The sequence below is a fragment of the Momordica charantia genome (genome assembly GCF_013281855.1).
Source record: "Momordica charantia cultivar OHB3-1 chromosome 5 unlocalized genomic scaffold, Mcharantia_2.0 BLBB01000005.1, whole genome shotgun sequence".
Lineage (NCBI taxonomy): Eukaryota > Viridiplantae > Streptophyta > Magnoliopsida > Cucurbitales > Cucurbitaceae > Momordica > Momordica charantia.
The window spans coordinates 2,056,598-2,168,675 of NW_028275163.1; the positions used below are offsets into that span (position 1 = coordinate 2,056,598).

The 112,078-nt window shown below is 34.2% G+C and overlaps 16 protein-coding genes and 2 non-coding genes across 33 annotated transcripts; 8 read left to right on the top strand and 10 right to left on the bottom strand.

Annotated features, from left to right (window-relative positions):
* Nucleotides 1–1,940: 1,940 nt before the first annotated feature.
* Nucleotides 1,941–4,539, top strand: GAE4 (UDP-D-glucuronate 4-epimerase 4). Its single transcript, XM_022291460.2, has 2 exons — nt 1,941–3,730; nt 4,133–4,539. The coding sequence occupies exon 1, from the start codon at nt 2,408–2,410 to the stop codon at nt 3,704–3,706; it is 1,299 nt and encodes a 432-aa protein (XP_022147152.1). The 5' UTR covers nt 1,941–2,407; the 3' UTR covers nt 3,707–3,730; nt 4,133–4,539.
* Nucleotides 4,540–6,218: 1,679 nt separating this feature from the next.
* LOC148211135 (U5 spliceosomal RNA) lies at nt 6,219–6,338 on the top strand. The gene has a single exon (XR_015791091.1). It is a non-coding gene; the product is annotated as a U5 spliceosomal RNA (small nuclear RNA).
* Nucleotides 6,339–7,414: 1,076 nt separating this feature from the next.
* Nucleotides 7,415–10,389, bottom strand: LOC111015976 (polyphosphatidylinositol phosphatase). The gene is made up of 7 exons (XM_022291190.2): nt 10,191–10,389; nt 9,980–10,102; nt 9,356–9,573; nt 8,786–8,929; nt 8,338–8,555; nt 7,781–8,039; nt 7,415–7,691 (listed from the first exon to the last, which is right to left on the bottom strand). Exons 1-7 carry the CDS (start codon nt 10,264–10,266, stop codon nt 7,563–7,565), a joined length of 1,167 nt encoding a protein of 388 aa, XP_022146882.1. The 5' UTR covers nt 10,267–10,389; the 3' UTR covers nt 7,415–7,562.
* A 685-nt stretch (nt 10,390–11,074) lies between these two features.
* On the bottom strand, nt 11,075–14,053 carry EMB1067 (RNA 2'-phosphotransferase, Tpt1 / KptA family). Its single transcript, XM_022291393.2, has 8 exons — nt 13,855–14,053; nt 13,620–13,733; nt 12,883–13,030; nt 12,674–12,763; nt 12,232–12,286; nt 11,892–12,014; nt 11,738–11,794; nt 11,075–11,620 (listed from the first exon to the last, which is right to left on the bottom strand). The coding sequence occupies exons 1-8, from the start codon at nt 14,019–14,021 to the stop codon at nt 11,496–11,498; spliced, it is 879 nt and encodes a 292-aa protein (XP_022147085.1). The 5' UTR covers nt 14,022–14,053; the 3' UTR covers nt 11,075–11,495.
* A 5,789-nt stretch (nt 14,054–19,842) lies between these two features.
* Nucleotides 19,843–23,251, top strand: LOC111016037 (Leucine-rich repeat protein kinase family protein). Its single transcript, XM_022291279.2, has 4 exons — nt 19,843–20,805; nt 21,155–21,415; nt 21,519–22,406; nt 22,560–23,251. The coding sequence occupies exons 1-4, from the start codon at nt 20,376–20,378 to the stop codon at nt 23,060–23,062; spliced, it is 2,082 nt and encodes a 693-aa protein (XP_022146971.1). The 5' UTR covers nt 19,843–20,375; the 3' UTR covers nt 23,063–23,251.
* Nucleotides 23,252–24,969: 1,718 nt separating this feature from the next.
* CRR4 (Pentatricopeptide repeat (PPR) superfamily protein) lies at nt 24,970–27,389 on the bottom strand. Its single transcript, XM_022291280.2, has one exon. The coding sequence runs from the start codon at nt 27,000–27,002 to the stop codon at nt 25,086–25,088; it is 1,917 nt and encodes a 638-aa protein (XP_022146972.1). The 5' UTR covers nt 27,003–27,389; the 3' UTR covers nt 24,970–25,085.
* A 5,737-nt stretch (nt 27,390–33,126) lies between these two features.
* On the top strand, nt 33,127–34,237 carry LOC148211136 (ankyrin repeat/KH domain protein (DUF1442)). Its single transcript, XM_088124230.1, has 2 exons — nt 33,127–33,376; nt 33,471–34,237. Exons 1-2 carry the CDS (start codon nt 33,317–33,319, stop codon nt 34,074–34,076), a joined length of 666 nt encoding a protein of 221 aa, XP_087980356.1. The 5' UTR covers nt 33,127–33,316; the 3' UTR covers nt 34,077–34,237.
* Nucleotides 34,238–35,730: 1,493 nt separating this feature from the next.
* Nucleotides 35,731–39,244, bottom strand: LOC111016113 (DHHC-type zinc finger family protein). Its single transcript, XM_022291399.2, has 7 exons — nt 38,716–39,244; nt 37,985–38,204; nt 37,773–37,864; nt 37,010–37,133; nt 36,847–36,932; nt 36,484–36,549; nt 35,731–36,338 (listed from the first exon to the last, which is right to left on the bottom strand). Exons 1-7 carry the CDS (start codon nt 38,923–38,925, stop codon nt 36,213–36,215), a joined length of 924 nt encoding a protein of 307 aa, XP_022147091.1. The 5' UTR covers nt 38,926–39,244; the 3' UTR covers nt 35,731–36,212.
* Nucleotides 39,245–42,602: 3,358 nt separating this feature from the next.
* On the top strand, nt 42,603–50,345 carry LOC111016054 (Transducin/WD40 repeat-like superfamily protein). Its single transcript, XM_022291319.2, has 10 exons — nt 42,603–42,899; nt 43,500–43,605; nt 44,584–44,644; nt 44,756–45,051; nt 45,497–45,636; nt 46,082–46,156; nt 46,537–46,627; nt 47,270–47,473; nt 48,702–48,746; nt 49,688–50,345. The coding sequence occupies exons 1-10, from the start codon at nt 42,693–42,695 to the stop codon at nt 49,765–49,767; spliced, it is 1,305 nt and encodes a 434-aa protein (XP_022147011.1). The 5' UTR covers nt 42,603–42,692; the 3' UTR covers nt 49,768–50,345.
* LOC111016056 (glutathione S-transferase zeta class) lies at nt 48,645–57,250 on the bottom strand. Of its 13 annotated transcripts, none has more exons than XR_015790829.1 (12): nt 57,091–57,249; nt 56,845–56,947; nt 56,386–56,442; nt 56,218–56,303; nt 55,919–55,990; nt 55,411–55,464; nt 55,255–55,330; nt 55,000–55,061; nt 54,677–54,736; nt 53,895–53,993; nt 53,448–53,546; nt 48,645–48,794 (listed from the first exon to the last, which is right to left on the bottom strand). XR_015790829.1 is itself a non-coding variant. In XM_022291322.2 (11 exons), exons 1-10 carry the CDS (start codon nt 57,112–57,114, stop codon nt 53,895–53,897), a joined length of 693 nt encoding a protein of 230 aa, XP_022147014.1. In that variant the 5' UTR covers nt 57,115–57,249; the 3' UTR covers nt 52,259–53,546. The 13 variants fall into 13 exon arrangements, 7 of the variants coding, with proteins under 7 accessions (XP_022147014.1, XP_022147013.1, XP_087980110.1 ...); XR_015790828.1 differs by having other exon boundaries at nt 53,448–53,549; XR_015790832.1 differs by lacking the exon at nt 48,645–48,794 and having other exon boundaries at nt 51,936–53,546; nt 54,693–54,736; nt 57,091–57,250.
* On the bottom strand, nt 53,451–53,523 carry TRNAK-CUU (transfer RNA lysine (anticodon CUU)). Its single transcript has one exon. It is a non-coding gene; the product is annotated as a tRNA-Lys (tRNA).
* Nucleotides 57,251–58,012: 762 nt separating the features above from the next.
* KU80 (Ku80 family protein) lies at nt 58,013–63,410 on the bottom strand. 2 transcript variants are annotated; one of them, XM_022291418.2, is made up of 12 exons: nt 63,221–63,410; nt 62,632–62,724; nt 62,152–62,203; nt 61,808–61,939; nt 60,936–61,339; nt 60,506–60,792; nt 60,202–60,397; nt 59,881–60,087; nt 59,249–59,416; nt 58,818–59,141; nt 58,611–58,741; nt 58,013–58,500 (listed from the first exon to the last, which is right to left on the bottom strand). In XM_022291418.2, the coding sequence occupies exons 1-12, from the start codon at nt 63,233–63,235 to the stop codon at nt 58,422–58,424; spliced, it is 2,088 nt and encodes a 695-aa protein (XP_022147110.1). In that variant the 5' UTR covers nt 63,236–63,410; the 3' UTR covers nt 58,013–58,421. The 2 variants fall into 2 exon arrangements, with proteins under 2 accessions (XP_022147110.1, XP_087980208.1); XM_088124082.1 differs by lacking the exon at nt 62,152–62,203 and having other exon boundaries at nt 63,221–63,408.
* Nucleotides 63,411–63,978: 568 nt separating this feature from the next.
* PBF1 (N-terminal nucleophile aminohydrolases (Ntn hydrolases) superfamily protein) lies at nt 63,979–67,503 on the bottom strand. Its single transcript, XM_022291375.2, has 7 exons — nt 67,342–67,503; nt 67,145–67,252; nt 66,021–66,102; nt 64,962–65,091; nt 64,739–64,881; nt 64,344–64,430; nt 63,979–64,257 (listed from the first exon to the last, which is right to left on the bottom strand). The coding sequence occupies exons 1-7, from the start codon at nt 67,386–67,388 to the stop codon at nt 64,183–64,185; spliced, it is 672 nt and encodes a 223-aa protein (XP_022147067.1). The 5' UTR covers nt 67,389–67,503; the 3' UTR covers nt 63,979–64,182.
* Nucleotides 67,504–68,798: 1,295 nt separating this feature from the next.
* LOC111016116 (AT-hook motif nuclear-localized protein 7) lies at nt 68,799–73,463 on the bottom strand. Its single transcript, XM_022291404.2, has 6 exons — nt 73,138–73,463; nt 72,250–72,668; nt 70,438–70,505; nt 69,804–69,935; nt 69,511–69,672; nt 68,799–69,422 (listed from the first exon to the last, which is right to left on the bottom strand). The coding sequence occupies exons 2-6, from the start codon at nt 72,605–72,607 to the stop codon at nt 69,111–69,113; spliced, it is 1,032 nt and encodes a 343-aa protein (XP_022147096.1). The 5' UTR covers nt 72,608–72,668; nt 73,138–73,463; the 3' UTR covers nt 68,799–69,110.
* Nucleotides 73,464–88,095: 14,632 nt separating this feature from the next.
* On the top strand, nt 88,096–91,013 carry LOC111016075 (uncharacterized). The gene has a single exon (XM_022291354.2). It carries the CDS (start codon nt 88,356–88,358, stop codon nt 90,276–90,278), a length of 1,923 nt encoding a protein of 640 aa, XP_022147046.1. The 5' UTR covers nt 88,096–88,355; the 3' UTR covers nt 90,279–91,013.
* A 4,015-nt stretch (nt 91,014–95,028) lies between these two features.
* Nucleotides 95,029–98,579, bottom strand: LOC111016111 (Tetratricopeptide repeat (TPR)-like superfamily protein). Of its 3 annotated transcripts, none has more exons than XR_015790966.1 (4): nt 98,357–98,579; nt 97,731–98,265; nt 95,964–97,370; nt 95,029–95,771 (listed from the first exon to the last, which is right to left on the bottom strand). XR_015790966.1 is itself a non-coding variant. In XM_022291397.2 (4 exons), exons 2-3 carry the CDS (start codon nt 98,187–98,189, stop codon nt 96,594–96,596), a joined length of 1,236 nt encoding a protein of 411 aa, XP_022147089.1. In that variant the 5' UTR covers nt 98,190–98,265; nt 98,357–98,579; the 3' UTR covers nt 95,029–96,318; nt 96,593. The 3 variants fall into 3 exon arrangements, 1 of the variants encoding a protein (XP_022147089.1); XR_015790965.1 differs by having other exon boundaries at nt 95,956–97,370; XM_022291397.2 differs by having other exon boundaries at nt 95,029–96,318; nt 96,593–97,370.
* On the top strand, nt 95,412–96,284 carry LOC111016112 (LOB domain-containing protein 19-like). Its single transcript, XM_022291398.2, has 2 exons — nt 95,412–95,729; nt 95,922–96,284. The coding sequence occupies exons 1-2, from the start codon at nt 95,412–95,414 to the stop codon at nt 96,282–96,284; spliced, it is 681 nt and encodes a 226-aa protein (XP_022147090.1).
* A 2,752-nt stretch (nt 98,580–101,331) lies between the features above and the next one.
* LOC111016107 (brefeldin A-inhibited guanine nucleotide-exchange protein 2) lies at nt 101,332–111,544 on the top strand. Its single transcript, XM_022291390.2, has 11 exons — nt 101,332–102,790; nt 104,928–105,245; nt 105,448–105,793; nt 105,887–106,309; nt 106,396–106,688; nt 106,920–107,193; nt 107,952–108,454; nt 108,571–108,892; nt 109,007–109,385; nt 109,581–110,266; nt 110,658–111,544. Exons 1-11 carry the CDS (start codon nt 101,589–101,591, stop codon nt 111,276–111,278), a joined length of 5,367 nt encoding a protein of 1,788 aa, XP_022147082.1. The 5' UTR covers nt 101,332–101,588; the 3' UTR covers nt 111,279–111,544.
* Nucleotides 111,545–112,078: the final 534 nt, after the last annotated feature.

Here is a 112,078-nt window from a genome sequence, read left to right on the forward strand (position 1 = left end):
AAAGGCTTCAGCTCATAAACATAATAATTAGAAGTGTGAGATACAAATTATGAAGAGTTGTAAAGAATGAAGATGCTGTTTTTTTGCCTTCATTTGAAGCTTGCTTTGCACCGCCATTGAAATAGGATCTCTTTCTTTCACATGAGTTTGTCCCCCATGGATTATCCATGGCATTAACTCATTGCTGAGCTCTCTCTCTCTCTCTCTCTCTAGAGAGTAGAAAGAGGAGAGAGATTTTGAATTTTCCCACGTTGAAGAAAACTAAATCCAGCTAATAAACATGTTGGATCTTTCTGTACGTCGATTATTACCAGGAAAATATATGAGCCACAAATTTCCACACATGAATAAAATATCTCTTCCTCCATGTCAGAGAGAGAGAGCTCAAAAAATGGTCTCCTTCTCTCTCTCTCTCTCTCTCACAACTTTGGCAAAAAAATGAGAGGAGGGAGAGAGAGCTCAAAAGGGTCTCTCTGTAAAAACTTTGACCAAAAACTATGAAATCTCTCTCTATCAATTTTGGGCAAAAACAATGAGAAGGAAGAGAGGGAAACCTCCATTGTTCTTGACAGTCGTTATCATGAATCATCCATTCCCAAAGTTCCATTTCTTTTTTTAAGAGACAAAAATTGCATTAACCAATTAAAATGAATATTTTTTACAGTTCTTTGTTTTTTTTTTTTAAATATGAAACTTTAATTTTCTACTTGTCTAATTCAACGGGATGTTGATGGCGGGAAAGGAAATTTTGCAGGAATTGGGGATCATGAATCATCATAGGGATCGGGTTCTTCATCAGAATTTTGTCTTTGTTTATTCTTTTATTTTTAAAATTATTTCTCAATTAAACATTTTTCTAAGGAATTTTTTAATTAATTAATTAATTTTTTAATTATAAAACTTTATTTACATGGTCTAATCCTCTAGTATATATTTGGTATTTATAAAATAATATGGTTTTTTTTAGTATAGGAAAATATAGAGGGAATAATAACATTTTTTTAGTGTATATATATAAAAGCGAGGCAGAGTGGAGAATAGGGACGGAATGCATTCCTCATCTTTGTCCCCATTGAGGTGACGGGAAAAAACTTTCTCCATCTTCCCTCCATAGAGAATTTAGACGTAGATGCACCCCGCAGGACCTCATCTCTACGGGAAAAGCGAACATCCCTATTCAACGATGGTCCGTAGAAGACGTGTGCTGTTTATGTTTTTTTTTTTTTTTACTCCAAAGAAAAAATTGAAAGATCCAATGAGAAAAGCCTCGTGGGTTTTAATAAAGAGAGTACATTGAACGGTGAAAATTTAGGACTTGAAAAAAGAGCCATTAAATCCATCTTAAAGTCATTCATAGACAACAAGATCTCTTCTGTTAAAAGCTTCCAATTTTGTTCCAATTCCAAAGTCGACTCCTCGTGGGGGAATTTAGTGACTATTCTGCCCCGTTTTAGGGACTCCCCGATATTTTGTTTTAGTCACTAAATTTTACACAAAAAAAATTATTCCATTCAACAAAAATATAAATCCATTTTAAAAGTAATACTTAACTTACTACATGATTGAAAAAAATGATCAACCATGATCGAAAAGATTTTTTTTTATAAAAATTGAGAGAATAAATCATATATTTAAAAGTTTAAGAATCAAAATCAAGGTCCGAAACTTCGTAAATCGTTGAAAAAAGGACAATTTTCTTGTCATTCTTCTGAATGATTGGAAAAATGAAAAACTCCTATCTAAGTATATCATCAAAATTCCACCCCAAGTGAAGAAATCTCTAATTTAATAGCAATCCTTAAAAAAAGGGGCAAAAAATGTGAGATTTTTGAGAAGGGAAATGCCAAATGGGATCCCAAATTCAAGGCCATCCCAACAAATTCAACTGAAAGTTCATAAATGGAAAATGGTTATTTTTCCTTGTTCCCCTGATTTTGAGAGGGAAAAGAGGAAGAAAAAAAAAACCCAAAAAAATTCTCTTGTTTTTCAACCCCCTTTAAGCACAATTTCTTTCTTGATCTTCCATTGTTCAAACGTTAAAAGCTGTTTCTTCCATTAGTCAACAATGGTTAATCGTAAATGATCTTCCCCCATTCTCTCTCTCTCTCTCTCTCTATCTCTGCGGCTATAAACCCAAAAACAAGAGACCTCACCGCCAAATCTTCCTCCAAGAAACCAGAAGATTCTCCCATTGAAAAGTGGTGGAAGAACAAAGGCGACCCACTTCCCCTTTTTCCCTTATCCTCAGCCCCACCGTCGATGCCGGAAGATTTTCGTCGGACCAGTTGCAGAAACCCTAGCCATTTGAGTTTTTGATTACTCCCATTTTCGAGTTTTCTGTTGAAAGCCGAGGGAAATTGAATCTGGGTGCGTCGATTTTCCCACATTTTCCCGAGGAAAAAGAAAAATGTCCCATCTCGATAACATTCCTTCGACTCCGGGGAAGTTTAAGATGGAGAAATCGCCGTACATTCACAGACTCCGGTGGCATTCTTCGCTCACGAAGCTCACATTCTGGTCCTTGGTCTTCCTCGGCTCGATCTTGATCTTCTTCTTCCGATCGCCGTCGTCGTCGCCGCTCTCGTCCGATCCTTCCCGCCGATCGCTCAGCACCTACGATTGGGGCGGACCCGCTTGGGAGAAACGCGTCCGCAACTCCGCCCGAGTCCGCTCTCGCAATGGGATTTCCGTCCTCGTCACCGGCGCCGCCGGATTCGTCGGAACCCATGTCTCGGTGGCGCTGAAGCGCCGCGGCGATGGCGTGCTCGGCCTGGACAATTTCAACAACTACTACGAGCAATCCCTAAAACGCGCCCGCCAAGCCCTTTTGGAGCGCACCGGCGTGTTCGTCGTTGAAGGAGATATCAACGATTCGGCTCTGTTGAAGAAGCTTTTTGAAGTGGTTCCGTTCACCCATGTGATGCATTTGGCCGCTCAGGCCGGCGTCAGGTACGCCATGGAAAATCCAAGCTCTTATGTCCATAGCAACATTGCTGGTCTTGTTAGTCTTTTGGAAGTCTGTAAATCTGCAAATCCACAGCCTGCAATTGTTTGGGCATCTTCTAGCTCGGTTTATGGATTGAATACTAAAGTACCCTTCTCGGAAAAGGACCGAACCGATCAACCGGCGAGTCTTTACGCGGCGACAAAGAAGGCCGGAGAAGAAATTGCACATACTTATAATCATATCTATGGACTTTCATTAACAGGGCTGCGGTTCTTCACTGTTTATGGACCTTGGGGAAGGCCTGACATGGCTTATTTCTTCTTCACTAGAGATATCTTGAAGGGGAAGTCAATTCCCATCTTTGAAGGAGCTGATCATGGCACAGTGGCTAGAGATTTCACCTACATTGATGACATTGTTAAGGGTTGTTTGGCAGCTTTGGACACTTCTGAGAAGAGCACTGGCAGTGGGGGGAAGAAGAAAGGACCGGCACAGCTTCGGGTTTTCAATTTGGGGAATACGTCCCCGGTACCGGTTAAGGATCTTGTGAGCATTTTGGAAAAGCTCTTGAAGACGAAGGCAAAGAGGAACATTATGAAGTTGCCAAGGAATGGGGATGTTCAGTTTACTCATGCCAATATCAGCTATGCTCAGAGGGAACTTGGATACAAGCCAACGACGGATCTGCAGACTGGGTTGAAGAAGTTCGTCCGGTGGTATCTGAATTATTATTCGCAAGGGAAGAAGGCTGCTGGCTAGCGGGATTGTTCGGGCGTTTACACGGTAGGCTACTTTGATTCTTGTTCATTATGATTCGTATGATTGGTTGGTTTGACGTTTCTATGTTCATTGCTATGATTGTCTTTCAATTTATATTAATGGAATGACATACAAAGGAGGAACCTTTTACTACTCCCATCAATGAAGTTTTTGTCGTTCGATCAATATTGCTTACCGAGAACTTCGAAAGCTATTATTCGAAGAAGAAGTCGAAGCAAATCCTTTCCCCTTTTGTTGACTGAATGTAATTGTTGTAGCTCTTCACAATTGTAGAATTTTTATGACTGATAAAGCCATCTCATGATTTGTGGACCTGTATCAATGCTGTGCAACTTAATAAAAATAGCACACAATAGTTTCTATGTCCCTCTTTTGCTGAGTGATGATTAACTGAATTCTTGCTAGATTCTTTGTTGGTTCATCTTTACGCTGCTTTGGATCCCTCGGGTGCGAGCTTTTTGATGAAACGTGGTTGGTTCCCGTGTGTACCGTGTTTTTCCGATGAAACTAACATAACTTTAACGGCTCTAAAAAGCCTACATTGTCAAAACCTTGTTTCTGAAACGTTGGAAAAGTTCTCCTTTCTATGCTCTCAATGTTGGTTCTGAGTTATCTTGGCGCTGCACATGATTCCTTTTGGAAGGTAGGTTTGTTTAGCATTTCGTTAATGACGGTTTTTGTACGTTTTCGGGTAAACTTTTTGTGCTGAAGTTAGAATGGCAGTTCAAGGTTTAGAAGATGTTTATTTATTTTAATCTGTTTCGTGATGAACCTTAATGAATGAATTATGAACTGCTTGAGATGGGAGGATATTTTTAGTTTGATGCTTTCTTTCTACTACTTTCTTGAATGGGTCTAAGTTTGATAAAATTTGAAGCAAAAGATACGAGATCTTTTCGAATGTCGAGATACTCAACGGTTGAGGCATTAGTAGTAGCTTTCTCAATAGGTCGAAAGTTCGAGTCTCCAACCGTGCAACAAAAACAGCTTACAAGTAAAAAGAGTGAATTGGAATTAAAGTTTATCTTCGTTCCACCACATAAGTTGTTTGATCCAAAATTTTGACGTTTAAAATTTGAAATTTCAAAGTCTAAAATCTGACAAAACGCGAGTTTCTTTGTTCATCATTGAATGAAGAGGATTCTTATCTTTGAAGAAGCTTACAAGATGCTCCTCCTAAAGCTTTTGGAGCTATTTAAAATGTCAAGTCTTTGCTTTTCGATAAATGCGATTGATTAGAAATTAAGTATAGAGGTTGAAAGATTGATTATCTAAAATTACTATTTTATCCATTGACTACTTGCTTTTTTGTTTAAATTATTTATTCATAGCATAGGGGTTCAAAGTCCTATTGGTGAAGAATTTTGTAGCTTTGGAATTAAATGATATGAAAATTCACTTTAGAATATTCTTCTCTTGGTGGTTATTGCTTTTGTTGAATTAATGTATTAATTGAAGCTATATGTTATAAGACGGCCATTTTAAAGTCTAATTAATAACTTCAACTACTTGATTAACGTGACCATTAATTTCATGATTAAATGCTAACTCCTTAAATTTTCTTTACATTAATAAAAATTTATGGCGTGTTTAATAATTTGTTTGTCTTTTTCAAAAAGAACTTAACTAATCATTTGATAGGGTTTCTTATTTGGAGAAAAGAAAGGTTTATCAAACCACTTTTATGAACAAAACATGTTTCTATTTTTACAAAAATTGATTAAATTCTGAAACATTTTTAAATAATATATTAATTTTTTTTATTATAGTACTAAAAAAAATCAATTATCAATTCCTTTGATTACAGTTTTCTAATTCCCAAAATCATTAACCTAAACTAATCTAGTATGTATGATAGAAAATAAATATTAAAAAAAAGATTTAAAATTTAGGTTAAGTTACAAGTTTGGTCCCAACTCTCTAATGTGTAAATAAACTCTCAATATTTATTGATTTGATATTAAAAAAAAAAGTCATAAATTTATTAGACACAAAATTAAAAGCTTTAAATACTTATTAGACATAAAATTTAATTCTATGTCTAATAGATCCGTCAATTTAAAAAATTTTCAAATACACCATAGAGCTTATTAGACACAAAATTTGAAGTTCAAATTCAACGACTTATTAAACAGTTTTAAGTTCATAAACTTGCCCAACACAAAATTGAACCTTTAAATTTTTATTAGACATTTTTTTCCTAGACTAAATTTGTAATTCAATCTAAATTTTGAAACCTAACTTGCACCGGTGGTAAAAAGTCAAGCATATGGAATTTGATCTCAACGGTCAGATGACGGATTATGAGGAACATCAGACGCATCGACGATTAAGGAAAGAGGAGTGGGAGGTGGCCCACGGGTAGTACCGTAGACGCGCACACAGGGTAGCGAAATTGAGCTTCTCAGAAATCCCACATCGATAAGAGTTGGAAAGCACAAGGCAAGAGGCTTCTATAAAAGGCGAGAAAATAATGCTTTGTTCTTCACGCAGCCGCGCGGTGAGCACAGAGCGAACTATTCTTTCGCCTTTTACTAAAGAATACCGTGTGCTCGCCGCAATCAGCGGCATACGCCAATTTTTGGAAGGGTTTCCTTCTTTTGGAGGAAATCCTGCAAATAAAAGTGTCCAAAATTTTTGGGGAATTGTTTTGGTGTTCTCTTTAAGTATGTTATCAGTGTTTAATTATTTGAATATTAATTTTGCTAGTGACTCTTATCAGGTGATCCAAGTTTATGGGCCATTTTAGTGTTTTATTATTTAACAAAGATTTGATTTATTCTATATTATAGATGGCCCCCCCCCCCCCCCCCCCCCCCTGTGTCTTTTGAAATAAATCAAAAGTGATGATTTCTGGTGTTCTACTTCTATACTTCCTTATTTTGTTTCACTTTTACAAACTTATTTTATATTGTCTATGTTGATTTGACGAAATATAGTTAATATATTTTTTATTCTCAGCGAACTTCTTCTTCCAGCTTGCTTTGGTTCCCGTCTTCATGAGAGGAACCATCTTTCGTTCGATTTCTCTCATCCATATCTCTCTCGAGTATGGACGAGGAATTCCTTGTTTCAAATTCATGTAACACATTTCTCTTTCCAGATCGGAGCTAAAGATATATATTGTAGATTCATCTATATTCAAATTGATCTATATTCAAATTGATCTATATTCAACCTCTATTTTTATAGAGTACAATTTTATACACTTCAATAACAATAATAGATAGTATGGAGATTCTTTAGTGACAGCTAGAGTGAAGTTTGTTGGAAAAGAAGAGGAAGGAAAAAATGAAAGGAGATAGAAAGTCCAATCAAAAAATATATATATATTACTTAGAACCCAGCGTTCCTTCTGAAACTTCAAGACCAAATATCTATTCAAACTTTGAGACTAAAGATGTATTTTACACTAAATTTTAAATTTAATATTTTATGGTATATGAAAATAAGATCTAAGATTGAATATTTAGACCATCGTAAGTAGCTAAAGGCAAATGCATATGCCTAAAGTAAAGAGAATGAAATGGCAAGAAAAGAAGTTTCCTTTATCTCAAAGCTGAAAACCTAAGATTCTATTCTTTTTCTCTGCTTTTTTCCTCAATGGGGACGTATATTTTGATGCTTGTCGATGTACAAGTATGAAAGTGAAGTTCAAACTAATTTATAGGTCCAAGATTTGTCATCTGAATAATCAATCTTTTCTATAATTTTTTTTTTCTAGGAAAAAATACAGATCAGTTGGGGATTCCCACGAATGGATTTGGAGGCTAACAAAAGAAAGCAAACAATTATGACTCCTGTTTTCTGTGTAAAATACAGCTCTAACCTTAGTTTAAAAATCATACTTTGTTCGTCCACTACTTAAAATAAGGCACAACATGTCTGAGATGTTGGAAGAAGATCTAAAGAAGTTCCAAGATTCGAGCATAAGGCGTTTCCTCGATCCTTTGAAATGAACAACCTGCATTTCGTGAAGAACATTATGAACATTAGAGCCAAAATTCCATCTAATTTCAAGCTAAATTGTTGGTTTCTCAGGTAGTATGATACCTTAACATTCAAGGGCATGCCATGGAATTGACCTGCACCCTCTGGCGGCGTCCAGTTGTACAATGCACACGGTAGAAAAAGTACCGAAGCGCCGTTAATTTCTTCCACGAAGGTTTCTGCTTTACTGAATTTCCTTGCATCAAATGAAGGATTTGACCTTACAACCCAAGCAAGAGCTAATTGATCTCCAAGCATTCGTGACGCTTTCATGAATTTTGAACTGTATATCCTCAGTACTTCTTGGAGAAAAGCCTTCGCCCTGCATAATCGCGTATGATCTAAAATCACCACGGAACGTGACAACTCAAACAAAACTGACTCTTCAGTAGAAAATCCATAATCAGCTTTCCGAATGGGGACGGATTGTGAATAGAGCTAAGACTTCCTGGCCCAACCCTTGATTTAATCGACTAAAAATTATGAAACTTTTGTGGAAAACTCCTTCCCTTGACTCGACTCGACTTGAATCATTGGGTCACACATTGGTATCTAGTCCTTAGAACTATCACACTCAATAAAATGGCTCAGAGAGCAGATAGATAGTGCATCACACGTACCTTAGAATCCCATCCTCAGTACCTCTCACAGCTATAAACCCTGAATTCAGAGGCTGTGCTTTGTTATTTCTAAAAGTGAGGGCCAGATGAAACTTTGGACACTGACGAAATATTTCTCCTAAATCACCAACCACCGCCATGTCCGAGTCTGTGAAGATGTAATGATAAGTATGTCTTGGAACCTGTCGTTGTTCCTCAAGTCTTGCATCTAGATACCTCTGCATGATTGCATAAACTTCAGCAAGTACAAGTAGTATTATCAAAATATGTTATCTTCACAATCATCAAGAACGAATCGCTAGTTAGCGTTCAGATATAATATAGAGCCTTGGCTCCATATTACGTGCTTTTCCAGATCTTATTATACAAAGCAAATTATTATCAAGGAAAAAACTTCATAACTCCAGTAGAAATATTCTACCTATATGTTAATGAGATGTGCTCTTACAATGTAAGACCTGATTCTTTGAAGCATCAATGTGTCTCGTGAATATTCACCCTGTATTGGATACACAGTTACTCTATTTCTGCGCACCGGTAGATCTGAAGCTGGATCAGTTAAAATCACTACCTCACTCAGAGGCATTGAAACCTGCAATTTTGTTAGATATGTTTAGTTGAAGGAATTGTGTAGTCCCTCCGCAATGAGAAGCACTACGATAGAAAGTCCCAAATGCCCCCTAAAAAAGACAAGCCTAACGCATAAGGAGGCTAAACGAAAACCTATACTATAGATGCAAATATGGACTCCAGTTGATAAAGAACTAGAAGTAAAAGGCAACTATAGAACTCCTAAGAAACAAACATAACACCAATGAGTCTAGCTAAAAATCAAACCTCCCCCAAAGACGCCCATCGCCTCTAAAAACTACCATATTCCTCTAAAGTCGAATACTCCATGAAACTACTAAAAAAATTGCACACCAAAGAGCTACTTTCTTATTCCAAAACAGTAGGTGAAACAAGACCTTCAACAATTGAAACCAAATTTGTTGGAAAAATATCAGCATGTCAATACCCGAATGAAGTTAATGAAGACATTCAAAATAGCCATCGATCTCTCCACTTTACTGTACGAAGCATCCCCAACTTTAACAATGTCAGATGATCTGCCAACCGCTTTCGAATCCAGTGAAGCATTATAAATGGTAAAGACAGTTACAAAGTGAATGTTGTCCCCAGAATTGGCCGAATGAGATGTAGTAGGTAGATGTGTATTGTTAAGTGCTTTGGTGCCTGCAAAAAATTGAGGTGCAGAATTCAGAACCCACAGATCTGAGTAACAAAAAGTTTGAGGCAGCCACAGGGCTAACATCTAGGTTTTAACAACGGTTCTTGCGTCTGTATACCATATCAACACACGAATTATAGAGTCCCAAATTGCAAAGAGGAAGCTATCACGAAACCAATTGCGCATTTCAACTATCATATGCAGTAAAGGAATGACACAATTAGCCTAAAACTAAAGCACGATATCAAATTTCCAAGCAAAATCCAGTTCTACGTGGACAAAGCATACAATCTCACCAGTTCGCTAGCCAGAAGCCGTATTTCAACGAAGTAATGATCCCAGTGAATGTGAATGAATGGGAATCTCCAAGATTTAATGCAATTAAATTATACAAATCGTGAAAATAAGAACCTGAGCATTGCAAGCGATCGGCGTAGCCTTGGCCGGCGGCAGGCCCAAGAACTAAATGGTCGAATTTCTTGGTTCGTTTGTTGGGCTGATCTTGCGAGGTTAGGCCATGATGCAATTCTAAAACTGAATCAAAAATTTAAAATTAGATGGATTGACAAGAAATGGGCAGATTCTCGACGGAATATGAGAGATTCAGCGGCGTGAAACTGACCGGAGAGGAGATGAGGAATGAAGAAAACGAGGGGAAGGAAGAAGAGAAAACGACGCCGTTCGCTGCAAATTCTCATGCTGGACAGGCTCCGTAGACGGCGCACTCCTCCGCTTATGGATCGGTATTGGCCGCCATTTTTCTGTTTCTTTTTCCTTTTTTCTCCTCAAAAAATTTCAATTTTTTTTATTAGGGATAAGTTTTCAATTTGGCCCAAATCTTGTAAGAGACTGAATTTTATATGATTTATTAGTTGTTATATTTAAGATGTTAAAATTTTATTGGCGAAAGCGAGTCTAGTAGTTTGTGGGTTCGAATCCCACTCCCACATTGAAATTATCAATCTTTTGTCAATCTTAACATTCTAAACCATATCACTATATGAAATTTTCTTCTTTGGGGAAGTTGTATTGTTTTTTTTTTTTTTGAGAAATGGGGAAGTTGTATTGTTATTAAAGGAAACCAAAATTTTATAAAAAAATCAATACCAATAAAAACGTTAATGACACCAATACTCCAAACGAAGTCACAAAATTTGAAGAAATTCATTTGATAAATATTCTCATAGTATTATCAACATTTTATGCAGTTCTAACACTTCACGACATTTTTAACATGTCGTCAATGTTTCCACACATTTTGAGGGAAAAAAAGTCAATTTGAACTACGGTCGAATCTTCCCGTCTACAAAAATGTCGAAAATTTCGACACGTCTCGAGTACACATAATTCAATGACTAGAATTGGTCATCAATGATAAACTGTGAATATCATCAAGAAACAAATAAAGTCATATCTTTTGAAAAATATTCACCAAAAAATTAATGATCTAATGAGTAGAAACTCATCAACCATAGAAAAAGAAAGTGAACAATGTCAAAGAGAATAGAAAGCTAAACCTTCCAACCACCATCGAAACATATCAAATAATGAGCTAAGATACAAATGAAGGTCTTTAACACTCAACTTACCACTCAACTAGTTCGACATATATTTTCGACTAAAAGATTAGAAGTTCAAATAGCATATTGAACTAGAGAAAAAGAGGATGTATACAATAAGAATGGTTGGTAATGCCCTTCACCGACGGAGACAAATTGAATTGTTTGGCGGCCGCGTTAAATGCAAATATTCCCTAAGTTCCAAATTCAGATGAAACTTGTGCCATAAAAGTTAGCATAGGGCAATCTGGCTCAAATTGAAGCAGAAGTTCCATAGTCAGGTCCTTCAGCCTAAAACATATCTTGTTTCGCTCTACACATAATTCAATATTTTCAAGAATTAATCATGTACCAGTTGATCCACAGGCTCAAAATGGAATAGGTTGTCGACTTGGCCACGATTCAATTTTTTGGAAGTATTTTACTGCCACGACCCCGTCGAAACCTTCAGTCAGAATGACCTTGTTGTCCGAAACGTAAAGCTTCATTCCATCTGAAATATAGAATGTTTAAGCAAAAACAAGTATCAGCGATCATCACGTTTCCTTCACTTATTGTTATACCTTGATAACATCCAATGCCAAAAAGAAAAGAGAAGGTTCAACAGTACCATCTAAAGCTTTCTTGACATCAAGAAAGATTAGAACATTAACATCGCGTCTCATACCTGTCAGATTGCGAGAAGATATAGTTAAGTATCGTCTCTAAAACTGGCGTGTCACACCCGAGTCTCGGAAATGTAACAATTAGACTTTTAAACTTACCACTGATTACCTCCCCATCAGTAGGCAAACCACACGAGAAGTGAACATGCAATCTTTTCATGCGTTTCAAACCAGATTCCAGAATCGATTCCAAATTCTTCTTATAAGAACCATGTACACATACTGCACATCATGGAGTGAGGAAGAGAAAGAAAGCGATTAATTGAATAACAAAAATAAAAGTTTAAAATGCATTGATAATCACATGCACATCAAATTTCTTATCAAAAAACATCATGCACATCAAAAGGAGAGGAGAATTTAAGAGGAGACAGAGAGAAAGAGGTTATTAATAATATGTGAAAAAGTAGAAAAGTTTAACGACATCGTGTCATAGTACCTGGAACCTCCTCGGCCGAAAGAATTGGTCTTAATAAACTTTCAGTTTCAACCACCTGCCAAGGATGTGTTTTCCATTTATGACGGATTAGACGAAATACTCAATCTAGTTGCATTATCACAATCTTAAGGAGGATGATTTTATCTGGAAACAGATTATGGAATGGGGTGGGGAAGCCTGATATAAATAACCCTATATAGCCAACAATTTACCAATCTGACAAGGCTGAGTGATCGTCACAAAATAAAGAAACAATAGAAAACAAAGAGAAATGGATTTTTCATTATATAGATAAGTCAAAGTTGAAAAGCATCAAGTGCATTTAAGCCAGCGTGAAACAATCAACAATTTGAAATCAATCAGCTTGATTGATTTACAGTCCCCAACATTTTCTGAAAGGCTAAGAGTAATATTTTAAATGTTCTATAAATAAAGATAATACCGTGACCGTATGGCCTTGGTTTGCTCGAATTAATAGCTCTCCATTCTCTTCCAGGAGGCCGAAACGCTGCTTATTATCCTTCCTAACGGCCTGGAATTGTAAAAGAAGCAACTATTCATCGGTGCTACATGCTTACAGAAACAAAACTGATTGATTCTACGAAATAAAGTGACGCCAAAGCAAGTAATGAAGAAAATTATTCAACTAACCTCCCTTATGTCATCAATTGTGTGCGATCTAAGTGGGATATTGGCAAATGTTTTCAAATTAAGCTTAAGCAAGTCCTGAACCTTGACATATCCATCACTCCTCATATTCAAGTTTAACTCGGAAGCCATATGGCGCAAGATGCGTGTCCTGAAGTTCATTAAAAAGGGAAATCAATCAATCAAAAAGGAACCATATAACAGTAAAAGCGAATCTTATGTGCATAACTTATCCTTCCTCTCAAACACCTCCTTGGGCTTATTCATTCTTCAGCAGTCACAGTAAACTATAGGAACATTCACAACAACTCAGCTCGATGTTAATAAACCACGAAAAATTAGAAAGATATAGTATCAACTGGGAACACTCATTCATTCCTTCAAATTTGAACTAATACATAAAGACCAAAAGACAATATTCTATTCCATTTGAAAATTTCCCAAGCTTATGCGTGCATTACTGATGAAGTTACATTTGATTTAAGGTTTCAATTTAGACTTCGATCTTCCTATTCCGCTTTTCCCCGCCAGGAAGTGTTGAAGAGAAAAAGAAGAAAATATCAAAATTCTAGGCAATCATCGAGATTCAACTTCGTGAATCACGAATTGTAAATGCAGTTTGTTCTCACAATAAGAGAGAAACTACACAAACTTCCATAGGTTCAATAAGCAACATGTTTGACAATTAATCCGCGACAATCAAAACCTAAACAAGATACCAATAGACGAGATATGCTTACAAGAGTCTACCAAGGGCGTCAATTTTGTCTTTACCAGAGCCACCGCCTCCTCCGCCGCGCCCTCGCGTTCTTTCTCTGTCATTTGTCATGTCCAAACCTCGTCCTCTTCCACCACTAATCGAAAAAAATCGAAACCAAAGAACATAATCAATAACAACATCTAGAATTTCAACAAAAACATTCAAATTCCTAATATAAAAAAACAAAACGATGATACTGAACGAGCAGAATTAACCTTTTACTGGAATGGGCAAAAGAAGCGAAGGAGGAGGTATTGGGATTATCCATGGAAAATACAGCGGGAGGGATGGGCAGGGGAATTGGAGTGATGAGGACACGTGGAAGCAGTAGAGGACGGTAGCGCAGAATTTTGATGCCGCAGTTGGTAACACAAGCCCACATCCTGAAGGGAAAAAAGGTTGAAGACGACGGTGGCCTTGCCTTTGCGATCGCATGCTATTGCGGTGTAAAATTGTGCCATGGTAGGAGATAATATCAGACGTACACGTGGCTTATAACTCCATCAAACGGTTACCAACCCACTTGGTGGGGCCCACTGTATACCGGATGCCGACATGTCGACTTCTGAATTGCTATATTAAGTTCTATCTATGAATAACTTGAAGGGACAACCCGACCCGACCCGATCGGGTGGGGATTTTCCAACCCAACCCAATTCAAGGTTTAATCAATCCAACCCTAGTTATTTGGCAGCAGAACCCTTTTTTTTCCTTTTTCTGTCGCCAATATTTTCTAATAAATTATTTGCGTCCTTGTCCTTAGTTTTTTAGTTCGTAAATTTTTTATTTTAGACTTCTCATTTTCTCAGAATTAGCTCTAAACTCGGAACAATGGTGAAACTGCTGTTTTGTTTAGACTTAAAAAAGTGAATCTGACTTATATTTTGATTTAATCCATTTGTAAATAAATATTTTTTAAATACTTTTTATATAATTAGATTAAATTAAAATATTTAGGTGGTTATTTATAAGTTATTTATTATTTTTTAGTATAATACGTGGGAGTGGAGATTCTAACTCACGATCTCTTCGTCGGAAATAGGTGTCTTAACCAATTGAGTTATGCTCATGTCAAAGTTATTTTAATCACTCTTTGTTTGATTGTACTATATCTAAACGTGATTCTACAATGGCCAAATTACCATTAAAGTGAATCTAAAATGATTCCCGATCAATCATCTTAAAATTCTTTTTTGGTATAATCAATGTTAAAGTGATTCTTGAAGAAAGGATTATAAACTGATTTAATTATTTCAAAAGTGATTCTTATAGGTTATCAAACACTCTAGATTTTAAGAAAGAAAAAAATTTATGCCGGAATTACTAACCAAGTTAATCCAGACACATTCTTTGTATAGTGTTACTATGGTTGATGCAAGATTTTGAAGGAGGTGAAGGTGATTCGAGGTGGATATCCAATCAACCGAGGTGATGACCTGCAAACAGAACCTTGTATGATGTGGTACTCGACCACACATACACTCCAAAGTCTAGGTCAATACTTAGTCTGAACTGGTGTGTCGAGCCAAACTTAGTTAATTTGCATAGCCACACATACACTCCAAAGCGTATCTTACTAAGGAATATCCTTGTCTTTTATAGGAGAACTTTTGGAAACGTTGTTCTATCATTTCAGTGTTTCGTACCTAGTGTTCAATAGATTTTATCCCAACGACATCTATGTTTTCAAGTCAGTACCAAGTTAGACTTTCACTAGATCAATCAATGGTAACTTTGTCTGGCTCATCTCATCTTTTCGACCTATCCGAACTAAAGCTCTAATAAGTATTTCTCGACAAGAGGACCACGTGGCAAGCTAAGATTCCACCGCTAACTACTCATAAGAAACTTTTGAACTATACAATTTAACTGACATAGAAAGTATGGCTATAGTTTTTGTGTGAGTGTACAATGAGAGATTGAACATGAAAGGTTCCTAAAAAGAGCCCAAAGGGAATCTGTCCCACCCACCCACTATCTTCTTAGTGATGCTTTCACATGTTGGCATTAAGGGGCAATTTTGGTCCTAAAATTTGGAACCAGGTACAAGACAATGAATCATAAAAATTTAAAGTTCACATGAAGCTCTGTTAAAAAAAAAAAATAATAATAAATATATATATATATATATATATATATTTTTTTTTTTGGGAGGGAAAAAATAGGAAGGTTCACATGAGCTTGGGAGTGAGAAATGGGGCCAAGATGATAAAAATGGATAATGAAGATTACAAGAGAGTGGAGATAGACTGGCCACCTACTCAATCAATGAACATTGTCAATAAATTGTGGGCAACCCCCTATTATATCATATTCTAAAATTTTTTTTATTTTAAAATCTTACTAGATATCAAAATAACTTTATGATAATTTAGAATATGAAATTGAAATGATATCATATCTATAGAATCATTACTGTAAATTTTGACAAAGATTGTCATAATCATATAAAAATGTATCTATTATAATGATTTGACAAATTTAAACGCATCTATCACAAATAGTTAATTAAAAGTAGTCCGTATTTTGATAATGTGTAGGTTTCAATTAAACCAAATTATGATTTTAGTTCTTATACTTTAACTTTTTGGCTAATGTGTTTCTACTTTTTTTTTATATTAAAGTTAACCAAACATCTCTACAGTTAATGAAATGTCATAAAGATTCATTGTAAAAGTTATTAATTTATAGGCATAGTACATAAACTTGAGATGTAACATTTATGTCTAAGCGATATGGTCGTTTGGCAAATCAAATTGGTTAAAAATGATTGGGGTGAGTTTTAAGACATTGTTTCGATTGAAAGGCATAAAAGGGACTAGAGGGTATAGCCAATCTATTGAACTTTTTTTTTATGGTCCAGTCACCAATAATTTATCGTACTAAATTTTTTATTACTCTTTGTCAATAACTGAGATAAACTTGAAGTAAATACTTGAGATAACAATAAAAAATATTAAAAGTATATATTCAAAATTTGAAACTAATATCATATGCTTAATAGAAATATATACATCAAATTTGATTAAAAATAGAAAGAAAAAAACAACTGTATTTTGTTACAAAATATTTATACATTATTTAAAACATGCTCCTAAAAATAAGAGGAGAAAAAAAACATAGAGAGAGACACAAATAACAATAACAAAATTGATATTAAAAAAAAAAAAAAAGAATAGACCAAAAGCGGACAGAAGATAAGGGGGAGGGATGGCACAAAGCTATGGGATGGGCTACTAGCCATAGCCATAACTAAAGTTTAAATGTAATTTTATATTAACTTTATATTTTCATTTATTCGATGAGCACAAGTCTGAATTGAAAAGTATTTGAAATATCATACAATTTTTTTTAAAAAAAAAAACCCTCGTATAATGGGTGAAGTGTCATATTTAAAAAAAATGAAAAAAATAAAATATTTATTAAGGGTCTATTTAGTACGTTTTCGTTTCCAATTTTGGTAAGAAATCTAAACATTTGACAACTATTTATCTTTCTTATTTCTCGTGCCAACAAAAACAAATTTCTTATTTTTTTGTTCCAATTTTCAATTTGTTCCAAAAAGTAAAAAAATTTGTTGGGTCGTTTTTGCATACTTTATTGCATTAAAAAGTGTTGGATCATGCAATTCTTTTTTTTTCTATTATAAAAAAGGTAGAAACAATAAACGAAAACGTTATCAAACAAGTCCTAAATGATTAATAAAAAGACATTCAACGTTAAATTTATGATGAAAATCTTGAAGAGTATATTTCAGTTTATTTTATGTATTTTGTTAGAAAACTTAACAAATTTATTCATATTTGTTTTCAATAAATAAGTTTTTTTAGTATAATTTTCTAGGATAGCTTTTGTGCAGACTTCGATCCTCATGAAACAACCGTTTTACTCTACTACATTTTATTGCCAAAGGAAATATATTAGGTAATGAACCGTCATCATGATTTTGAACATTGAAGGCATTCTCCTTGAATCTTTTTGATTTACCTTAGCTCATTTCTACCCATGACTCAACTAATAAATAAGTTTGTTTATTTATAATTTTTGTTATATAATTTACTTTTAAAATTTTAGAAATTACTTTTCTTTTTCTTTTTTGGCTTGAAAGTTATTAAGAATTAGAAAAGTATTCATTGAAACGCCAAAAGCAAATAAAAATTTTTTTTTTTGGAAAAGAGACTTGTTTCTTAATTAGAAAATATAAATAAATTTATTATCAGCCAAATCTAAACTATAAGGTTAAAATAAACTACAACAACTATTAATTAAAATTTAAAAATTTATTCTTTAATCTTTATTGGTTATATAAGACAAGTGTGCAAAGAAATAGAAATAAAATAAAATAAAAAATGCAACTTTTTATGACAGACTGACAGACCAAACTCGTAGATTGCTAACAGACAATTGGGTTACATTAAAGTAACAGGGGACTTCAATAAATTTAGGTAACAGACAAGTAGGATTTTTTGGAAGCTATTATTTGTGTGGTTTTCTCTCTCTCTCTCTCTCTCTCTCTCTCTAAAGTGACAGGAAAAAAATTATTTAAATAAATTAAGGTTAGGCATCCGATTGAAATAATTTAATTTAAGTTAACCTGGGTCGCTAGGGAGGAAAAAAAGGAATCTCAATGATACAATAAATAATTAAAAAGAAATATATTGATTGGGTTTGAGATTTTGCAATAATATTATTAAACTACATTTAACATATACATGTTGTAATGTTTCTTTTAGAAGTAGAAGATGTAATGTTATATTGATATACGACCACGATTTAAATGTCTAAATATAATAATTATTAAAACTCAAATATAGTTTAATAGGATATACGTTTCTATTTTTGATAGGTTGACTTTTCTATTCTCTTTATTTATAGCATAATAATTTTTAAAGTAAGCTAATAATCATCTCTCCACTTTAGATTATTATTCTTTTATCATTAATGAAATATGACATAACATTTCCTATATTTAGAAGGAAAAAAAAAACAAGGCTTTACATTTTTTCTAGATAAATTCTAGCTAGGCTAAATGTGACATAAAATGGTAGAGTGACATATATATATATATATACACACTATAGAAATTCAAAATAATATGTTTTAATATTTTATATATCAATTGATATTTTTACTTCTATCTGCATATCTTTCAAAAATAGAAATTAAGAGAAAATGGTACGTTTTCAGTTTTTTTTTTAAATAATTTTGGCCGAGCTAGTGTGATATCACAAGTTTTATAATAGATAGAGGTGAAGCCGGAAATATATAGGCATGTAAGTATGTATGATTGTCCAATTCTAAAAATTTAATTAGGAGGTTAAATTAGAAAAAAGGAAATACATAATTTTAAGTAATTTATATGGGGTGAAATTACATTTTTTTAGTTCCTATTACTTGAAAGTTTCTAATTCATCTTTTAAATTTATAAGAAATTGATGATATTTTTTTCCTCTAATTTTTTCAAATTCACTAATTCCTGTCAACTTATTTTAACATAACATTCATGATGGAGTAAATAAAAAGTATTAAAATATAAAAAAATTAGATTGAAACTTTTTAAACAACATCCACTAAATTGAAATCACAAAACTAATAACACGTGAATATCTCATTGATAATTCACTATATTAACAAATTCGAGCTTTAACTTAGTAGTAAATGACATCTACTCCTTTTTTTGATGTCAGAAGTTCAAACTCTGATGGAAATGTCGAGATTTCAATTTCATGCAAATATTAATAGAAATATCGATAAAATATCGATGTTATCAATATCGTGGACATAAAAATGTCTACATGTTGACAAATTTTTTTAATACAACATGTGGGGGTGGAGATTCAAACTCCCCACCTCCTAGTCAGACGTTGGTGCATATCCATTGAAATTTTCATGTATCCAAGAGTTCGACATCGACATAAGGGATAAATTGATATTTTCATCATGTTAAAAAAAGATTTGATAAAATATAAAAAATATCAACAAAATGTCATTAATATACACGTTAATATTAATATTAATCATTTCTAACTTATTTATAAATAGAAAAATATTTATCTATTAATTTAAACTCTCTTTTTTACAAAAGCATCCCTTGATATCCCATGGGTATTTCTCTGAATATTGTGAGACCAATGACATTTTTTTTATCGAAATCAACCTTTAAAACCTTAATTTTAATGTATTTATATATTATACAATTGTGGAGTCGCCCGGTTTCACAGCTTTTACGGGAGTCTGAGACTGAACTCTGCGTATGAATCAGAACAGAGCGCCCGCGAGAGAGAGAGAGAGAGAGAAGGAATCTCAATGCTTATGGGAATTGGGATTGAGAGAGCGTTTGTGGCCGTAAATTGCCACAAATCGCTCTGATTTTCACTCTCCACTTTCCATTGTTTTTCCCTTCTCATTTTCCTCCCACTTTTATTGCTCAATCCCTCTCCTCTGGCTCTCCCGCCATCACATTCCTCCATTTCCAACGCCATTGAATTGAAACCCCTTCAAGAAAATCACAATCTCAGAGACGAAGTAATTGAAGAGCCAAAAATTTCCTCGGCCCCCATTTTCTTAGCTTCCAACCACCCACTTTCCAGTTTCTGATTCGTCTCTGAGTTTGTAACTCCTGAGCATTAACTTCGATTTCCCACTCATCGAATGGGAGTTAGATTATGAATCAATAACAAAATAAAATCCCCATTTGCGTAAGGATTTGAAAGATTGATTCTGCTCTGAATCGACCATGTCTCTCTTCAACTCGCTTTTGGTTTTCATCTTCTTTCTGGGTTTTTCTTCCCCTTCCGCCATTTCTGGGTCCTCTGAGCTCTCCACTCTAATGGCGATTAAAGCTTCTTTAGACCCGAAAAGCAAATTATTAACCTCATGGAGTCCGGTTTCCGACCCATGTGGTGGCTATTTCGAGGGAGTTGCTTGTAACGAGCAAGGGAAAGTGGTGAACATTTCTCTGCAGGGGATGGGACTTTCCGGCTACATTCCGGCGGCCGTCGCCAGACTTAAGAGCTTGACGGGGCTGTACTTGCATTTCAATTCTCTAACCGGTGAAATTCCTAAGGAAATTGCGAGTTTGACTCAGCTGACTGATTTGTATCTTAATGTGAATCAACTCTCTGGGGAGATTCCTTTTGAGATTGGGAATATGGCAAATCTTCAAGGTGGGTTTTCAATCTTTTGGTTTATATATAGCTCTTTTTTCACCAATTTTTGTTCTGGGTTTTTTGCTTTGAGTGAAGAACTTGAACTTGAACTCCCCTATCTTAATTTTTGTACCATTTGAGCTCCTAGTTAACTTTTGCTTGGTTATTAATTGGTTGTTTAGGTGATTAACCTGCTAAAGTGAAAGCTAAGACAATACCCAAATTGTATAAACTTGTTATGATGATGCTTTTGGATCAGTTTATGTAGCTCAAGTTACATTGGCAAAGTTTTTCTTGGGGATATTCTTTTGTAGTTAGGAACTGATTTGGATTGATAGAACTAAATTATGAGGCCGATTATTTTCAGTGCTGCAGCTTTGTTACAACAAATTAACAGGTGGGATACCATCACAAGTGGGGAATATGAAGGTTCTAAATGTTCTTGCTCTGCAATATAATCAGCTCACCGGAGCGATTCCCGCAAGTTTGGGGAACTTGACAGCGCTAGCACGGTTGGACTTGAGTAACAACAGGTTTTTCGGTCCGATTCCGGTGATACTAGCCGATGCTCCTGCTCTCGAAGTTCTTAACGTCCAAAACAACTCGCTAACCGGTAACGTTCCTCCAGGTAATGTGCTCTTGCTATTCTTTGTGTTGTGGACTTTATTGTTTGGAAAATTTTGTGATCCTATAGATGTGTAGGTTTGATGTGTTTCTCAATGGAAATTCAGGTTTGAAGAGATTGAAGGAGAAGTTTCAGTACCATGAGAACCCAAGTTTGTGTGGAGTGGGATTCCGGGACCTAAATCCTTGTAGTAAGTTGAAAAGTTTGAATCCGAGCCGACCCGAACCGTTTCTACCCCAACTACCTGGAAATCTTTCTGCAAGAGATATCCCTGAGTCTGCTAATCTACGCCACAATTGCAATGGAAGTAACTGTTCAAGACAGTCGAAATCTTCACGAATCGGAGTGGCCCTCGGAGTGATTGGAGTGTTTGCTGCATTTATGGCAATCGGTCTTGTAACGTTTTCCTGGTACCGTCGCCATGAACATAAATTTAAATTTGGAAGAGCTTCAAACGCCATAAGTAGACGGATTATCACTAGCCAAGTCAGGGAAATCTACAGGAGGAATGCTTCTCCTCTCATCAATCTAGAGTATTCGAATGGATGGGATCCGTTAGCCAAAGATCACGGCGGGAGTGCATCGTCACGAGAGATGATCAAGAGCTTTATGTTTAATCTAGAAGATGTCGAGCGGGCAACGCAATGCTTCTCAAAGTCAAACTTATTGGGGAGGAACAATTTTTCAGCTCTTTACAAGGGAAAGTTGAGAGATGGATCAATTGTTGTTATCAAGTGCATTGGCAAGACAAGCTGCAAATCTGATGAAGCTGAATTCTTGAAGGGCTTGAAGATACTCATCTCAATGAACCATGAAAATCTTGTTAAGTTCAGAGGCTTATGCTGTTCGAAAGACCGGGGAGAGTGCTATCTGATCTACGACTTTGTCTCGAATGGAACTTTGATGCAGTATCTTGATGATGACAATAGCAATGGCAGCGGGAAGGTTCTCGATTGGTCCACCCGAGTATCGATCATATGCGGGATCGCCAAAGGTTTGTGTTACATTACATATGAATAGTGCTGATATTATCTGACTTTGAAATGTTGTTGGTTTCTCTGAATTTTGAGTTTTCCTGCTTGATTTCACGTTTTCGAAATCCCGAAAGTACTAATTCTCGTGGCTTTCGTTTGATTTTCCGAGCCAGGTATCGGATATCTGCACAGAAAGGTTGGGAAGAAACCTGCACTGGTTCACCAGAACATAACAGCTGAAAAAGTGCTCATTGATGCAGAGTTCAACCCCTTGCTCTCAGATTCTGGCCTGCACAAACTTCTTGCAGACGACATTATCTTCTCCATGCTCAAAGTCAGCGCGGCTTTGGGATACCTCCCTCCCGAGTACACGACGACGGGTCGGTTCACCGAGAAGAGCGACATATACGCATTTGGAATGATTGTACTTCAAATTATCTCCGGGAAAACCAGCATCATGAAGTTGAACTACGACACCATCGAGTCACGTCGGTTTGAGGACTTCATCGACTCTAAGCTCGAAGGAAGATTCATAGAATCAGAGGCAGCTAAACTGGGGAAACTTGCAGTGATCTGCGCTCACGAATATCCCGAGCTTCGTCCGACAATGGATGTCGTCGAGCAAGAACTCCATGAAATGGGCGGTTTCGGTATTTCCATAGAGTCCATGCCTTAATTTTGAGATGAAAAACCATAGAAGTTAAGCAGATCACTGACTACTAATCTTAATCTATGCTGTAAATGAAGGTTTATGAATATTTTCATGCTACTGTGCTATTAGAATGGTCTTCTTATGTAAAAAAGTAGGCTACTTTGTTGAAGAATAATGTAAATTGTAGAAACTTGATTTTGTTGCTATAGTTAATTACTGTTTTTCCCCACTTTTGTCAAAATACTTTGATTTTCCCAATTAAGCAATCATGTTCAATTCAAGATCCAAATCTTTGATTAAACAGCCTTATTTTTGTCACATTATGAAGCCTTGATTTTTGTTTTTGACATAGAAAGGTGGGAAAATATGTGGGTCAAGATGAGATATGGAAAAGATTGAGTTGTTTTCTTTTCATTGGGAATTTTTATCCACAAAAAATAATGTTATATTCATATTTTCTAATTACTTCTAATAGTAATGCTTTTAGATAAGTCCTTAATTAACTGCACTAAAAGCATTCCAAACTTTTTTCTTAATAAAAAATAATGGGAAGCACTTTTGGCCTTACAGTCAAATAATTGTGAAAAATATAGAAAGTACTCCGAGAGAAAACTTGAGCAATATTTATTCAACTATGCTTGTCCATCAAAAAATTGTGTGTTCAGCTCTCCACCCCATATGTTGTAAAAAAAAATAAAAAAAATGTCATTTTACAAAAAAAATTTAATTCACCCTTGAGATACTTTTCATTAGATAAATGTCGAGTCAAACTCACTTCATATCTTTCAAATGTTGTAAATTAAACGAACATGTTCCGACACGTAGCAAAAAAGTTTGACAATTGATTTTAATCAAGAAAAAAAAACTCCAAAGAAGCTCAAAGAAAAAAAAAAGTGAAAGGAAGAGCACAACTTTTTTTTAGCGATTTGTTTCAATAATTTGGAAATCCTGGCATTATGCAACAAAAACAATGGGAAGGGAAAAAGAAAAAGGTAAACAGCTCACCATACTGATGAAAAAAAAAAGAAAAAAGTTGCAGAAATCTAAATAAATCCAAAAGTCGACATTGCCAGTGATGTCGGAACTCTTGTCGTTTTTCTTGGACGACAGCTGAAATCGAGTGTGAATTGTTAGACTTGTGAGTATTATTTGTCGGAATCCTTGTAAGAGAAGGAAGAAAGAGAAAAAACAGAAGCACACTACTTTTTCCTATTGCTTTTTCCATCTGTAATTTTTGTTGCCTGTGAACAAATTCTGTCATCTTCTTCTTTTAGTTTATTTTTTTATTTTTTTTTTTAGTGATTTTCTGAAACTGTTTCATCCATGACTCAGATTCGTTTGTAATTGAATAATTGCATTAAATTTAATGCCATTAATGATTGGTTAAGTGATAGGGTGGCCTCGTTTACAATGCAATCTAAATTTCGACTACGTTTAGGATTTGACAGTAGGGTATTAAAGATAATTAATGTTTTCTTTTTTATCGTAAAAGCGACCCAACGTGTACATTTTAGTCTTTATATTTTCAACTTTTCTTTATTTTAGTCGTTATACTTTCGAAATGTTCGTTCGAGTCTTTATAGTTTTGAAAATTAGTACTTTCCTTCTCATTTCTATCCTATTTAATTCAACCAAAATTTTAGCATTGAAATTATTGGAATATATACTCAAATTTAAATTAAAGAGTTTTTCATTTGTAAAATTTATTTTGAATTTTTGAAAATAAAGATCAAAATGATCGACAAACGTTTTAAAAATACAGGAACTCAAATGAATAAAAGTTAAAAGGTACAAAAACTAAAACAGATATTTTAAAACTACAGACAAAAATGAACTAATCTAAAACCATGTCAGAAAAGCTAGTAATATAATCCTCTTGCATCATTTTAACCCAGCACATTATAATTCTTTCAAGAAATTATACTAGAGCGTTAAACCAAAACCTTAAATCAATCCGTTTACTAATAGAATCTCGAGATCCATTGATGATTGATATAATAACTTCACCTTTTTCTACATTTTTACATATGTGCATAGGCAGTCCATACTAACATTTACAATCAATAACCTGCAAATTTGATGTCCCTAAACCATCCAACACAGAATATATTTCAGTAACATGTGGATGGGATTTATCATGCACCAAGAACTCATGAACAACTCCCTCAAGTTCAATCCAACTGCGCCCAGGAACTTTCGTTAAATTCCTCTTCTTCATCATTGTTCGTACCTTGCTCGCCGCACTCCACAGGCCGAGACCGGCGTAGATATTCGAAAGAAGAACATAAGAACTCGAGTTACAAGAATCCAACCTCATAAGATGTCTAGCAATGGATTCTCCAATGGCAAAGTTCTCATGGTTTTGGCAAGCACTAAGCAAAGTCCTCCATATGATATCATTGGGCTCAATGGGCATTTCTTCAATGAATTTCAATGCTCCTTCTATAAGCCCTGCTTTGCCAAGGATGTCCACCATGCATCCATAATGCTGTAGCTTTGGCTCTAACTTATGAACTTTTCTCATCAACTCGAAACAAATCATCCCTTCTTTCACCAACCCGGCATGCGCACATGCATTCAACACACCGATGAAAGTGATATCGTCTGGTTTCACTGAAAGCTTCTGCATCTCCACGAGCATATCAAAAGCCGACTCACCCAGACCATTTCTTGCCATTCCACTAATCATGGCATTCCAATGGTCGATACCCTTTTCTTCGATGCCTTCGAATATTGACATGGCATTATTGATACTACCGCATTTAGAATACATGTCAATGAGAGCAACACCAACCTTACCCATCAAAGAAAAGCCATTTTCAATCAAATAACTATGTATACTCGCAGCCTTGTCAATGCGTCCTAACTGAGAAACAGCAGACAACGCGATCACCAACGTCGTTTTATCAGGAGATAAGTTGCTTTGGCTTTGCATCATATTAAATATTTTTAAAGCTTTTGTGCAATAACCATTTTGCACATAGCCAGCCATCATTGCATTACAAGCAACCACATCTTTCTCAGGCATTTCATCAAACAGGTTCCTCGCAACCTCGATATTACCCAGTTTGGCATAACCATCAATCAAATTAGACCAACTGATTACATCTCTTCTCGGCATTTGATTGAACAAGCTATGAGCAAATTCTATGCGCCCACATTTAGCAAAACCACCAATTACCGTGTTCCAAGAAACCAAATCTCTCTCAGGCATTTTCTCAAACAGTTCCAATGCAAACTCCACACCGTCTTCTGTTTGAGCAAACCCACCAATCATCGAGTTCCAAGAGATCAAATTCTTATCCTCCAATGGCATAGAATCGAACAATTCACGAGCCGAATCGACCATCCCAGACTTAACATAACCATCAATCATCGAATTATACGAAACAGAGTCCTGCCTCGGCATTCTGTCGAACACTTGCCGTGCAAACTCAATATCCCCGCACCGTAAATACATAGTAATCAAACAATTAAGCAGAAACAAATTCGACCCAATTTCTAACTTCATCAACAACCCATGAATCTGCTTCCCTTGCTCCACCAAACACACTCGAGCACAGGCTTTAAGAATCAAAGAAAACGAGAACTTATCGACAGAAAATCCATTTTCAAGCATCATACAGAATAATACCAGAGCTCGAATGGGGTCATTCCCGTGTGAATACGATTTGATCACAGCATTCCAGAGAAACGGGTCGTCGTCGTCCCGCCGATTCCGACGAATTCTTTCAACAGCATAACGAGTGAAGAAGACGTAGCGAGCGAATTCGACGAGCGGTCTGTGGGGAGAAGAAATGGAATTGAGGATGATTCTGGTCGTGAGTGACGAATTTTTTAGGCATCCGGACTTGATGATTCTGGCGTGGATTTGATTCACCTCGCTCTGAGTTTCGCAGTGGCGGAGGAGAAGAGTCGGCGGAATTGAGGGCCATGGCTGCCATGAATTTGCAGAAACAACCATTAATTTCTGAGCTTTCTTCTGCGACGAAGTTCGAGAAAATGGATGAGAAATTTGAGTCGATGCGGCTTTTTAACTGAAACTTGGAGGGAGTGGTTCGTCTTCGCTGCCTGCTTCTAACGGTTTGCCAACGGCCATTCAGAATTTTTCTTCTCTTTTTTTTTCTCTATTTTTTCCTTTTTCATATTTTATGTTTGAATACCATATTAGTACTTTAACATCGAAGATTATTTTACTTTAGTGTTAGGGATTCTATTGTACATGGCCGATCTGTTTGAGTAACTCCGAGGAGGCCGACCTGAGAGGTTGACCCCAGGTACTTGGGAAATAAGCCAAACATCAAGGCTCATTTGCTGAAGGCAGAGTGAAGATCGGTCAAACACATGGACCAAAGGTCACTCGAGGGAGCCTAGTACAAGTAAGGAAATATCCAAATGAGACAATTATCTACCCCATTGATCCTTATAAATACATCATCACTCGACCCTTAAGGTACGAAAATCTTTCTGAACTCGGATTCTTAACTGACTTGGACATCGAAATAGCTTACCTGTCTTGCAGGTACTGTCGAAGGACCACCCAAAGTTATGCCCATAGGTTCCTCCGAATCTTAGCATGCATCAACATTTATTTCAGTTTTTAAAATATCTATTTTAGTCTCGTGTCTTTTGAAATTTTTAATATCAAAATTAATTTTGGTCCGGAGATTTTTTTGTTTTTCTTTATGTATTTATTTATTTTTTTTTTAACTTTTGTATAGTTTCTATTTTGGCTATTTTTCATTTAAAATCTTAAACTTTTGTCTTCAAATTTCTGCTTCATTTTATATTTCATGTTTATTGCGATGATGCGTGAATATGAAATATCATTAAAAGACCTCACAATTTTATGAAGAAGCTCGAACACGGAGGTGCAAATGAGTTATTTATCATTCCAGATATTAAAAAAAGTCGGTGAAATCATGTTTAAATAACTTTCATGAAAGAGACGACTCATATATAATTTAATTTGTCAAAGAGTTCCTAAAGGTAGGAAGTTCATATCTCCATCCCGCTCATTGTTTGAACTTAAAAAAGAGAAAGAAAAAAACTAAAAAATTTAGAGACAAAAATAAATAAAGGAACAAAAAACAGTGAAAACAAATTGAGATACCTTTGAAGATATTCTTCTTAAAAAAAAAAGGACTGAAAATACACCATAACACATAATTTAGTACAAACAATTTTAGTAAACTTTGAAGTTGTTTTTCCACGAGAGAGAGAAAAGTTGTAAACAATATTCTACTTTTAGACGAAAATCACAAGAGTAAAATTTCAAACTAGCAGTTAATAATCATTATTTTTAGAAATCCAAAATAAATTTGAAAAGAAAGACAGCGAGTACAATGACCAAACAGTCCCTAGATGTGTGCAAAGTCCAATAAATAATAATGTGAGTGGATGAAGTTGAAGGCCCAAATGTGAATTGAATTGGATTGAATTTGTAGCTTTTTCAGCTACCCATTTCGTCTCCATTTTCTTCAAAATCGGCAGCGAAACGCAATTTCACATCATGGATCCAATAGACTTTCGAAACCCTACTGAACTGAACCAAAAATAAATAAAATATAATAAAATAAAAGATAAAAAGCTTTTCCTTTTTTATAATTAAGAAAAATAATAAAAAGCTGGATTTTAGCCTTTTTCCCAATGTCTTACATTTGGACGCTATTAAGACTTTGGAAACCAAAGTCAACAAAATCTTTCCGCTTTTAGGCAACATAATCTCCTCCAATCCCATCATGACGTGGCTGCCCCGGTGGGCCCACCACTAACGAAAACAAACTCAGCTTTTTTTAAGAACCTATTTGAGAGTGCCTAAAAAAAAAAAAATCTAGGATGATATATTCTCAAAAGAAATATATAATTTTTAATGGAGGCTCGTGGTCTAGGCTAAGAAAATTAAGTAGTGCTTGAAACATCAAAATAGATGTCGATGTCTCTGTTAGAATTGTCTGAAGCTTCAACTAGCTCATTTCCTTCAGCATTTTACAACTGCTTTTGATATATAGGTCGATAACGGATTCAGCACTTATGTTGTCTTCACTCAAACACTTTCAAAGAAGCAAGGGGAATGAGTGAAGCTACTTTACAAACAAGATCTCAAGTACTTACCCGGTACCACTATGTCATCTCTAAGGGACCCAAAATAAAATTGTCTTGTCTCATATTATTTATGGGGGAAAATGATAAAATTTAGGTGTTCAACGACCGTTAAAAATTTGATAACTAAAAAAATAAATGCGAGAAATATAATAAATAGTTGCAAATTTTTTTAACGGTGATAGGTAGGAGAAGCAAACCACTAAGTCTTATAAAAAGAAGAAGTATTTTTTTCTAGACATTTTTTCAGACCTAAAATTTTCATGAGTTGTTGAAAGGTCGGGACTGTGTAAGAGTTTTTATTGAGAAAAACAAAATGTATAATTTCTACTATTTAGATAATTGATTACTATGCTAATTCATGATCGTTGAAAAGAAAATTTGAAAACTTTGTATTTGACAACTTAAACTAGAGATTAGGTAAGAATCCAAAACCATACCAATAAAATAATAATAATAATAATCATAGAATCATTGATCTTCCTCCTTTTGTTGAGTAGTTTGTTTTTAGATAGGAGACTAAATATGTATAAGGTATATTAGAGTATTTGTATTTTATTAAACATTTCTGAAGTATATCGAAAGGTTTTTTTTACTTTAACAATTATAGGTAAGAATTTGTACCATCGACCACAAAACTTGTATAATAAATCTATATGATAGACCTAACATATACGACAGGTTATAACTTAACTAATTAAATTGTGTTTATTTTAAAATTTCTCTCTTAATATCCAATTTTTTTAGTTCAACAAATATTTATCTTCTTTAGTCAATATTATTTCAAATTATTTCTTTAACACTAGCCTTCATTAGTATCTACTCAACATGTCATACTTTTAAATAAAAAGTTCATAAACTCATAATTACAATCACTTATTCTATTTTACCCATTAAATTATTACCCACTTGCAAATTAATCAAGCACTTAATTCCAACATCCTTAGCCCAATAAATATATAACATTATAATAAAATTAACTATCAATTTCAGCAATGGTGGGTCAACTTAGACTAATTGCAAGTATTTAAGTGAACATATTTTCTTATATGCAAGAAATCTAAAGAGATAACCAAAACAACAGCTTTTTGCAAGAGACCTTATCATCACTTGCAATACAAACGACTTAATTTATATATAATATTTATTTAATTTAACAAATTATTAAGCTCATAGAGAGCAAAATTTGACTCATTAAATTTATATATCATTAGTCAAAATGGGGTACGGAAATAACAAATTACCAAAATCTCTAGCAATTTGCATATAAACTATGGTGGGTCGGCAAATTCAAACCTTCAAAGTCTAATCCCTTGAGAACAAAACAAAGAACAACACAGCAAAGACTTGGGAATTTTTTAGTTGTTGCAAAATATGTGTGCGCAATTAAATATTTTATGATCTTAATTAGTTTATATTAGAAAAATAGATGGTGGGATGTGGCAATTTGTAGCATATGAATAATTAAGTGATGGTTCTTTCTCATCTTACGTCCATCGAAAATAATAAAACACTCTAATTCCAAACTAATATATGATTTGAAAACTCCTTTGACGTCTATTTTTGTTTGTAGTAATTTTTTTTTTTTGTGAAATTAAAAATTGACTTATTCAAGTATAGAGCTTAATTTGATAAAATTAAGAGTTTAAGGTTTAGATAGAAGTAAATTCTTTTCCAACAATTTTTTAATGTGAAATTTTGGGGACTAAAAACAAATTACATTATTTCCTTCTGGTCAAGTATCGCTAATTCTATTTCTCAATCTTTATGGGTTACTCCTACAAGTTGAAAAGATGGAGAAATATTTGAAAGTTAAAATGACAGATAAAATATTAAAAAACAAAAAGTCGAGACTATAGTGTAATAAATATGAAAATTTAAGAACTAAAGTAACATTTAAATATTTTATTATCTTCAAAACAGATTTTTTTTTATTTGTCACGATCCCCCAACAAATATCAATGAGCTTATAATCAAAGTAACAGCTAAAAAAATATAATCAAATGCCCCAAGTCAGAGCACTTGAAATTAATTAATATATTTTACACTAACACAAATATAGTCTCGTGGTAATTGACATTTATTCGACATTTACTCATTTTTTTTAATGTCTAAGATTCCATTCAAATTCATATACCTTAATTTGTTTTTTACATATAATAATAATTATAGTATATTTTAGAATTAGAAGGTGATAGATTTATCAATAAATAAATTAGAAGATACTTTCGGATCTCACAAGAGATGATAATGAGGATCTTGGACCTCGTCATATCGGTTACTCTAAAGTCCTGGAATTGGATACGTATTAGACGGTAAAAATTTTTAGTTAGGTTGTTTTTGAAAATATTGGAATATTTATGGGTAACACTTGCACTGATTACAATAAGAAAAAAAATATATATTTATATTTCAAAATAATAAAGAGCTATGAAATTTTTTGTTTTGGTTTTATTGAATATTGATGCGTAGCATTAAAAGGGACTTTTGGCTGCTTCAAGAAAGGGTTTGAGTTGGTCCGTACTGCCAATAGAGACGTGTTTGACTTGGGAAAAAGGAATCTATCATCAATATCATCATTTTTTTTCTTTTGTCATATCTTCATTTCTCTCCTCTCTTAATTTTTAAAGTCTATATTTAATTAATTTTTCAACTGAATTACGTAAAAGTTTATTTAGGAAACAAAGACAAAGTCATTCCTTATTTAACGGCAAGTGTGTGTGTGTGTGTTTTGTATTTTTTATAAATTTCTGTTATCAATTTAATGGGTGAGTCGATCAAATTAAATTTATAGATTGAAATAAGTGGTAGATTAATAAATTCCTAATAATTAAAAACAAACTTAGAAATTTGTTCAAACCAATCAATAAAAAATATAAATCCCCACAAATCTATCAAGATATTTAAATTTGACAATATACTCTAACCTTAGTATATTTCAACTTGCTTAATTTTTGACGTGTCTCTCACTTTTCTATTTAAATAAAATGGGATATTATATCTACAACATCTATTATAGTGTTGGATGACCGTCGACACTACTCATTATAGGAATCGAATTGGTGAAGCCACACACGACATGAATTTTGAGATATAAAAAGCATATCTTTTTGATTTCAGATTTAACATTAAAATCACACCACTAAAGGAAGATCATTTTTTAGAATATATCATTGTAAATAGTGTGGGGTGGAGTGATTTGAGACCTGTGAACTTTTTTTTTTTATTTACTTCATCAAATAGGATTTGAATTTCTAATCTTGTTAAAAAATTATTTTATATCTTAATTAATTATGTTATAACGTGGTCGGTAAAGAATGTCTAATACATGTTAATGAATGGCTTGAATTAGCCTTAAATATAGGTTTAATAATATAGTACAAAGTAATAATGAGTTAACATCAAATTGATGATCGAACAAAAATGAATTTCATGACTAATTTAAGTTTATGGTCATTCCAAATCTCAATTTGAGCGCATTCCGACTAATTTTATCGGACAACTATAATTCATGACCCCTACTACATTTAATTGCTAAACAAATTCGAAGGATATTAAATTTTAGGTAGGTGGTCACCATAATTTGAATCATACAAATTAATATTAAACTCCATAAAACATCGATTTTTTTGGGTCTTATGTAATACTAATTAGTTGTCACTTAGTGAGAGATTAAACTAATTATAAGCTCTTTCAATCCTGGATATCACGCAAGGACAAGAACATATGCGTCTTTGTGATATCATTTATTATGAGATATTGTATTCGAATCTTATTATAGTATTTTGTAACGATCCCTAACTTCAAATATCTACTAATGCAAGTCACACGATGTCGATTTCAAAAAAAAAAAATAATAATAATAAAAAAAAAGCTAATAAACTCTTTATTGTCTTCGCCTAGAAAAATCTAGAGAGAGGAAGAAAAAAACAAACAAACAATATCAGGTACATACATAAGGCCTATCCATTATCCCTCAAATTTCCATCCATAATTCAAAGCCAAATGTCAACGCCAATTACAAAACTAACTCTCTCTCTCCCTCATTGCATATAATATTTATACGAAGAGAAAGGCAACTGAAAATTAAAATCACATCCCATTTTTTCTCCCTAACCAAACAGACCAGAGAAGAAATAAAAAAAAAAAAGAAAAACAGAGAGCTGATCAGAAATTATGAAGCTCGTTTGGTCACCAGATAGAGCTTCCAAGGCTTATATCGACACCGTTAAATCAGTAAGTTTTTTTGTTCATTCACTTTCCCTTCAGATTCGTTTTGAGCTTTTAAGTGATTTAATTAATCAAATAAATAATTACCTAATTTTTGCAGTGTGAGATTTCCGGCGATTTCGGCGTCGCGGAGCTTCTCGCCGCCATGGCCGCCGGCTGGAACGCGAAATTCATCGTCGAGACATGGTCGGACGGCGGGCCGATAGCCACAAGCGTCGGCCTGGCGATCGCGGCTGGCCACACCGGCGGGCGGCATCTGTGCGTGGTGGCGGACGAACGATCGAGATCGAAGTACGTGGAGGCGATGCGGGAGGCCGGAATCGCGGCGGCGCCGGAGGTGGAGGTCGGCGAGGCGGCGGAGGCGGTGGCGAGGGCGGAGGGCGTGGATTTTGTGGTGGTGGATTGCCGGCGGAAGGATTTCGCTAGGGTTTTGAGGGTGGCGAGGACGAGCGAGAGAGGGGCAGTTTTGGTATGCAAAAATGCATGGGAACGAAGTGTCGAGGGGTTCAGATGGCAGAGGGTGCTTCAGAGAGGGACACGTGTCGTCAAGTCGGTTTTTTTACCGGTCGGGCGAGGACTGGAAATTGCCCATATTGGAAGCCCAAGCCCCGGTGGCGGTGGAAGTTCCAACTCGACGGCGAACGGTGGCCGTTGGATCAAAAGGCTTGATAAACGGTCCGGAGAGGAACACGTGTTTCGCCAGTGAATTTCTTGACGGCCAAGAGATCGAAGCGTGGTGGAGACGGAGACGGATAGAGATACTTTTTTTTTCGCTTTTTTTTTTCTTTTATTAAATAAAGAATGTACATAAATGTAAATTACACGTATTCACAATTTTGAAATGCAAACAATTAGCATTTGTCTCCAGTTATAAAAATTATTATGACTTATCTCTTTTTACGAGCTGCGGCGAAGTTCGCTATTTCGCCGAAAAAGGAGAGGAATGAGAAAGAGAGGAATGATAACAGGGAAAGAAATGAAAATTCCAATCATAATAAAATATATATATATATATATATATATTTTAAATTAGTAATATACGATCCGTAATTTACTATATTTAAGGACTATTTATAATTATTTTATAAATTTCAGAATTTAAAAGGGTTCCTTTTAAAATGCATAGATGGACACATATTTCGAACCTCATAATATATTAACCTAAAAATTATTAACATCTTAGGTGAGTATGATATATTTATTTCAAATTTTTTCTAACATACTAATAGCAACTCATTTGGCCATAAAAATTTTACCATTTTATCATTTTATTTATATATTCTTAGACTACTCCTGCATTTATTATTATTATTATTATTTTGTTTTTTTTTTTAACTACAGCAAGAGAATAAGGATTGAACTTTCGACCTTAAGGAATGAACAAGATATTTTAACCGCTGAACTATGTTCATATTTGCTACTATACTCTTTATTAAGGCTTTTATTTTAAGTGATTGTTCTATGTTTTGTGAGGCGAGTTTATATTTCATACAAGAGCTTATTTGTCTTGGTTTATGAATTTACTAATTGAAGTACTACATCCCAAGAGTAACGGGAGTAACTGGAGAGTTTATAGAACTCATCATTCATACTATATACTAAAATTTGAGTCTCTGTAACCGATTATTTTGCACAATTTAAATAAAGACTACACAACTTTTAAGTTGATGTAATTCATCATTTTTCATAATTCGAAAATTGGTCATAAAAATTTAGACTTTCCAACATCAAATTTTTTTTATGCCAATTGCTTTGACCTTTCCAATATCAAATTTATCTCTTCCTTTACAAATATTTAACATGTGTTTTAAATCGGATCCACTAATTGATTGTTTGAAATTAATGGGTGAAATAGGAGGCAGTTCGAAAATTACAGGTTTTTTTCTCCTTTTATATTTATAATTTCCATCCTACGGGAAGCTATTTTAGAGGGGCAAATTAATACGATAGCGCTCCCGTCCGGGGGTATATATGGAAAATGAAGATAAACTCTAGAACCCCAATCCAGTACAGTTAGTCTTTTGATGATATTAAAATTTTAAAATTGAAAATTGACTAAATTTGTTTAAACATACCCATCAATCAATTCATTTGCAATAGATTTTGATGATTTTGTTCGAGAGCCCAGACTTGACTAAGTTAGAGAAAATCCTTGAATCTTCGTTTCAGTTCCGAAAATAGGTAAAATATCCAGATTAGCCCAATGAATACCCAACTTCCCCAGGGAATGGAGTGGTCAGTTTTGTCTGTTCAAAAATTGTCACTTCAATTCAGTAAAGTTTTCAAGAAATTTGATCTCGATATCGAGAAGTCATATCAACTCGACATCGATTTTGGCCAAAATCCGATCGAAAAGAAACTGTTTACAAAGGCAGAAACTGCACATTAAGCATATAATTTGATGAGGAATAAAAAAGCAGAACAAGAGAAGGCTGGCTCAGAGGTTGCCCGTCACCTGTGGTATCATCAACTTAGAAACAAAGGGTTACAGGGAAACGCAGCTTACACACTTTGAAAACATTGCCATTTACCCCATTGATATCCCGAGGTTCTCGACCGTTCCGAAAATATGTTATTTTAGAACAAGTAATGAACTCAAGCTAACCCTACTACCTTAAAACCCATTGATAATCCACTCCCCGATCTGCTTCATTGTATGACGCCCCTTTCCTTCTCTCGCTCGCTTTATAGGCCAGTAGGAACGCATGCAGTTGAGCTAGAATTAGCAGTAAGATCAAGATGTTATTTCAGAGAGATGGCCGAGGATCGTGTTTGGTTTGGTTGGGGAGTCCATATTTCCCTTACACGACGACGAAGTTATGCAGGTTCACTTGAGGGCTTCCTAGAACTCTTGAGATTCTAACTCGGGCTTCGATGGGTATTCGAGACCTTGAAGCACTGGCATTCGTCGCAAATCTTCTTCTGAATAAGCTGGGATCAACCAGTAACGCTTGTCCATTCCGAACACCTATGTTATGCAGTTGCAGAACATCAAATTGCTAGCGAGGTAATGTAAGAAATTTTAACAATACGAATTTTGTAATAGATTCGATATTTGATTCTTCAGACGAGAACAGTATGGAAACAAAATTTCCATTCGTTATTTGACAAACCTGTTCAAAGTTTTTCCTCCGACCCAGGTCGTACCGCCATTTAGGAGTTGTTTTCTTCTCATAAGCCTGGAGAAACGAGATTTCGTAAGTATTTTTAAGTGTTCAAATCTTTTTGATTTCGAGAGTTCAGCATTTTAGTTCCTTCCAACCAACATGTTAAGAAAAAATTTAGTAGCTCAACTCAACTATCCCTATTGTTCTCGTGATCCCGAAATTTCATCTGAAAAATCAGGCACGTAAATGGTGATGTCAAACCAGATTTGGAAACAAAAGCAAAATCTTGTTTCCCAAAACAGCTCCAGAACGACATCTCGGTTTTCAGATATTTTTATAGTCCCAAACTAAATTTATGACAGATGATACCTCAATTGTTGTAGTATTTGCAGCCACCAGAGATATGTGCATGATCAGGAACCCCATAACACTCAACGCAAATGCCAGATTCAAGACTGAGTGAAGAAGCAATAGTCAGAAACTCATTAAAGCTACTAGTTGAAAGGCTAAAAGGAATGCTCATTAAGCTTACCGAAGGCAATAAAGGTTGTAGCAAGGGTACTAGGTGTTCCGGGTATCTCTCCTTCACTAAAGAATGCGACAAAATGCGGTAGCAACGACAAAGTCACGAGACTTGTCTCTAGAAATGTGTACAGCTGCACCAGAATAGAAGAAGGGATCAACAAACAATAATTGATAATTTAACAATTCCTTCTTTTGGAGAATCAAGAGAATTCGAGCAGAGCAGTCACGCTAATGGAAAACAGAAGATTCTCCTTCTCTATTTTCGATATGCTTAAAAATAGTAAAATCATGATCTCTGAGAAATTTCAACAACATTTCATTGTAAGAGAAGAAATACAGTTGTTAGATCAAAACTCCACCATGATTATAATTTAGTCAAAGATAAACAACTTATGCTTCATTAATTCCATGACAGTGATGCAACTGATCAAATCAAATAAACAAAAACGACACGATAAGCCAACAGGTATGAAATCCTCTAAAGCGCCTGGTTCTCCGTACAACGGGTAAATCAAGTATTTAAAGTGAGGAAAACAGGAGTAAAAGGTCAACAACACGATTGTCTTTCGTGTTCCCATCAATAACTACACTCCTATTTCACTCGAGCCAATTGCCATTTTCTAGCATTTATAGTCCTATATTTCACTAATAAAATGCTTAGATAAAGGCATGTATCCAATTATCTTTAATAAGTTAATGATGGAAAAACACTAACTAAATGACAAAAAATGTAAAAGAACATCTTTAATTCAAAGTAAGAGAAAACATACCAGAAACAAAAGGAAGTACTTGTAATTCAGTGCTCCAACACAATTGACGACCCACACGCAGTGATGGTCCATCTTCAGCACACATCGCCCACCTGAAAAAGGAAAAAATTTCAGGCAAAAATGTAAATTACGCAGCCAAGAAGGAGACAACAGAAGATTCGACGATTATTTAACAGGAATATCCGAAGTGACCAACAAGTGCAGCTACTCACAAACAGAACAATGATGGCAGCGAGGTGGTTTCAGCTGATTGCATTTTCGACAATACCGTATCCTTTGACTTGATTGCTCGGGATGCAAAATACTAAACTCCATTGTATTCAACGGGTCGCCTTCCGCCCTTTCTTCATCGACAGCGGGTCTCCAATTCGGTGGCACACAACCCGGGTCAGTCAAAACAACAGAAAAGTAACTCCATAACAGCATCACCAACTGCATAGCATCAAACAACTTGTTTTTTTCATTTTCTGAACTCTAAATCCTCAACCAAATACAAAAATTCAAACAACTTCTAACCTAACCCCTTCACTATTTCTCAACATTTCAATCCACAGAACCCAATATCAAATCAAATGAAGAGAGAGATAGGAGAGTGAAATGAAACCTTTTCAGAAATTTATGAGAGCAAAAGTTGTTCCTGAATTTCCACAGGAACAAGCAATTGTATATATAGAATGACGATCTTTACCCCACAAATAACACTCTACTTTATCAAATATTTAACGAATAGAATTTGGAGATAAATAAAGACAAATTGACTGTAACATTTAGTCCAACAGAGAATATTAAAGTGAAAAAAACGACAGAAACCAAGCGAAACAAAGCGCTATGTCATTTATATAGTAGCACAAGAACAACAATCAGGCAATAACAAATTCCAAATAAAGAAATACGAATCAAATGCTTAAAAAGGCGAAATTAAAGCCAAACGATCGCAGCTTACCAAACCATGGAAGGAGATCAAAACGGCAAGCGCAATGAGAGAATCGAGGCCGCCGTCGTAGAGGGCGGGGCCGTAGTTCGTCAAAACGACGGCGTAATACGTGACGCCGACAACCCCAAGAACCAGAAGGATCATGATCGAACCGAGACCTCGCAAGGCCGTACAAAACTTGAAGACATTCCAAGCCATCGCCGGCCCAGATCTATGCATAACTCGGAGGAATAACCGAAATAACTCGCCGGATAATTTCTCGAAGCCGAAACGCCTCCGGTTCCGGCGGCGACTTCCGACGGAGCCCTCGTCGTGATCTGGGAAATCTGGAGAATCAGCTGGGCTCCTCCAGTTCGGAGGAAAAACAAAAACAGAACGGAAAACGAAAACGAAAGTCAGTGGGAAACCCAAAGATTTTCGTGTTGTTTTCAGTGTTTCGCTTTCCCGGAGACTGCAAATTTAAGAGCGACGAGATCGAATTTAGCGTATCGGCCAGGAGAAGATGGGATGGGGTCTGGATTCCACGGCGAAAAATTAAATTTTTATTTATTTTTTCTTTTTCTTTTTTAATTTTATTTCTTGCTTTTTTATTTTTTATTTTTCTATTAAAAGAGTAGGTGGAATGGAATAACGAAGATCAGCTGTTAGGTCATTCATTACGTTCAAACATTACATTATCTTCATATCTAGAAAGGTAGAAGTTAGAACAAATCTCACAAAATGTTTCAAAAATAATAAATAAATCTCAGACAGCAATCTATTTTTTCTTTCAAATCCTAAAATATAATATGAAGTTTTGTCAAATTATTTTTTATTCCCTAATTCTAGTTAAAAAATTCAAATAATTGTGTTTCGTAATATTCACAAATTTAAAACGTGCGCAGATAATTGACCTAACAAAAATTTATAATATATATATGGTTATTCCTCCTTGACAAATGAAACTTGTGAATAACTATAATAAATTATAACTTTACTTTTTTATATCTTTTTATATTTATTGTTGATGTCAATTGTATGGATGAAGTATACATAAATGTCATGTGCGTCTTGGTCTCCACTAATAAGATATCATTGTCTATTGTACATAATTTTTAGGAGCACCTCGACTTTGTTGTCGTCGGTGTGTTCAGATTCTTTCTAATGTGCTAGCTCGTGCTAGGTTGGTAATTTCTCGACTAGGCCCTTGTGACTTGACTGGCCTTTTGACGTGTTCATTTTTTATCTGATAATATTTATTTTTATTTTTATAAAAGTATTGGTTTAACATGTTGGATTAGATCTCATATTTTAGATTTATTATATCCTAGTCTATAAACTTTCAAACATGTTTTAGTTGGTGGGGTTTACATAAAAATTGAAAGTTTACCAATAAATATTAGTATTTTTCTATTCATTCGTAAATTACAAAACATTTCAATCCTAAAAAGATAAAAAATAAAAAATAAAAAATCCATATTTCGTGCCAAACACGTTATTTTGATAGAATAATGGTCAACATCCTTCAATCTTAATAAACAATTAAAGAAAATATGAATAAATACATTATTTGATTCAAAGGGTCTCCCTCATTGGTTTCCCAAATTCAATGCATCGCTAATTTGTATTTATTATATAATAAGCTATGCCAAGTATTACTTATTTCTTATTATATATTAAAGTTTGGACCGTGTAAAACAAATATGTGACTTGATTTGATGGCTATTCTTTAAAATGGTTTTATATTTCTATTTATAACATTGTTTTTAAGATTCGAGATGGGATGATTTAAAAACAATCGATGCTGTTGTACAACTAAAAAAAAATACTATTTTCTTATTTTTGTGTCATGATAATTATACTAACTCGAGTAGAATCAGTTAATTAAATATTAATGTTTCTTCCTTATAGTTAGTAAATTTGAATCTCAATCTCTTATATGCTGTATAATGTATATATTTATATATTTTTTAAAATCTTTTGAAAATAGATTATTTATGAATATAAATAAATTAAACCTTAAATAAGAGGGATGATAATAAAGCGTCTCATTTGTTGAGTTAGGCTCGATACAATATACATAAAAAGAAGTAGTTTTTAAAAGAATGGGTCCATAGAGAACTATTATTATATGTTATGTGATTTATTGATCATGAAAAATATGTTACCAAATAAGGACGAGAATCTATAGATTGTAACGCTTAAAGAAACCATAAATAAAATGATACCTATTGGTTTTGGCTTTTTGACCCCATATTATAGGGTGATGTTGGAAGATATGAAAGCCCTTCAAGCCGTACATACTACTTTCACCGAATACGTTATACGGCTTTCCATAAAATTTTATATGTAACTATGAGACTGATTATTGAATTTTGTTTACTCACTTTAAATGCTTTTTATTTTGTAAGACATGTGAATAATGTAATTACGAGAGAAAGGTATCAATGTACGAATTCATGGTGTGTCATGTAAGTTAATTGAGGTAAGTTTTAGCTAAGCATATATTAGAAATGAATAAATTATAATAGAGAAATATATATATTTTTTGTCTTTTACACTTAGGATACAAATATAAATATTGTTTTTTTTAAAGGTTTATGGAATAAACATATAAATTTTTTAAGTTAAAAGATAAAAAAAATAATTCAAACCTAAAAATTCAATAGTTCATGTACCTAAACTAGATATTGAACTACGAAACTATCGATAACTTGAGCTATTTTAATCTATATGGATGATCAAATCTCACACATCATCTTTGTTTCACCCTTCATATTTACTTAACCGTGAATTTGTGCTTTCTATTTGACCGACTTTGTGAGATCTTTTTTTTATAGTACAAAATGTTAGGGAGGGAATTCGAACTTACAACCTCTTGTTGTAGGGATATGCCAATTACTGTTAAAATATGCCTGCTTTGGCATATATGTGAAACAAATCTTTATAGGTAAAACAAATATTTTAAAGAATATTTGTGAGATATAATAAAATTATAGGAACAATACTCTAACAATTTCTAAAAATTTGATGGGTAGAAGAGAGAAATGCATAAAAAAAATTTATATTTTTCTATTATTTAGAAAATCGAAAAGATGTTAAATTTGTAGTAGGACTATAGGAGTACTATCAAGGTGAGGCGGGACGGGCTGAAGGGAGAGAGGAAGGAAATTTTGAGAGGTAGAGGAAGGGAAGAAGGTAGGAAGGATTGATAGCTAGGCTGGGTAAGAGACATCTTCTCCGTCTCTGATCTTCATCTCCATCCTATTTAGGTGATGGGGATAAAATATCTCCTATATTTCACTACGAAGAGTCTAAATGAGAATTTTATGTTGTTCACAGCAATTGGATCCTATAAAAAAAAGAAACACTACTATATACATTTATCTGTCTTAATTTATCTAACACTTTATTTTAAATAATACATTCTATACTGAACATTGAGATAAAAAGGTTGTATAATCAATGAGATGAAAAACATTAAATTATCAAATACAAGATATAATCATATAAACGGATTTAATTTCTTAAACAATACCATAAAAATTTATAACTCAAATATGCTTATATATTTATAGAAATTGGTATTATGAGTTTGGTGGATTTATTTTTAAAGTTATTTTACAAATCGATTTTCTAAAATTGTTCTGTTTTATAATTTAAACATGTTTCATTACTTGTATATATATTTTTCTCTTCTTTTATATTAATAATAATTACAGCACTACATATTTAGATCAAATTTTATTTAAAACATAATAAACAAAAATAGTACATAAAAACAACCACTGCTATTTCTGTCTTCTTTTGTTATGTTTTACTTTTTTTGAAGCTTTTTTATGAAAATTATATAATTTGTTTTATAAAATATATTTATATATATAAATTTTGTTCTCGAATAATCTTTTCTTCCCCCTATTTATATCCCGTCTTCCTCTCAGCGTCATTTCTCTCGAAGTCCATCATCAAATTCTTCGTCTTCGTTGCTACTTCTCTGCATTTCACCAATGGATTCTGCTCTGATAATTCCGGTTGTTTCGGTGATCATCGGTGCCCTAATTGCCATTGTTTTCTTCGGCAGCTACTTCCGCAAGCGAAGATCCGAAGTCCAAACCATTTCGCATCCAGAGCTTCCATCGGATCCGAAGAAGCAACAGAAGCCACCTCAGACTAAGAAGCCTCACTCCAAGTCTCACTCTCATTCCTCCGATAAGGTTCGTCTGTTTCCTGAGAAACTGCACGAAACGAGAACGAAACTCTCGCAATTTTGTTCTGTATTGTTCAGTGCACAAAATTTCGTGTTAGATTATCTAGGTCTGGCTACTTCTTCGGATGCTAAGTTTCGGAACAGCAAGTACGCTGGAATGAAAATTTGAATTCTCTATCGATCATCGTTCGTATCACGAATGTGCTTAATTTTGAATTCTCTATCAATCATCGTTTACTTTTGGTTAATTCTCAGCTGGACGCACGCGGATTATGTCAAATGATCGTCGTTTAATTATTTTCTCGAGTCACATCTTCTTTGTCTAACGAAATATGCGAGAATCGTCGCGATATTCTGCTAACATTTCAGTAAAAATTCATTGCTAGAGTCATATGAACTATCTCGATCTTCATACTGCATTGAGCTCAATTTTTAAAAGTGTACTTACGGCCAGCATTTTCTCTTCTTGAATCTAATGCCAGCTGAAGAGAATAATGTTGTGTTCGAATTATAATGTTGCAACTCCATATGTTATATGCATGATGCATTGGACAGCTTTGATAATTCTCCTATGCTCAGCCTTTCCTTTTTTGTTTGTCGAATGTAGGATCAAAACAAGAAACATCATCCGTTGGATTTGAACACATTGAAAGGACATGGAGATTCTGTGACTGGATTATGCTTCTCCTCGGATGGAAGTAGTTTAGCGACCGGTAACGTGCTATATCAAACGATCTTTTTTGCTGCCATCGTTATTATGCTATGAGATGGAAAGTGAAAGCCACGAATGTGAATGTTGTACCCTGGCTCCGTTTTACGGTTATGGCTCAAAATTCAGTTGCAATGTCTTCAGTAAAAAATTATTTCCATGCAGATCTTTAGTCAAGTTAAATATATTAAGTTTTGTTTGCATATGTATCCTTTTCTAGTTCGTTCACTGGATTGAACGTGTTTCATTTGATTAGATAGGTGTTCTCAATACTAAACGCATTTTCTTAACTGTTGGTGATTTCATTTGCTTCTCATCCTACTTATGTACTAAGTAACGTGTTCTACATAATTCTCTGTTCTCCTGATCCGTGTTTGGATTTTAGTGGTTTTTGTTGGTTCATCCATGATTCATGTATATAGAACTGAACATTTGTACTCAAGTCATATTTCATGCTGTACTGGTTTGATGCTTTTTCTCCACTTCATGGCAAATATGCATCTCTCACTTGTTATCAACAAAACTTCCCATGCTATTACGTCTTAATACTTAAATTCAGAGAGTTAATTTCCAATATGTTTTCAGATATGAAAAGAACTGCAGATCTATTTCTGGTTATTTTGCACACGAATGATTACCGTTGTCATTTTTTGTACATTGGTTTTGTTTTCTGTAGACAAAGTTTTAGGTGTTAATATATTCTGTCCCCTTTTCTTATTGCTCTACTTGGAAATAATAAGTGTGGGAATTCATTTCTAAACCATGGCATCTAAATCTAATATCTATTGGAGTTTTAGCTTCTGGAAGTAGAAAATATAATTTATTCAGCACTTACTGAGATGAAAATATTTATCTATTTCACAGTTTTATCATAGTTAACATACGTTGTTTATTGATCAATGCTTCATTTCAATATAAAATGTTGAAGAATCTTTTTTCTATCTCCCATTCTCTGATATTGTCTTATATATTGCTATAACAGCCTGTGGTGATGGAGTGATCAGAGTATTCAAGCTGGATGATGCATCAAGTAAAAGTTTCAAGTATGTAAATCCATATTTCAAATGTGAATCATATGTGTATATCATCTGAGTGCTAATAATGCATATTTTGATTTTTCGCACATTATTTAGTCATCGTTAATATTTCTGCAGGTTCTTGCGAATTAATTTGCCTGCTGGAGGTCATCCAATTGCAGTTGCATTTGCTGACGATGCAACCTCAGTCATTGTAGCCTCTCAAGGTCTTGCTGGTTCTTCTTTGTACATGTATGGAGAAGAAAAACCCAAAGCTTCGGGTGAAACTAAGCAGCAACCCAAGCTCCCTCTCCCTGAAATCAAGTGGGAACAGCATAAGGTGCATGATAAAAAATCTGTTCTGACCTTAGTAGGTGCAACTGCTAGTTATGGCAGTGCCGATGGGAGTACGATTGTGGCTTCATGTTCAGAAGGTACGTTAACATTTACCATGCAACAACCAAGCACTTGGCACATGAACAATGTTATACTTTCTTTTATCAGACTCTATCATTTGCTTAAACTCTTCTTTTTGGAGATTTAAAAACTACATCATGGTTGTGGTTCTTTCGAAGTTTGTCAATACATTGTTACCGTGTTGAATGTGCTCCTTGTCAGACAATGAATTCTGGGACATCTGAGGGCTATTTCAAACTTGCAATGGTATCCATGAGTATTAATAAAATCTCTAAAAAAACATTATTCTGCCTATGTGCTAAATCATGACCAAATGATTGGAAATGTTAAATTGGTTGCTGAAAGTAGCTTTTTGATATCTTGTATGTGTAGAGGAATCTAATCAATAGTTTACTGCATTTCTTTATCATAGTTATTTCTTACGTAGAAGTTCTTTACTAATATAAGAAAAATGTTTTATAGAGACTGATATTAGACTCTGGCATGCAAAAACGGGAAAGCTTGTGGGTGATGTTGACACTAATCAATTGAAAAATACCATGGCTACTTTGTCACCAAATGGACGTTTTATTGCGGCAGCTGCTTTTACTGCAGACGTGAAGGTGAGTTGATCTGGCAATTACATATTTAATACTGAGAATTTCCTTTTCTCTAGATTTATCTGCAATTTTATATTTTAGTCATGGTCCCTAAGTGAATAATTGTACAATACCTTTGAAGGCAAAACATTAGCATGTAGGGCATGTTTTAAGCATCGCTTTGAGATACATTTCTTTGTGACATGAGATCATTTATGTGTACTAAAATAGTATTACATGTTCTTATCTCCATACAAAGGATATACAAGTGAATGTGAATAACATTTGCTTCAAGAATCATTCTAGCTCATGATACATAATTTTATTTCTTGTAGTCATTTCAATGTAATTGTGAAAAGAAATTATTACCACAATGTTGGCATTGTCTTACAAATACCTGATTTTACGTATATCTTCGATCAATAAGACTACTCGTTGATGTTTCTCATTAATATGTTGTTTTTGGCAGGTATGGGAGATCGTCTACTCAAAAGATGGTTCAGTTAAGGAGGTTTTAAGGGTCATGCAGCTGAAAGGACACAAGGTTGTTCTTTAGATAGTTTTTGAAATTTATGAGATGTGATTTGGTTAGATCTAATAGAAAACATTATATGACTGTCTATCTGTTTTCAATGTTACACTTCCGCTCTTGTTTTATTACTCTTATTCTTCCCATTTAGCTGCATAAAATTTCTCCTAGACTTGTTGAAAATGATAGTACTCGCAGCTTTAATACCATGAAATTCACATGAAATCTTCTTGTCATGAGTTGATACTAAAGATACTCTGTGGCACTTGCTATGCTTTGAGTTTGAGTTTGGTTTCCAGTAATACCATTATCGCTTTTAGGATCTGCAGCTTCTGAAATTTCTTTTTGATGATTTTAATTTCCTTCTCACTTAACATTTTATTTCTTATGTCTAGAGTGCAGTGACTTGGTTATGTTTTACCCCAAATTCAGAGCAAATCATTACTGCATCAAAGGATGGTTCAATGAGAATTTGGAACATCAATGGTATGTAAAGCTAGCTAGTCGGTATTTCCCATTTGTAAAACACCCGTTCATGTATTGTAGATTAACTAGTTTAATTAGTTGAAATCAGCCATTTGATTAGTCGTTATTTATCCTTATTCTCCTTGTCATCTCTCTTAATTTCATATGATTGAGCTAATATATACACAAATGTTGGTTTCTGTAATTGAATAAAATATTGTAGTATATGTTGCCCACCCTAAGATCGATGGTTCGATCCCCCGCCCGTGTTTGATCTCCTCATCTAATTAGTTTTATAACCTGTAGTTGGTGTCTCTGAAAAGGTCTCTGCAACTATTCCCTTCTCATGATTCATGTCAATTGGAGCTGGTCCCTTCTGTTGTAACTTTTCACTTCTTAAATGGAAAGTCCTCTGCTTCTATGAAAAAAGAAAAAAGAACACTCATCTAACAAGTAAGACTAGGAAATTAAAATACAAATTCAGCAACTATCAATCAAGTAATTTCCATGCTCAATTTATTGCCGTGGTGCTGTAACATTGCACATTCTTTTACCTTTAACTTCATGATTTGTGATTTCTTTATGTCTCATGTTAACCCAGATGATAAGTTGACTTTAAGTGACTGATGTTTTTTATATCTATGTTTGCTTTCTTCTTTGAAGTGCGGTATCATCTCGACGAGGATCCAAAAACCCTCAAGGTGTTCCCCATTCCATTGCATGATTCAAATGGTACTACGTTGCATTATGATCGTCTCAGTCTATCTCCCGATGGAAAGATATTGGCAACAACGCATGGTTCCACACTGCAGTGGTTATGTGTTGAAACTGGAAAGGTTCTAGACACAGCTGAGAAAGCTCATGATGGTATGTATAAGCCTAAACTATTACCATTTTTTTTTCTTCCCCGCTATTAGGCTCTACATTATATTGATTGTTAAAGAAGATGAATTATTTCTCTCTCCCCTTCTCATGTGTATGTGTGTAAAACAAGATTCGTATTGTGTTCGGAAACATTTTTCAATAGTGCTTTTGATTTGTGAAACGCTTTTCAAAATTTTTAGTGTTTTAGCTACACATTACAGACCTTCGGTTTACAAATTTCAGATACACCTTTTGGAAGAAGCACATAGTATATATATAGTTTTTCTTTATCAAAATTTCCGGTTGGAGAAGTATATCATTTAAAGTATTACCTCCTAAAATGCAGTCGTCCCATATTATTACTATGTGTATTAAGAATCGTTAAGAAAATTCACAGAACTACATTGTATGAAGAGTTTCCCATAATGTGAAACTTTTGATTACAATAAGCAATTACGAATCTAAATCAGGTCAGTCAGTTTCCTATAAGTTTTGTTTGAACTTCCCTTACTAGGAAGCTGATTACCTGATCTAGAAACTGATTGGATCCGAAGCCACATGTTTGCTTATTCCAACATCTTCAGTCGCTTTGTTAGGTTGTTTTCGTATATTTGGACAAGTTTTATGAATGGTTGTCTGATGACTGTCTCGTTTTTCCTTTCAATGAAATTCCTATAGTTTCTTTCATTCTTCTCTAAATACACAAGGATGATGATTGCCGAGTATCACATCTCATTAGGGTGTAAATGTCAGCTACATCATGGTTTTATTTCGGGGGTTTATGGTAAAATTTTTAGAGGGGTGGTGAAGCTAATCCTACAGAGAGGCGGGAGAGGTCGTTAGATTTGGTACCTCTTAATTGGTCTCGGTTAGCAAACTGCTTTGTACTTATTAGTAAGGTTTTATTATTTTGGATTCAAGTCCGTTGGTTTGTTTGGACTTCTGTTGAGGGGTTGGCTTTTCGTACGCCCTTGTTTCTTTCAACTTTCTCAATGAAAGTTCGGCTTCCAATGAGATTATTCTGCCTGTTACGTGCAGTTCAATAATGTTGAGCATATTTTATTTTTGATAAAATATAACTTTTGATTTCATGCCGTACATAAATTTTGTAAAAGCCTTGTCGAATTTCAGTGAAATTTAGGAATTGGATTAGTTTTGTTTACAGTAACGTAGTTCATTTTCTTTGGAACTTGTAAATTTCAGCTGACCACTCCACTTCCTGATTATGCAGGTGACATCACATGGATATCGTGGGCGCCTAAGGCTATTCCATCAGGTAAAAACTCTTCTCTTCTCCCTTTGCCTTCTTAATTATCTCCTTTCCCTACTAACAGATGGAAATATCAAGTACATAAAATGATAGAATTTCAAAATAACAAACTAAAAATATGATATTACATTCATAGCCTACATAATATCTTTTTTTTTCTTATATATAAAAAAAAGTTTATACGAGTGATGACATGTTTAAATTAAAATACATTATTTTATTATGTTATTTGTTAAAAAGAATTATTACATAGGTATTATTGACCTTCATCTCAGCTTGATTTGAAATCATAGGAATATAACAGTAAAGAATCGAGGATAAAAGACAAATAAAAAGAGATTTCTTTTTTCTTTCTTGAACTACATAAATTACAACTCCCAACAGTACTTCCATACACATATTAACCATATTTGAAATATACAAAACTATAACATATTTTTCCACTTAAAAATTCATGTTTAGTCATACCACTGCCTATTTTGGAAAATGTAAGGGCCTATTTGGTTGGCAATCTGAATTTTGAATTCTTGGCAGATTTTTTTTCTTTTTTAAATTGGGAATTCTGTGATTTAAATTTTAAATAGTGGAAATTATGAAAGCAACATTTTTACCATGTTATTTTAGATTGAACTAAATATTTAGTTGGTATCTATTACTAGTTTATAAATATATTGAACAATTTTTTAAATTGAAATTTAATTGTCAAATATGATACTAAACAAATATATCAAAACACTTAAAACTTGTTTTACTGAATCCTAAATTACTATACAGCATAAATGTAAAACTCATGTAGGTGTGTTTTACTTTATATTAGAGTTCATTGTAGATTATTTTAGATTAGACTATTTCTCTTTTGTAGAATTTTGAACTTTCGACTATGTTTGAAAATATATATTTTATTCTATGCTGTTTATATAAATGCCGCTTTATATCTTTTTAAATAGGAGATAAAAAGGTAATGGTTTTGGCTACTGCGAGTGTGGACAAGAAAGTAAAGCTATGGGCAGCACCGTTACTGAGTTAAATTTGCAAACGGATCTGTGGGCTAAAAGATAAAAAGTAACTTTGGGTGGGAGCTCCTGATTTGGCATATCAAGTGATTTTCTTGCAAAGTTATCTAATTTCATACTGGAAGTGGGAAGTCACTGTCGTCAACAGCTGCTGCCGAATCTGACAGGTAAGATTATTCGACCTCTTTGACATTAGAGCGTCTTTAGTAACACACTGATGAGTCGGTTTTCAGCCAGAGAATGAGCGAGAGATGTTTTTTGAAACTAAAACTTTTTTTTTTTCTAAATACGTAAAACGAGGGAAAAGGAATAAGTTTTAGATTTTAAATTACCTTATGGTTAAAAAAAGATGTTGGCATTTAGCAATGAGATATTTATTAAATTACCAGTGTTTGCGGGGAGGTACAGTTGATGATGCCTATGTGATTGGAGTGATGATTTGGTTTTGTTTTGTTTTTATTCTGTCTTTTCGACTTTAAGTGGTGAGGTTTTAAGTTTGGCATCACGCTTCTTCAAATTTCATAACTACATGACTTTTGTCTTATTTGTATAAAAATTGATGGTGTTATAATAGGTATTTCATTTGCATTCATTGGATTTGGTTGAGCTAAGAGCTTCTTTGGGCCTAATATATGAACGAAAATCATTTTGTTTTTAATTTTTAATTTTTAAAAACTATGCATGTCTCTTTCCACTTTAACTTTTTAAGTGTGTTTTTCACCTTTCTTATTCTTTAAAGTGTGTTTTTCACCTTTCTTAAAGAACACATTCGACATCTTAGCTAAGTTTTGAAAAAAAAAACCGAGTGTTTAAGAATGTTTTTTTTTTTTTAGTTTTCAAATTTAGGCTTAAGTTTTAAAAACATTTTTTAAAAATAAGATAACAAAATAAAGAAACACATGAGTGAAACACTCCATTTGATAAACATTTCTTTTTGATTTTCTGTTTTCAAAAATTAAGCTTAGAAATATTACTTTCACTTATTTGGTTCATTTGTTTTGTTATATAGTTATTATAAACATTTTCAAAATCTAGGTCAAATTTGAAAAAAAAATTATATAGTTTTAAAAAACTTGTTTGTTTTAAACTTTTGCTAAGAATTCAAATATATTTTTCAAAAGGTGAAAACTTACCAATAAATTTGTACAAAAATAAGCATATTTTTTAAAAGTGAAAATAAAAAGCAAAATAGTTATCAAACACTCCTAACCAAAATGGTTATTAAACCACCCATTTCAACCCTTTGAGTTGTGAATTTGTTTAATTTAAAAAAATCTAGTTAGATAAATTTGAGCTTAGTCACTAGATTCATTTATCATCCACTGTCTTTATGTTTCTATACACGGTAATTTATTGAACATCTATTTTTATAATTTTTTTCTCTTAATGAGCATACTCCAAATATTAAGACCCGATGTATTTGTTTTTTTGTTTCCTATTTTAAAAAAGTTTGTTTACTAACCCTTCTTTCTTTTGTTATTCTACTTTCGAATTATTTTTTGAAATCACAGCTAAATTTATAAAATTCGGATGTATAGCAAGCATCTTATCTTCTTCTAGGTTTTTGGTTTTTCATTTTTCATTTTTGGAGCACAAATTCAACTCTCATTTTAATGTTTTGAAAATCATTTTTGAAATTATAAGGAAATCTTAAAAATTTTAAAGTAGGTTTATGTTTGCAAAAGTATGTCTCTCCTCACCATACCTTTATCCCTCAAACATAGATTCTCTACCTTTCATTAACTTTAAATCTCTTTCTTTATCTTTAATTAACTTTAAACTTCTGTCTGATTCTCTATCTTAGACTTTTAAAAAAGTGGTAGAAAACAGTATCAGACACGTTTTGCTTTTACATTTTCAAAAACAAAAATTAAAAGTAAGCAAACCAAAATAATTTAAAAAAAAACCAAAAACCAAAAATTGCGAAAACAAGGATTATAAAAAGTGGTTTCTAGGGATGTTGTATATTCTTGAAATTTGGTTAAGATTTTAAATGTGAAAAACTAAAGCCAGAAAAAAAAAACCATGTATACGATGTTTTTATAACTATTAAAAATAGAAAATAAAATAAAATTCTTAACAAACAAGGCTTAAAAATTATCTGTAAAAAATAGTTATTGAATGACATTTCATGGGTTAATAAGTTTATATCCTAAATTCATACGAAGAGATTCATAATCTAACCTCACTTATATTGGGTTTGAATCAATTTGGAAGGAAATACGAAAAATGGTCTCCACTTCTACAAAATTCCATTTGGGCTGTTTTAATATTGTGCGTGTTTTTTATGCTGGCCAATTCAATAAATAGAACTACTTTTCCCCTTAAATAAATAAAACTGGTTATATGTCGAATGGATTTTCCGATGCACCATAATCTTTAAAGATTTGCGTATTTTTTATATTGAATTAAAAATAGTAAATATATGTTGTATGTTATTTAGGAGAAATAATATCAAACTATTTTACTCTAATTTTTCAAATATTAATGGATGATTAAATTAACCCTAAAAGATTATAGGGCTAAATGAAACTAAATGAGAAAATATATATAAGTATTTGTGGTTAAGAAATTTTTTTAATTAGTCAAACCCTATGAACTTGAGCAACCCAATTTGAATTACAAAAATAATGATACACGATTCCATCCAACGACAGAAACATAAAGTGCCAAACTAAAAAGTAATTGCAAAACTTTTTTAAAATATAGTTGTTTATAGAATTATAACATTTTATTACGTTGTTTTCCAAAATACCTGTATTAGATATTTAGAAATTTAAAAATCCAAGTGTCCCCAGTTCAATGGTGGGAAAAACTATCCTACAATTTATATAAGAAAAAATACTTAAATGCTTACGGGTCATATGACCACCATTAAAACTTTCTTTTACAAAGAGAAACACAATTTTTTTTTTCTATTTTTCAAAAAAAATTAAAAATCATCGTTTTTTTTTTATAGTCTGCTGACCGGTAAGAATCTATGTAAATCCTTTATACCAGAAAAACATTTGATAAAAACTAATTGGTGTGAACTATGAATTTAAATTCTCTCATCTCTAAGACCCCAATTTCATTTATAAAGGTAACTTTAAAGAATAACTATAACTCTAGTAAATCATTAGGCCAAAAAGCTTTTGGAAAAGTATTTGCAAAGGTGAAAAAAACTAATTGGTGTAAAGAACCAACCAGGAACTTAAATTCTCTCATCACTAATTGCAATATATTACTTTTCTAAGTATCTATATTAGAAAATTAGAAGTTTGAAAATCCAATAGCTTCCTCTTCCAAATGCAGTGGGAAAAACCTCTCCTACATAATATATAAATAACGTTTTTTTATATATAAAAAACATTTGATAAAGACTAATTGCTGTAAAGACCCAACTTTTGAATTCAATCTCTTTCATCCCTAATTTCATTTGTCAAATCAGTTTTTTTTTTTTTTTTTTGGTAGAAAAAGTCTAGTAAATCAGTAAACCAGAACAGCATTGGGAAAAAAAATCTTTGCAAAGAGGACCAAAATCCAGCGGTTCTTTCCAAGACTTATTCCGACGGTTTTAAAAAAGTCCCATGACTCGACCTCTACCGTTCCACTAAATTACGTTCCTTTTCTAAATAATAAATTATCGTTGTTATATTTATACTATTAAAAAAGGCCAGAATCAAATATGGTAAGAAAAAGGGAAAAAAATTACCTTCGCCCACCGTGGGGCTCGAACCCACGACCACAAGGTTAAGAGCCTTGCGCTCTACCAACTGAGCTAGACGGGCTGTTGATACCAGAGTCGCATTTCCTACTACATCAAGAAGTTAAATCTTTCGTCACCAATTACCTCCTAAAAGAGATTTTTACAAATTTTAATAAACACTAGAGATCCAAAAGGAAGTTAAATGGAAATGGGAGAGACTTGGAGAAAAATTAAGTTCACGGAAGCATCAATAAATTTAGTCATCATGTTGAGTTCATCTTCGTATTGACAGCTCTTTATATCTTGTTGGAAGAACAGATAAAATATTAGTGCTCAATAATTAAGAAATGTTTTTTTTTTCTCTTTCCTTTCTCCGTCCATTTATTTCACGCAAGGAACTAATATGAAGTGGAAGTTGTGATGTATTAGTAAAATATTGAGACAACAAGTCACCTAATGAAAGGCGTCGGGTTGCCTTTCTGGTGACGAGGCTTGGAATTCCGGTAACGTCTTGTAAGCTTCGTAAATCCTCGCTAGAACAGGAAACTTGGACTGCAGCATGGAACAGCGGAAATTTGTTATACGGGAGAGAGAATGGAAAGAAAGTGTAAATGCATGTGTGGCTGCAAATGCAAGGCCCAGCTAAGATATTAATATTTGGAAACAAAGTTTGCTTTTGTTTTTGTTTTTTTAGTACAAGTGGGATAGGGGGATTCGAAATGGTTGTGAGATAGGTGTCAATACCGTTGAGCTAAGTTCATGTTGGCTCGAAACTAAGTTACATCTAGAGATGGAGGTGGTTACATTACAATTTACATACCTAACGATTTCTGCAAAGCGCACACAAGAAAATTTATATTAGAACTTCAAATTTTCAACCTCTAATACCTCTGTGCCGAGAAGGTGCTATCAAATTGTTTTAATTAACAAACAATGTGCTTGGTGCTTTGTTTCTTCATTTTTTTTTATAAAGGTAATTGAAAATTTTCAAAAACTTGATAGGAAAATAATATGGTTTAAGTGGTTTTTTTCTTACAAAAACTAATTAGTAAATTTCGTAATCTTAATCTCATGAAATTACTTGGTAATTTAGTCATTTAAAAAGGGGTGCCCCAGCTGCAGGCAATCCGTATTCTCTATTTTTTTTAAAGAAACATTGCATAGTCTATGCCAGGCTTTAAAAGAAAGGTGTGCAGTTAAAACAGAATGTCATAATTGTGGAGAAAATACGATACCATGTCAATGTTGTACCTCCCAATAGCAACTGAAATCTGAGGGGCCAAAAATACATCACCCTGCATGTGGCAAGACAAGATTAAAACCATGATGATGAAAATTCCAAAAAAGGTATAACAAATTAGGAAAATTACACGTGTAAAACTTAATTCTAAAATAAGATGGAGAATCGCCAACATAAGCTTAGCTCAATGGTTGGAACCTTATTCATCTCCTGGAGGATGGAGGTTCAATCCCTCGTCTCCGTATTTGTTGTACTAAAAAAAGATGAAATCTAAATCATTATCCGTAGCAATAGGATCGAGAATATTCTGAAACATACCATATATACTTCATCTCCAAAGGCATATCGGCCAGAAAAGCCCTGCAGTAGTTTCTCAAGAGCTGTAATACACAACAGATGCAAAATTGAGAACCATTACAATTGCTGGATTGCACTTTCTAATATTGATTCAGTGCCACGAGCAGTGTTACTGTATAGTGTACTCAATATTCCTTTGAACGGTATATTGTTTCCACGCATAATTACGACAATGAACACCGAAGAACTTCACGAAATAAACTTCCACAAACTTACCCTTGAAACCTTTTTCTATATTAGACTGAGCCCATGGTAGTTGTTCTTCTAGACCAAATTTTTCCTCCATAGTTTTCTAAAAATAATTTGAACATTAAATTCAGATACATGGGAAACACACAAAGTGCAAATAAATCACATGCAGACAAAATCTACCAGCAGTCCTATCATTTGAAGAGGTTGTATGCTTGAGCTGACGATACTTGCCACCTGCAAAATAATTTCTCTATCAACATATTGAAACACATTTAACCAAACTATGTTACTAATGAATTTTTGTTGGCACAGAATACCAGATTTTGCTGCTCAATTTTCAAAAGAGATAAAAATAAGGCTCTTGTGTAAACAGATTACAAACTAAAAGTAACCATCTAACTGATGCAAGCATAATCCAATGCCGTTCGAACTATGTCTTCCGTATGGACTCAAAACATAGAAATTAGGATCTCATATCATATATGCGATGAAAAATTTAATGTTCCTCAAAATTTTAATACAGCCAGTGGACTTGATAATGTGGAGAAGCACATATTAAAAATAAACTGTAGACATGCAGGATCGGAGTACAGTAAGAACGAGAAGTTTAATGCTAGAAAGACATTTTTATAGATCGAGAGAGCTCTTTTAAACCTCTCGATTTGTAGCTAACCACTACTGATCTTACTTGCAGATTCAGACATTTTGAATGAAGATCAGCAGGCAGCAGCGCCTTCTGTGGATACTTCTCTTCCAAATACTAAAGAATAGCAATAAAATTGCAATGATGTTACAAGGACAATTTATGATAAGAGCAACAGGGGATCAAAACTTGGGCATGAGAAAAGAATAACTCGTAGATTCAAGTCCGTGAGAATAAAAAATCTTCTGAATAGGCATTTGCCAGGCCACTACGGCCAATTCAGAAGTTCGTTGTTCTTCGTCACAGACTTGAACTGACTCATCTCCCTTTTCTTTAAACCTTACCAGAAATATCGCGTAAGAGTCCGAAACTACCACTGGACCATCTACTAATATAGGAACATATTTAAGTGGATTTAGGCGCTCAAAATCTGCATCTCGGAAGCAGAAAGTTGTTCAGCCTTTTTTTGATTCTATAAATTAGCACAAACACACATCAATCTAGAGATTTACCTGGACTTAAGTGTTCTCCTCTCCCAAGGTTTACTGCTCTGTACTCGTAAGAAAGCCCTAAGCAACAATCGTAAAACATCTGTTAAAAAAAAGGATCAAGTTCCACAACTTTCATTCGCTTGATCTATCATCACAATCTTCGTGTCAGCTTAGAATCAATTTACACAAGATTATTGTGCGTTTTGCGACAAGTGAAACTCGAACTGATCTTCGGTACTTCAAACTCCAACTCTTCATTCGTTTTATTTACTATCACAATCTTCATAGGACAACCGAGAGTAACAGAAATTCAAACTCGAATTCTTCATTCATTTGATTTACTATCACAATCCTCGCGTCAGCTAATTAGACTCAACTAAAACAAGATTACTAAGCGTTCTACGACAAATCAGACTCCAATTCATCCGTACTTCAAAATCGAAGAAAATTTTCCCAATAAACTCAAAGAAGAAGAAATACCTTTGAGATTCAACGCAAAGCGAACACGCCACGAGCAGGAGCTCTGCCAGAAAGAATAAAGAACCAGCTTCGAAGACGTCGACGAATCGTCAGAGCTTTTCTGCTACAACAAAAACAGATGCACGATCAACATCTTACTACATTTCCTAATGATTTCGAGTGAGAAAATGAATCAGTCTCTCCGCAATTATCTTCAGATTAAACGATTTTCAAGAAAACCGCACACGCTCGAGAGAGTGAAGGTACCTGAGCTTGAGCTTCGGAGTACATGGCCGTCAACGCGAGAAGCAGCTGCCCGCGACGCTTCTTGAAGTGGAACCAAGGCAGTTAATGTTTAAAAGACTGGTGCGCTGAATTTCTATTTATATATTGAGATGAGAGAGAAGAGACGAGCGAGAAAGAAAAAAATAACCGAGTCCGAAAGTTTTAAATATTTGGAGAAAAGAAAAAAAGATGTCATGCATCTTAGATGACCTTTATTAATTTTCTTTTTCTATTTTAGAAGCATTTTTCTAATTATTTTAATCAAATTGTAAAAGCTGAAGTAGAATAGTCTTAAAATAAATTTTTAATATAGGATAAAATATATTTTTGGTCAGGATAAGTTTCTACTTTAGTGTAATATATTATGTAATTACAATAAGTAATATTAGATATTATGCGGTTTCTGTATGTTTCCTCTTGCTCCAATGAGGCCACGGAAGGAAAATGATTAAGCTGCACAATTATTTGCATCTTTTATAATTTTTTTAATGGACACAACAACAAAATAATAACAATATGTTATTTGCACCAAAAAATTATTGGAGTTAATTCTGACTAAGTGAGATGTGACTAGTAATATTACACTATTAAAAGTATATAAGAAAGAAATTGTAAAATATTCCAAATCTATATCCAAGATGTGAAGGGTAAATCGGTAATTTTACGCAGAATATATAAGAGAGAAATTGTAAAACATTTCAAATCTATACAGAGTAAAGTAGGTATATTTTGAATTTACATCCAACAATAAATAATAATAATAAATAAATAGACATATCGTATCAACCTCGTATAATAATTTTCATGTCTTAGCTAATTGAATTATACTCACATACTGCTGGCCATAAATATCATACAAAAATGAACTTAGAAATTTTCTAACATAAAATTCTCCAGACCAAAATAAAGGGGAAAAAAATAGCATAATAAAGATTACTTTCTAAACAAAAATGTAAACAGATCAGCATAAAATTCAAATCAATAATTTACATCCTCTATAATTCCTTTGATGAACATTAGTAGTAAAAAAGGTGGGGCAAGGGGCATTGCGCGCACGCGGGCAGAGAGACTGGTGGGCGTCGGTCTACACGTGTGGGGTGGCGCTGGTGGGCGTGGGTTGCACGAGCGCAGGGGCTGGTGGAGCCCCAACCTTGGATGGATACACAAAATTACATATATACACCTAATGAATATCAAGTCGCTACATCATCTAGACTTACTTGACCAAAACGTCAGAATTCGAATCACTGCTCGTAGTCGTTGGAACCCAAAAAAAAAAAAGAAAAGGCTGCATCATATAGTCTTGCTCTAATTTAGGCTCCCTCCACTTTAGGCTCTAATTTAGGCTCCAATTTAACCAAAAAGTTTCTAGCTTCGTCATCTGCTACTTCACTGCTCAGAACACAAATATAAAAATTAAACTGAGAGTTTTTCCATAACAAGAACGAAATGTGGAGAAGAGTTTCAGGACAGTTTAAAAACAGGGAAGAAGAATATCAAACCTGTCTACTGCTTCCACCTTGGAGATTAAAGTAAGTTGTTTGGATGCTAGGAATTCACAGAAGCTGTGCAGGTTATTCTTCAGGCAGAATTTACAGAGATGGTGGAGGAAATCGTTGAATTGCTTCGGTTCCTGCAGAAAACATGAGCGGTTTTATTCTCGAGCATGAAAAAGAGGTACGTAGGGAGAGATGGAGAGAGTGACTTACTTGTTCGATGATGCAACCCTTACGAAGCGCAAGCAAATATTCTAGAGCTTTTGGATAGTTATCACCGTCGCATGAGTTCTCGACAAGATCGAATATTTTGTTTTTCATACCGTTGATTGCTTTGCTGATCCACTCTGGACTATCTCTTCTAGACATCATAGCTTCAAAGTCTTGGAGAGGAGTTGAATCTCCAATTTTTTCTACCTTAACTGCAGACGGATTGGCAGCAGAGTCAACAATTTGAGCAGGAATGTCTTCATTGTCCTCTTTCTCGCTTGAACCGGATGGTTTTTCGCGTAAAAATCGCCTTCTTGATTTCTTTAGCTGCATTTTACATCATATTCGGAACTTATTATGTGCTGCAAGACAAGGCATGCAGGATAATACAAATGTATCGGTTATCAAATACAAAGTTGTCGATGAACAATAACCTTTGGGTTCTCCTTGAGTTCAAATCTCCTGTGGAATGTGTCGATAATAGATTTGATTTGAGAAAACAAGTCAGGATCGGGTTCGGTAATCTTCTGAAGAGTTACATCAAGTGGAGGTACAGCAGCATCAGGATCCTTCGACTTCAACTCGAGATGACGATAGAAGCGCTGCCAACAGAAGATATCATCGTTAATTAGATAGTCCATAATGAAGAGTATGATAGCTGTATTCAACATCCAACGAATTTCAGAGCAATCTTTTCACAACCATCAAACCATGGTTATAACCTGAGCTGTTAGTCAAAAATGAAAAAACCAACAAAATAGTAGGATTGTTTTGGTTTCGATTTATCAGTTTTGGCAAGTTTGGTTCGATTTTATCGGTTTGAATCAGTTTAATTAGTTTGAATCAGGAAGTCGGTATATATATACTCCCCCCCTACCGATATGTTTTTTTGGTTCGTTTTTGGTCAAAAGCAATCTGAACCAACTTGCTAACTTTCATAATTCAAAATTAAATACGTACAATTCAAGGGTAAACCAAGCTAGAAATCCCCGGAATCCTGTCAATCTAACAGAGTAAAATGGTGCTTTCAGAGTATCTAAATGTTTGAAAAATCATAAAGGTGTACCTCGAGAACAGGATTTGGTGTGAAATCCGGCTGCAAAATTTCCTCCCGTCCAGATGGTGCAAGATCAAGCATCTTAACCAAGTCATCTGCTGCCTCTTGCTGTTCTTCGCTTGGCTGCATCGATGCTGGAAAATTGCTGAAAGAAGAAAATTGGAATTCTCGAACATCCTCCGCAAAAGGAAGTACATTGAAGTATAATGAATCAGCCTACCAAAAACGATCAGCAATGAAGCAAGTTAATGTGTAAAGTTAAACATATAACAACAAAAATAAGACTGTTCAAGAGGGCAGTGCAAAAATGTATTTACAAATTACACATACAATACCGTCCTTCTCCGATATATTGGGTGTCAAAACACCGACAACCACGCTCCCCTGTCCTTGTCGCCAAACACATCGAACTATTGCCACTTTGTCCATTTCCTTCATTGCTCTTGCTAGAGCAGAAACTGCAACAATAGCTCTTTTATTGCTAGGTTCAGCGATAAAGACATTGACATCTTTCATGTAGTAGTGCCTGCAAAAAATGTAAGCAAACCAGGAGAGTTCAAAACACAAGTTAAGAGCTTTCATAGAAAGTTTCTATTACATGAAAGGTAAAAATTTTGAAACAGATAGAATCTACCGCAATATATTTGAAGCGTTTGTAAACCCGAGAAGCTTCACGCTCTTCTCTGGTTTGAACTTTACTGCATCCCATTCAGCAGTTGATATCGGAACCACTTGAGGTCCATACCGGTAACCTTTAATCCTATGTTCTGGAGGCACAACCTTACTAGGATCTTCCGCACTTTTGTACTCGTAATCTACCTTGACTTCATGTGTGGCAAATTTATCAGTTGGAGGTGCTTTATCAGAATATCTTTTCAGAGTTGGAAACTTCTCTTCTGATGTTTTCTTGTAAACCCATACCTGATATATTAGAATTTAGAGCATTAATGTTGATAAATGATAGCTATAATGTGTGAAAAAGATAGGAGCTACCCACAATTTTTACGATAAGAACATCACTGAAAATGCTCGGCATAAGTGACATAAGAGACCAAATACTTCACCTTAATCTTGATAATGGAGCTTATCTCAAGAACACCTCTAAAGATTGTCACGGGCGCTATACTCCGTGTCCGAATCGCACCTAGTAATGAAGTTGGACTCTCTACATACACCATTTTTGCATTTGTTTTCTCAGAAAATATGTTTAAGAGAACGTCATTCTCATCCATAATTTTCTCATCGGCATCATGTCCAAACCTCCCTCTTACAACAACACTATCCATTCTCATTCCATGTTTCGTCATCTGTTGCGCAATGGTCGTAACTTGATCCTCTTTGGTTCCTTCATAAGGATCCTTTATAGGGAATAGAGCATCTGTAATAAGACACAAGCGTTTCTTTCCCTTCTCTGTCTCTCCAAATTTCTTTATCAGCATATCCATTCCTACAATTATGGCGTCAAGAACTACCGACGATGTCAAGGTACCAAAGAAGAGAAAATTAGACACTTAATCTAACCACAAATAACATTATTTTAGCCATCATCGTGCAGCAAACTAAAGCAGAATCATTTGTTATGAAAATGTAAATGTCCGAATACTAATATCGGAAGGAGCCTTTGATGATGAATGGAAACTTGCAATCTGCAAAGTAATGTACAAGTACAAAAATTAATTAATTAATTAGTAATGTACAAATACAAAAATTAATTAATTTATTAAAGTATAAGATACATTTAATGCCGGACAATTAGGCTATTGGTTGTGACACAAAAAAAATAGCCAATATGCAGAAACAAAGAGTTTACAGTTTCAAGCAGCATGCAAATTGTAAAATATTTATTATTTGAGAAAAAAAATACTACAATAGAAAGCAAAACATAATCCTCCATCATAACGAAAGAGCAAAGAACTCAATTGAAAAAATTGGATACAATCACCGGAAACAGTCCCCCGAGGGAGCTGTTTTAAAACATCGACAAGATCTCCATCGACGACTTTCATGTTCTGTAGAACCACCACATGCTGATATCCACCAACTTCTTCTGTTAGCTCATTTTTAGTGTCTGCAAATTTCATTGCGTAGGTAAAAAATTTGTAAATACAAGAACATGTCTGCTAATGAAGATTAAGAGAATGCAAAAACTATTAGAAACAAAAGAAAACGAAGATGGACAAGCACCATAAAAAATTAAAAATTAAACAATAAAAAATACAAAAATACAAAAATACAAATTAAAAGTAAAAGAAGGAAGGAAGGAAGGAAGGAGGGAGAGACCTTCAGTTCCAAATAGAACAATTCCTACTTCATCATATTTGTTGTAAATCAGCTGCATCACGAGAGGGGATAAATTTAAATAGTTTCAGAGAACATATTCTGAATTTCTGATAAATCAAAAAATTTTTGTTTAACAAGCTTCTCCATAGAAGGAAAATAAAAAATATAAGCTAGTAATTATGGCCACATTTGATGACCATTTCGTCTTCTGTTTTCTGTTTTTGAAAGTTACGCTCGGTTGCTCCTAATCTCAAATACATTTGAATTCTTAGCTAAATTTCAAAAACAATAACAAGCTTTTGAAAACTAATTTTTTTTGTTTTCAAATTTTGGCTTATATTTTGAAAACATTTTTAAAAAGTAGGTAGCAAGATAAATAAATACATGGATTAATTAACGTTAACAAACTTAATTTTCAAAAACAAAATGGTTATCAAACAAGCATACATAACTTCTAAAGAAAATTGTCAACGGTAATACCTTCTTCTCTACTAGCATTGAACACACTTTTTCAACCTCAGGCAGAATTGAGTGCATTGATGGACCAACATCCAGCACCAGCACCAAGATTTCCTATTCCATATAACACGAATCCTCGAGTGTAAGAAATATGTAGATAAAATAAAAATGAGTGTATTACATTTGCATATGTTAAAAATAACACAACAATTCTAACTTAGAAAGCATTCTTTCGACACCCGCAAGGAGCTACCCTCTTACAGAACTTAAAACCTTAATATTGTCTTTCAGAGCTTCTGGTGGACGAAGCACCGAAGATTTCATTAAACATTGGAAGTGATTGCAATTTTTTTCCACCAAGTTCTCGACATTAATGGCAATCGTGATCAACGCCTTAGACAAGAAAACTTAAACCCTAGCGTAAAATTACAATCACACTAGCTCAAGTATGGAGCAAAATAGAACTTAACTTCTTCAAAAGGAAAGACTCGGCATTCTGAACGATTCCAGTACCGAGACCGAGCTTTACAGAAACTAGTTCGGTTTGTAGCGGAAAAAGAAATCGAAATCCGAAGATCGAAGCAGAAGCAGAAGAGATTAAATAATTTACCCTGTTGCGAGCCATTGAAGAGAGAAGTGCAGCTGCAGAGAAGCTTGGTGCAGAAGCTTGAAAATGGAGCAGAGGCAGAGGCAGAGGCGTAGACTAATTTAAATAATTAAAATTGGATCGTTCGTTCGATTCCCCCTCCTCTTCTTTCTTTTTCACTTTTCGCCCCCATCGTAAAAATATGCAAGGAAGGAAAAATTTCGCTCATTTTTCTCAGTTTATTCTAATTATATGTAATAGATATTTTTTGTTCTAATAAAATCAATTACTTCAAAAGTAGGACATTTTAAATAATAATAAAAATAGTAATAATGTTTGGGGTAAAATAGAAACATCGATAATGGGACCTCCAACTTGATAATTTTAGTATTAGTCAGACTTGAACATTAGAATATTTGTTTATTGTGGGGAGGATTTATTGCGTAGCTCGGACCATTTAGAATTCAGCTTAAACAATAATAATGTACATTTACCATCGTTTCTTCTCAAAATTAAAATAATAATGACATGTAATTAGAAAAAAGTCTAAGATTTATCGAGAAGATTGACATAACATAATTTAAAACAACATGACAATCAATTTTTCGATCAAATATTTGCTCAAAATGTATTTTTGAAATATTTACGAAGGATTAAAGAAAAAAAGATGAGATATTGTTGAAACAAATAACAAAATCCCAGAGTTTTTCTTTTTTCGTTAATTTAATCTAAAATTTATACTAAAAGATTCTGAAAAGACAACGGTAGCAGTAAAAGGGAGATCGATCAACATCAGCCATGTAGATTTCAGTACAATCCCATGTTCACAACAGAGATTTTAATTTGGAAATGGAGTTCATATTACAGAGAAAACTAAAACTTAACCATCCGTAAATATCACAATGCAATAGTCTCTGGGACAAGTACCGCCCGTGGCGCAGTTCATACGGTTGAAGCAACATCGGATCTATCAAGCCAGCATCAAACTAATCTTTTCGGAGATCCATGTATTCACGACGAAGACCATCAGCATTAAGAACAACGATTTCGAGTTTGTCGCCCTGTCAATTACACGTGAAATTTCAGAGTTGGATCCATACAGAAACCTACTGAAGATAGGGGTATGTAAATATTAGAAGGGAATTACAGTGTAGATATCCCTCTCAGTTGCAGATGCAAAAACGGTTTTCACCAGGTCAATTGCTTCGGCTTCTGAAAGTGGCGTTGCAGCATCCTGTTCATCATAATGTGTTAACCGAGAAAGAAATAGATACCAAAGAGAAGCAAATAGGCATACACGCCAAAACCGAAAAACCAAGCCAACCAAATTGAATCAGAGGAGCATTGTCAGGAGTACGGGAATCGCGTATTTAGGGAGAGATTAGACCTTTCAATTGAATAGGTTCATTATCTTTTGGCTCTTTATCGCCTAATAGAGCATTTTCAGTTAACAATGGTTCGACTTGGACCCAATTTCACCATTGACGCCAGTTCAACAAAAAACCGACCCGCTTTCACCCAGAAGAAAGGGTAAGATCATACCTGTGCAGGCAATAATAGAGGGCTGGGAGACTTAAGCTGGTTATCCAAAAAGGGAGTAATGAGGGTGGAACCAGAACCCTGGGCGCTGTATCCGACTCTCTCATAAGAACCAACAGCATCATAGGTGAACACACAGCCCTTTCCTATTTGAAGAAGAAAATAACTGATAGTTAATGGGAAAGTGAGGCATAAAAATGGAACCACTAGCAGGGAAGTCATGTACCTTCATTATCAAGTCCGCCCAAAACGTTAAAAGCATAATACGGAAAGAATCGCTTGTAGTACAATGTGTTTGAGAGTAGTTGAGCCATGGCAGGGCAGCTCATTTGCTTGTTGTGCTGATGTTGGTAGGTCTGAGAACGAATCGGTTAATAATGAATCAAATTTCAGACCTTCGACCACAAATCTTATGTCTATAACATAACCTAATAAATCTGGAACAAAAAAAGTTGACAAGATCCCTTGTCCATTGGCTACCCCAAAAATTTGTGCAATTGAGAGCCAAAGTAATAACTTTTCAGTTTTCCCTACTAAGAACGGATGTCGAATTAATAATTAAAAGAATAGCACCAGAGATTTAGAACAGAAAATTGCTTGTTTAAAGAAGGGATATAGATACATCTTTTTCTTCTAAAGAAAAATTTTCTTGTTGAACAACAATACCCTTGAGGTATATACTGAAGAACCCAAACACATCATTAAGTTCAATTTGACTTTCGAAGTGATCGTTGTAATATTTTTTAAAAAAGAGAAAATATTATTAACAAAATTAGTTTATTCGTAAAAGACTTGGATAAAGGGTACAAAATCCAAATGAAGGCAGTTAAGAACAAAAGGTAATCCAACATTAGAAAATTAAAAAAAAAAATCAGAAAAAGAAGGTTCGGCCTCTTGGCTCCTACAACCATTAGAAGATCAAATCATCACAGTCTGCACTGAAAAAAATGTAAGTGAATATTTTGACAATAAATGAAAGACGAGGAACAAAACACCATTATACTTGGGGAAGAGTGGGTATGGATAATCGCAGAAACCTGCTGCCCCAATTTTAAGGAACGCAGCAACAAAAATAACAAGTGCAGTGCATGTGCAATAAATCCAAGTCTAATACAAGCTTACCAACAAAAACAGATATCACTTAATGGAGTCATGTCATTGAAGGGATCACACCTCGAGTTAAAACGAGTGGCCAACACAATATCAAACTCACATAAAATAAGCACAATTAGGTGCACTGAAAACTCAACCTAAAAAGGCATGTTTATTAAGATAAAAGTCTCACCAAATGCCTAGCCGCCAAAACCTTTTGTAGAGCTTTCACATCAGCTTGAAAACCAGAAGAGGCCATCACAGCTTTATCAGCCCTAAAAAATCAGGAAACATAAACAAGTGCAGTGGTAAAACGTAAGCACATGTGTGTGGATTACTTAGCTATAAGGTGCATGAAGTTACTCGTAACCTCTCAACCACAGAAACGGCCATGCATAATGTGACCCTCTTGTCGTGGAATTAGCACGATCAAGAACTTATATTAGATGAAGTATGACAACAAAATGAGGAAATCTTTCATGACCAAGTTGAGCAAATCGTATAACAATGGCATAACATAACAAAATAATACAAAACTAGAATAACATGCTAAATTTAGTAATCTGTCTGCTCAAAAGAATCCAAAAACACATTCCAAGTTGAGAAATTATTGCCTTTTTCCTTTTAATCAAAATAGGAGGTTCTCTTCCACATATAGGAGTCTCAAAAACCAATTAGCTCCTTGAACTCAAGCTATGATGAACAGTACCATTTATCTCTAAGTCATTCACCAACAGGTTTCTTTTTTCTGCAAAGGATCAATTACCACCGAGCTATGCTGACTTTGGCCATTCACCAACAGGTTTCAATAAAACATAAAAAATCACAAAGTACAAATTCAGCGTCCGACAGATCCATCTCTCCTAAATGAATTCATTTCCATTACTAGCATAACATCTCACTAATACCGTCTAAGGAAGCAGTAGTGCAGGGCACAATTCCCAAATCCCATTTTGAGGTACAACTGAAACCTTGCCAAAAAAAAAAGGCACAAAACAACCAAATTTTCAAGTTGCACAGCTGAAAATTAAGTTGGCACCAATTTCATTCATAAGCTGATCAAGCTATCGTTCATCTACACCAATGCACAACCTTCAAGTAAGTTACCGCTCATTTCATTTACAAGTCTAAAGGCCAGAAGTCTATCCCCAAGTAATAACCATAAAAATCTAAAGCCCAATTTGATTTCCAGGAGAAAAAAATATCTAACATACACGAGAAAGATAACATCATCAAACCAGAGGATTCGGAACTTAAGACATCAAACAAAATTCAAATTCCAAAAAGAACGTTAAATTCGACAAGGGGTTGACGTACAGCTTGCAAATTTTGGAGTAATCGCGAGTAAGGATATTGTAACCCGTAGACATCCGAGTATCGGCGGCGATTACGCAATAATCGGCACCGGCAATCGCAACACACGATCTGCAAAAGTTTCTCACTCGTTCACCACTGCGACAGATGATAAAACAATCCAAACACTGGATAGAGAGTGAGAGAGATAGAGAAAGTACCCGCCATTGTTGTCGTAAGGGGACCAGTTGGCGTGCTGCTTCGTCATGGCGAATAGGGCAGATGAAAGCGAAGGCGTGTGAGGGAAGAGGAACTTGGCAAAGCGAAGGCTTAAAAACTTAGCTCTGGTTTTAGCTTCCTCGCTTCTTCTTTTCTTTAGATCTCACGGTGTCTTTTCGCTCAAGAAAAAAAGATGAAATGGAACTGAAGGTTCGAAACGACAGCGTTTGGGTTTTGATTGGAGCGGCCCAGCCCACCGATACTTATGGGCCGGTCCAACAAATCTGAGTAGTTCCCTCGTCACATGATACAGCCCAATTTTTTAGAGGCTTGGATAACGAATTTTTGTGTGAATTTGTGGTTTTACTAAATAAATAAAATAAGATCGCCAACCAATTTCCTGTTTTTCAATAAAAAAATATTTCAAATGCCCTTCTTTTTTTTTTTTTTTGAGGTGAACGCCATGTGGAATAAGATTTTGAATCTTCAATAATATATGTCTTAATCAGTTGAGTTGTAATTAGATTAATATTTTAAATGTACTTATGAAAGTCTTTATGACAACTAGCCTATATCATCCTAAAGAGGATTGGAAAATTATGCATTATTGAGATAGATAAGATATTTTCAATTGTAGAGAAAAGCAAGGTTTAGAACCCCTTACTCAGACTAAGATGCACCTTTCTCCCTAAGCCTAAGCAAATCAAGCGGTAAGAAAACTCATATCTCATTCGTGCATATTTTTTTTTTCCAATGATTTCATTTTCTAAGATAGGACAAGTCGGAACAGGTGTATTTGATATGTGATATCCGATACTCTTTCTCAAATACATATGAGATCTCTGGTATGTTTTTTTTTTTTTAATATGGAACTAAAATTTTAATCTTCGTGCAACTTTAGTTCCAAATTAACTTCTTTTATTATTTTTAGGTCAACAATACGTGGAACTGATGATTCGAATCTCGTAAGAGATATGTTAAGACATTATTTGACATTAAAAAATCTAATATTACCTTAAAGTCCAACCAAGAGTGACCAATGAATTTATGTAACTCGTTTTGGAGTACAAACATGAACAACCTGCCATTATAGATTATTGATATCTTTTGCTTAAATAATAATAATGACGGCTATAAAACTTAAAAAAGTACAATAATTAAATTAAAATTAAAGCAATTATCTGAAGATAGTTTTTTGACTAAAAAAGAGAGGAAAAAGAAAAGAAGATGATCACGTGGAAGCCCATCAATTTGCTATTAAAGGAAAACCCTACTGTTCTTGTGACATCATTGGCCTGCTTAAATCACAAGAAAAAACAGGAGATAAAGAAAGGCTTCAGAAAAGGGTTTGAAATACACTTTAGGAAATATGTAAGAGAGAAACAGAAACAAGCTGGCATTTCCAGACAAAATCTGCAGCATTAACTTCAGACAGCATAATCAAAACAAAACAAAAAAATTCAAAAACCCAGAGGTCATTCATTCATTACATCCAACATCAACATCCTAATAACAGGTACAGCAGAAAATCCAAACTAAATCAGACATGTCCTAATTAATCATGATTAAGAAAAATTTGTGAATCTAACAATGGAAAGTTGATAACGAAAAACTTCCCCTAATTCTGCCTGTGGTGATGGATCTCATAGTCAAATTTCAAATGGTAATTTTGGTAAGAGCAATCAGAAAGAAGCCTAGATCAAATCAGATCAGATCAATGTTGGTCAGCAGGAGATTATCTGATGCATTCTTTGGTAAGCAACTAATTAGATTAGCCCGGTAGCGATATATTGATGTCGGTTGCGGAATTTCTCGGCTCCTGCAAGGAATGAACAGCAGAGTTCGCACCCCAGTTGTCTCTTTGGAAAGTCGAAGAAGCGAAAGTAGCTGGTTTGAGGGAGCTGGTATTTTGCAGCCCGTTTCCGTTCATACTGTCATCTGTATCGGCATTGGAAGTCGGTGCAGTGGTGGCTGGTGTCGTGCTTGGGACTGCAACAGGTGCTGTAGCTGGTACCGTATCAGGCTTCTGTTTCTTTACCTTATGCTCCTGTTGGCTAGTTGGTAGAAAACTCCCTATCACAACCTAATTTAGAGGAAAGTTAAAGATAAGCATTGCATGGAAATGCAACAAGTTTTACATCTTCAAAGTTCGGTTAAAAAGAGTTTGATACCTGAACAGGGCCTGCTGCTACGAGTAAACCAGCTACCCCTCCCCCGACGACACGACCATCGGGGCTTGCCAGGGAGACGCTCATCCCACCTGACCTGCTTCTCGTTCCTTGATTTTCAGTAGGCATGAATGATCCGGACAAGGAAAGTATCTCGAAACGACCCTGACAGTACATATATGCAACAATTTAAGACTATCTTCAATTACCTATTTTTCATCCTCCATTATCCTCCTAGAAAATGGCCTTCACTTCTCAAAGATTTGAAGAGCTCAGAAGAAAACTAATCGACATACCTCGTACGTTAAAGTACCGCCCGAAGAATCGGGCTGCCTAAGTGTGACATTAGAAATTACTCCATTAGCAGAAAGAATGCAGATGGCTCGAGGACCTTGTTGGGAAAATGATATGATCTTCATAGTGACATCCTTTTTCGACAGGCCAAGATCCAAAAAAGAAGAAAAACTACATTATTCAAGTATCTCATCCGCCGAGATGTTACAGCGGGAAAAAAACAATTCATGAGAATATTGAACTACATCATTTCAGGAGATATCAGTGCAACTATAACAGAACCCATGTCAAACAAAATTTTGTCCATAAAAACAACTCTCAAATAACCTTTTAAGCCTACCACCACTGAAAAAAGAGATTGAAAGAACTTAAGGATTACTCTACCAGTTCATCCAAAACTAGCTGAGAAACTTAACTTCTCACCACACTCCATATCTTCAACTTGTTAATCACAATAAAATTCAATTACAAGCTGGGAATCAAAAGGCTTGGAACTTCGACAACTTAGAATTCTCAAGAGTTCGTCATGAGACCGCCAAAATGGGTTAGGGTAAGAGCCCAGAGATGTAGTAATGATATGAAGCAGATATCAAATATCAACATCAAAACATTCATTTTATTCTATAACGAACATACCTCGCCAGCATTGACCGTGATGATATGGGGCATAAAATTCATACCAACAGCACACGCATTCCATTCACCTAATAATAATTGATAAAGAGAATAAATATAATTTCAGTATACCAGCAGTCGGAAGCCAATAAAGTGGGGAAATTAAAGAGCTCTAATGCTGTTTCAAGGTTTCATGTTTTTGGAGCATAGGTTAAACCAACCCTCTTTTTCCCTTAGTAGAATACAAAAATGTCACCGAAAGTAATGAAAAATTTATAAAAGGAAGTTAGAAAACGAAATACCCTACTCACCCAAACTAGAGATAACAGCCTATTCAGGTCAGCTACTAATAAAGAATTTAAAAAAAACAAAAACAACAACAACGACGTGTGGGGTGGAGGCTCGAACCCACAACCACAAGGCATAACGAGTATAAATGACTATGATAAAAACTCTAATTGCCTACACTCCTAGTAGCCAAGATCTCAGGCAATGGACTCCGAAAAGGGATCTAAAACTAGTTTCTTCAACAGGTTCTCCCATGTAATCAAAAGTACTTAATCCAGAGTTCTAGCTAGAAGATATTTATAACAAGAAAGTGAAAACACTCCCTGTATCAATAATACATAATTCTATAATCTATTGAACCAAACGGCAGCATCAGAATTTTCCATATTTACAATATTCAACATATTAAATTGGCAGGTACACCAATTAACAACAATCTTACAGAGAAATCAACAGTTAATAAAGGTAGAACACATGCTAGAATCCAAAAATAGCTGGAGACACGACTCGACGACCGTTTAAACCAATCTTGCAAAGCTAAAAGGACATTTTAGTAATTTAAACAAGATTCAAGAACTTGACCAACTATAAATACCTAAAAAGTTAGCATATTGATGACCTTCTAAGAAAGGAAGATGTTTAAACAGCTTTAAATTGGGTTTGACCTACTAGAACTATATCTTTCACTAATATAATCTACACTTTACGTTGAATTTGATCCTTTCTATTTCCGGGTATAGCCCACTGCAATTTATTACATCACTACTGTTTTAATGCATAACACAAGTCGTTTATTAAGCTCCAATCAGGGTTTAAAACTGATTATAACTCAAATCAAAAGTTCCTATAAAACGGGTTGATCAATCCAGCTAATTGGTGACTATCAACAGAGTCAAATCTGATTGGCCTTTGACATAAAGCAGAAATACTTCCTTTTTTCCCTAAAACTTTCAGCTAGTGTCACAAAGATTCGAATCTACAACTATATTACAAGTAACGCCACAAACAACTCGGAGTAAAGCTCGATAGCTAAGCATTAACTTAGTATCTATGACTTTAAACAATCAGAAAACCTCTTCTCAAATCAAGAATCTACAGAGAACAAACAGATTAGTAAAAAACAAAAACCAAAAATATATTGCAATTTTCTTAGGAATTTGAAGGAAGTGACAGACAAAAAAAAGGCTACATGAGAAGAATATTCTAAGCCCCCAAAAGGTCAGATCTTAGTGTAAAAGGCAGCCGTACAACACCTCATGTTGAACAAGGACATCTCCCAACAAGCAAGGTCCCACGTGAATTTTGTAAGCCAAAAATTCAAATGGGAATCTTTTTTGAAGGGAAGATATTATATATATTCTTCATAATATTCATTCATAGAGAATTTCCACAAAACCGAATCCGAACCCAACTAGATTGTTATATATAAACAGAAGCAAACTGTAGATTTTGATGAAACCCCAACAAAGATTATTGAAAAGTTAGTCTTAATTTGTAAAGTTGTAATAATCCCAACTGAAAATAAAAGCTATGGTTGCCCGTTACCTATATATTCCATTCCCATTTTCTTGTGGTGCTTGTACTCGGAGCCGCCGAGCCGGCCCTTCCCCCGCTTGGTGATGGAGAAGCCGCCGGCCGCCGGAGCTGAGGAAGAAAGCGGCAATGGCGACAATGCCATGGTGACCGTTCCATCTGGTCCGTATTTTCTTGGTCTCCCCCGCTTCTTTTTCCCCGTGGTCCCACTCCCGGGTAGCCCCACGCTGACCGGCGAGGCGGCGACGGTGGGCGAACCGCCGCCGGCAGCCGGCGCCGGGTTATCGGTTCTCGGAGCCACGTGATAAGCCGACGGGGCTTCGGCTCCTATCACTGTTACTCCCCCACTTATGGCTTCTCTCTCTTCCATCGTTATGAACTTCGAATCTTTGAAATTTTTTCCCCTTTTTGCACGGTTTAGATGCTCATTCCTGCTTGAAGAAGATTAATCAGTAAGAATTTAAAATTAATAATAATTGTTAAACAAACAGTTTTTTCTTTCTCGCTTTTGAAAACTGAACAATAACATACAAAAAAAAAAATTTCCTTCGCTCCACAATGAACAACGCGAACAAGGGAGAGAAAAAAATACAAAAAAAAAAATTGAAGTTACTCTTAAATCTCGACAACAAGATCATGCACGATATTACTAACAAATAGAAACTTAAAAATCCACGGCCGATTTCGACCAAAACTTTTTGCCGCCGTTCAACGATCTAAACTCTCACACTGAACCAGAAAACAACTTAAAAAGTAAAATCAAAGCAACAAAATAATCAGTTAAAACTCGACATTTTCACGAACCTTTGAGGGACTTTGTTTTCGAAGCAAACAGTAATTTACAAGCGAAATCGGACAGAAAATGAACAGAAAACTGAGTAAAAGATCACGATTCATGACCTAGAACAGAAATAACTTCCTTCCAATCCACAGTACTGCACTGCCACGAAACGACTCCGTTTTCTGCGAGGAGTTTTTTTTTCTTTTTCCGGTTACGGTGAGGGACAAAAACGGGGGGAAAACAAGGCCTTCTTCCGAGATATCGGGGAAGAAGAAGAAGAAGAAACAGTCGCTAGATTTCAGAAAGAAAGAAAGAAAGAACAAAAATCTGTTTGTTTCCTGAGAAAATAACAACCGCCGGAAAGTAACGACCGGCCAGTGGTTCCAGGCCAGAGCTGTCTGAAACACAAACCACTTGAGAAAGCAAAAGGGAAAGCGAAGTAAATAACAAAATAAATTTTCGAAAAGAAAAAGAAACAAAAAAAAAAAGTTGAAATTGAAAATTATAATTATAATTATTTTTATAAGATCAAGATATTTTTTGTATTTTTATTTTTTAATAATCAAACGCTAAACCCGATAAATTACAATCCGGTTAATGAAAAATTTCACGTCCGAGGGTGAGGGGAAAAAAATGTATTGATTGATGACTTTGAGAAAAGAAAAAAGTAAAATAGTAATGGAAAATGATAAATAAATAAATGGGTGAAATTTTTACGGAAAAAAGAAAAGCGATGTGAAATAAAAGGGAGAGAAAAGTAAACGAATTTGTTAAAATACATTAATTTTGTTTCTATTAAAAGCTGCAAAGGCAGCAAAGGTGGTGTTAGCGGGCCGACCTTTTTGTTGCCGCTGACCTGCTTTTTGTCTTTTTCCCAACAAATCAGATTTATTTCTTTCATTTTATGCCGCTGAATTTGCACTTAATTACCAAACATGCCGTCCATTTCACCCTAATCCTTTTTCTTTAATTTTCTTTTCTTTTTTCTACCATTATTCTTTTCATTTTAATTACAATAATACATTTCATTCTTTTATTCTATAACATGTATCTTTAATCACGTATTACGTAAATCGATATTTCTATAACGTTATAAAAAATATTATCAAGAGATAACGGAGGTGATTTCGATAAACCGATGCATGAGCTGAGGCTCCCATGTCCCATCGATCCGTCTTTCGTTTTGTTTTTCCCGATCGTCGAGCCTGATCGACTCGATTCTTTTCTCTGCCTTCCGGCCTCTCACTTCGTTTCATTCTTCTTCTCTTGAGTCGCTTGAATGAAAATAACAAAAAATATCAACAAAATTTCACTAATATAGACATAATATTAATATTAATCATTTTTAACGTATTTAGAAATAGTGAAATGATTATTTGTTAATTTAAATTTTTTTCGAGTTTTGTTATTTGTATAACCTTTTTAAAAATATTCATCGATATCAATATTTTATCGATATTTCTATAAACATTTTCATAAAATTGAAACATCGACATTTAAAATTTTGATATTTACCAACTTAACTATGGGTTGATCAATGATAAATATTTCATTATATTCATTATTGGAATGGTAAAAATATGAGATAAATTTTCATGGAGAGAGGAAAATTTTTGTGGTTGAATTTGTTACATGTATTATATAATTTTGAAAATGTGTGAGGGGGAAAATTGTAAATAAGTTTTTTTTTTAATTTTTTAGGTTTTTTATTATTATTATTTAACGAGTGTCCCTCCTCCTTATTTGCTTTGTCCTCCGGAAAAATGGCTCTATTGTTATTGAATTTTATTAGTAATTTTTACTGATATTTAATGCAATGCTTCTAATAGTCATTAAACGGTACATGTTATCGTATTAAGATTGACTTTATGACATTCGAGAGTACTAATTATGTCAATTTGGCAATATCGTACATTGTTTGAATTCATTAACACATAATGTAAATACGACAAATAAAATATGAAATTAAAATAAAATAACAACACCATCTTGTTTGAAAAATGAAGGATTTTTTTTAATAAAAGGACGGATATTTTTAGCTTTACATAACATTTTTATGCAATATCCTCCATTTAAGCATAATTAGATAATAAGTGTCAAAATAAGTATAGTTCAACGGTAATTAGTATATACCTCCCACCATGGGTTGTGAGTTCGATGTCTCACCCTCCATATGTTGTACTAAAAAAAAAGTAGATAAGAAGTCTATAATCATCAGAAAATATATCATTTCACCTCAAGCTTGACATAAAAAAATAATTTCATTTTGTATTATTATCGTTATTTGTAATTAGTCAACCTAAATGTATGTTATATTCATATTTTATTCATCTGTCTCATGAGTATACATCTACATAGACCAACATTTGAAGCTACTCGTTATGAATTAAAATTTAATTATGTATGTATTTTTATTTGTTCAACAAATGTGGAGGTGACCAGCGAGCGATTATATTTCTAACATAAAATGAAATAATAAAATAAGATAATAGATATATTATAAACTTAGCTCTATATTACATTTTAAAGTGACATCTTAACTCCGGCTAAATAATGAATGAGAAAAAGTTAATAATAGTAATTAGAATAAGTCCTTTGCAGAAATAATTCAAAGTGGTATGCAAACCAAAACATTAAATTGTAATTTACAACTTTAAAACTCAAAAGGGAATAAATATGTAAGCCAAAAGACCAAAACAGGTTTTAATGTATATATTTTTTTTTTAGAACTATAAAATATTTTTGGCGGGAGGAAAAGAAGACTTGATTACATCACCTGCGGGTGATGGTAGATTTGTACTGCGGAGCGTGAAGGTAGGTCAACAAAGCAAATATTACTAGCATGATTGTAGACACATTTAAGAGATTTTTGCCTCCCGGATATTACTTTACTACTAATAATGATAATAATTGGTGCACAATATGCCATAATTATCACATTGAAAATTATTTGTAATTTCGGTTTCGTAATCTTTCTTTTTCTTTCATTTTAAATAATTATATGTTTAAAATTCAATAAAATTTATTAATTAGGTGTATATTTGTACAGAATGATTAAAAAGAAAAAAAAAAAGTTGCTTTCCTGAATTTACTGATTTCTTTCTTTTGTAGTTCACCGTGAGTTCGCCGGATGATCATTTTGGCATGTGAAAAAAGTATTAAAAGAAAATTAAAAAAAAAATGAAGGAATTATTTCAAATATTACTGGTAACAATTTTTATAACTAAATACAGTCTAAGAGGTGCATTTAAACCTTTTAACACACGTAGTTATAAAAAAAATATATCAATTGCAACCTTTTTTTTAAGAAATAATCAATTGCAACTTTTACAAGCCACTCTTAAAATGAAGTAGTTGTTACTTGTATCTAGGGCTGATCATCGATCGGTCAGGATCGATTTTTGGTCGACTCTGACGCTGAAACTGACCACGTCGATTTTCAGATCTGCAAACCGACGATTTTCGTCTGCTTCTGGGAAACTGACACATCTGTTCGATCGGTCGATTTGTCGGTTTAACTGACAACCTTGGTTTTTTATTTATATATTATTCAACGCGACGAGGAAGAGGGAGAGCAGAGGGGTGGCGGAGGGCGACGACGATGAGGGAGAGTGAGAGCAGCAGGGGGGTTGGGCAGCGACGGCAATGGAGAGCATAGGGGGTGGGCGGTGCAGCAAGAGAGAGTGAGAGCGGACTCACGAGGTGGGGGCAAGGGGGAGCAAAGGAGGTGGGTGGTGGTGCGGTGCGACGACAGAGACAGAAAGTGAGGGAGACTAAGAGAGCTAGGGGGATGGTGAACGGCATAGACAGAGAGTGAGAGTGACTGAGACAAGAGAAGAGAGCACGCGATAAGGGAACCGTAAGTAATCTTTAATAACTAAAAAGCATATGAAATATGGTCTGTCGGTTTGTCGGTGTCGCCTGGTTCAAGGCCACTGATGGGCTGATGTCGAACCAACCTGTAGTGAAACCGACCTCGATTTTTCGGGTTCGCACACTCACCCTACTTGTATCCCTGAACTTTCAATTGTAATAATTAAATTTTCAAACTTTCATAAGTGAACAAATTTAGAGTTCCAAGTAAAAATGAAATCCTTAAACTTTTATGAGTGATAAAACTGCACTCCTAAACGTTGAATTGTAAAAATTAAACTCTCAATTAAAAAAAAATATCTATTTGAAATTTTCTCTCACTCTATCGACTTATCACGTTCATCACTACCGCCTGATCCTTCTTTGTCACTATCTACTCTGGTTATATCAGTTCCTCCCTCAGATCCTTCAAGTTCTCTTTTACCATAATTTGTTGTAGTGGGCACGTACAACAACTTTCTCAACCAACAAGACAACCTACAACAACGTCCCTCTTGTTGGCATTCTCACTTGCTTCCACAATGTCTATTGTGGCTACAATCAGCTCATCAATTTACTTTTAGAGGTTGAAGAAGCCCTTCGATGACAAAAATAGAACCTTAACCATAGAAGTTAGTTGAAAATTTTAAATTATTTTTTTAAGTTTGATGATTTTAATTTTTACTATTGAAAATCTAAAGATTTAATTTTTCATTTATGAAAATCGAGGATTTAACTTTTACTCCGGAGAGTTTATGAGTATAATTATACCATGTGTCATTCACCTAAAAATCATCTACTCTCTCTCTCGTTTTTTTTTTTTTTGAAATAAAAATAATGTACTTATTTAGGCATGATTAACAAAAATTATTTAATAGCGTAAAAAAAACAAACAAATAACTGTGACTATCAAGACGAGGTCAAATCACTATTAAAATAAAAATAAAAGTGAAAATATATATTCAATATTTTACAAATATAACGCATACCTACCAAATTGTCGACTTAATTAAAAAGGTAATTTTCAGAAAATAACTTGCCATTTTTAAATCGAAAGTTATTTGAAATAATTATATTAATTATTTAAAAAAAGAAAGAGAAAAAAAAAACGTCACAAACATTGACAAACCGGGGGTCAGGGAGGTGGAGAGACATGATTGGGAGAAATCTCAAATGGAAAGACAGACCAAAATCAGGGGTGTCGGATAGGTGGTTGAGCAATCAATTAACACCTGTATTCACAAGTTCTTTTCTTTTTTTTTTCTTTATAATATTATATTTCATCTTTCTTTTTAGTTCAATGTTTATTATTATTTTGAAATTTATAGCGGAAAAACTTACATTTTGATTTTTTGTTGAAGATAGATAGTCTTAACCAGTTGAAAGTAAGTTGTAGACAATTACAAAATATACTGAATTTTGTTATCTATTTAAAAAAAATACTTATATGGTATATCTTAACTAAATTTTGAACACTACTCATGGTATTTGATAAACATTTCAAAAATACTATTTAAGCAAACATACGTTGATATTCAAACTGAAAATTGATGTGGTATTTAACGTGTAAGTTTATAGATTAAGTTTGAAAAGAGAGTATTTTTAAAAGGGATGTTATGGTAACATTGTAGACAAGGAGAATCAAAATTTGTTGACAACGAAGGAATGACTTTTAGGGCATAAGACCTATGTGCCACGTTAACTTCCCCATTAATTATCATGTTAATTTTCTGTTCAAACTTTTAACAGATGTTTATTTAACTGATAATCTTTAAACGTTTATGAAAGATCAAGTGTAATATTGAAATCTTTAAAGTAATTGGATATTTTTTTCAACAATTTACATAGTTGAAGAGTATTTTAACTGTACATATGAAAAAAAAAAGAGTATCATGACCTATATTTTATTACGAAAAACAACGACCTACGAATAAAACACAGTAGAAAATTATTTATTGGAAAACATTTAGTAAACTTTAGCATATTTCAATAAATTAATGCACTCATATTTAACTACAAATTGTGAATTCGAATCTCCACTTCTTCATGTTGTATTAAAAATAATATATTTAAAAATATATTTCAATACCAACTAAAAAAAGTGTTCAAAACAATTCTAGCCAAAATTATACATTTTTTAGATATATAATTATATTTTATTACATTCTTTTTAAATGATCATTTTAATCTCCCTTATAGATGTATAAGTGATTTATAAATCTCATTTCAGCTTTGGAAGATTTTGAACACGTACCATTTAATTTAATATATAGGTTTATCATTTGGTTTACTAAATATGTCTTTAACTAATTTAACTATAGTATGTAACTCATTTAGTATTTGATTTCCATATTTAATCACATGTTTCTTAATTTATGTAATATTTGTTGAAGGGTCATCTCACATACACACATACGTATACACGTATGTATGTGTGTATATAGATATTTTTTTGTTTAATACACCATCAATTTAAGAGCAAGCAAGTATGCAATATCCACTTACAAATATTTGAAATATAAATATAACAACAAGATATACGTAGAACTTTATATTCGACTTATTTTTTAAAATCAATTTTTACTTTTTCATTCTTACATTTCCAAGAGGGGTCTTTTTCATCTTTTACTTTTTAAAACTTTAAATTTTAGTAACGTGCTTTAATTTAATATTATTAGTTATCCAATTAAATTAGTTTTGGTGACCATTTGAAAAGTCCTCGTCCATTTCTTATTTATTTATGCCAACATGAGTTTAGTTCAACGGTAAACTACGATCAAAAGATAATGAATTCAAATCCACACTTCTATTTGTTGTACTAAGAAAACAACTATTAAATAATTTATAGTCACATAAGTTAAATTAACAAATTAAAATATAGACACAAAACCACAGTTTAGAATATATACATATATATATATTAGACTCATAAAAATAATATTAACTATCAAATTAAGGATAACTCAACTGGTTAAGACATATATTTTTTATTGAAAAATTGCGGATTTGAATTTCCATCCTAAATATTTTTGTACTAAAAAAAAGAAAAAAGAATATTAATTAAGTGTTAAGTATTTTTTATTTAAAATAATTTAGACACTTGTACTATATATCAAATATTTTTGTTGTCTAATATTAATAAAAAAAAAAGAAAAAAAACGAGTTGACCTATAATTTTTATTTTTATTTTTTGCAAAGGACAACTATTAAATAATTTATAGTCACATAGACAAAATTAACAAATTAAAATATAGAGACAAAATCACAATTTAAAATACATACATACATATTTCATTCATTATATTAATTTTAATTGAATTATGTTATCGACTTTTGTATTGGAGATGAGGATTCGAACTCTCAACCTTATAGTTGAATACATAAACCTTAATAGCTGAGCTATGCTCTAATTTGTTGATTTGACCTATACTTCAGATTTAATTTTGTAACTTCGTTGGTATTTCTTTTTTGTATTTTAGTCTGTAAATTAAAAAAATTAAATTTTGTAGTATTCAAAAGGTCTAATTTTGTCTTTTAATATAAGAAATGATGTTAGATAAGCGTTGTTATTGGTCCACTCAATATCTATCCATAGCAATTTATAGTCTTTAAAATACTTGGTTTTCTGTTATCGTTGGGAAACGTATTCACCCAGAATTGTATAATTTAGCTCTAAGCAGCCCTCCCTCTCATCAATTTTATCTATTCTTAAAATAAAATAAATATATATATATATATATATACTCATCTTAATATTTGTGTGTGTCACAAATTTTAAACTAAAACATATTTTAAATATTATTCCGATCTCTATACATTTTACTTTAGTATTTAGTTTATTTTTCATTTCTATACTTTTATTTTTTTTATTTTAATAATTGGAATTTCAAAATGTCTATTTTAGTCATTGTGCTTAAAAAATGACTAACTTCATTCAAAATGTTAAATCTTAAAACCTATGATAAAATTAGAACTATGTACAAAACCATAGTTTACCCTATTTAATCCCATAAATAAAAGAAAATTTTTGATGTACTTTTTTTCTTTTCTTTCTTTTTCTTTATTTTCTTTTATTTTGAAGGCGGACGTGGGCTTTGGCGCCATCGTCCGTGGGTAAATTAAAATGGGAGTGGAATTTTTTAAAATATTCCCTCGCACCGCTCTACTCCCGCCCTTTTTCTTTTGATAAATAAACATAAAAAATAATAAATAATAAATAATAACAAAAATAATTTAATGCCAATGGGAGTGGCTGCAGCGGGCGTGGCATGCTTTGCCCGCCCCCCGCCCCTCCGCTTTGCCTCGCATCTCACATCTCCAGCCCCATTTTTTTATTCGGGCGCTCCTTTTGAGGCGCCCATTTTGTCTCACATTTTAAAAACTTTTCCATTATTCAATCCTCCTCCTCTCTTTTCTATTTATTTATTTATTTATTATATATCTTGTGTAATTTTTTATATGTTTGGTTAAAGCAAGTACAGCTGGTAAAGGTAAACCATAATAAATGATCCAACCAATAATGATATTTTTTTCCCAATAGTAAATTGTAAATATACGATTTCACTTTTTATTCACATGTAAATACTGTTCAAATGACGTTTTTTATGATAGTAAAAATTATATTTTAAAGTCCAAATTAACCTCACTCCAGCTAATTGACATCTATTTTCACCATTGAGGTATATTCGAATTCTTACATCTCTAATTTATTGTATTTAAGAAATATATTTTCAAAAATTGTTTATATATATATGTTTTTATGGGTGTAATCATAAATTTTCACGAGGAGAAGCAACCTAAATCATAATAATTGGGTATATAACCTTTTCAGGATTATAAATTAGGGGCAATTTAGAGAAAGAACTTCAAATCCTATCTTTTTAATTCATCTTTTACTCTAAAACGAATTACGGGGTAATTGTCACTCTCCATCCTTCTTTACTATAGTCATGTATTATTGCATTCAAAATTGATGTTTCTACCAATGTCGACAAAAAGTTGACTTTGTTTGAATAGTATTTGTGTATTGGTACTATTTGATATTGGTCGATTAGTTAAAGAATTGACAATATTCTTTTATAAAGGTCGAATATTCGAATTCTCACTATTCCACGATGACGAGTATATAATTTTTTGTTTAGAGGTTTTAGAGAAAATTGAGTATAAGTAATTTACAAGTATGTCATTCCAAATATCACATATGAATTATATTATTAATTTTATATATCATAGTTATCATTTTACTAATTTAAATATTATAATATCGTTGTATAATAACCTCATTCATTCGGTGACAAGTCCATAACTTTATATAAATTCGTATAATGTTTTGAATATATAGATATTTATTGATATCAGTTCATGTATTTTGATTATTAATTCATTCAGTAAAAAATATGACCAACTTTTATGTATTGGCATACCATAAATATGTATATTTTTAATCATACAAAAAAGATTAAACATGAAATAATAATAAATTTTTATTAGTATTTTCTTTAGATAAATTTCCATTAACCATTTATTGTATTAGTACTTTTTTTAGTACAATTTATCGTGTTCGTATTTAATTTTTTTATAATGTATTTTTTTTTTCTAAATTACCATGGTTGCAGTTATTTTCCAATTTTGCATAAGATATTTGAATTATCGTTTGTCCAAAAAGTAAAAATAATTAATTATAAGACATCACGTGCTTGAATTTTAAGAATATATTTAATAGTTGGTATGATAATTTAAGGTACGTTTGGTTAACCGAACATAATCCAATTGATCGAGACACTTATTTATGACCAAAAAGTCATAACTTCGGATGCACACCTTATATATGTTAATAAAAATAAAAATGGTTGGTATGATATTTTGTTAACCGATTAAGACATTTATTTGTAAGTTCGAATTCCTATTCGATGTATTAAAAGTTGTAGTTAAGGTCCTCCACCATCTCAAGTAACATGATTTGTCCTATCAATTTAAAATATGTTGGATCAAAGTCCTCAATTTCCATCCAAATCAAAATCATGTTAGCCTTTAATACAAAAAATTATGATGAATTATAACCAGGCGATATTTATACATACATTTTTTATTTGTTTTGTTTTGCAGATGATATATATATATATATATATATATATATATATATTTTGAATTTTTCAAATCGCCTAACGTGAAAATTACGAAATTATTATAAAATAAATTTAATATTGGGTCGTATAAAAGTAGAACCATCCGTCAAATATCGGATAAGAACGGTACCGAATTTATTTTATTTTTATCCAGCGACTGACAATTACTGGCTTGGAATGGGTGATATTATATTTTTGGGTGACACTGGTGGCTTACTCTTTTGTCCTGCTTCGGTCTCATTTATTCAATAATTCAAATTTCCCTCCCACTTGGACATAATTCAACAATAATTATTAAAAAATAGATTTCTCATTCTTATATATTATATTAAAAGAAAAAAAATTAAATATTTATTTTCTTTAAATACTATTTTATAAATTATTTTTATTTTGATATTTTAAAAATAACTATTTTTTCATGTACTTTTTAACTTTTGTTTGGTTTGATCCCTATATTTTTAAAATACGTTCATTTGGTTGATATATTTTTAAAATTAACAATTTTAGTCTCATTTATTTATATTCTAATTTTAGCATACACTTCACCTTCTCAATTTATTGACCTACTCAATTTATTGAAATATAACCATAAATTTGTATGGAAATTTTTTTCTTATGTATAAATTATATGTTAAAAGTTTACAAATATAAATTAAATTGACCACTTAAAAATATAGACATCACAGCGAATATTAAGAAAGTGCAAATAAAATAAATACAAATGGTATATGAACAAACTAATATTTAAACTAAATAAAAGATAAATTTTCAATAATTAAGTCATGCAAGTTTGAAATACGAAAAAAAAAAATGCTGAATGCATTAAATTTATCAAATCGCAATTTTAATATTTGAAGTTTTTAAAATATATAGTAAGTCCATACATTTTAAAAAATTCCTTGTATGTCATTAGATTTTAAATTTTGACATTTCATAAAATATAGGAACAATTATAAGGTATATATATATATATATATATATATATTTAATAAGTAAATGATATTTTAAATTTGTTTTTCAGAGGCATAAGAAAAATAAAGTATGTAACTTTAAAAAATGCTATATAGCACAAAATTTAAAATTCAGACATCTAACTTATTAAATATTTTTTAAAATTTCAAACCTAATATACATCAACCTCAAAATTTATAAGTTATAATTTTTAATTAAAATTTTGAAAGAGCTGGATAATTACATTCAAAATTTAAATTTAAATAATCTGTAATCAATTCCCAATATTCTTTATTTGGTAAAATAATAAAAAAGAAGTGTTTTAACATTTGCTTGCATGTGCACTTCTCTTGGAAATTAAAATATGGAAGCAGCTTTGTCATTTTCCTTCTTTTTTGCGTTTTGTTTTTTTACCAAATGTAACTTTATTGATTGACCAAGACGATTATAATAATTATATTAAAAATAATATATTTGCTTTTATTTTCTTGCAATACTTGCATATGCCAAGGCAACTGGTTCACTCAATCTAAATTTAAATGATAATATATTTTTTATTATAAAATATATGAATGGAGATTCAAACTCACGATATTTTGATCGGAATAGTTGATCTATGTTCAGGTTGACAAAACAATATTAATTAAGCTGGGAAGTGAGTTTTAGATATATTTTCATTGCAAGCTGCCCGAACACTCACGAATATAAAAATATATTTTTCATTTAAATATATAAATATATATATTTGTTTAGGATCATATCTCAGATGTTTAAATTTTGTATGGACAATAAATTTAACTATCTTTGAAGTAAAAATTAGTTTTTAAAACCAATTTGATTTTTTTTAAATATAGTTTGTACTTTTACCAAGATTATTGTATATATTTTTAAATCAAACCGAACATAGTTTAGCAGACATATATCTCTAACTAAGGGGTTGTGAGTTCGATCTCCCACCCCATATGTTGTTATAAAAATAAAAAGTTATATATGTATTTAAAATATTTTTAATAATCTAAAATCAGTTACGAATCTATACAAACGCACTCTAAATAAGTAATTATTTTTAAATGTACTTATACAAAAAATATTATACAAACGCACTCTAAATAGGTAATTATTTTTAAATGTGCTTATACAAAAAATATTATACAAACGCACTCTAAATAGGTAATTATTTTTAAATGTGCTTATACAAAAAATATTTTTATTTACAAATTAATTTTTTCCAAACTTCATTCCAAACGCACTTTAACTATTTTATTAAAATCGCTAAATTTGTAGAAATTGGCAATTATTACTTTCTCTTTACACTTTACTGATCAACATTAATCCAATAATTTTTCTTACAGATTTCTATTCCTCTTATTGCCTTTTTTATTCAAATAAAAAAAAGGTGTGAGATAGTAAAATACAGTCTAATTTTATATTACAATTATTTTATTTTTGAAAAAGTAATTTTAGATAACTATTTGATGTTTTTAATTTTTAATTTGTTTAATAAAACTATGTTAGGTATTATAAAATTTACAAAGGCTCTCGCGTTGTATTTGTAGTGGGGTATAAAATAGAGGTCTTGGTTTTGTTAATGGGCTTTGGTTGGTTTCGATCCAAAAGTGCTTCTTAGTAATAAGCTAAAGGCCCAAAAGGGGAAAGGCTCAAAAGGCCCAAATTACTATTTTAAACATTTTTTCGGTCAAATAAAAACCTCCACCGAAAAAATAGTAAAAACACATTTCAAGCCAATCTGAACAGTAGGTTAAGGTACGTGTATCCAATCATGAGGTCGAGAGTTCGAATCCCTACCCCATCTGTTGTACTAAAAAAAGAAAAAAAAAACAAGTTTCAACAATAATAATACTTGCAAAGCAACGAAGGAAGGAATTATAATGACGTTGTGGGTAAATCTATCGTTCTCGTCTAGTGCTTCCGCATGTCTCAAATAGACTTGGAAAAAATTACGATATTGCTTTCATATGCCACTAAAGTTCCTCGATTCAATCTCCATTTGGGTATCATACCATCCGTAATCACAAAAGGACCCCCACATATTATACTTAATATACTTACAGTTCTATAATTGAAAGAGTATATACATAAAAAAAATTAACATGTAAAATTTTGTCAATAGTTTAAATTAAATAGTTGCGTTTCTTTCTTTTAATCAATATGAGATGATATTCACGTCCTAAAACGACGTATAATTTGGAATTTTCCAATGAGAAAATAAAAGACTAGACATATCGGATGGTCCCTATTATTTTACTCAATTCTTAATTTGGTGTTTAATGTATTTAAAAATATGAATTAAGTTACTCCATGAAATATTTGTTGAACAATTTTAACAAAAGTTGAAAATCATTCCATTGTTGTTTTGTCGATATATTTATACCAATGAACATGTTACTCTAATGTTATTTGATACATAAGACTCGTTTGTTCGTCAACAAAATTCAACCCTCCGATTAACAAAATTTATTTTCTTCCGTGTGAGATGCCATGTAGTAGGTCCGCATATCAAAATATATTAATAAAACAATAATGGAATGATACATTAGTTTTATATTAACAAAAAATTTTTTTAATGAAAGCTTAATTGAGATTTATTAATATTGATGACAAAATGAAATTTTAAAAGATTAAAGACGAAATAAAAGAAAAAAAAATTAGAACAATATTTGATATATTAGGGAAAAAAATGGTGAAGAAAGCATACAACCAAAACAAAGAATGGTGTCAAATGAGAGAGCAAGTGCTTTAAAATTTTAGCCACGTGGAAGAAGATGGCCGCTCCTCCGCTACTACTCTACAGCGAATCACTCCAATTTTTCTTTTAAAAATTTGTAATACTACAATCCAACTCACTGTTTTTTTATGGAAAATATATACTTTAATTAATTGAGTTAAGTTTAAGTTAGCCACCGTATATTTTTTTCTTATGAAACCACCAATTTTTATTCTCTTACTTAGTGAGTTAAGTTCAATTGATGTGTTGTTCATAATTTAAACTTTATTCTATTAGAGAATATTAGTGAAGGTTCAAACTTATGCTTATTTGTAATTTGCATATAATTATTGTTGCTTTATAATTTAAAAAATGGAATTTAGTTTTCATGCATTAATTTTATACCAATTGTGTTACATTTAAACTTATGAATGCTTACCTGTGATTTGCATATAGTTATTATTTTTTTTTTGATAAAAATGCATATAGTTATTGTTGCTTTATAATTTAAAATGTTTGAATTTAGTTTTCATGCATTAATTTTTATACCTAGGCGGCTCCTCCTCCTGTTCCCGATGGCACAATTGAACGATCATATATCTCTATCGGATCTCACCGTATCAATAGACGATGCATTATCGTTTAGCTCGGATTTAGATTCATACTAAAATTTCAACAAATTAGTGTTTTTTTAATACAACAAGGGGAAGCGAGAGGATTCGAATTCATGATCTTTTAATCACAAATATGTGCAGCTCATGTTATCGCAAATGAATATTACTTTCATGAGCAACAAAAACTAAATATATGCCTAATTCAAAATATAATGATTTATTTTTTATTTTTTTTACAGATCCATTCAAAATATAATGATTAGAATTAATTACCCATGAAGTACACCTACAAAATATAACAAAAACCATCCATCCAAAGTCATTTCAATAGAGTAGCAAAAAAATACACTTTTATTAATAAGATTATCACATTTATAAATGAAAAATGACTCAAACCAACCAAGAAAAAACAAAAAAACAAAAAAGTAGATATTAGCAAGCCTATGTTAACCAAAATCACGTACCAAAACATTATCTTTGAATAGGTTAAAGAAGCAAAACATTATTTAGTGAAATGCGTTTAAATTAATTGAATAATCTTACAAAGACAAATGTGAAAAAATCCCCCAAAGACAGTTCGATTGGCAAGAATTTGAAGTCTTTTGATCATTTCGAAGCTTTCAATGACTCTCGATCTCGACTTTGAAGCGAGTGCAGGTGCCCCTGAATTTTGTTTAGGGTGCGAGATTCCAACCCCTCCTTGTATTGACCTATGTTAAGGATAGCGAAATTATATTTGTACACGTGGCTAATTCCCCCAAATCCAATTCATTATGAACCAAAAAAATGCCCAAAAAGTAATGTACACTAAAACAAGGAGGCAGGAGAGCAAAAACGATGGAGAGAGAGAGAAGGTAAAGGGGATGAGAGAGAAACCCAGATAGAACAGAAGAAAGTCACAGTGAGAGAGAGAAGAGAGAGAAGAGAGAGAAGAGAGAGAAGGCTTACCCTCGACTCGAGTCCCCCCAAAAATGTCAGAGAAACAGACCAGAGCTTAGAGAAAGAACAGCAGAAGAACATTTTTGTTTTCTATCCTTTATTCCTGTTCTTGTTCTTGTTTCAATCGGCAGATGAATCCGAGCAAAATTGAAGAGGATCTCTTCCACCACCATCGTCTTCACGATGATCTGGACCCACTTACCACCCAGATCATTGAATCTCAGCCGTCCATTACCAATTCGCACCACGGCGAGCCGCCGTTCTCGCTGCCGGAAATTGTGCTCTTCCGGTCGCCTTCGCCGTCGTCCCCGAGCAACTCCTCCTCCGACGATTCCCCGACTCACTCCACTCGTTTGAGTCAACTCGCCCCGAACCCTACATCCACTTCCCAAAATCTCCACGAACCGCCCCTCTACATCTCGCCCGAGCCTCACATATCGTCTCAGTTCTACACCTTCAATCCCGAGTCGCACTCGCTCATGATCCGCTGCATTCTCGAGCACCGCCTCGCGACGCCGTGTGAGATACGCGCCGCCACGTCGCGCTCCGTCCTCAAGTCGTGGCGCACCGTGTGGAAGGACCGGAACGAGGACACCGCTTATCTCACCGCTTGGAAGAGAATCCAGGACAAGCTCACGGCCACGGTCGACGAAAACGGTAACGAATTTCTCTATTTCAAGAACAATACTCAGCAATTCGTCTCGCATATTAGTCAATGGCAGGACATTGTTACCAGTTTTCATGGCGATACGGACTTGAAACATTTAGGGTTAAAGGAAACCATAGAGAGAATTAAGCAGGTTTGGACTGTAGGGGCTAAATTTTATGGGATTCCTGAGAGTTACATTAGGGTTTGTGTTGCTGCTTGCCCTGTATGCAACTCCGCGTCCTCCGCATCGGGTTCGAGGAGTAAGCGGCGGAGGTTTGAGTATACGGATACTCTTGAGGTGCCTGCGAAGGAAGTGCCGCACAAGCTTCAGCAACTGGCTGCTAAACATAAGGTGGTGCTTTGCATTAGGCAGAAGTATATTAGGTATAAGCCTTTCATGGCGGAGGTTAAGGACTATGCTTGTCATAGGGCAGGGGAACCTGCTACCAAGAAGTCGAAGATTTTGAAAAGAGAGCCATATGCATCAAAGAGATGCGGGTGTGGGTTTCGTATTCGAGCCATCGTACCCATAACCAATTACAACGAGAAGGATAAGACCTTTGTGTATCAGGACGAGGGTGTGGCAGTGTTCAAGTTGTATGCCGTGCACTCAGGGCATGAACCCGGGCCATTGGATGGAAATGCGAGAATTATGCATCGTGTGATTGGGCACAAAGGTGGGCTGTTAATGGATCATGATACAGTTTATGGGGTGAGTGAGGAAATGGAAAATGAGGGATTTAGACTGATGGGGAAGGATGAAGGAGATTTGCAGCTTTCTATCTTGCAGCAGGTGCATGAGGCAAGAAACGAACTTGAGTTGTTAGAAGGGAAACTTACGAAGGTTCCACATGAGCTGTTGGGTTCAGTGTCCCGCGATTTGTCTGATGTTTTAAATAAACTTAGGAGTATAAGAGAAGAGAAATTGGAGCCCATCGAGTTGCTTGCAGACAAGCCTCATTCAGATGATGTGTTAGATGGGGAGAATGATTTGGCACATTGGAGCAATCACCATCACGAACGTTTATATGGGGATGCCAAAGACGGTGAATTGATTGAGGATGACGTAGACAGTTTTGGTCAAACCCTTCGGGACGTCGTTCCTTGGGAGGACCATATGAGGACAGACTGTAGGAGTCAGAAAGAACTGACAAGTGAGCCTTGCAAACCTGAAAGATGGTTTAAATGCACCGACTTTAATGATAAAAGTCTTCTTGGCTGCGAGGATACAAAACTAATCAAGCCCATGAGACACGACGAGAGCATGGTGGCAGATGTAGGTCTTGTTGGTATGCATGTTGACGGATTTTACCCAGAGAACCCTAAATGGTACGATTCCCCTTGTGATCTGGACTCTAATGCAGATTGTGGAGATAGTGGATTCAAGCACGGGGAGATTGTTTAGGCTCTCGAAGAGCCCTGTGACCTTTTCTAGTATAGTCATGAGCTTACGGCTCTCTCATTTGCACATCCCCACTGCTGGAATTAGGAAGGGGGGCTGTACATTATGTATACAGGAGATTGAAGCCTCAAGTGAGCATCGTCATCCTTGTTCATTGTATTTTTGTAAAGTTTCGCTAACTGACTACTCTATACAGACTCTACTCATCAATATTTGTTACCCTGGTCTGGGCCTTCAAATTTTTTTGATACCACTGACCATTCCTATCCAATCTTATTCAGATACATGAAGATTTCTTTTTCTTTTTTTCTCTTTTTGCTCTTCTAGATATGGTTTGCCTCGTATTGTTTTGTGCATTTATGCACTTTCTGCTCTCTAAATTCCAATGTCCGATGACTCGAGACTCCCGAATTGCCTATATATACTTCAGGACGGGCTGGTTTTAGCTGCAGGATGTATAGACTGCTACCTGTACAAAGCTCTGGTCTCCCCCATACTCCTTCAGAAGAAAGAGTGAGAAGAGAGCTCTGTGATGCGTTGACATTTTATTTAGAGAATGATTTTCAGAGTTATCGATACCTTGCTTATGTTCATGATTTAAAGAAGATTCTTACTGCATCTCATTGAATATGTAAGCACTAACGATTATATGCTTGAATTTAGCTTTTACATCAGATGTTGGCTTTTCAAGTTATGAGGTTGGATCTCTGAATAATACGTTTATAGCTATTTGGTGTAGGCTTTAGTTCTCTTTCCTGAGTTTTTACCAACTATTGAATGATCTCCATTGCCTATCAACGGGGTTTTTATGCATCGAAAACTACTTTAAAATGGCATTGTTCTAGTTCCACAGATATAATCCTTATCCCTAAGACTTCCTTCTCTACATTTTAGATTTCACTCTGAGATGTATGATGAACTTTCTGAGTGCTTTTGTTTATTTGTGTCCTGTTTCTGAAGCTTGCGACAACCATTGATGTGGGATATTTCATTTGATGTTTCTCTTTAGTCTTGACCATTCTATTATTTAACATAGCTTCCTATTGACTGTATAATTTACTTTTTAAATCTTATAAAGATATATAAATGCTCTGCCATCGTTGGACTTGCCCTGTACAGTTACGACATCGTTTATTCAGCATATCAACATGACTATCATTGTCTAGATTAACAGAAAACATTGCGTTTCATGGTCGTTTGCACATCATTCTGATATAGCTTATGAACTGATCATAGTCAATGAACACTTGCATGAAAATTTGTATATTGGTTTTATGGCCTCAGTTCTATGTTTCTTTGTGAAATATGGAAACTGTGTGTGTTATAAGAGCAAACTGGATTAGTTCATACGTGCAAAGCCTTTGTCTGTACACAGAGAAAGCAGGAATTCTACCTGCCCGACAACCAACTTCGTCGGGTTTGAAGGATCAGTGGCTGTAAACTGAGAGGAAGCCGGGGAGGCATATTCCTCCCTGGACAACTGAAATCCGGGGACGAAAGAACTAATCTGCCAACTTGGGTTTGGAAGGCCAAATACTGAAGTACCTCATCTAGTAAGGTTTGTGCTTAATGGTTTCCTTTTTTTGCAGCTGAAAGCAAGGAGCCATCCAGCTTCAAGTATATATATACGGATTAGTGGTGCTTATAAATGGAAGCTCAGCTGCATCAGCTGGTTTAAAGGTTGGTTTGAATGTTTACACTGCATTATTTCATCTGACACTGGTTATTACATTTTTCTTGATTTTTTTAGTTCAACGTGTAGGAACGAGGATTAGAATGTCTTAACCAATTGGGCTATGCTTAAGTTGACATTTTCACCGAGGATTTGATGTGGATGGATGGTCGGTTTCCATAAAAAATAACAATGAAATGACAATAATCAGTGTTGATGCATAGTAGAATGAGATGTTTTTCTGACTTAATGTCACAGGTGCCTTATGAGTTGTGTGATCTTGGTTTAACAAAGGTTAATTTCTTGTTCTGTTAGAGAGTTTAGTTTAAATTTTGTTTCTATTTTGTTTTTGTTTTTAGTTTTATCCTTTTTTTGGTGAAAATATGTTTGAGTGAGTATTTATAAAACTTGCTTTCATTTACTCTCTGTGTATAATTTCCTTAAATGGTTCTGAAAGTATATGGATATCATGTTTGGGAGCTCGGCATATAAGTTGGGCTTGGCCCAAATATCTTTTCGTGGGCCTCAAGCCCGATTAAAGCGTGTGATTCTCTTCTTAGGCCAGAAGAAACCTAATAGCAAAATCTTCTTAAATTAAAAAAAAAAAATTTAAAAAGCAAAACATTAAAAACTCATAGCAAAATAAAGTGAGAAAACAGAAGTCTGAAAAATGTAATTAAAATTTAAGTGAAAATCGTTGTGATTAGAACAGAGAAGAAAATGTCTATGTGGAGATTTGCAACCAAATTGTCAAGTTGGCTAAATCCAAATCGTATTAAATATAATTTGATAGCCATGTTTTGTCAAAATTTGCAAATGGGTCCTTGATTTTCTCAAAATATTTTTCCCATTTAAACAAATTAATGTTTTATTTGACATTCGAAAGTAATATCTTAAAATGAAGGAAAAGACGCATCAAGATTGCTTTCAAAATTTTGTCAATGTTAACAAACTTTCCCCCAATGGGTGGTTAGGATATTAAAGTATTATTATTATCATCATCAGCATTAATTATTTTATTCCTAAACTTTCACATTTATTTTGATTTAGTATTTATGTCATTATTTTTTAGTATTACAATTCAACCATTCTGTTTTGGTCTACAGTTTTTGTATTACAAAGATCCATTCTCATTTGCCATTAAACTTTTTGCAGCGTTTTTAACGGAAAAAAAAGTTATATAACTTATATTTTAAATTTAGTATTGAATTAAAAATACAAGCTGACTTAAGTCAAATACAATACGAAAATTTAAAGCTAAAAAAAAAAAGAACATTAAATAAGTTCAAGAGTCGAAGTAGAAATTTTCAACACTTAAAAAGTCAAAATAGAATAAACATGAAAGTTTTTTTTAGTACAATATGTGATATGAGGTGGGGGATCGAACTCACAATATTTTGGTTAGAAATATATGTCAATTATAGTTGAGTTATGTTCGTTTTTTTGGCAAAAAGTTAAAAGAACCAATTAGGACATTATTATTTATGAAGTAATTAAGAGCTCGTTTTAATAAACGTCTTCGTTTCTTGTTTCCAATTTTTTTTTTCTGATTTCAATTTGAAGTTTTTGTTCCATGTTTCCATTTTTTTTTCAAAATGAGAGAAATGCACAATAAATATAACATAAGAATTCAAGTTTTAAAATTTAAAATTTAATTTAATATAAAAAAAATTTATCTCTTTTTTTAATCTACAATTTTAGAGAACAATAACAATAAGTGAAACAAAAAACAAAAAATAAGAAACGGTTAGCAAACGTAATCCTATTTTTCTCGTTTGGCAACATTCTCGTTTCCAATTTTATTAAGAAATCTAAGCATTTCACAAAATTTAATGTTTCTTATTTCTCATTAGAAACATTCTTAACATTGTATAGATAAATTTTGAAACAACAAAAAGAAGTTCCTTGTTTTGTGTTTTCATTTCCAATTTATTATAACATAAATAAAAACTGTGTTTTATTATTCTCGAATTTATGGGAGTTGAAGGCCATGCAATTTTATTTTTCTTTACTAAAAAAGAAAAAAAAATGAGAAAACATTACCAAAAAGTCCTTACTAAACAAATAAAAAATATCTTGATATAATTTTTCGGAATAGTTTTCTTCAATAGACTTTTCTTCTCCACTCTATTTCCATTTATTTCAAGCATTTGATGTCAAGTTGTCCCATACCAGAGAGACAACTTGTAATTTTTAATACATAGTTTTCTTCAAATTTGAAATTTTTGCTAAGTAATGATAGTCGTTGTAGGTATCCATAATTTTGGTGATCTCGAGATTAAATCTTTTACTAAACGGCTGAAGAAAACTTGTAAGATATCACATAATTCAAGCAGCATTTTCTGTGTAAATGCTACACAACACACCAAAATATATATATTTTAAACAAATATTCAACAAAATTTCTCTCTTGATTCTTCTCTTTCTCACTCTATCTGTCTATTTACTTTTTTTTTTTAATTAATTTTAAATTTAGACTTTTAGAATCACAAGATGGTATTAGCACGAATCATTGATGCAAGTTTCTTACTTTGCTTGGAATTGTTTTGTCTCGTTTGAAAACAAATCTATTTTTAGTTTTCTATTTTCTAAACTAAAGTTTTTATCAATACCTTCTTTGTTTAAGTTTTTCACTCTTTAAAAATTAATTCTTTAATCTTACAATTTACAATTTATAAGCATTCTACCAATATCTTCAAATCACACCACCCTGACCAACTTAATAATTTAACACTCAACAACCAACCTTGTAACTCAAATATTAGTCCAATTTCAAAATCTTATGATCTTTTTTAATTACATGTAAAAAGTTTTAACAAGTTAGGCTATATTAATAGTGGGTTCTGAGACAAAATTTGAAATAAGCACTAATTAAGTTGTTTCTTTTAAGAGAGTAACTAAACCCACTTTAATTATTTGACTAAGCATTAGAAAGATTTTGAAAAGTGCTTCTAGTAAATAAAAATCACTTTTATCCGATCCAAAATCATCCCAAACTCAGATTTATACATCACATCCTAATGCTCTGAATTGATGAATAGAACTACTGATTGGGGAAGAGAAAGTCAAGGCAAAATAGTGTTCATCAAATTGAACAAACTAATAATAATAATTAATAAATTATCCATGAATTATGTATTGTCAAAAACACCTACCCTATGATCCCTCTAACCCATCTCGTTGTCAACAAAAACTATTTTACAAGTAGGTTCAGATCTTCAATAATTCCCAGAAAAAAAAAAAAAGAAAAAAGGCATCCATATTTCAATCTTCCAAAATCTATATTTCCTTCCAATTTGCAAATCCCACCAAACTAACACACAGAAAGATGTAAATGGAAAGAAGAATAACGATTATATATACCTTGTGTGCCAAACTCAGCTCAAAGTCAGCTCCATATGCTTGTCTTCCATTGAGCTTTTTTCTTAGCTTTTCCATAAGGACCAGTGAGGGAGTAGGCCAAGATGAGCACGGGGCGCAGTGGAGGAAGTTGCACAGGCGGCAATGGGGGAGGCAGTGGACCTTGCGGTGCGTGTAAGTTTCTGCGGAGGAAGTGTCTGCCTGGGTGTATATTTGCACCCTACTTCGACTCCGAACAGGGCACGGCTCATTTTGCAGCGGTGCACAAGGTGTTCGGAGCCAGCAATGTATCGAAGCTGCTTTTACATATTCCAGAACACAAGCGGCTTGACGCTGCTATAACCATATGCTATGAAGCTCAAGCTCGGGTCAGAGAGCCAGTTCTTGGCTGTGTTGCTCATATCTTTGCTCTTCAAGAACAGGTAAAGCCAATTAGCTCATTACTTCACGAGTGTTATATCCACCTGAGAATTGATATCCATAGATCATCTTTATATCTTCATACGAGGAACAGAAACTTGTATATGTTATCTAGCTTTCTGTTTCAGTTTCATTTCTTGTATGTGTTAATTTTTCGGTAAATGTCGAAATCTGAGAGCTACACATTCTTTTAGGCAGCGAGGTTGCGAGCTGAGCTCTCATACTTACAAGCATACCTAGCAGCATCCGAGCTTCGAAGACCCCAATCCAATCTACAGGCACAGCCACCACCTCTGATTAAGCCATCTCTACCCTCAATTTCAAACCTGCCATTAGATTCCCCCTCCTTGCCCGTTTCATCGGATCTTTCCCTACTGCTCGATCCTGTGGTGCAAGCTTCAGGATCAAAACCGCAGTCTCCATTCGAATCATGTCAAATTGGAAGCAACAATTTCCCATCCATGGCCGGCAGGGATCAACGACTCATTTACAAACAACTGTCCTCAATGCAGTGTATTGGTGCCTCCTTATTTCCATACCTCCCAAAACGAGCCTAACTGTGATTGGGTTCTGATCATCACAAGGTTCCTCCTGATAATAAGTTAAACTTCAGCTCTTGTATCATGTATTGATCAGAATGAAAATTTCAATAACAAGCTTGTAAAACTCTTTTTCCTTGTGTGTGCGCACAGAGTTACTTTTTTTTTCTGTTTTAAAATTACGTAACTACAACCCTTAAAATCAGGAAACTGAGCAGAAGCATTTCCTTCTTTTCCAACAAAAAAAGCATACATTTGCAATAACAAACCATAAGACTTCAATTCAGTAGGAAGATCGGACTTTTCAACCGAGGGTGTGTCGATACCTTAGCCACTAGCTCCTTTCATAGCATATTCTCTCAAGACAAGTTCTACCTCTTCTATCACCCCTAGTCTTTTAAACCAGGCTGCCAAAATTTCTGAAGCTTCCTTTCCAACCATGAGGTTCTCCTTCTCCAAGTCTATTAGAAGTTCCAGTGCTGCGTTTAGCCTGTTCTCCTTTTCATATGCAGCTAATACCAAAGCTATGCATTTGTCAACAGGTTCGAGACCCGCCTTCCTCATATTGTCAAACGAAATTCGCACCTTCTGAGTTTGACCCGCCATCAGATAGGCATTAATCAGGAGACCACATAACTTTTCATCAGGAGGAATAGCAGCCAGTTGAATTGCATCAAACACCCTTTGCGCTCCTTCAGCATTGCCAGTCATGGAGTACGCTCTTAACAAGGCCTTGTAAACTTCACTTCCTGCATAAATTTCTTTCGCATCCATTTCTCTGAGAATGCTTTCTCCTTCCTGAGGCATCCCTGCCCTGATATACGCCATAATCATCGCACCATACGACCTTTTATCTAACGGTTGCTCAAGCAGTTTGAGCTCTTCAAAAGTCTGTTTGGCCAGATTAAGTTTGTCAGCCTTGCTATATATGTGGACCATTGTAGTTAAAGTTATTTGATCACAAGCAAAACCCTTTTCTTTCATGCTTAAGAGAATTTTTTCCGCATCTTCTAGTCGGTTCTGCTTCCCATAGTAATGAATAATTTTCGTGAAATCCCGAGTACTGGCTTCAAATGTTTTCTCTAGAAGAGCAGCTTCTGCCACCTAATAACCACCACGCACTCATTCACTTCAGACTATGGGATATTACCAATTGCTTAGAAAATAGAAAACTTCAACATATCAACTGGGGGTATTTGTAAATGCAAAATAGTCTGTTGAACTTGAACCTAATCAAGAATCACAACTTTAAAATCTAAAAATCATATACAAGTGAATATAACTGCCTACTGCTATAACCAAATGTTATCATAAAACTCATATGATTCTAATTCTAATATCCTAGAGATTTGAATCAATGGCCTATATTTTTAAAATGATTTAAAGCATCCTTCACATTGGTTCTTCTGTTAACTTAAGGTTCCTGTTTATCAGAAGTTAAAAATGAAGTCCAACTACACATACCTCGATGTAAAATGGATGATTGAAAAGTCTCAAATGCTTAAGAACTAAAAGCCAATCAGCTCTTTTAGGCTTCATAATCCTCACCCAAGCCGTCAACAAATCTGATAAATTACCCTTCTGAGGTGAGAAACAGATAATTTGCCTCATCAGCGCCTTACATCTTTTAGCCATCTTCGGAGGAAGCCGAGATATGGCCTGCTTCTGCGTTTCAGTAATATCAGAGCCCACCTCGACCCACCGAAACCTCAGTTTCTCAATTTCACTTCCTGTTTCTCGAACTCTCTCAACAATGGCGGCAGCGACAGCCAATTGAGAACAGCTTCTGCGAGAGCTAAAAACCCTGCGTCTTTGCTCAACTGAGCCTCCCAAGTAACAATAACACGAACCTTCTGCAATTCCATTAACCAATGGCTGTCTTGGATGGAGTTGATAGATAATGTTACAGGGGAAGGTTCCCATAATCAGCAAGAAAACCAAATTCGCACAAAAAAAAAAAGTTCTCCAATATGAGCCAAATCCGCGAATCGATTTTAGTCTGCAAGTACGGCGAAGGAGAATCAAAGATTTCTACCAAAAATGTGAGGCTACGTTAAGCAGATAGGGCAAAAGAAGAAGATAAAACAGACCTTGAACACGTTGATCTCTATCTGGTGCCTCTAGCGGGCGCCTGAACGAATCAAAACGATGGAACCCTGCGAGAATCCCTCGCACATGGCATGGCTTCTTCCAAAGCTTCGAGCTCCGGCTGGAACGGAGCAGAGCAATGGACCAATTTCTCTGGTCTGGACTGGACGCGATAGCTGTAGATTATGGATAAGAATGTCGTCTTTCAAAATTTGATTGCTCTATTTACAAATCTATCCCACGTAACGATCTGCAAATTTATAAAAAGTTTTTTTTTTGTTTATTTAAATTTAAATTTTGGTCTATTTTGATACTTTTTTTTAATTAATGTAATTCTCTTTTTATTTATTCTGTTTATGTGATGGATGATAGACTTCTATTAATTATAAATATTACTTTTTTCTAATCAAGAAGAGGAGATTAATTTGAACTCACAATCTTTCTAGTCAAATATAGATATCTTAATTTATTGAATTAGGTCCAGACTGACAATTATAGACATACTATAGTGATATATCATTTTCATAATCTACTATATATCAATTTTATTATATCTATATGGTATATAAATGGTATGCCAAGTAGTAAATCATTAGGTAAACAGAACATTAATAAAAAACGAATATAATGTAACCATTGTATATCATTTTAATTCTATTGCTATTGTATATTAATGATAGATCATATGTGAAATAAACAGGTAAAAAATAACATAGGTAGAAAATGAAAGTAAATATAATCACTGTTATACCATTTTTATTGTATTGATTAATGTGGTGTATCAATGATATACCGAACATTAAATAAACATGCAAATATAATGCAGGTACAAGATAAAAGTTAAACAATCTAAGATATTTCATTTTAATTAAGTTCATATGGTGTATCCTGATAGACTAATAGTAAATCAACATACAAAAATAACATTTATATAAAATCAAAATTACACAATCGGTAAAATACATTTTTATTATGTTGTATATCGATACGTTACATATTAATTAACTATGAATGTATAAAGAACACTTGATAGCAAATGAAAATTACATAATGCTAACATGAGCTGTCAATGGTCATGAGTTCGAATCTTCCCCCTCCACTTATTGTACTAAAATAAATGAAAGTTACATAATTATTGATATGTCATTTTCACGTGAAATATTAGTAATATACTACGTAGTATGTAGTATATCAACATATTAAATAAGCATGCAAAAATAATACCCATAATATTTTAATTCTATCCATATAGTATATATGTGATGTTTGTATCACTACGACTATGGTCTATCATCGGTTGATAGGTATCACTAATAGACACTCGATGTTGAAATATGCCGCATACTTTTCATACATTTTTACGTGGGTTGAACTTGTAATTGTGGTTATTTTTGCAAATTTGTTAGTTTACGATGAATTGATATTTGAGCAAGACTTGCTACATATGTAATCGTCATCTTTTTAAATTTAGTTTGAATATATGTTTATTTTGGTAGAAATTATATATTTGGTTCTTGAACTCTTAGGATGATTTATTTGTTGTCATTTTTGTTTGTTTGAGTATATCAATATCTGTCATTAAAGTTTAGAGAGTTGTTATTAGGTCACTAAACTTAATAATGGTGTATAATAAGTTTATTGTTAATTATACCAGTTTATTACTTTTGCGACACGTCGAGATTGACAATATTATTTGATAATTACATGATCGTCTACTTTTGTGTATGTTAAAGATGTTCCACCACAAAAGTGTTAAACCAATAAAAAAAATGTCAAAGTTACGTAATACAAAATTTGAAGTTCACAACCTATTAAATTAAAAAATAAGATATATGAGAATTAGGTAGCATTTTAAAAGATATTTAAATTACAAGTATTGAACAATAGACATATCCTATGGGAGTTAGTAAACCAAAACTTGTAATTGAATGTATATTTTAACCTTTATATCTGACAAACTCAAAATTATAACGGTATATAATCTTTATGTTGTTGTTATTGTTAACTAATACAATGACTTGACATGTCTACTAGATAAACGTTGTTCATCTAGTGTGTTAAAAAAGATAAATAAACTGACTATAAAAGTTGTATAACTCCATGATACTTGGATACATTACCCTATGCACCAATCTATTTTGTCTAGTTGGTTCAATTCTTTCTGCTAGCACGTGAGTTGTACTAAATTACAAAATATTTATCCAATGCATATCATAAAATTATTTTATTTAGCTACGTGACATTAAATAACCAGTTCGAACATAGTTAAGTGGATAGGGCACATATTACCATCATAAAATCGATGGTTGAATCCCCAACCTTATACATTTAAGCTAACAAAAAATGGTACACTAAGGATTATATAAAAACCATCCCGGTATTGGTTTGATCTCCAATATGAAAATAACTCAATCAGCTAAGACACATGTCATCGATTAAAAGTTCGAAAATTTAAATATATAATACAGTGCTACTAAGTCAAAGTGAGCATAGCTCAGCGATAATTATAATATATCTCCAACTAAGAGGTTGTAAGTTCGATTTTCCATCTGCACAGATTGTACTGAAAAAAAAAAACCGTGCTATTAAATTAAAAAAGAAAAGACACCATTATAAAAATTTAAGGACGAAATTTATAATTAATTTTTTCTCTACTTCGAGACTCAAATTAATAATATCAAAACAAAGTGGGGGCGTTTGCGCAATTTTCGCAAAATACTATTTATTTATCTATAATTAATGAGTCGTATGAGTAATAATCCAGGCAACGGTAACGATTAACGAGGCCCAGATTTGCTTCCCCGAGTATACCTTACCCGCCGATCATAACAGTTAACGTTAAAATACGGCATTAAAATATGTATTCCCGAAAACCCCAAGCGAAGGAGCGTTATTTCGGTGCTCATAAGGTCTCTCCGCGGGGCGTATTAGTCATTTCACACCGGAAAATTAATCTAAATCAGAGAAAAATAAAGACGACCCAAAACGCGATCTAAATCTGACGCCTCCCTCCACCCTCCATTTCCACGATCTCTCTCTCGACATAGGGGAGATACAGATTCCTCGCCGGCGACGTCTCCGGCATCGATTCCGATCCAATCCGACGAAGTCAAATTCCGTCATTGCCGGAGCAGGTAACATTCCGGTGACCAGAGTCGAAGCTAAAACCCTAACAAGTGTTCATATCTTGCTAGATCCTGACTAACTTGTCCGGATCTTACAAACCCGGTGGGAATGGCTTCTTCGGAAGCCGCTTCCCGTCTGAGCCAGGTTGTATCCCCAGCTCTTGAGAAGATCGTTAAGAACGCGTCGTGGCGCAAGCACTCCAAGCTCGCACATGAATGCAAATCTGTTATTGAACGCCTCACGTTGTCCTATCCGAAGCCTTCATCTTCTCCATCTTCTCCTTCATCTCCTACTGATTCCGAGGCGGAAGGCGCGCTTCCTGGACCGCTTAACGATGGCGGTCCGAATGAATATTCGCTCGCTGAGTCTGAGTCTATTCTTAGCCCTTTAATTAATGCTTCGTCTTCGGGAGTTCTCAAGATAGCTGATCCAGCAGTTGATTGCATTCAGAAGTTGATCGCGCATGGTTATTTGCGCGGGGAGGCTGACCCCAGTGGGGGCGCTGAGGGGAAACTGCTGGCGAAGCTGATCGAATCGGTGTGCAAATGTCACGATTTAGGTGATGATGCTGTTGAGCTCTTGGTGCTCAAGGCGCTTTTATCTGCAGTCACGTCGATCTCTTTACGAATTCACGGGGATTGTTTGCTGCAGATTGTTAAGACTTGTTATGATATCTACTTGGACAGTAAAAATGTGGTTAATCAAACTACAGCAAAGGCATCATTGATTCAAATGCTAGTGATCGTGTTTCGGAGAATGGAAGCAGATTCGTCTACAGTTCCGGTTCAGCCAATTGTTGTTGCGGAATTGATGGAACCGATTGAGAAAACGGACGTAGATGGGTCAATGACGCAGTTTGTACAAGGGTTTATCACGAAAATTATGCAGGATATTGATGGGGTTTTGAATCCGACAACGCCAGGTAAGGTTTCAATAGGTGCGCACGACGGTGCATTTGAGACTACTACGGTGGAAACAACAAATCCTGCAGATTTGCTGGATTCAACTGACAAGGATATGTTGGACGCAAAGTATTGGGAGATTAGTATGTACAAAACGGCATTGGAGGGAAGGAAAGGGGAGTTGGCAGATGGGGAGATTGAGAGAGATGATGATTTGGAAGTTCAGATTGGTAATAAGCTGCGGAGGGATGCATTCTTGGTGTTCCGAGCTCTTTGTAAGTTATCTATGAAGACACCACCGAAGGAGGCAATGGCGGATCCTCAGTTAATGAAGGGGAAGATTGTCGCATTGGAATTATTGAAAATTTTGCTGGAAAATGCTGGTGCTGTTTTTAGAACGAGTGAAAGGTGCATCACATCATGCTTCTAATTGGAATTTGCATTTATATCAGTCTTTCAATTGTACGTTTGCATAGGTCAATTTTCAAATTTTCTCTAGTATTTGCTTCTGATCGATATATCATGCTTTTATGTGATTGGTCATATAAATGATTTTAACTACATTAACAACAAATATGTTATCTAGAGAAGAATTGGTTGAACAATGCAGCGGATAGATGTTGGGCTTTGAATGATTTAATGATTATCGTGTTTGGACTCTCGAACCTTGTAGTACTTTTTTTTTTTTTTGGATAAGAAAAGGACCAAAGAATAGCCTAAGGACAAGGGCCAAGGAGGCCCTTCCACTAAATCTCTTTTTGATCGCTTGTCTTTTCAACCTTGTGCCCCTCCTATATTTACCCTGCTCTGGAAGACTTAAGTAAGAAATCAAGTTTTTGCGTGGTGGGTTACCTTGGGGAGGATAAATACCGTGGCCTTTATCCAGAGATCTTCTTCCTTGGTTCTGGGTCCTTTATGGCGTGTGTTATGCAGGAGGGCAGCGGAGGATCTATACCACTTGCTTTGGTGTTTGCCCTTGGAACAGATTTTTGGCAACTTTGGGTATTAGTTGGGTCTCTCCCAGAGGTTGTGGCCTGTGGGGAGGTAGTGGAAGAGGTCATTAATCCTTCTTTTTGCAATAGAGGTCGGGGTCTTTGCAAGGTGGCTTTCTTTGCAGTTTTTTGGAACTTAAGGCTCAAAAGAAATGGGAGAACTTTTAGATCTGATGAGAGGTATTGGAAGGAGGTGTAAAGCGAAGCCTACTCCAACTAATACTCCCCACCTAGGATTACACATACTTCCTTTATTCCTTTCTTTGCTAACTCACCTATTCCGTCCTGTCCCATATATGTCAACCACTAGCTGTCAGCAATTTAACACCATAAACTTATGATAATTTTGAGCGTAAGATGAATGGATAGTGGATGATTTCTTGACGCTAAAATATTAAAATCCTTCTGAAAATTCTTCTATGTGGAGATTATTATCCAAATCAGGATGAATTTTCATCAAGTTTCTAAATATATTTTATTTACATGGTAGATGGTATGTAGTTAGTTCAGAAAAAAAATTCCCTGCTAGTTTTAGCTTAAAAGGTAAGGTGTCATAGTTGATGGACTTTGGACTCCAGGTACACTTGAAATGAGGCCCAAGCAAGGATTTCCAAAGGGTTCCTGTGCTGGTTGGAGAGTTTTCAACTCAAGTTTAGTTTATGGAAGAGCTTTCAACTGATTGCTTACTACTACTACTATTATTATATCTGTAAAGATCTGGCAATAGAATCTTCATTTTTGTTGTACATTCTCCTCTTTCCTTTTAGGCAACTTCTTTTCAACTTTGTAACTTTCTTAAGACGATGTAGAGAACTTGCTCTGGAGGAAGAAAAGGAAGGTACGATGAAAATGATTAACATTTCTTTCGCAAGCCTCCAAAGGGGTGACCTTGGTGTGAAGGGCTCGGGATATTTGGAGATTCCCTTCAAGGTCTCTGGTCTAAGCCTCTAGATGGAAAACTTGATAAGTTAAAATCCCTTTTTGTCTCTTAAAGCTCACCTCGGGGTGGGCATAGTCCCCTTGGGCTTAGTAGGTGAACCATGAGCAGAATCCATAGAGTTGGCCGCTGATACTTGGTCATAAAAGAAACCCATTTCTTGCGTGCATCTTCAAGTATGGGTTGGCCTTGGTAGAGATTCTCAATCTTGGCTGTTTCAAATGAAATGATAAAGTCTTTTGATTCTTGGAACTTTGCCTGGCCATTATTTTGGGAATCTAGTCAGAGAAAAGTATATAGATTTTTTTGAAGATAATAGTTTGATGTGCTCAGTTTATGGGAGAGCATCTAGCTTTTAAGATGATCATTGCTGAAGTGTATGGATTTGTTATGGCTTTGTCTGGCCACTTTTTGTAACTTTGACTTCTCTTGGTGCTTAGGGCCTGTGTTTTTGGATGACACTTTGCTTTTATACTTCCGTTCCTCTTAATGAAAGTTGGTTAAAATTGTTCTAGATTTGTCCGCTCTGATATTACTCTTCCTTGATCAGTGTCATTGTAATTGCATTTTGATGAACTTGCTTACTCACATGCAAAATGAAATATGTATGCAACAGGTTTCTGGGTGCCATTAAGCAGTATTTGTGTCTTTCATTGTTGAAGAACAGCGCTTCGACTCTTATGATTATATTTCAGCTATCGTGCTCCATTTTCATCAGTCTGGTATCACGATTTAGAGCTGGATTGAAAGCAGAGATTGGAGTATTTTTCCCTATGATTGTGCTGAGAGTTTTGGAAAATGTTGCTCAACCAAATTTTCAGCAGAAGATGATAGTGCTTCGATTTGTAGAGAAGCTGTGCGTTGATTCCCAAATATTGGTGGATATTTTTATTAATTATGATTGTGATGTCAATTCATCCAACATATTTGAGAGGTAGGTCTGCAACTTATCAAAAATCATGCTTGGTATTCTAGCTATAAGAATTCTAATTTTGATTGTGGGTTTTCTAAAAAATTCTCTTTCATTTGGTTGTTAAAATTTGACAGCTATGAGATAATATTTATATATAAAAAAAAAACTTTTGACAGCTAACTTTTTTTTGGAGTATATTTATCCTGATTCCCGATCCTTTCAGAATGGTCAATGGACTTCTTAAAACTGCTCAAGGTGTCCCTCCTGGTGTAGCAACTACACTATTGCCACCTCAGGAGTTGACCATGAAACTTGAAGCTATGAAGTGCTTAGTTGCTATCTTGAAATCAATGGGAGACTGGTTGAATAAGCAGCTACGGATTCCGGATCCTCATTCCAACAAAAAGATTGAAGTGGCAGAAAACAGCTCTGAATCCGTAAGTGGTTTGATGCCAAATGGCACTAGCGATGAGCATGGTGAAGGATCAGATTCCCATTCTGAAGTTTCCACTGAGGCTTCTGATGTTTTGACAATTGAGCAACGGCGTGCCTACAAGCTTGAACTCCAGGTATGATGTTGTTCTGTCTTTTGTTGCAACATATCCATCTTTTTCTGACATTGTCAGTTAACTATTTTGGAACTACTTGATAATTTGTGGCAGGAAGGTATATCACTTTTCAACCGGAAACCTAAGAAAGGAATTGAATTTCTGATAAATGCTAATAAGGTGGGTAGTTCACCTGAGGAGATAGCTGCATTTCTTAAGGATGCATCTGGTTTGGACAAGACACTGATTGGCGACTATTTGGGAGAGAGGGAAGAGTTATCACTTAAAGTAATGCATGCGTATGTGGATTCCTTTGATTTTCAAGGATTGGAGTTTGATGAGGCTATAAGAGCATTTCTGAAAGGTTTTAGGTTGCCCGGTGAAGCACAGAAGATTGATCGTATTATGGAAAAGTTTGCTGAGCGTTATTGCAAATGTAATCCAAAAGCTTTCACAAGTGCTGATACAGCCTATGTCCTTGCGTACTCGGTCATATTGCTTAATACTGATGCCCATAACCCGATGGTGAAGAACAAGGTCTGATCACTATCTCTGATAATCTGATTGGTGTTAAAGACAGAGTGCTGATGTATTTCTCTTTTCTTTGGCTGTCAAATATGCAGATGTCTGCTGAAGACTTCATTAGAAACAATCGTGGCATAGATGATGGTAAAGATTTGCCTGAGGAATATCTGAAATCGTTGTATGAAAGGCTATCAAGAAATGAGATTAAAATGAAGGATGATGAATTGGCTCCTCAACAGAAACAGTCTACAAACTCAAACAAGATTTTAGGCTTCGATAGTATCCTAAATATTGTGATTCGTAAGCGGGGAGAGGACCAGAACATGGAAACCAGTGATGATCTTATCAGGCATATGCAAGAGCAATTTAAAGAAAAGGCTCGCAAATCTGAGTAAGATTGGATGGCTTTCCATGAAAATCTTCACTGCTTTACTTTTTTACCCGATTTTTTTATTTTATATCATCTGAATTTACGGTGTGGTTTGATCTATGTATATTTGTATTTCCTTTTCATCTTTATTTAGAAAATAATGTTTTCCTATAAAATTATTAGGCTCACTTAAAAGTTCCTTTGAAGCCTAACTTTGGTTGCTTCATAATAGAAATTTATTGTCTTTTTTAGGTCAGTTTATTATGCAGCAACAGATGTTGTCATTCTCAGATTCATGATTGAGGTATGCTGGGCTCCTATGCTGGCTGCCTTCAGCGTTCCACTTGACCGAAGTGACGATGAAGTAATAATAGCTTTATGTCTTGAAGGCTTTCAATATGCTATCCATGTTACTGCAGTAATGTCCATGAAGACTCACAGAGATGCTTTTGTGACTTCACTTGCAAAGTTTACCTCCCTCCACTCTCCTGCTGGTATCAAACAGAAAAATATCGATGCCATTAAGGTTGGTATTTTCTATGTCCTGTCCTCTGGTTTTATTCTCGTAATTAGGGTATGGGTGCCTGACTCCTTGCATTAATTATACTCTTTGCTCACCCCTACTAATTTATAAGGAGGATTCGCCCTCTCCAAGGCTTGCTTCTGGGGGCAATGAGAGTTTTAAATTACTAGCCTTCCGTATGAAGGTTTGAACTAGGACCTTGGAGAGAATCTTCAAATATTCCAAGCCCTTACCACAAGCCCTTTGGTACCTTTTAAAGTTTAATTCACAAAAATTTGAATAGCAGGATCGTAACTACATTGAGGTAACGAGTCACTCAACCTCTATGGATTAGTAATCCACAAGTGATATACGCTACAAAAGAGGCCATAGGAATAGGATCTCGCTAGTACAACTGAAATCATAGAACCATAATGGAACACCCTTGCTCATATCAGGGCAAACTTTATTTATTATTGATTCTGGAAGGAGAATAAATTCCTGGCTAATATGAAGGAAGGTGAAATGAATACTCAAACTTGGTCCGAGTACCAGCAGTTGCAGTGATAAGCCCTGACTATTGTGTCGTGGATATTATGCCGAATCCTGCCTTCTTAATTCTTCACCTTGGATTTTATAACTTTCAACTAGTTTAATTTGCTTAGACGAAGCATTCAAGAATGGAATGTCTTTTGGAAAATCTTTCTGAGTGAACCATTTTAACTTCTTGTACTTGTGGAATATGAATCTGACAATGAAGTTATTATCTGAAATTTCAATAGGCAATAGTTAAGATCGCAGACGAGGAGGGAAATTTTTTACAAGAAGCATGGGAACATATTTTGACATGTGTTTCTCGGTTTGAGCATTTACATCTTCTTGGTGAGGGTGCTCCTCCAGATGCCACTTTTTTTGCCTTTCCTCAAAATGAGTCTGAAAAGTCAAAGCAATCCAAGTCAACAATGCTTCCAGTTCTGAAAAAGAAGGGGGTTGGGAGGATTCAATATGCAGCAGCTGCTGTGATGAGGGGTTCATACGACAGTGCTGGTATAACCGGCAATGCTTCTGGAGTCACGTCAGAACAGATGAACAATTTAGTTTCTAATCTAAACATGTTAGAACAAGTTGGAAGTTCTGAAATGAATCGCATCTTCACAAGGAGTCAAAAGTTAAACAGTGAAGCTATTGTGGACTTTGTTAAGGCACTTTGCAAAGTTTCTGTGGAGGAGTTGCGTTCCACATCTGATCCTCGTGTCTTCAGCCTTACAAAGATTGTTGAGATTGCGTATGAACTTGTCCTTGTTCATTTTCTGGAAAACTCATTTTTTTATTCCTGCTTAATGATTTGCTCAAATTTATTTATTTTACCGAATTGATGATGCAGTTTGTTCAAAATTTCAGGCACTATAACATGAATCGCATCCGGCTTGTATGGTCAAGCATCTGGAATGTGCTTTCTGATTTCTTTGTGACCATTGGATGCTCTGAAAACCTTTCGATCGCTATATTTGCAATGGATTCCTTGCGTCAATTATCTATGAAATTCTTAGACCGGGAAGAGCTGGCTAATTACAACTTTCAGAATGAATTTATGAAGCCTTTTGTTGTTGTAATGCGTAAGAGCAGTGCTGTTGAGATTCGAGAATTAATCATTAGATGTGTCTCTCAGATGGTCCTGTCGCGAGTTAATAATGTTAAATCCGGATGGAAGAGCATGTTCATGGTATGGAAGTTTATATGAACTCCATTCTAGTTTTTATTCTATTTTTTCATTACTTGAAAGTTATTCATCATTTTGGTCTCTTTCTTGATGAATCGTTGTCTTGTCTTTATTCAGGTCTTCACTACAGCTGCTTATGATGACCACAAAAATATTGTTCTTCTAGCCTTTGAAATAATTGAGAAGATTATAAGAGACTATTTTCCATATATTACGGAGACTGAAACAACCACCTTTACAGATTGTGTAAATTGCCTAATTGCATTTACCAATAATAGGTTCAACAAAGATATTAGCCTCAATGCCATTGCCTTCCTACGGTTCTGTGCAACCAAACTTGCCGAAGGAGATTTTGGATCCTCATCAAGGAACAAGGACAAGGAGCTCCCTGGAAAAAGTTCTCCTCTTTCACCTCAAAAAGCGAAGGATGCCAAACATGATGCAGAGATGACTGACAAAGACAACCATCTTTATTTCTGGTTCCCTTTGTTGGCTGGTATTGATGCTGCTGGATTTGCCTCTTATTTAAACTGCCGAGCATTTATATCCTGACAATTACCTAATTTTTTTTAATCAATATTTGTAATTTTGTTCTATAAAAGAATTTGAAAAAGGAAAGCCTGACTTGGTTTTGCAAGGTGACTTTGCTTCCTACTAATAGAACTCAACTATTCTGTTTCTGACTTTGTAGGCTTGTCAGAACTGAGCTTTGATCCCAGGCCCGAGATCCGGAAAAGTGCCTTACAAGTGTTGTTTGATACCTTACGCAAGCATGGTCACCTTTTCTCTTTACCATTGTGGGAACGGGTTTTTGAGTCTGTCCTGTTTCCAATATTTGATTATGTCCGACATGCTATCGATCCATCTAGTGCAAGTTCATCAGAGCAGGGAATTGATGGCGAGAATGGTGAACTTGATCAAGATGCCTGGTTGTACGAGACCTGTACCTTGGCTCTTCAACTAGTTGTTGATCTTTTTGTCAAATTTTATAGTACTGTCAATCCCCTTCTGATGAAAGTATTGACACTTCTGGTTAGTTTTATTAAGCGTCCTCACCAAAGCCTTGCTGGTATCGGTATTGCTGCATTCGTTCGCTTGATGAGCAATGCCGGAGATTTATTTTCTGAGGAGAAGTGGCAAGAAGTGGTTTTGTCATTAAAAGAAGCGACAATTGCTACACTTCCTGATTTCTCGTTCCTAGTCAATACTGATGCTACAATAAGGAGCCACAGACATGAGTTGAATGGGGAGAGTAATGCAGAGTCTAATGGTCCTGAATTACCCAACAACGATTCAGAAAGCCTGACGGTGCAACATGTTTATGCCTCAATATCTGATGCCAAGTGTCGAGCTGCTGTTCAGCTTTTATTGATCCAGGTAGGTTCCATAAGCTTAACCACCACTTAATGCTTATTGTATTACACCATCTATGGATTCTTTGATATTTTAGTCTCAAGGAATCGATATGTTGATAGGTAAATGTAGTATGTGCGATTCGTTATATACGTAGAAGTAGTTGCTAGCTGATGTTAGAAAATAAATACGGAAGGTAATACAATATCTGATGTTTTGTCATTTGAATCAACTATGCATATAGTATTAGAATTGCGGATAAAGGGGACCTTCCAGTTGCAGAATCTTAATCAGTCTGTCTTGTTTTGCTTACAAAACTGAGAAGCTTCTAATTTGTTTTGCAAATAAGTAACTTTTTTATGCTCTTTGGATTTCTCTTGATTAGATTTGACAGTTCTCTTGTAAATTTTGGCAGGCCGTTATGGAGATCTACAACATGTATAGGTCTCACCTCTCGGCCAAAAATGTCTTGGTCCTATTTGACGCTTTGCACAGTGTGGCTTCTCATGCTCATAATATCAATGCCAGTGCGCCAATACGTTCGAAGCTACAAGATTTTGCCTCCATAACACAAATGCAAGACCCTCCACTGTTACGGCTCGAGAACGAGTCGTACCAAATTTGCCTCACCTTTGTACAGAATCTCATTGGGGATAGGCCTCATAGTTATGAGGAGGCAGAGGTCGAATTGTACCTTATTAACCTCTGCCAGGAGGTGTTGCAGTTCTATGTTGAAACAGCGCGACATGGGCATCATGTGGTTGAAGCCTCAGTTATTAGCGGCCCACAACCACATTGGCCAATTCCGTTAGGCTCTGGCAAGCGAAGGGAGTTAGCTGCTCGGGCGCCTCTTATTGTAGCGATTCTTCAGGCCATTTGTAACCTAAATGACGCATCGTTCGAGAAGAATTTGGCTGGCTTCTTCCCTCTATTGTCTAGCTTGATAAGTTGTGAACATGGATCGAACGAGGTCCAGGTCGCACTCAGTGAAATGCTCAGTTCTTCTGTCGGTCCTGTTTTGCTTCGATCTTGTTGATCATCTTGGTAAGTACAGACCTCACATTTTGAGATGTATGATAAAATTTTTATCGATGCCTTATAGCTGTTTTTTTTTTGTTCCCGTCGATTCCGTTACATTTTTTTCTTGCTTCAGTTACCATAGCATCAGTTTAGGCTTGTAGCATAAAGGGGTAGTGATGGTTTTGAATTTTTGCTAGTAATTCTGAACCGCATTGCATCTAATTTATTCTGGAGAGTCACCCCTCCATTCAAAATCCATACTAGTGAAGTTTCTTATGTTCATATTATTTTTTCTTCAAGAAATTAGTTTTATTATAAGCTGTAAAATTGCATGTTCAATGAGGCAGGAGATGACTCAATTTTTTGCTTATTGTTCTGTATTCGGGACATTATAGTAATTTTTTTTTCCCTGGGTTTCGTTATCTGCTTTTAAGTTGTGTACAGGGCTGAGCGAAGAAGGAAGAAGGAGACAATCATCGCCCTAAGTTTGTCGTAGATTCAAAAATTATTATAAAAGATAAAGATTTGAAGATTTTTCCTCTACTAAATCTAGAATTAAATTGTATTTATAAAAAATTTGAAGTAAAAATTTAATTTCTCCTTGTAAAAATTTCTGGCCTTGCCCCAAGTTGAACATATATGGGGCGGGGAATCCTTGTTTATTTTAATTATTTCATTAATTAACGAATAAGATTTCTGACAAATGCTCTTTTCAATCTTTAAAATTTTGCTGAGATTCTAAAAATTATAGATTACAAACAAATAAAGATGTGTTTTGGGAGTGATTGTGGCATGGTCAAAATCTTTTTTCATTAT

What these genes read in the sequence shown, in the direction of transcription:
- LOC111015976 (XM_022291190.2), bottom strand. Translation starts at nt 10,266, where the DNA reads ATGAGAATTTGCAGCGAACGGCGTCGTTTTCTCTTCTTCCTTCCCCTC. An exon ending in TCTTCATTAACTTCATTCGG is followed by an intron (nt 8,930 to 9,355) that starts GTATTGACATGC and finishes ACAAAATTGCAG; the next exon opens with GTTTCAATGCCTCTGAGTGA. An exon ending in GCATGCCCTTGAATGTTAAG is followed by an intron (nt 7,692 to 7,780) that starts GTATCATACTAC and finishes CACGAAATGCAG; the next exon opens with GTTGTTCATTTCAAAGGATC.
- EMB1067 (XM_022291393.2), bottom strand. Translation starts at nt 14,021, where the DNA reads ATGTGGGCTTGTGTTACCAACTGCGGCATCAAAATTCTGCGCTACCGT. An exon ending in ACCAAGGCCATACGGTCACG is followed by an intron (nt 12,287 to 12,673) that starts GTATTATCTTTA and finishes CATCCTTGGCAG; the next exon opens with GTGGTTGAAACTGAAAGTTT. An exon ending in TTCGGCCGAGGAGGTTCCAG is followed by an intron (nt 12,015 to 12,231) that starts GTACTATGACAC and finishes CATGATGTGCAG; the next exon opens with TATGTGTACATGGTTCTTAT.
- LOC111016116 (XM_022291404.2), bottom strand. Translation starts at nt 72,607, where the DNA reads ATGGAAGAGAGAGAAGCCATAAGTGGGGGAGTAACAGTGATAGGAGCC. An exon ending in AATGGGAATGGAATATATAG is followed by an intron (nt 70,506 to 72,249) that starts GTAACGGGCAAC and finishes AATTATTATTAG; the next exon opens with GTGAATGGAATGCGTGTGCT. An exon ending in GCGGTACTTTAACGTACGAG is followed by an intron (nt 69,673 to 69,803) that starts GTATGTCGATTA and finishes ATGTACTGTCAG; the next exon opens with GGTCGTTTCGAGATACTTTC.
- LOC111016113 (XM_022291399.2), bottom strand. Translation starts at nt 38,925, where the DNA reads ATGCATAGATCTGGGCCGGCGATGGCTTGGAATGTCTTCAAGTTTTGT. An exon ending in TGATCTCCTTCCATGGTTTG is followed by an intron (nt 38,205 to 38,715) that starts GTAAGCTGCGAT and finishes GATGCTATGCAG; the next exon opens with TTGGTGATGCTGTTATGGAG. An exon ending in GGAGGAAAAACTTTGAACAG is followed by an intron (nt 36,339 to 36,483) that starts GTTTGTCAAATA and finishes TGCATAACATAG; the next exon opens with GTGTTCGGAATGGACAAGCG.
- CRR4 (XM_022291280.2), bottom strand. Translation starts at nt 27,002, where the DNA reads ATGGTTGTTTCTGCAAATTCATGGCAGCCATGGCCCTCAATTCCGCCG.
- LOC111016107 (XM_022291390.2), top strand. Translation starts at nt 101,589, where the DNA reads ATGGCTTCTTCGGAAGCCGCTTCCCGTCTGAGCCAGGTTGTATCCCCA. An exon ending in TCATCCAACATATTTGAGAG is followed by an intron (nt 105,246 to 105,447) that starts GTAGGTCTGCAA and finishes CGATCCTTTCAG; the next exon opens with AATGGTCAATGGACTTCTTA. An exon ending in GAAAAGGCTCGCAAATCTGA is followed by an intron (nt 106,689 to 106,919) that starts GTAAGATTGGAT and finishes TGTCTTTTTTAG; the next exon opens with GTCAGTTTATTATGCAGCAA.
- LOC111016112 (XM_022291398.2), top strand. Translation starts at nt 95,412, where the DNA reads ATGAGCACGGGGCGCAGTGGAGGAAGTTGCACAGGCGGCAATGGGGGA. An exon ending in TCTTTGCTCTTCAAGAACAG is followed by an intron (nt 95,730 to 95,921) that starts GTAAAGCCAATT and finishes ACATTCTTTTAG; the next exon opens with GCAGCGAGGTTGCGAGCTGA.
- LOC111016037 (XM_022291279.2), top strand. Translation starts at nt 20,376, where the DNA reads ATGTCTCTCTTCAACTCGCTTTTGGTTTTCATCTTCTTTCTGGGTTTT. An exon ending in AACCGGTAACGTTCCTCCAG is followed by an intron (nt 21,416 to 21,518) that starts GTAATGTGCTCT and finishes ATGGAAATTCAG; the next exon opens with GTTTGAAGAGATTGAAGGAG. An exon ending in CATATGCGGGATCGCCAAAG is followed by an intron (nt 22,407 to 22,559) that starts GTTTGTGTTACA and finishes TTTCCGAGCCAG; the next exon opens with GTATCGGATATCTGCACAGA.
- LOC111016075 (XM_022291354.2), top strand. Translation starts at nt 88,356, where the DNA reads ATGAATCCGAGCAAAATTGAAGAGGATCTCTTCCACCACCATCGTCTT.
- LOC111016054 (XM_022291319.2), top strand. Translation starts at nt 42,693, where the DNA reads ATGGATTCTGCTCTGATAATTCCGGTTGTTTCGGTGATCATCGGTGCC. An exon ending in TGGAAGTAGTTTAGCGACCG is followed by an intron (nt 43,606 to 44,583) that starts GTAACGTGCTAT and finishes TTGCTATAACAG; the next exon opens with CCTGTGGTGATGGAGTGATC. An exon ending in GAGAATTTGGAACATCAATG is followed by an intron (nt 46,628 to 47,269) that starts GTATGTAAAGCT and finishes TCTTCTTTGAAG; the next exon opens with TGCGGTATCATCTCGACGAG.
- LOC111016111 (XM_022291397.2), bottom strand. Translation starts at nt 98,189, where the DNA reads ATGGGAACCTTCCCCTGTAACATTATCTATCAACTCCATCCAAGACAG. An exon ending in ATCATCCATTTTACATCGAG is followed by an intron (nt 97,371 to 97,730) that starts GTATGTGTAGTT and finishes GGTGGTTATTAG; the next exon opens with GTGGCAGAAGCTGCTCTTCT.
- PBF1 (XM_022291375.2), bottom strand. Translation starts at nt 67,388, where the DNA reads ATGACGAAGCAGCACGCCAACTGGTCCCCTTACGACAACAATGGCGG. An exon ending in CCTTACGACAACAATGGCGG is followed by an intron (nt 67,253 to 67,341) that starts GTACTTTCTCTA and finishes AAACTTTTGCAG; the next exon opens with ATCGTGTGTTGCGATTGCCG. An exon ending in GGGCGGACTTGATAATGAAG is followed by an intron (nt 64,882 to 64,961) that starts GTACATGACTTC and finishes TTCTTCAAATAG; the next exon opens with GAAAGGGCTGTGTGTTCACC.
- KU80 (XM_022291418.2), bottom strand. An exon ending in CAATGCTAGTAGAGAAGAAG is followed by an intron (nt 62,204 to 62,631) that starts GTATTACCGTTG and finishes CTCGTGATGCAG; the next exon opens with CTGATTTACAACAAATATGA. An exon ending in AGGGTTGCATCATCGAACAA is followed by an intron (nt 58,742 to 58,817) that starts GTAAGTCACTCT and finishes TGTTTTCTGCAG; the next exon opens with GAACCGAAGCAATTCAACGA.
- GAE4 (XM_022291460.2), top strand. Translation starts at nt 2,408, where the DNA reads ATGTCCCATCTCGATAACATTCCTTCGACTCCGGGGAAGTTTAAGATG.
- LOC148211136 (XM_088124230.1), top strand. Translation starts at nt 33,317, where the DNA reads ATGAAGCTCGTTTGGTCACCAGATAGAGCTTCCAAGGCTTATATCGAC. An exon ending in ATATCGACACCGTTAAATCA is followed by an intron (nt 33,377 to 33,470) that starts GTAAGTTTTTTT and finishes TAATTTTTGCAG; the next exon opens with TGTGAGATTTCCGGCGATTT.
- LOC111016056 (XM_022291322.2), bottom strand. Translation starts at nt 57,114, where the DNA reads ATGTACTCCGAAGCTCAAGCTCAG. An exon ending in AGGAGAACACTTAAGTCCAG is followed by an intron (nt 56,304 to 56,385) that starts GTAAATCTCTAG and finishes TCCGAGATGCAG; the next exon opens with ATTTTGAGCGCCTAAATCCA. An exon ending in TTCAAATGATAGGACTGCTG is followed by an intron (nt 55,331 to 55,410) that starts GTAGATTTTGTC and finishes AATTATTTTTAG; the next exon opens with AAAACTATGGAGGAAAAATT.